The sequence below is a fragment of the Mustelus asterias genome, chromosome 4 (assembly GCF_964213995.1).
Source record: "Mustelus asterias chromosome 4, sMusAst1.hap1.1, whole genome shotgun sequence".
Lineage (NCBI taxonomy): Eukaryota > Metazoa > Chordata > Chondrichthyes > Carcharhiniformes > Triakidae > Mustelus > Mustelus asterias.
Window position 1 is genome coordinate 105492217 of NC_135804.1, and position 144179 is coordinate 105636395.

The window sequence follows — 144179 nt, forward strand, 5'->3', positions numbered from 1 at the left end:
TGTGTAAATATGACTAATATACAATGACACAGAGACCTGGCACAGAGATCTGGGCAGCACGGTGGCACAATTGTTAGCCCTGCTGCCTCACAGCGCCAGTCGATTCCCATCTTCACTCCGATTAAGTCTGGGACCAGAAGACCCATGGACAGCCTACTATTCTCGGCACCAATTGAGGCCCTTAAGTGGGCAATCAAAGCCCATTTAAGGGCCTCATCCCACTGCCACTGGTATTAACTCAGCTTCTGGTGGGGGGCGCTCAACAAACAAATCCACGCAGTCCTCGTTTAAAGGCACTCAGTGTCTGATTGAGGGACCTGGCATCGAGAAGTGTGGGCTTGCTTAGAGCAAGCACTTTTCCCTGCAGCCTATTCCCCTTCCCCAACACCCACTCTATGACTCCACCCCATAGCCCCCCAACACTGCAAGCTGTCTCCAGCCATTACCCATCCTTAGCCTGGGATCCAGGATCTTGGGATCTTAGATCTTGGGTGAATGTTGTAACAACAGCAACCACCATCAGTAACTCTTGGTAGGCAGGACTTGCGCTGCTGGGGTCCTTAATTCCAAGGATAGATGCACTGCTGGTCTGTCAAGTGCCCAAGCAGAACACGCTGTGGCAGTCTTCCTGAAAAGAGGTAAGACAGGGTTCTCGATGGCTCTTCAGTCCAAGATCCCCATCACATCCACAAATTTCCACCCTCTATCTATTTGTTTTGAATTTTGTTCTTTCCTTATCAACTGTGTCAGTCCCCTTCTTTATTTAATGGGATAATCTCTTAACTTTTCATTTTTGGGGAATATAAGCCAAATTTATCCATAACTAAATGTCTTTATCCCAGAGATTATATTGGTTGTTAGTTAGTTCAAAATAGGGAGCTACCTTCTTCACAAAACTATGGCTGGAATTTTACCACTTTTCACGCCAGTGGGATTTTCCCATCCTGCCACGGTGAATGTGGATATGGCCAGGTGCCAAGTTCTCTGACCTCGCTGCAATGGGAGTGTGACATGACTGGACGGTAAGATCGTACCCATTAGCATCATTCACAACCTCAGAATGTCCCGAGTGCTATATGGCCAATGAAGTCCTTTTGATGTGTAGTCACAGTTGCCATGTAGGAATTAGAGTTGATGGTACATACTCTTGCAACTCGGCCAACATCATCTCACATGAGAACACCATTCACCAGGTACACGGTACATACTCTTGCAACTCGGCCTACGTTGTCTACCCGATACGCTGCAGGAAAGGATGTCCCGAGGCATGGTACATTGGTGAGACTATGCAGACGCTACGACAATGGGTGAATGATCACCGCTCGACAATTACCAGGCAGGAGTGTTCTCTTCCTGTTGGGGAAATCTTCAGCGGTCACGGGCATTCAGCCTCTGATCTTCGGGTAAGTGTTCGCCAAGGCGGCCTTCACGACACACGACAACGCAGAATTGCTGAGCAGAAACTGACAGCCAAGTTCCGCACACATGAGGACGGCCTCAACCGGGATCTTGGGTTCATGTTACACTATCTGTAACCCCCTGACTTGCCTGGGCTTGCAAAATCTCACTAACTGTCCTGGCTGGAGACAATATACATCTCTTTAACATGTGCTTAACCCTCTCTCCACTCAGTACCTTTAAGACTTGATTACTTATAAAGACTCACATTCCAACCATCATCTTGTAAATTGAGTTTGTGTCTATATATGCCCTGTTTGTGAACACAACTCCCACCCACCTGATGAAGGGGCAGCGCTCCGAAAGCTTGTGGCTTGTGCTACCAAATAAACCTGTCGGACTTTAACTTGATGTTGTGAGACTTCTTACTGGAATTAGAGTTGCCAGCTTGTGCACAGCAAGATCCCACAAACAACAGTAAGATAAATGATCAGATAATCAGCTTTAATCATGTTGGTTGAGGGATAAATATTAACCAGGACACAAGGCAGGCACTCCCTAGCTCTTCTTTAAAATAGTGTCAGAGAATCTTTTCCGAGAATAAGCCAGACTTTGGTTTAATGTCTCATCCAAAGGATGGCACCTCTGACAATGCAGCACTTCCTCAGTACTGCACTAATGTGTCAGCCCAAATTTTGTGCTCATGCCTCTGGAATCGGATTTGACCCCGTGATCTTCTGACTCAAAGGTGAGGGTGCTACCAGCAAGAACAAAGCACTGTCCATTCAATGAGGGCTAAAGACTTCAGAACAATACTAACGATGGTAGAACCAAATGTCTAAATCCCTGATAGCTGAAGATGAGAAAGCAGAATGAAAATGCTTATCATAGAATCATAGAAACCTTACAGTGCAGAAGGAGGCCATTCGGCCCATCAAGTCTGCACCGACCACAATCCCACCCAGGCCCTACCCCCACATATTTACCCGCTAATCCCTCTAACCTACGCATCCCAGGACTCTAAGGGGCAATTTTTTTTTAACCTGGCCAATCAACCTAACCCGCACATCTTTGGACTGTGGGAGGAAACCGGAGCACCCGGAGTAAACCCACGCAGACACGAGGAGAATGTGCAAACTCCACACAGACAGTGACCCGAGCCGGGATGTAGTCAGTTTTGTCTAAGCTGCCAATAAGCAGGTGTGTCAATTCCTGTAATAGGTTTAAAATTTCCTTGCCACCTCCTGATTTTGATTCATTTATTTAGCCGAGGGTTCAATACTTGCGGTGAAATTACATGGGAAAATATTAAAGTTGATTTATTAGTCACAAGTAAGGCTTACGCTAACACTGCAGTGAAGTTACTGCAAAATTCCCCTAGTTGTCATACTCCGGTGCCTATTTGGGTCAATGCACCTAACCAGCACGTCTTTCAGACTATGGGAGGAAACCGGAGCACCCGGAGGAAACCCATGCATACATGGGGAAAATGTGCAAACTCCACAAAGACTGTGATCCAAGCTGGGAATTGAACCCGGGTCCCTGGCACTGTGAGGCAGCAGTGCTAACCACTGTGCCACTGTGCCACCCACTGCCTCCTTGTATAGAAATTTCATCAATGGAACGTAATTAGCATTCATTCATTTAGAGCAATGAGATAAATCGGGCAGCACTTCTCTTTTAACACGATCTTCTCCTTCAAATTGGAATGTTTTCTTCCACATATTCCCCCAGCCCCATCAGGTTGTAGAATGTATGTGACCTGCTGCATATTGCCTCAACTCCTTTAGGTTACGCTGTTTAGTTGTAGCTCACTGTTCCAATTTACAAGGCAACTCTTCATTTTCACACACTGTCCCCAATGATTCAAAGGAGCTCAGTAATCAAGAGAGTCTTTCTCTTCCTATCTCTCTTATCAGCCCAGCCTGCCAAATTGGACATTCTGCCATGGAATTGACATGTAGGGCCCGATTTCAACATCAAGTTGCGCCCGTTTTCAGGCACGAAAACTTGGTAAAGTCAGGCGTGAGGCGAGTAGTGTGATCCGCACTCGCCTCCGCGCTGGTTCCCCCTTTACCAAAGCCCGAAAATGGCCGCATTTAAATTAACTTAAATGGGCTGCACGTCCAACCTTACCAGCACTTCCCCCTTTACCACTGTGTTTGCCCATCCAGATTTGGTGCTCTACAAAAGTCCGATTTGGGCGCTCCAGTTAGTGAGGAGGTAAGTGCCAAGCGTCCGACGGCTCTCTGCTTGAGATTGGTGGTGGAGGGGTGAAGGTGGGTCCGATGGCTCTCTGCTTGAGATCGGTGAGGGCAAGGAAGGGGGGGTCCACTGCCACTCTGCCTGTGATCAGTGAGGAGTGCTTGAGATCAGTGGGGGGAGGGCCCAATGATCGGTTTGGGTGGCAGAGGGGGTGGGGGGATAAGTGGGTCAGTAATGTTGTGGGGGTGGGGAAATACCTGTGGGGGCCAGGGGGTGGCATTATCCAGCCCATAAGCGATGTGGCGGGGAGCCACATTCTATCTTTTCTTTTCTGCGCATGTCGCAGGATTTCGGGTGCGGTAAGCCCCGCCCACAGGCTTCTGTAGCGCTATTCGGAATCGCTGATATTTTTTCAGACAGAGTGCTCGTCGGGGCACCTAAGAACAGGTCTAAAAGTTGGATCTGAAACACTCTCAGTTTCGAGTCCGCCCAGCACTTAGAATCAAAATGGCAAAATAGGGCTCGTAATGCTATTTACGTCTTTTTCTAGGGGAAGACTGAGTGAATTTGCACCATTATTGCAAATCTCAAGTTGATGGCACAGCTTTGCAATAGCTCCAGCAAATGTTCTTTTGTGCTGCCATGAGTGTGCTAAAAGGAAAGAATGCAATATTTAACAGCAAGTTCTTGCTGGCTTTCCATCTAACTTATTTGCTAAAAGCCAACAAAGTCTCTCAGTATTTGTGGATATAACTGCATTGACTGAAATGGTCCATCCACTTTTGCTGCCTCATACTGCCACCTTCTGCCCACAAGCTGAAAATAACACGCAGGCCGGAATCTTACCACTTTTCACGCTGACATGATTTTCCCATCCCACCACAGTGAACGGAGATTTGGCTGCTTGCCAAATGCTCCAACTCAGCTGCAGCGGGAACGTGACTTGAACCGGTGGTAAGATCATGCCCACAGTGTTCAGCCAACTTCTTCGTGCCTTGGTAGCTTTACTGAAACATCACCAGAAGGATCAATGCTTTCAGCTAATTCTCAACACTTGTGCACCAAACAGTTTTTTTTATATTTAGGTATGGGATTTGCTTTATTAATAGTGAAATAAATGGAAATTATGGAGAGAAATTTTGGAGGCAAAATAAAGCCACTTCAATGATCCTAACATTAATTGCTTTATTTAAACTAAAAATGTGGAAGCAAGATGCAATTTCATTCTTCCCACACCTTGGGCCTTCCCCTTCTATTTCTCATTTATACGCTGTCCCTCGGAAACATCATCCAAAAATGAAAACTCCATATGTACACTGACAACACCCAGTCCTACCTCATTGCCATGTCTCTTGATCCCCTCCGCTGCCTCCCATATTGTCAGACTGTTTGTTCATTTCCACCACCTGTCGAGAAATTTCCTCCACTAAATATTGGGAAGTCCTTGTCATTGTCCATTGACGTTGGTCCATGCCACAAACTCTGCTTCCTAACCAGCAACTCCCTGGCAACTGTCTGAGGTAGAATCAGATTTTTCACAACCTTGGTTCATATTCAACCCCAAGGTGAGTTTTAATCACATACCTGCCCCTTTATGAAGATCATCTATTTCCATTTCCGCAATATTGCTTGACTCTGCCCTGCTGTAACTCATCTGCTGCTCAAATCCTCATTCATGCCTTTGTTACTTTTAGACTCAACTATTTCAAAGTACTCCCAGCGGACTTCACATTTCTACTCTTCATAAATTTTATGTCATTCAAATTCTATCATCCTTTGCCGAATGCGCACCTTTGGGGATCAGGAGACAGTCAGGTGTTAGCTGGGAAATAAAACATGATGGAATGGCTTCTTAACTAAGGTTAGCATATAGAGGATGAGGATTTATTTATTGGAGCAATTATCTTAATGTGATTGGGATTCCAATCCTTTGCAAATTCATGAAAAATGAGAATGTGATTGGGCACCTAGAAAGTGTAAGATGCCCGTTTGTCATCATGATAAATGACTGACCAGTGCATTGAAAAAGTGATACTTTTATCAGTGCTTTATAACAGGATGTGGCTTTGATTATCTCATTATTCACTTATCCCACAGATACTCATAGCACGTTGGCTAGTGGGATGCACACAAAGATTGTATGAACAGAAATGTATTTAATCAGATATTACCATCATATTCTGATCTAGTTACTGGGTGGGAACCAGATTATGTCCGGGACCGGTGAGTGAAAAGATACAGATGAGGTTTCACATCGGCACAGAATGTATTAAACCACTCACCTGTGATTCTCTAACCCCGCTCCACTCTAACGCAACGCAACCAAAAAATACCGGCCATAATCTTCTAAAATTCATTAGATTCCAGAAGAATCCCAGTGGAGTGGAAAATAGCAAATGTAACACCATTATTATCTTTATTCAGGAAAGTAGGGAGACAGAAAGCAGGAAGTTATAGGCCAATTAGCTTAAAATCTTTCATAGTGAAATGGATATGACCCATTATTAAAGAGGTTACAGCAGGAAATTTAGAAAATTATAATTTAAATAATTCAATGAGGCAGAATCAATATAGGTTTTGTTTAACTAATTTATTAGGGTTTCTAGTCAAAGTAACAAGAAAAGTGGATAAAGGGGAATCTGTAGATGTGGTGTACTTGGATTGGCATTTGATAAAGTGCCATATCAAAGATTACTACACAAGGTAAGATTACATGGTGTAGGGAATAACATATTAGCATAGATAAAGGATTTGTTAGCTATCAGAAAACAGAGTATTTTTCAGGTTGATGAGCTGTAACTAGTGGAGTGCAACAGGGATCAATGCTGGAGCATCTACATCTATGATTTGGATGAAGGGACTGAATTTATGGTAGCTAAACTTATCAATGACATCATGATAGGTAGAAAAGTAAGTTGTCAAGAGAAGGTAAGAGAGTGCAAGAAGATATAGGCTGGTATTTTACACCCTTACTCAGACAAAGTTCGTAAAATCCCGCCCGAGGCCAACGGGGAATTCTGTTCTGCGAGCCGTGCCTGCCCCAATTCCAGGGCAGGTGTGATGGTAAAATTCTGGCTATAGACTGGCTAAGTGAATGGGCAAAAATTTGAAAGCCAAGATCGTGATGAATGGCAGAGCAGGCTCGAAGGGCCAAATGGCCTCCTCCTAATCCTATCTTCTATGTCTATGTCTATATCTATGACAGATGGAGAATAATGTGAGAAAATGTGAACTTGGCCACTTTGGCAGGAAGAATTGAAGAGCTGCATTCTATTTAAATGGAGAGAGATTGTAAAACTTGGTGATACAGAGGGATCTGGGTGTCCTGGTACATGATTCACAGAAAGTTAATATGCAGGTACAGCAAGGGATTGGGAAGGCAAATGGAATTTTGGCATTTATTGTAATAGTAATTGAATATAAAAGTTGTGAAGTTTTACTACAGATGATTGAGGGGAGATTTGATAGAGGTGTATAAGATTTTGATGGGTATAGATAGAGTGAATGCAAGCAGGCTTTTTCCGCTGAGGCTAGGGGAGAAAAAAACCAGAGGGCATGGGTTAAGGGTGAAAGGAGAAAAGTTTAAAGGGAATATTAGGGGGGGCTTCTTCACGCAGAGAGTGGTGGGAGTGTGGAATGAGCTGCTCGATAAAGTGGTAAATGCGGGGTCACTTTTAACATTTAAGAAAAACTTGGACGGGTTCATGGATGAGAGGGGTGTGGAGGGATATGGTCCAAGTGCAGGTCAGTGGGACTAGGCTAAAAATGGTTCGGCACAGACAAGAAGGGCCAAAAGGCCTGTTTCAGAGCTGTAATTTTCTATGGTTCTATGGTTCTATGTACAGGCCTTGGTGAGACTACATCTGGAATATTGTGCATCATCTTGATCTTAATTGAAAAATGATATAATTGCATTAGAAGCAGTTCAGAGAAGGTTTAACTCAACTCATGCCTGAAATGAAGGGCTTATTTCATGAAGGTTGGACAGGTTGGGCCTTTACTTATTGGAATTTAGAAGAATGAGAAGTGATCTTACTGAAACATTTAACATCCTCAGGGGGCTGGATAGGATAGATTCTGGGAGAATGTTTTCACTTGTCGGAGAGATAAGAACTAGGGGACAAAGTTTAAGGATAAGAGGTATACCATTTAAGACAGGGATGAGGAGAATTTGTTTTCTCTCAGAGGATTGTTAGTTTGTGTAATTCTTCTGTCCAGAAAGCAGTGAGGGCAAGGATATTTAATTTATCGAAGGCAGAGTTTGACAGATTTTGTGAAACAAAGGAGTCCCAGGTTACCGGGGTCAGTAATAGTAAAATCTTTCTGAGGTCTGGAATCATCCACACTGTGTTCTTGATTCTATAGATCTACAGATGCCTTTGAACTTGAATATGTGCTGATTGTCTTCCTGAGCACTAGGAAGTGGAATTGAGACCACAACAAGATCAGCCATAATCTCACTGAATAGTGGAGAAGGATCAAAGGGCCGAATGGTCTACTCCTGTTTCTAAGTCCTATGTTCCTACAAAGTCTACACAAGATAGGCATGGAAATGCTTCCTTTGCACAGAGTGCAGAAGGTTCAAGTCGTCCTCCCAACAGAAAAAAGCTGGTTTCCTGCAGAAGTATCAAAAGCCTCCAATGAACCAAGGTCATAAGAAGTAACCACCCCAAATTGAGCTATGTTGAAGAGGATTTTATAAAACTTGATTTATTGTTGTCACATGTATTGGTATACAGTGAGAAGTATTTTTTCTTGCATGCTCTACAGACAAAGCATACCATTCATAGCGTACATAGTGGAGAAGGAAAGGAGAGGGTGTATAGTGTAGTGTTAAAGTCATAGCAAGGGTAGAGAAAGATCAGCTTAATATAAGTTAGGTCCATTCAAAAATCTGATGGCAGCAGGGAAGAAGCTATTCTTGAGTTGGTTGGTACGTGACCTCAGACTTTTGTATCTTTTCCCCGATGGAAGAAGGTTGGAGACAGTGGACCCCATTTTACCATTTTGATTCTAAGTGCTGGGCAGACTTGAAACTGGGAGTGTTTCAGATCTGGCTTTTAGACCCATTCTGAGGTGCCCCCATATACACTCTGCCTAAAAAAATCCGAATTGTGCTGCACAAGTCTGTGGGCGAGGCTTAACGCACCCAAAACTCTGCAGCTCCGATCGGCACCTCCAACTGCGCATGTGCAGAAAAAAATGATAGAATGCGGTTCCCCTGCCACATTGTTCCCGGGCCGGATAATGCCTCCCCCTGGCCCCCACAGACATTGCCCCATCCCCACAACATTACTGACCCCCTTATCCCTCTCCGCCATCCAGACCGATCGCAGGCCCCTCCCCCCTTCCCCCACTGATCTCAGGCAGAGTGAACCCCCCCTGCCCACTCCCCCCCACCCCTCACACACAAGGCCCCCATCTCCTCCTGACTCCGATGGCTGCGTGACATCTCCCTCTCTCTCACCTGTCCCCAATCATTGAGGCACTGATCCACCACCCCGCCATCAGCACACCTGCAAGTGCTCACTTGCCTTCCCCTCAATGCTAACAAGCAAACTGCATGTAACTTGCTGGAATGCTCTGCCAAACAGCCTGCAGCTGATCTGCCCTAACGTGGGGCATGTCCATAAAAACCCCAAGGATGGACAGGCAGGCAGGCAGTACAGGAAAAACTGACCACACGACCAGTCACCCAATTTACTGAGGGTGACCTGGGGAGGCTGCTGGATGCGACAGAGGCAAAGCAGGGCACCCTCTTTCCCCCCAGGAGGACACGGATCCAAAGGGGCTGATGGCATGCAGCTGGGGGGCAGCTGCCGCCTCGGTCAGTGCCATGGCACTGGCCTCCCAAATCGGGAAGCAGTGCCGCAAGGAGGTCAATGACATCATTCGAGCAGGAAGGGTGAGTGCTTAACCCCATCTAACATCTTCCCCCAAATCTCCCCCAGGTCTTCCCATCCCCAGCACTCTGCATGCTTCCAGCTCCTGACCCTCAAGCACCTACTTCCTATCCCCCCTCAAGAGCCCCACTGCGCTTGCCTTCTAAGGGCCACCACCTGATACTCTGCAGGAGTCAGGCCATCATTTCTTTCATGACTCTTTCTGTCTCCACAGGAGAAAACTGACCATAACACCAGAGGGCGAAGACAGGGGGTGGTGAGCCAGACCTCCGGGCCTTCATCCCTTTTGAAGAGCGGACGCTGGAGATGTCCAGGGAAGGGGAGATGCGGGCTGTCAGTGACGGGCTGGAGTCAAGAAGTGAGCACCTGACAATCCTCCACTCAATTTGAGGCAATTTCTCGGGAGGTTTGGGTGCAAATGGCAAGGTTTAAAGGAGATGTACAAGGCATGTTTATTTGCACAGAGAGGGTAGTGGGTGCCTGGAACTCGCTCCTGGGGAGATTCCAAAGGCAGATACGAGAGTGACCTTTAAGGGGTGTCTTTGCACCTATGTGAATGGATTGGGAATAGAGGCATATGGTCCCTGGAAGGATAGGGGGTAACAAATCAGATGGGCAGCCTGGTCACTGCAGGCTTGGAGGGCTGAAGGGCCTGTTCTTGTGATATAATCTTCTTTCTGCTTTGTTCCATGTTCAATGGTGAAATGTGAATCATGTTTTTGCATCCCGGATTCCTCTCCCTCCCTTGCACTTAACCTTGTGTCCTGTGTTGCAGGGACAGACCCAGACACCCCAGGGCCTTCTGGACGCCAGGCCTGTACTGCAGCTCCTGCCCATTCTGGTCCAGACAGCTCAGACCAATCCTCGGAGGATATGGGTGAAGGGACATTCGAGGGTGCCACCGTTTTGGCGTCAGTTTCCACCAACTCACCATCCCAGATATTGATATGTCGGTGGGGCCAGTTAGTGGTGAGGCTTCTGCGTCACTCTCTGGTGGGGGCTACTGGAGGCGAGGACTCAGCTGGCCCCAGGCTACATGCTGGGCCTCTGAGATCACTCCTCCCTCAGCTGCAGGAGATGCAGCAACAGAGCCAGGGAATGCAGGAGGGGCTGACGGCCATTGCAAGGTTGTTGGGAGGAGTCCCAAAGCTTTCAGACGAACCAGCTCTTGCCTGTCTTGCGTGGTTCCCAGGCCAACACTGTAAGGGTGGCGTCTGCAATGGAAAGCCTGGGGCAGGGGATCCTCACCATGAATGGCAGGCTCCAAGCGATGGCCAAGTCACAGCGGGCCACAGCGGAGTCCCATAGGGCCGTGGCCAAGCCACAGCAGGCCATAGCTGAGGGACTGAACAGGCTTCTCAAGATTCTGCGGCCCATGGTTAAGAGGCTTGAGAGCTTAGAGAGGAGACCCAGTGGGACAGCGCTGAGACGCAGCAGACTACAGCAGCAGTCCATGAGAACATGGCCCAGTTGCAGAGGGCCATGGCTGAGGGGCTGCAGAGTGTGGCCCAGTCTCAGAGGGCACTTGCTGCGGCCATTGACAGGGTGGCCCCAACTCAGGTGGCTATCGCAGAGGGCTCGACCACCATCGGTAGGGCACAGGTGGTCCTCCAGGGCAGGCAGGGCCAGGTGATGCCGGAGCTTCTGAAGCTGACTGCAGAAGCACTGCCGCCCATGGAGTGACCCAGGGGCCCACAGAAACCCAGCGGAGGAGGAAGGGCTTGAACCCATGCCAGGGCCTTCCAGCCAGGAGACTGTGGCTGTGGCTACACCTTCTGACTCCCCCCTTCCTGAGACCAGGGCATCTCAGGGGCAGCGGGATGAAGAGGATGTCATGGAAACATCCCAGATACCTGGAGCCAGCCAGGGCCCTCAAGGTCCATGGCCTCCAGAGGACACCCGCCATGCACACCACAGGCAATGGGGCGAGGTCGGCAGCTGGCCCCCTCCACCTCTGATGTACATTCTGGGGAGTCACTGAGGCGTAGTGATAGGCCACATAAGGTTAGGAAGCTGTAGTTGCACTGAGATGGCACGGGTGAAGGGCTACACTAGTTTGATAGATCTTTAAACACCTTACTGTTTTCCGTTCACAAGTTTTTATGTTAGGACTTATTACTTGAACACATTTATTGTAATTATTAAATGTTTTCTCACCACCCACCTGTGTCTCAGATTTGTCTCGAATAGGAATCCTCTTCCATTGATGATCGCCGGAGGGATGCTTCATGTTGATGTCAGTTGGGGAGGCCCCTCAATGCTGTGTCACCGAGAAAGGGAAGCCAGTGGCTCCTCAGAACCCACGAGTGATTCCCTCCCCTCCCCTACCCTACCCGCTCCAGGGCCCCATATGGGGGTTTCAGATCCCTTACCCACTACACAGATGTGGGCCCAGGTGCCAGCGTGCATGCGGAGCTCAGGTAAAAGTCAGACTAGTTTGCACCAGGGCACCATCATAACAGTGCTTAGCGAATTGCCATCACCCTCCTGCCTGCCAAAGAAACTCGCTAACACAGCGTACCCAGGCCCATCACTCTGGTGTGATGATGTTGCAGGATATAGAAGGACTTTGGGGAAGGGGGGGATGGAACCCACAGACACAAGCCCCTCGCGAGTGAACCGCCTGGTGATCAGGGCCTCCCTAGCTGCCCTTGCATGCCTCATTCAAGCTGCGAGCCCTGCAGCGTCCGGGTGCTGTTGCTCAGCGTGCTCTTCCTCCTCCTCCTCCTCTTCCTCCTCCTCCCGCTGGGCAGTCTCCCCAGCGACACCCAGATGGTCAGCCTCCACATCCTCCTCCTCCTCCAACAGGTCACCTCTCTGCTGTGCCAGGTTGTGCAAGGCACAGCACACGACCACAATGCGGGAAGAGATCACTGGGCTGTATTGGAGGGTCCCGCTAGATTGGTCCAGGCACCAGAATCGCATTTTGAGGAGCCCAATGCCCCTCTCCACTATCACGCAGGTGGCTACATGGGCCTCATTATAGCGGGTCTCCGCCTCAGACACAGGCCTCCGCACAGGCATCATCAGCTATGTCCGAAGCGGGTAACTCATATCACCCAGGAGCCACCCCCGCAGCCTGGACTCCTCCTCAAATGTCTCCGGGATGTCCGAACTCCTGACAATGAAACTGTTGTGCACGCTGTCTGGGTGTCTTGCGCAGACATGCATAATGTTCATATTAGGGTCACACACCAATTGAACATTCAGGGAGTGGAACCCCTTTCTGTTGATGAATCTTCGTGGATTCTGCAACAGGGCCTTGAGGGTGATGTGTGTGCAGTCGATGGCCCCCCTGTACATTAGGCATCCCCGCAATGGCTGCAAACCTGCAGCCCGGGCTTCCTGATGGGCCTGGTCCAGGTTAAATTTGATGTACTGCCCAGCCCGGGCATACAGGGCTTCTGTGACCTGCTTGACACAGGTGTGCACAGCTGATTGGGAGATGCCACAGACATCTCCGTTAAGGGTCTGGAAGGAGCCAGTCGCACAAAAGTTCAGAGTGACCATCAATTTGACAGCCACTGAGAGTGGGTGCCCCCCCCCCTCAAGGTGACAGATCCTACAACGGGTCGTACAGGTTTTTCACTGTCTCCTTTCGGAGGTGAAGAAGTGGCACACTGTGTCCGACATTTGTTCAAACTGCCGGGGTGGGTCTCCGCTCCCTCCTTCTCCTGCGCCACCCCCCCCCCCCACCCCCCCCCCCCCACCCCCCCACCCCCCCACCCCCCCCCCCCACCCCCCCCCCCCCCCCCCCCCACCCACCCAGGGTGCATGGGGTCCTTGATTGTGCTGGCTGCTTTTCCGAGGCAGCGGGAAGTGTAAACAGAATAGAGGTCAACTGAGAGAATTATCCAACAACATAAAGCTGAGCACTCATGTAGCATTGCGAATATCTTCATATTCAAAATCTGAAAGTGGTGCGCAGGAAGACAACCAGTATAACACTCAAATGCTAGACATCTGTACATCCACAGGATGAACCAAGAACACAGTGTTGATTATTCCAGATCTCAAAGATATCCTACTATTACTAAATCAGGACAAGTTAGTAAACTGCCTATATGCTTTCCAATTCCAATTCTCTTCTCCCACCCAGTGGTGCACTAGGCAAAGGCAAACTTTCATCTGTTTCCACAGCTAGCAATTCCCAGATTAGGTCACTAGTCTATCACCAGAGGCTCAGATCTTGGGGGCATCCCATATCAAGCATGGCTGACCAGTCTATCCTGCTCTTCCCCCCAGCCTTTGCTTGGAAGGATTTACAGGTTGACACTCAACCTGTTTGACCGCGTTATGAACACAACTTCCTTGGCAATAATGTCCTGAAGTGGGACTCGAACCCGGAGCTTCTGGCTCAGAGGCAGGGATGCTACCCACTGCGCCACAAGACCTCTCACATCTATATGCTTTAGAGACACTTAAATGATGGATGTGATATTTAACATCTGTGTAAATATAGTTCACAACAATCACATTCTGTCGTGTATATATTCTGCTTGTGTAATGCTCCTATTTAAGGAAAGGCATGACGTTGTGATATTGCTTTAACATATGTAGTGCAATGTTTTAACTAATATTTTAATTAATATTTTAACTGAATATATAAATTGTTGGAAACATCATCACCACAGGAAGTGATGCAAGCTAACATGTGACACATGTTACAGCAGTGTTTATCCTCTGAAAGCACATGTATGTAAATCCCTCCCAGCGTTCTGTATGTAGTCTGTTACAAATCAATACAGAAGCCAATAGTTGGTTATCATTCATCAATGCATGATTGATAAAAGTTTGTGCTGGAGGTCAGTATCATAAGTGTGAGAAGTTCAGATTCTTCACTTCTTTCACTCATCCCACCTATGAAATTTAATCAATATTGTGTGCTTTTGATTTGTGATGTATGTTTTTTAATTAATTACATTGGATGCTTCCACTGAGAAAACTGCAGTTTATTAAATATGTGACTTGCTAAAAATTGAAAAGAGTTTAGAATGTTGAGCTAGGCTAAGTACTTTGTAAATTATTAATTTTCACGTCTCAAGATGAATTCCGTTATTCTAAAAAGAAAACTCCCAGAAGAGGTAGCAAGAGATAGCTGAGGACATGTCTTCAAAAGCAGTACCAGACAAAGAGAGATGCTAAAGTACCAAGTGCTGTGCTCCAAAGGTCAGGGAGTATCTTAAGATCCTTACCTTCTCTTGTATTATGCATTTGTATATGCAAACGTCTATCTTGTGTGAGTTTCATTGGTGTAACAGTCAATTCTAAATGAACCTGTTATATTGAAATACTGCCTACATTGTTGTAGGTAAACATTTGTGTTCAAACTGTAACGGAGATAAGATCGGGCATGTCCAGACTGGACATACTTCCCTGCATGGTGTAGCAATGCTCCCCACCCAATCAATGGTATACAGAGGGGGGGGGGGGGGGGGGGGGGGAGAGTTACCCTGGGAGTCCTGAACATCGACTCTGGACCCCATGTAGTTTCACAGCACAAGGTCAAACATGGGCAAAGAAACATCCTGCTGATTACCATGTGCTGTCCCCTCTTGGTTGGTGAATGTAGATGTGTCTCCTCCATGTTGAACACCACTTGGAGGAAGCCCTGAGGGTGGCAAAGGCACCAAAGGCTGGAGGGGGGGTGGGAAGCGGGATATCAATGCCCATCACCAAGAGAAGCTCGGTAGTATCACAGATTGAGCTGACCAGGTGACCAGGTCTTAAAGAACATAGCTGCTAGATTGGGCCTGCGGCAGGTGGTGAGGGAACTAACAAGAGGGAAAAACATCTTCATCCTCACCAGCCTGCCTACCACAGATGCACATGTGACATGATAGTTTTGGTAGAAGTGACCACTGCACAGTCCTAATGGAGACAAAGTCCTGTCTTCACACTGGGGATACCTTCCATCATATTATGTGCTAAATGGGATAGACTTCGAACAGTTCTAGTAATTCATAACTGAGCATCCATGAGGCGCTGTGGGCCATCAGTAACAGCAGAATTGTACTCAACCACAGTCTGGAATGTCATGGCCCGGCATATCCCCCCCTCTACCATTACCACAAGGCTAGGAGATCAACCCTGGTTCAATGAAGTGTGCAGGAGGGCATGCCAGGATCAACATTAGGCATTTCTAAAAAATAGGTGTCAACCTGATGAAGCTTCCAAGCTGGAACACTTGTGTGTCAAATAGCATAGGCAGCAAGTAATAGACAAAACAAAGTGTTCCCACAACCAACTGAGCAGATCTAAGCTCTGCATTCCTGTCGCATCCAGTCATTAATGATAGTGGACAATTAAACAACTCACTGGGAAGGAGGTTGCACAAATATCCTCATCCTCAACGATGGAGGAACCCAGCACATCTCAGCTCCAGGATATCACTGCAGGAGATCCTCAGGGTAGTGTCCTAGGCCCAACCATCTTCAGCTGCTTCATCAATGACCTTCCTTCCATCATAAAGTCAGAGTGGGGATTAATGCTGATGACTTGACAATGTTCACTATCATTCACGAATCCTCAGATACTGAAGCAGTCCAAGTCCAAATGCAGAAAGATTTGAACAATATCTAGGCTTGGGCTGACAAATGGCAAGCAACATTTGATTTGATTTGATTTGCGCCACACTAGTGTCAAGCAATGACCATCCCCAACAAGAGAGGATCTAACCATCGCCCCGTGACATTCAATGGCAACTAAAAAAAAAAACCTTCTACCCTTACTCAGACCATATTCCTCTATTCCCTCCTATTCACGTACCCATCTAGATGCTTCTTAAATGTTGCTAACATGCCTGCTTCCACCACCTCCTTTGGCAGTGCGTTCCAGGCACCCACCACTCACTGTGTAGAAAACTTCCCCCACACATCTGCCTTAAACTTCCCCCCTCTCACCTTGAACCTGTGCCCCCTTGTAATTCACACTTCCACCCTGAGAAGAAGCCTCTGACTATCCACCCTGTCTATGCCTCACATAATTTTGTAGACCTCGATCAGGTCTCCCCTCAGCCTCCGAATCTCCCACTATCAACATGTTAGGGGTTTACCATTGAGCAGAAACTGATTGGACTAGCCATATATATATATACTGTGGCTACTGGAGCAGGTCAAAGGCTAGGAAACCTGTGGAGAGTTACTCAACTCCTGACTCCCCAAAGCCTGTCTACCATCAACAAGGCACAAGTCAGGAGTGTAATGGAATACTCTCCACTTGCCTGGATGAGTGCAGCTCTAACTACACTCAAGAAGCTTGACACAATCCAGTATAAAGCTTAATTGGTACCCCTTCCACAAACATTCGAACCCTCCATCACCAATGAACAGTGGCCGTCATGTGTACCATCCACAAGATGCACTGCAGGACGTCACCAAGATTCCTTAGGCAGCACCTTCCAAACCCATGACCACTATCATCTTGAAGAACAAGGGCAGAAGATACCTGGGAACAGCACCCATCTGGAAATTCCCCTCCAAACCACTCACCATCCTGACTTGGAAATATATCACCATTCCTTCACTGTCACTGGGCCAAGATCCTGGAAGTCCCTCCCTAACAGCACTGTGGGTGCACCTACACCTCAGAGAATGCAGGCGATTCAAGAAGGCAGCTCACCACCACCTTCTCAAGGGCAATTAGGAATGGGAAATAAATATTGGCCAGCCAGTGATGTCCACAATTCATAAATTAATATAAAAGAATTGAGGCCAATACTGGGAATAATTCAATCCTTAGTGTCTCTCAGTTATAAATAATCATTATGAAATTAAAGTTTATTTATTAGTCACAAGTAGGCTTACATTAACACTGCAAAGAAGTTGCTGTGAAAATTCCCCAGTTGCCACATTCCGACACCTGTTCCGGTTAATCAGGTTAACCAGCATGTCTTTCAGACTGTGGGAGGAAACCAGAGTACCCAGAGGAAACCCACGCAGACAGGGGGAGAACGTGCAGACTGCACACAGACAGTGACCCAAGCCAGGAATCAAACCCAGGTCCCTGGCACTATGAGGCAGCAGTGCTAACCACTGTGCCACCATGCCACCCAGATTCAGCAGTAAAAGCATAATGGTGCCATGATAGCATCAATTTTCAACAATTAGGTGCAGCAATAAGGGATTTTAGGCTCTTTTTGGGTGGATGAACTATGATGGGCTGAATAATTTTTCTCATAGTGAATCTCATTGTGAATCTTGCAAAATACATTCATTAGCTCCGCACAATAACCTTTGTGCCTGTTTTCTCACTGTGCCTGCTTTATGAGAGTCATATTGCCAACAACTGTGCAGATAATGTTTGGCACGATTTTAAAGGTGTTGTAATGTCAATATTTCCACTATATTAAACATTTTTTATTAACTTTCAGGAAATAATTGGAACTAAATTGAGTTGAATTCTTCAGAGTAAGCTTATATTTAAGGCCACTGCTAATTATGTTGTTACATTTATTGAGTGTAATAAAAGAAAAAAAAGTTAAAAGGAGCATGAGTAAAACACACAGCTTGTCAAGCCTGTTCTAACTCCAATACAATTATGCCTGATCTTCCACTTCAACCCCAGTTCCCTGCCTGCTCATTTTATCTCTTGATTCCAGATATGATTTCACCAAAGTCCAAAGTTGGAGCAAGACTTCCTTATTCTTCTATCCCAATTTCCTTGCAGTAAAGGCCAACATACCATTTTCCTTCCTAATTGCTAACTTTCTGTGTGCCTTGTATCAGTAAACCCAAGTCCCTCTGAGCATTTGCAAGTTTCACACCTTTAAAAATATATAGTCTGCCTGCAAAAGTGAAAGAAGTGTAGATAATATTCAGGAATGAAGGTATAATCTCTTGTGAAGAGGAAGAAGGAGACTGATGTAAAAATGAGACGTGAAGGCTCAGGGCGCTTGAGAGTTACAAGTTAGCCAGGAAGGACCTAAAGAGAGAGTTAAGAAGAGCCAGGAGGGGACAAAAGAAGTCTTTGGCAGGTAGGATCAAGGAAAACCCTAAAGCCTTCTATAGGTATGTCAGGAATAAACGAATGACTAGGGTAAGATAGGGCCAGTTAAGGACAGTAGTGGGAAGTTGTGCATGGAGCCTGAAGAGATAGGAGAGGCGCTAAATGAATATTTTTCGTCAGTATTCACGCAGGAAAAAGACAATGTTGTTGAGGAGAATACTGAGATACAGGCTATTGGACTAGACGGGATTGAGGTTAATAGGGAGGAGGTGTTAGCAATTCTGGAAAGTGTGAAAATAGATAAGTCCCCTGGGCCGGATGGGATTTAACCCAGGATTCTCTGGGAAGCTAGGGAGGAGATTGCAGAGCCTTTGGCTTTGATCTTTAGGTCGTCATTGTCTACAGGAACAGTGCCAGAAGACTGGAGGATAGCAAATGTTGTCCCCTTGTTCAAGAAGGGAAGTAGAGACAACCCTGGTAATTATAGACCAATGACCCTTACTTCTGTTGTGGGCAAAGTTTTGGAAAGGATTATAAGAGATAGGATTTATAATCATCTAAAAAGGAATAATTTGATTAGGGATAGTCAACACAGTTTTGTGAAGGGTAGGTCGTGTCTCACAAACCTTATTTGAGTTCTTTGAGAAGGTGACCAAAGAGGTGGATGAGGGTAAGGCAGTTGATGTGGTGTATATGGATTTCAGTAAAGCATTTGATAAGGTTCCCCACGGTAAACTATTGCAGAAGATACGGAGGCATGGGATTGAGGGTGATTTAACAGTTTGGATCAGGAATTGGCTAGCTGTAAGAAGACAGAGGGTGGTGGTTGATGGGAAATGTTCATCCTGGAGTTCGGTTACTAGTGGTGTGCCGCAAGGATCTGTTTTGGGGCCACTGCTGTTTGTCATTTCTATAAATGACCTGGATGAGGGCGTAGAAGGATGGGTTAGTAAATTTGTGGATGACAATAAAGTCGGTGGAGTTGTCAACAGTGCGGAAGGTTGTTGCAGGTTACAGAGGGACATAAATAAGCTACAGTGCTGGGCTGAGAGGTGGCAAATGGAGTTCAATGCGGAAAAGTGTGAGGTGATTCACTTTGGAAGGAGTAACAGGATTACAGAGTGCTGGGCTAATGGTAAGATACTTGGTAGTGTGGATGAACAGAGAGATCTCGGTGTCCATGTGCATAGATCCCTGAAAGTTGGCACCCAGGTTGATAGGGTTGTTAAGAAGGCGTACGGAGTGTTAGATTTTATTGGTAGAGGGATTGAGTTTCAGAGCCAGGAGGTCATGTTGCAGCTGTACAAAACTCTGGTGCGGCCGCACTTGGAGTATTGTGTACAGTTCTGGTCGCCGCATTATAGGAAGGATGTGGATGCATTCGAAAGGGTGCAGAGGAGATTTACTAGGATGTTGCCTGGTATGGTGGGAAGGTCTTATGAGGAAAGGCTGAGGGACTTGAGGTTGTTTTCATTAGAGAGAAGAAGGTTAAGAGGTCACTTAATCGAGGCATACAAGATGATCAGAGGATTAGATAGGGTGGATAGTGAGAGCCTTTTTCCTCGGATGGTGATAGCTAGCACCAGGGGACATAGCTTTAAATTGAGGGGTGATAGATATAGGACAGATGTCAGAGGTAGGTTCTTCACTCAGAGAGTAGTAAGGGCGTGGAATGCCCTGCCTACAGCAGTAGTGGACTCGCCAACATTAAGGGCATTTAATTGGTCATTGGATAAACATATGGATGATATTGGAATAGTGTAGGTTAGATGGGCTTTAGATTGGTTTCACTGGTCGGCACAACATCGAGGGCCGAAGGGCCTGTACTGCGCTGTAATGTTCTATGTTCTATAATTCAGAATTTCCGAGTTTCTTTCGAGAGGAGTTTGTCCAGAATCTGCTGCTTAAAGCATGCTTTGGAAAAAAGAGCACAAACTTGCAACTTTCCATAAATACCTGGGCAGATCTTGAAATGGCCCAGCTTCCAACTTGCAGTCAGAAGTCGGCACTTGAAACTGTGTGCATGGTCCTTTTTCATTCTTCTTTGCATTTATGCTGTATGTTTTCAATGCATTACAGAAGCAGTTGATCTTTCTCTACACCCTAGCTATGACTGTAACATTACATTCTGCACCCTCTCCTTTCCTTCTCTCCTATGTACTCTGAATGGTTTGCTTTGTATCGCGCGCAAGCAATATTTTTCAATGCTCACCAATACATTTGATAATAATAAATCAAGTCAAATCAAAAAGGTGTTTTTCGACAGTTGTAATCACTGGCTTCAGTGAATCCCTTGGCAGCCATAACAACCACAAACTCAGGTATCGTGAATAAATCTGATTGCCATAATTAGGGACCTGTCCTAAACACTGGATAAGACATTAAGGTAGAAATTCTAGTCAGGCTACAATGTTACTTAACAAAAACTCCCTAAGGTTCAGGAGAAAATTGGAATACTTGATAGGAGGCCACGGCTAGCTTGGCTCAGGTAATCCATGCAGACATCCACAGTTTCCAGACCCAACATTATTTAATTATTCAAATAGGGATTCTCTCATGCAAATAGGGCTGAGCCACAGTTGATATCTTAGACAAGGGGGCGGCAAATTGGCACAGTGGTTAGCACTGCTGCCTCACAGTGCCCGGGACCCGGAGTTGATTCCCGAGCCAAGGAATGCACCATAAATCTATAAACATAACAGGTAAACAATATTTTATATTTATACCGAGCAGATATAAATTTGGTACATTGCATCACAAATGATCTGCTGACTATAGCCCAACACAATTAGTCATTCTCACTGTTCAGAGGACATGAGTGTTGCAGACGGGCACAATCCAAGGTCCAGGACTGCCTGCTGAAGGACGTATTTAAACTTAGGGCAGACACTAAAAACACTAAATAAGGAAAGGAGAAATGAGAAATGAGTTCAAGGCCCACCCACCCTAGCAACACCAAGGGGCTGAGACCAATGGAAAATCTCTTGGGCCATAATTGTCTATGGCGGCACTGTGGCACAGTGGTTAGCACTGCTGCCTCACAGCGCCAGGGACCCGGGTTCGATTCCGGCCTTGGGTCACTGTCTGTGCGGAGTCTGCACGTTTTCCCCCCCGTGTCTGCGTGGGTTTCTTCCGGTTGCTCTTGTTTCCTCCCACAGCCTGAAAGATGTACTGGTTAGGTGAACTGGCCTTGCCAAATTCTCCCTCAGTCTACCCGAACAGGCTCCGGAGTGTGGCAATTAGGGAATTTTCACAGTAACTTCATTGCAGTGTTAATGTAAGCCTACTTGTGATGAATAAACTTTACTTTATCAGAAAATTTTAATCCAAAATGAATGTAGAAGCAATGTGTGTTATAATTGGAGTGAGACGCCCTAGAGTTCCATGATCCGTTGACCTAAAAGGAAACGAGATCCCATTAGTGTGTCACAGGGGCAGACTAATGGGAGAAAGTTAACTCATGTGATGCTTGCATCATGGCTGTAGGTGTTGAGGGTTCTCACTTTTATCTCTTGCTCGGACTCCACCCTCTGCACAGGTGTGGTGCCACTCATCGCAGGAATCCGGCCGGCTGTGCCAGGCACCACAGTTGTGCTTGAGTCTGTCCCCCAGTGAGACAAATGGGGCGAGTGTAGGTGGGAGTCCTGCCAGATTCGATGGCGATGAAATCTGGCATGCGGGGTATGAGTGGAAGTGGGGATATGAGGAACAGATTAACTACTGGGGGGACCATGGAGAGTGGTGGGGGGATCGTGGGGAGGACACCATGAGAGGTTTCTGGAATCTGAGGGGTGGCTGGGTGAAAAATCACCGTGGAGGTGTGAAGGGTGTGTGAGATATTAGGGAGCGGGAGATATTAGGAGACCGACTTACCCTGGCAGTGCGAAGAATGTCATTTATCTTCTCATGGCACTGTTACGCCGTCACTTTCTGAAGTGAGCTGGCACTCGCAACTGCACCCACTGCCTCCCAGGCAGGGGTGGCCTTGCTTGATGGCTATCTGCGGAACCATCGGGATAGGACATCCCACCTCTGCTCCCCATCCAGGAGTTTGGTGAGGGCTCCCTCCGAAAATCTTGACGCTGTCTTCTTGGCAGCCATCCCCCTGATTGGACTTGGAACAAGTGTTGGGGAGGCATTTCAAAGGAGCGCCCCACTGATTACAGAGAGTAATTTTTCCCAGAGTGAGCAAATCAGAGGCAAGCTGCCACGAGTGCAGCATGAATCACCTGGGAAAAACTGTTCTTAACGAGGTCCAATATTCATTGCGGTTTCCTGCTGGCGGCACTGGCGGGATTCTCACCGGAAGTCACTGTGAAAAAATGCAGGAAAATTCCGCCCACTGTTCCCCACTGAGATTTGGTCAGATGATTTGCTCTATGAACAGCCTGGGTGGATTTGGCCTTCTGCTGAGAACCTTTCTCCTGCTCCTCTTTCTGCTTCTTGTGGCAGTTTGTCCAGCTCTGTATCACCTCTGCTCATTCACCCTGTCATCCTGCCGTAGAAGGGAAAATGCATAGTACTGCATTCATGCCGGGGCGTGAATGGTCTGTGCAGCATCCTTGAAACCAGGCCAAATTTCTCCAGCATGTGATGTACCACCTCCCTGCAAGCTTGACAACTTTAAACAGCTCTTCAGCCACCAAGCACTTTTACAATCGCGGTACAAACCAGTGGAGTTCATTCCATTATAATTGCAAGTAATCACCTTTTTAAAAAAAGATACAAAAGTCTGAGGTCACGTACCAACCAACTCAAGAACATCTTCTTCCCTGCTGCCATTAGACTTTTGAATGGACCTACCTTATATTAAGTTGATTTTTCTCTACACCCTAGCTATGATTATAACACCACATTCTGTACTCTCTCATTTCCTTCTCCATGAACAGTATGCTCTGCCTGTATAGCACACAAGAAACAATACTTTTCACTGTATGCTAATACATGTGACAATAACAAATCAAATCAAATCAAAATCAGCCATTGTGAGGGAACGGGTCAGTACTTCTTCCTCGTAAATATGTGTTCAGCTTTGTGTGTTTAAATTGTGCCATTAGCTAGATAGAGCATTGAAATCAAAAATGGCAGTGTAGAATCAAATCAGTTACACGCTGTTTAATATCATGATCTGCCTACTCTGCGTACCTCCAGCGGGCACAGCCTACACATTCCCTAATGTCCAAACCAAAATACTGTTTGGTGCAGATTGCAGTGGCAATGTGCAATTAAGTGCCAGCACACTTTGTCACCAACAAGGGGAGTAGCAGCCCAGGCAACAAGGAGCTGAGTTTCGTGGCCCTGTTGTTTCCAGGTCCCAGATAAATTTGTGGCTGTTCCAATGGATGTCGAAATGGCAGTCTTTGCCTGTCAGAATAGCCAACCATCTTAAAATTCAACACCGCTGCACCCCATCTACATGTGTTCAGAACTCTTTCAAATTCACCATGCATGTTATTTTAGTGACTGCCAGAAATGAATGCAGATCTTGCTCCAATAATAGAAATAAATTTAAGGCATAGAAGGAGCCCATTTGATCTATTGAAGTCAGAGTTTGCTAAATGTGTTAAGGCCAGAGAGAATCAATTTCCTCGGGTGAAAGAGCCCAGAGCAAAAAGGTAGAAACTTGAAACAAGCGCTAGGCTGATCACTGGTGATGCCTGAAAGCTATTCACTATAACTGATAGTCTGGCCATCTTCACTAAAAGTTATTGACACCATTCAGGTGAAAATTTCAAACAGTGTTTGATAGATTTTTAATATTGGGTTATGGAACCAATGTGGGGAAATTGAGTTCAAATACAGATCAACCATGATCTAATTGATTGACGGAATATCCTCAAAGAACTAATTTAACTTCTCAGTTTCCTTTCTTCGAGCTATTCAGAGTTTGAACAACCTTACATGTTAACTGGATGTACAGCAGAACTGACCATCTGGTAAAATTATTTTAACTTGGCATTCAGTATGGCGATCGATTTGATTTGATTTGTCACATGTATTGGGATACAGTGAATAGTATTGTTTCTTGTGCAGTATACAGACAAAACATACCATTCATAGAGTACATAGGGGAGAAGGAAAGGCTAGGGTGCAGGATATAATGTTGCAGTCACAGCTAGGGTGTAGAGAAAGATCAACTTAATATATGGTAGGTCCATTCAAAAGTCTTATGGCAGCAGGAGAGAAGCTGTTCTTGAGTCAGTTGGTATGTGATCTCAGACTTCTGTATCTTTTTCCCAACGGAAAAAGGTGGAAGTGAGAATGTTTGGGGTAAGAGATAAGAGTGCAGTTCCAGCCGGGATCACGACCCTCCCCAGTGGGGGTAATATCTAGTATCTAAGCTGGTTAAAATTCAGCAGGCCTCAGCAAGTCAGCTGCATCAGGATGTCCAATCGCAGCTTGTTAGGCCCTCGGCTTTCTCTCCTCTAGCGCGCAATTCCAATTGTTGTTAACCAATGTAGCCATACACTGGGCTGGATGTGATGGGCCTGTCATTGAGGGGGTGGGGCTGGAAAATACAGTGAGCCATTCAAAAGTCTATTGACTTTGGCAGAAGTGAAAAATCCCACCGGTGGAAAATGTTACCTACTGCCTTTAATATTATTTTCCCTGTTACCAAACACTTTAAAGGTGATTTTCACAAATGATTTTGCAGTTTTTCTTTTAGCCATCCACACAGCTTAATAGGTTAATTTAGCTTGGTTTGAATGAGGGAGTTAAATATTAACTGCAAAGGTTGTCATGACCAAATATTCCTTCTAAACTGTGGCAACATATATAAACTTGAATCTTTGTTCTTTTGCACTCCAAGTAATGACTGATTTAACTGGTTGCATTCCATGTCAATGATTTGACCCACTGTGTAATACCCATCCTGCCTTCTGTTCATTTTTAGATCTGGCAAAAAGCAGTATTCCCAGCTATTCATAGACCAGTAGCTTACACATTGTAAAGTAGGGAATTGGCTGAACAGGTGGAAAGCATACATCAGTGTTTGATCCTTACAGTGCCTCCCAGTATTCTTCCCCATACTCCAAAATTACTTCATTACTCATTACTCAACTCTTCTTTCACCCTCCTGCAGTCTAATAATAGGAGCAAGAGTAGGCAACATGTGCCATTTAATATGGTCCTGGCTGATTTTCTGTTTCAGTTCCCGCTTTCCATATTATCACCATATTCCCTGATTCCACTAATGGCCAAAAACCTATTGATTTCTATACTGAATATACACAACGACTGAACATCTACAGCCTTCTGGAGTAGCGAATACCAAAGAACCAAACTGCTTTGCTTCAACTGATTAACAGACTTAATATTTTAATTGTTACAAGGTGAGTAACAGGCTTAAATCACAATAGTCTAGTTCAGGCTATCCTTCGAAACTTTTACATTGTATTCCTGATTCTTGATCTTCCTTTCATTTGAAACAAAATTCGCAAACTTTTTGAAACCTTCACTTTTAATTAGGCTTAAGCTATGTTGATGGCGAAGCCGTGGAATATTGTTACCATAATCTCAGGTAATTATGATGACCTGAGAAGAAGAAGAAGGGCTTGGGCCAGAGATGATCAAGCTAGGAAATAATTTATTGCTACTCGATTGTTTATAATCTGAATTAATTTCAATGCGAGGAAGAACCATAACACATCCAATATTTCTGATTCTGTTTTTTTTTAAATCACTTACTATGTAGAAGTATTAATTACTAGCTTTCCTACACTGAATAATTTTTCAATTGGTCAAATGTTCCTGGACTTGGAACTCTCTAGTTTTGATTATTTTGCTTGTATTCAGAGCAATGATGAATGATATCTCTTCTTTATACTTTAATTGCCTTAAATTCAGACTACTTCTAAAATTATTCTGCATTGTGTAAACATTTACATTTCTTTTTGAGAAAATAATTGTAGTCTTTGTTTTAATTAAACTATCTTATACAAAAATTACTTTTATCCCTGCTTTTCGGTTTTTGGTATTTTGTATCTACCATTTCAGGTAACTCTACACTGTTCTACTTTGTGTGGTTCTCTATTCTATAACTAACTTTGTCTTTTTCCTGCCAATTCCCCCTTGCCCCCTCTTGCACTGAAACATATGCCGCAATTTTGTGCCCGCGTTTGCCCTGAGCGTGAACAGCAATGTGGGTGCAAAATATCACGAGACTCAGAAAATGAGAACCTCACCGGCGGGATCGCAGTTTCTGATTCTCCTTGCCACCCACTGGTGACATAATGAGGTCCCCACCCAAGAAGATCAGGAAACCTCATTTAAATACATTTCAATATAATTAGCAGGCTTCCCCACCGTATTAGCCCCCCACATGTGGAATTCCCCCTCACCAACGTGACATCACATCAGTAAGGTTTACAGCTAGAAACAGGAACCAGGAGCCCTTTGGGGGCGCACTGGTAAGTATAGCCCTGAGGGAGAGACATGTCTGGGCAGTACTCTGGCATTGTCTCCTGGCACCCTTGCACTGCCCCCTGGCTCCCTAACAGTACCACTTTACAGTGCCCACTGTCATTTTCCATAGGAGGGCAGTGCCAGCAGGCCATGCCAGGGCCTAGTGCTGGGGGAGGTGGCAGAGGGGGAGGCAGTTCTGGAAAGCTCCATGGGGGAAGGTCTCTTTGTACGTGTGGGGGGAGTTCCCTGTGTCCATGGTAAGGGCCCCATGTCTGTAGTGGGGGGGGTCCCCTTTTGCATATGTGGAGTTTCCTGTGTGCCTATCGGAAATCAGTGTGCCATATCTCAGGTTTCTGACTGCTGGCTTTCTCCTGACCCACTCTGATGGCGTGACAGTATGCGTCACGTCTCTAGTTTATGTCTGCACAGAGTGCTCGATTATCCAGAGAGAAAAGCTGGTAGTGCAGCCTGTGAGCTGCACACTGGTATTTTCACCTTAACCACCACTCTGTTCACATTGCCCTGAGAGGAGAAAATGGATTAATACTTAACCTAGGAATTCTGTCTCAAAGATCTCGGTGTAATTCTTTTGTCAGCTGATCTTATCCTCTGTGCTATTTTTATTGCATCAGTTAACATCTTCTCACTCAATTCCTCTCTGTCCTGTTCGAATATATTTAGATTAAATAAGCACCTTAGAATGATGCAGATAGAAATATGTTGTAAGACAACTTGTTTAGCCTTATGACCCCCCATGGCCAACCTCCTGCACACAACTACTGTTTTGTAGCAGTCTTTCCACCAATATACTCAATCTTTTTCTCAACTTAATACACAGAGAACCTATCTACAATTCCTGTTCTGCCATAAAGATCCAATGACACATAGTTTAAGAACATGTATTTGTTCATCATGTGACAAGAATATAACCCTGTGACCTTGATAAAGCTTGTTAAGATTTGGCTGATTCAAGTTTTTTTTTCAGTTGGCTATGTTGAATCCACTGTTCCACATAGCAGACTCACGTTTGGAATATGAGATTTTTCTGCGTTGCTGTCTGGACATGGCTTCTGGGTCTAGAAGGTGAATAAATTGATTCATTTTGTCTTAAAGCTGAATGGCAATGTTTTTTTTCAATTTTGACAATATTTTTCAACTTTGATTTCTTCATTTTTTTATTCGTCACTGAATCAAAGTGACTAAGAATTGGGATCCAGAAAATATTCAAGTAGCCCATTCCATTTTAGTCCTTCATCACTAATTTACCAAATATTTGAAATGAAGCTTGCCATAATTAGCCAAAGATATTGCAGTTCTTTAAAATTAAAAAGCTGCAAAATGTCCTTGTGACACATTTGCTGATTGTTCCTCATTGAAGAGAGAGAACAGTAAAGCAATAACACTACTGCCTCACAGCGCCAGGGACCCAGGTTCGACCGACTGTGTGGAGTTTGCATGTTCTCCCTGTGTCTGCGTGGGTTTCCTCTGGGTGCTCCAGTTTCCTCCCACAGTCCGAAAGATGTGCAGGTTAGGTGGATTGGCTATGTTAAATTGTCCCTTAGTATCCTGCCTTGTGTAGGTTAGGGGGATTAGTGGGGTAAATACGTGGCATTACAGGGTTAGAGCCTGGGTAAGATAAAAAGATGTGTTGATGCAGACTTGATGGGCTGAATGGCCTCCTTCTGCACTGTAGGAATTCTATGATTCTATGAACAACATTTTGGTAAGCTTTGAAGTGTTATGATGCTTTTAAACTATCTGTCAGAGTAATTAGGATTGTCTTTGTGTGTTTCAATATTGTATGGCTAGTTGTTATTTCACTTGGATAGATTGGGTTGAACTCTCTCCTAGCATTGTGCTACAGTGTCTTTTGTGATTTGTCGTCAGAACGTGGCAGAATCCGACAGGCTGTAGTTATTTTGCCCATCCTAAGAACATGTCAGTCAGCCTTTCCCTGAACTACCCACTAACCTGTTGATGGTGTAAAGTTTCTTGAGTTTTGTTGGAGCTGCACCAATCCAGGCAAGGGGAGAGTATTCCATCACACCCCTGACTTGTGGCTTGTAGTTGGTGCACAGGTTATGTGGAGTTAGAAGTTGAGTTACTTCCCACAGGATTCCCAGCGTTTGACCTGTTCTCATAGCCATAGTATTTATCTGGCTAGTCCAGTTTAGTTTCTGGTCAATGATAATGACCAGGATGTTGATAATGAGGGATTCAGCGATGGTAATGCCTTTGAATATCAAGGGGCAATGGTTAGATTCTCTCTTGTTGGAGATGGTCATTGCCTGGCACGTGTGGCACGAATATTACTTGCTACAAGCAGCAATGCCTATGTTAGTTCAATGTGAGTGTCACAACTATGAGAGCTAATTTTAATACATTAGCATGTCATTAGCAAGCAATCTCTCCGGGACCTCCCCCCTCACCGGATATTCAGCGGGCGCCGGCGTGACATCATGCTGGCACCATTTACAACAGGTTTACCCAAGCGTGAACCTGGTGCCTTCACCTCCAAGGGGGATTTTGGAGGTGAGTGCTCAGCCAGCACCCACCATTGTGTGCACTGCGCAGGGGGCTCTGGAGAGGATTTGTGAGACAGATAGGTTCAACTCGGGGCCGGGGGTGGGGGTCCAGAATCCCATTTCAGGGAGAAGGATTGGGAGTGGTCACTTGCAGGCCTTCTCCACCCTTCATGTTGGGACGCCCCTTATTCTAAAGGGGCTGTGAAGGTTGATATGAAGACAGCGCTTCCTGTGTCCTCCTTCCTGGTTTCCTGTACATATCACAGCTGAGGGAGTGCCCTTCCACATTGGGGGCTGGCAAGAGAAAGGCAGGAACATAGCACTGCCATTCTCACATTCCACAGGGCTGAGGTACCAGCTGAGAATGGTGGTATCCCCAAGCTTGGTAGCTTGAACAGATAGGTTGGAGGCTCTGTGGGTGAACAGACTGAAATTTATTGATAAACATTCAGAGCAAAGTAGTGACCTTATTGCAATAGTGCCCATATTCAGCTGTGCCCTCCAAATCTTCCTGACCCTCTGACTACATCTGGGCGTCTCCCCTGGATCCACAGCTGAGGTTGAGGTGATTTGCTAACTTACGCACCCTTTTGCTGAGATGACCTAGTGGGTGTCCCCTGGGGGGCTGGGACCTTGAGGTCCAGGCCTGCTATTGGGCAGCACGGATGTTGGACTACTACCCTCCTTGGTGTCAGGCGCTGGAGCCATGTCATTCACAGGTATCAGATAGGCTGGAGATGCCTAGGGTGCTTTGGCTGGAGGGCCCCGGGCTGCACTCCTGCTGATCCTTTTCCTTTTGGGTTTCCCGGGGGCCCCTATGCTCCTCCATGGATGGAGGGGCAGCTAGAGTGAGATCCAGAAACCTCGCTGTCCTCTGGTGCTGATACACGTGGATTCCCACCAGTGCCTGCACCATGCAGTCAAAGCCTTGCACCATGACGTGGACATCTCCTGCCATGGAGTGCATGTCCTGCACCAAGGTGATTCACTGCATACACCACTCTCGCAATTTTGGCCTTGGTGCTCCACAGTGACAGCATCATCTCCTTGGATAGAAGGCGATTGGACTCCTCCAATTGGACGTGCACTCCGAGGAGGGCTGTTGTCATCCCTTCCTGATATTTGAGACTCTGTCAGCAGTTGTGGGAATACTGGGTCCAGGGACACATCATCAGCAAGGGACTCAGGAGAGTCCTGGGCTTTGGCATCCCTCCGAGTGCCGGTTCCCTGGGACATCCCTACCTCCGCCTGCTGTGGGAGAGAGAAGGGAACCTGGTGCCTGCTGTTGGCAAAGGCCAAGGTGGCTGAGTACGAGAAAGGGTTGGGGGTGTGAAGGGTGTGTGAGGAGGTCCATAGAGAGTCCATAAAGGGGGTGGTTTGTTTTCCCTGGCTGAGCAAAGGAGGTTATTGATCTTCCTCCGTCATTGCTGCTCCGTCCTCTTCTGGAGTGCATTCACACTGACCAGGGCTGCCACTGCATTCCAGGTGGGGGTGGTCACACTGCTGGATGGCCGTCTCCTGGAGCGTGGGTATAGGGTTTCCTGCCTCTGTGTCACTCCATTGAGTAGTCTGGTGCGGACTTCTTGGCTGCCATCTCCTGCAATCATTGTGGAGCAAGTGCTGCAGAGTGCTTGGGAGCTATTTATATGGAGTTCCCCAAATCTTGCAGCAGTTAAAATGTTACATGGTGGATGAATCAGAGGCTATGCATTGCTGGAGCAGTGCGCAACACAAGGGAAGAAAAATTAGTACTAATGATCCTGAAAATACACTGGCTCCGTTGGATGGAAGCACTCCATTTTTCACACCAGAACCAATGCTCTGCCATTTTTTGATAAGATTTCACCCACAATGTTTGCAAAGTGATGTCAAGGGTTAGCTTTGTAGCTTTGACAAAGGGTCATCTGGACTCGAAACGTCAGTTCTTTTCTCTCCTTACAGATGCTGCCAGACCTGATGAGATTTTCCAGCATTTGTTCATTTGGTTTCAGATTCCAGCGTCTGCAGTAATTTGCTTTTATCTGATGTCAAGGATTTGTGGTTTTGATACTTTAAAGGGCCAGGATGATTGACACTTTGCAATGAAGGCATTTTTACAACATAAGAGGAAGCTGAGAGTGGATGACCTTTTTTAGTTTTTTTTAATAGATATTATTATATACCATCGGGTCCATTGATTCTTGAATGTGTACAGTGGGTCAATGGGCATGGTAGTGCCATCGCTTGGTTTAGAGGGGAATGAGGAACCATCAGGCATGAATATCCTGGGAGGGAAATTTGCTACGACTCTTCAGGGGGGTTTAAACTAATTTGTCAGGGGAGTGGGAAAAGGAGTTGTAGTCCAGAAGTCAGTGTTGAGGGTGGTGAGGTACTGGGGAAGGTATCAAGGTCAAGGGTGGGTACCGGTAGACAGGAAGGTGGGTTGAAGTGTGTCTACTTCAATGCAAGGAGCATCCAGAACAAAGTAGATGAACTTGGGGCGTGGATTGGTACTTGGGACTACGATGTTGTGGCCATTACGGAAACGTGGGTAGAACAAGGACAGGAATGGTTGTTGGACGTTCCGGGGTATAGATGTTTCAGTAAGTGTAGGGAAGCTGGTAAAAGAGGTGGAGGAGTGGCATTGTTAATCAAGGATAGTCTAACGGCTGCGGAAAGGCACTTCGAGGGGGATCTGCACACTGAGGTAATATGGGCTGAAGTTAGAAATAGGAAAGAGGCGGTCACGTTGTTAGGAGTTTACTATAGGCCCCCAAATAGTAATAGAGATGTGGAGGAAGAAATTGCTAAGCAGAAGCAGATTATGGATATGTGTGGGGCTCACAGGGTAGTTGTCATGGGGGACTTTAACTTTCCAAATATTGATTGGAACCTTTGTAGGTCAAATAGTTCGGATGGGGCAGTTTTCGTGCAGTGTGCAGGAAGGTTTCCTGACACAATATGTGGATAGGCCGACAAGAGGCGAGGCCACATTGGATTTGGTACTGGGAAATGAACCGGGCCAAGTGTTAGATTTGGTTGTGGGAGAGCACTTTGGAGATAGTGACCACAATTCGGTGTCTTTTGTTATTGCAATGGAGAGGGATAGGGCCGTATGGCAGGGCAAGGTTTACAATTGGGGGAGAGGTAATTATGATGCGATTAGGCAAGAATTAGGGGGCATAAGATGGGAACAGAAACTGTCAGGGAAAGGCACTAATGAAAAGTGGAACTTTTTCAAGGAACAAATACTGGGTGTCCTTGATAGGTAGGTCCCTGTCAGGCAGGGAGGAAATGGCCGAGTGAGGGAACCATGGTTCACGAAAGAGGTGGAATGTCTTGTGAAAAGGAAGAGGGAAGCTTATGTAGGGATGAGGAAACAAGGTTCAGATGGCTCGATTGAGGGTTACAAGTTAGCAAGGAACGAGCTGAAAAAGGGGCTTAGGAGAGCTAGGAGGGGACATGAGAAGTCCTTGGCGGGTTGGATCAAGGAAAACCCCAAGGATTTTTACTCTTACGTGAGGAATAAAAGAATGACCAGGGTGAGGTTAGGCCAGTCAAGGACAGTAGTGGGAACTTGTGTATGGAGTCAGTAGAGATAGGCGAGGTGATGAATGAATACTTTTCTTCAGTGTTCACCAAGGAGAGGGGCCATGTTTTTGAGGAAGAGAAAGTGTTACAGGCTAATAGGCTGGAGGAAATAGTTGTTCAGAGGGAGGATGTACTGGCAGTTTTGAATAAACTGAAGGTCGATAAGTTCCCTGGGCCTGATGAAATATATCCTAGGATTCTTTGGGAGGCATGGGATGAGATTGCAGAGCCTTTGGCTTTGATCTTTGGGTCCTCACTGTCCACGGGGATGGTGCCAGAGGACTGGAGAGTGGCGAATGTTGTTCCTCTGTTTAAGAAAGGGAATAGAAATGACCCTGGTAATTATAGACCGGTTAGTCTTACTTCGGTGGTTGGTAAATTGATGGAAAAGGTCCTTAGGGATGGGATTTACCACCATTTAGAAGGATGCGGATTAATCCGGGATAGTCAGCATGGATTCGTGAAGGGCAAGTCGTGCCTCACAAATTTGATTGAATTTTTTGAGGAGGTAACTAAGTGTGTTGATGAAGGTAGGGCAGTTGATGTCATATACATGGATTTTAGTAAGGCGTTTGATAAGGTCCCCCATGGTTGGCTTATGACGAAAGTAAGGAGGTGTGGGATAGAGGGAAAGTTGGCAGATTGGATAGATAACTGGCTATCTGATCGAAGACAGAGGGTGGTGGTGGATGGAAAATTTTCGGACTGGAGGCAGGTTGCTAGCAGAGTGCCACAGGGATCAGTGCTTGGTCCTCTGCTCTTTGTGATTTTTATTAATGACTTAGAGGAGGGGGCTGAAGGGTGGATCAGTAAATTTGCTGATGACACCAAGATTGGTGGAGTAGTGGATGAGGTGGAGGGCTGTTGTAGGCTGCAAAGAGACATAGATAGGATGCAAAGCTGGGCTGAAAAATGGCAAATGGAGTTTAACCCTGATAAATGTGAGGTGATTCATTTTGGTAGGACTAATTTAAATGTGGATTACAGGGTCAAAGGTAGGGTTCTGAAGACTGTGGCGGAACAGAGAGGTCTTGGGGTCCATATCCACAGATCTCTAAAGGTTGCCACTCAAGTGGATAGAGCTGTGAAGAAGGCCTATAGTGTGTTAGCTTTTACTAACAGGGGGTTGGAGTTTAAGAGCCGTGGGATTATGCTGCAACTGTACAGGACCTTGGTGAGACCTCATTTGGAATATTGTGTGCAGTTCTGGTCACCTCACTATAAGAAGGATGTGGAAGCGCTGGAAAGAGTGCAGAGGAGATTTACCAGGATGCTGCCTGGTTTGGAGGGTAGGTCTTATGAGGAAAGGTTGAGGGAGCTAGGGCTGTTCTCTCTGGAGCGGAGGAGGCTGAGGGGAGACTTAATAGAGGTTTATAAAATGATGAAGGGGATAGATAGAGTGAACGTTCAAAGACTATTTCCTCGGGTGGATGGAGCTATTACAAGAGGGCATAACTAAAGGGTTCATGGTGGGAGATATAGGAAGGATATCAGAGGTAGGTTGGGGTGTGGAATGGACTGCCTGCAGTGATAGTGGAGTCAGACACTTTAGGAACATTTAAGCGGTTATTGGATAGGCACATGGAGCACACCAGGATGATAGTGAGTGGGATAGCTTGATCTTGGTTTCAGATAAAGCTCGGCACAACATCGTGGGCCAAAGGGCCTGTTCTGTGCTGTACTGTTCTATGTTCTATGAATAAGGCATGGGGGGGTGGGGGGGTGTTTGGAGGATGAGGGAGTGTGAGGTTGGAGGACTGGAGGGCCTTTGTGTTTTTATTATATTTGGGGCAAAATTCCACTGCACTGAGGTGGGCCTTTCAAACAGTATCCAGCAGCCCCTGTGCTGGCTGTCCTCACTCGAGCCCGCCCCTCAGCAATGAAGATCTCACCTTTGCAAGCACTTTCTCCTGAAGGGAACGGACTGAGCCAGGAATTCTCCTGACTCCAACTACCCCAACTTGGGGATGGAGATCCAGGCCAGCGACTTTACCAATTCTGTGCCTCGCAATCCCGGCACACTATCTACATTGAACCAGATTTGGCAAACTGGTTTGATGCTGGTGAAGGAGTGAGGAAAGTATAGAACCATGGGTTTAGTGATTGTGTTAGTATAAATTCTGCTGTTGCTAATAGCCTGAAGTATCTCATGCATGTACTGTTTTTGGGCTGCTAGGTCTGTTTAGCACAGCAGTTTTCCAAAATGCATGATGGAGGGTGCGGTGATCAGTCTTACCAATGCTATCATGGAAAATTAGTTCTCTTATTACCTGCCTGCTATATGCTCTGTTTGGCAACTATGCCCTTTAAGAAATGCCATCTCTGTTAATCATGGTAATATCCAACATGTTTGGAGATGAACATTGAAGATCCACCCAGGATGTATTCTATACCCTTGCTTCCTTCAGAACCTCCTCAAGCAGTGTTCAATGTGGAGGGGTACAGATCTGTCAGTTTAGGAAGGCCAGTAAGTGGCCACCTTTGACCTGAAGCCATAAGAGTTCCTAAGATTCACAGCCTATATTGAAGACGTACGAACAAGCAATCTGATTGTATTCCACCATACTCTTGGAACAGGACATATCAAAGAATTGCAATGGATGAATCCACGATTTTAGTTAACAGACATGATTCTAAATGTACAATTGTGTCAGACTGTTGTTTGGTTAGGCTGTAGGTCATCTCTCGCAGCTGATGATCCAATGCCCATAAGTTAGAATTGGTCATACAACATTTCCTAGCAGATACTGTGGTTTAGAGAACACAATATGTACATTATTGTTGATACCAGCTCAAGCCCTGCCAGCACAATGCCCAACATTAGATGTGATTCTGCGATTAGACACCATTTACTTAATAATCCTCCGTGTACTAAGATTGACACTGACAACCAATTTAGGATTGTCAGGTTCACAGTGTGGTGTTGCTGAAAAAGAAGGCATGTTGAAGCATTTAGTCATGCATTCATCAGGACATCTTGCAATCATTTGTACGTATTGGAAGCTATGGCTTTAATACCCAGGGCCCTGTTCTTTGCAGGCAGACTCACATTGCATCTGTTAGAGCTAAACAAAATAACTAACAGCCATTTGCTAATTTGTTCCTTAGAACAATGCTTCGATCAATCAGGTTTAACTTTTAAACAATGCTTGACACTTATCTGTCAGTCAACATCAGTTGGTGCTTTTTCAATGGCAATGTCTCTACCAATCAGCATTATCTTCTCACAGTATAGATTGTGTTCCACTTACATTGGTATTCTTGCAAAGTGGCCTGATGAGTGCATGACAAAAAGCTTTAACATGCCTCCCTTTTTCAGCAACACTCAAGTTCTATGCTGCCAAACATCTACAAATATATTACAACTGGGAGCTTTCTGCAGAATGGCATGAGGATTGGCATGCCACAAACACACCACTGACTTAATCTCTGCATCTTACACTGCTTTTGGAAAAATAAAAATTACAGCGCCCCCTGAATTAAATCACCCAGACAGCAGGTTTCCCATTCTTGCGTGTTCCATAAATCCTACAGTGTTGGACAAGCTATCAAGCAATAATGATCAATGAATCAATTTAAGACAACCATAAACTACTTTTACCACTGTTATAAATCTTTTGCTTGTTCTGTTTTATGGTGAAGCAGAGTTTCTGCAAGATAGTAACTTTGTAAAGATTGAGAAGATAAGAAAGGGCCAAGGGTCTAAAATCTGGTTATTCAGCTTTTTCATTTGACACAGCTCTTGTGTTTGACTTTGGTCTGTAGCTGTCACTTCCCCCAAAAATGGACAGCTTTTCACAACAATGCTGCAATGGAATCTTTCCCCATTCACTAGCTTGCTTCCTTTTCCCACACCTCAGTTCTTACAGTGAACTTTATTTTCGATAAATGCAGTTGACTCTGTTAATGGACCTTCTAATAACAATATGTAGGAACAATAACTCTCAATCTTCCCCTTGAGTAGGCGATGGCCTAGTGGTATTATTGCTCAGCTATTAATCCAGAAATTCAGCTAATGTTCTGGGGACCTGGATTCCAATTCAGCCATGGCAGATGGTGGAAATTGAATTCAATAAAAAAAAATTATCTGGAATTAAGAATCTACTTATGACCATGAATCTATTGTCAATTGTTGGAAAAACCCATCTGGTTCACTAATGTCCCTTAGGGAAGGAAATCTGCTGTCCTTAACTGACTAACTAGTCTTGCCATACTGATTTCACTGGTTCCATTAGTGCCTTAAGGCCTTCACTCGCTTTAATGATCTCCCTGAACCTTTTGAATCTTCCCTGTATCATTACACATTTAAGTGCTCTCTGGCTTATCTTTATTTTCTTACTTGTCTGCATGTGGCTTCTTCATGTGGCTTGTAACCATAATTTACTTTCTCCTTCACATATATTCTGGCCTCCAGTGTTGCAGTTCCCCCTTTGCCCTCATTTAATTTTTCTCTATTCTCTAATCTTGCTTCAAATTCCTTCAATTCTGTATTTATTCTTGACTAGATGTGCATTTCTATGGAAGGTTGACTATGTATGGCTTATGAGATTTCCCATTTTGAATGAATTCACACTCAACTGTCACATTGGTATGTAATATTTTCCAATGAAACTTAGTCAGTAAATCAAAAACAGTCAGTGCTACAGTAACTTAAATATAGAAACAAGAAGCAGGAGTAAGCCATTTGGCCCTTTAAGCCTGCTCTGCCATTCATTATGATCATGGAATTCAATATCCTGATCCCCCCTTCTCCCCATATACCTTGATCCCTTTAGCCCCAGGAGCTATATCTAGTGTCTTCTTGAAATCACACAACGTTTTGGCCTCAACTACTTTCTATGGTAGTGAATTCCACACATTCACCACCCTCTGAGTGAAAAAATTTCTCCTCACCTCAGTTCTAAAAGGTTTATCCCTTATCGTCAAACTATGACACCTAGTTTTGGACTCCCCCACCACCGGGTACATTCTTTCTGTCTAACCTATTGGAATTTTATAAGTTTCTATGAGATCCCCTCTCACTCTTTTAAACTCCAATGAAGACAATCTTAACCGACATAGTCTCTCCTCATATTACAGACCTGCCATGCTAGGAACCAGCCCGGTAAACCTTCGCTGCACTCCCTCTATAGCAAGGACATCCTTCCTCAGATAAGGGCACCAATATAGCTCTAAGCTTTAGCCCTTGAGAGGTATCAGAGAGCAGTTTTTGTCCTTTTTTTCTCTCTGTCTCCGCCATACTGTTCAAAGGAAGAAGCTGTGAAAGTCCTTTACTTTTTATTATAAATGTGCATTTGTGTAAATTTCCTGTGTCGGGTAATAAATTCTTCTTAAAAGGCATCTTCACACAATGTCCCAGTTCTTACCTACACTCCTGGCTCACCACAGGAGAGGAACATTTTCCAATCCAGTGCTGTTACTTTATCCTGTCTTGTGGTCTTTATTGCTCCTGTTGCACTACAAGAAATATTCTCAGGCTCTTTTTTTCTTTACAAATGACTGCCACCTGAAAGTTTTGCTGGAATTTAAAATATAAATCTATTATTTTAAGTAGTTCTTTAGTGGCCCATTCTTCATTGCCAACACTTCTTCCTACCTCTGCTAGTTGAAACTCTTGGCCACTACAGATGCTGACCTTTTAAACACTTGCATTACCAGAAGCTTAGAGGGACAACAGAACTATTGTCCTTAGGAGGCATTCTGTGACTCAAGAAAATTTATTAAATTATTTTAGATTCAACTCTGCCCTGACAGCTTGTATATTGTCATAAATCAGTCAATGAATGCATCCACTAAATATATAAATAAATGTTTTACAATTTACTTTGTTATAGCTTTATTATTGTCTTATCATTTACACATTCAGTCACCTACTGACTTAAGGATTGATGTCCCAACATTCAGCTCTAATATTTTAAACCAGCTTGTCTCTTGATTCTAGGGGAGAGTAACTTGTAATTCATCGTTTAACAGAGATTCTTGTTATTCCAGGTCTACTGCAGCTGGCAAGCTGTCAACCTTTCCAATCGGATAAAAGTAATGTGGGTCTCGTAAGAGATTGTAAAACAAACCCTCCCGTAAGTAGCTAAAATAATTGATACTTGGGGAAATAGAACTATCTTAGAGCTGGTTAGGAATAAGATTTGAGATGTTAGCGATTGTTGGAAACTGATATTTAGTAGAGGGAGTACTGCTGCCTCACAGCATCAGGGAGCCAGGTTCAATTCCGGCCTTGGGTGATTGTCTGTGTGGAGTTTGTACATTCTCCCCGTGTCTGCGTGGGTTTCCTCTGGGTGCTCTGGTTTCCTCCCACACTCCAAAGATCTGTGAGTTAGGTTGATTGACCATGCTAAATTGCCCCTCAGTGTCAAGGGGACTTGCAGGATAAAAATGTGGGGTTTGGAGATAGAACCTGGGTGGGATTGTGGTCGGTGCAGGCTTGATGTGCCGAATGCCCTCTTTTGGCATTGTATGAATATTATGATTCTATGATTCTAGACACTGAGATGATCTAAAACTTCAAGAGATATAATGGTCCTTGTGCTTAGGCCAGTAAGAAATATTGGCTGGGGGGAGCAGTCTAGGCTTTCTTAGTGGTGATGTGAGGATGGAAGAATATTGTAGAGTTTTGTTTACATTTCCTTTGGGATGAAACCTAGGGAATAAACCAATATGATGACCTGAGCTGCCTTTCTTAGTTTCATACTTATCTCCTTAATGAATATCAATGATATTGACTGAGACTATTTAATAGTAGCTAGCATGAATGTAAAATTCCTAAAATAAATATTCCACAATAGTATAAAGGGTTTCTTTAAGGAAAATTCCTCAGGCGTTTTCAATAACATTTCTATTGTCAACTAATCCTTTATAAATTTGAGTTTTACTGATCTTAATGGGGATATTTATTTGAGAGAAGTGTCCCATTCTATATCACTTCACTATAATTCTTACCAATTTGGCCATCAAGCAACATTAGTGGCATCTAAGTTAACGTCCTGTATTATTATCCCGACTAAACGCTTGTAAGAGGGGAATGGCAGGGGTGGGTGGCGGGGGAAGGGTGGTTGAGAGCATGGGAGAATAATTAAATGTAGTAAGCCAAACATGTCCCGTAACTTTAAACATTGACAGTCTGAAAATTCCTAAAATAAACTGAAGCTGTTTTAATGTAATATTTGCACATTAATGTCCACATGAAGCAAAGGTTGAAGCCTCAGGTCCTGGTGATATCAGTTATTCATGAATCTTAGCTTGAACATTAATAGAAACAGAGGAAGCACGAGGCAAAGAGCAAATAGTGCTGTACCTGTAACAATTCTGTAGAAATCAGAAGCTGCTGAGAAAGTATAAGTGAAAAATAAAACAAATATGATGAGAAGAATGATTTCATTATCGAGGTGCAACATTCCTTTAACTCATGACAGTAACTACTGTGGGAATATACCACAGCAACACTACATTCTGCACTCCTTTCCTTCTCTATGTATGGTATGCTTTGTCTGTATAGCACTCAAGAAACAATACTTTTCACTGTATACTAATACAAATGACAATAATAAATCAAATCAAAAATCAAATCAACTATTTCCCCTCTTGCTGTTTCTATGTAACGTGGTGCAGCAGCTATTGATGATTTATACTTTGTACGTACACAATGCAAACACAGGGTGCAATTTCCCATTTTTTTTTCAGCCTGTCAGGCTTTGACTGAAAACCAGTATGTAACCTTCCAGCTGGTCAGCCGAGTTTTTAGACCAGATTTTCCGGCGCTCTGAAAAGAAAATGAGTGGACGCGGTTTTTCCCATCAGTCTGGCGAGACCAGATGGAGCTGGCAAGGTTGGCTCCACAGAGATTGGGGTGCCATCTTTAAAGGGTATCCCAATCAACACAGAAAGCTAACCCCCAAAATGAACACAGAGGATCCCTCACAAACACTAACCTCTAACCCCCCCACCCTGTTGGCCAATGGCGGGCTGCTTCCCACCATTGTAAAACATGTGATGGGTTATGTGGCAAATTTGTCCAAAGGGTGAATGGATTAGTGGAAGAAATAAGCTTACATGCCAAAATTAAAAGTACTACATAAAATAATAGCTATCTTGGCTATCTGTACAGAGCACAGGACTGTGATATGTTTTATTTCATTTTATCTCCCCTTCCTCTCTCATCTGTAATGGCTCTCCTTGGATACAGTTCCAAAGACACTAATGTCTCTTTTTACCCACGAAGGCAGCTCACCACCATCTTCTCGAGATCAATTGGAAATGGGCAACAAATATTGACCTTGCCAGTGACGGCCACTACCCATGAAAGAATTTTGAAACAAGTGTCTACTCTCCATGTCCAAGCTATTCCATCATAATACACTTTTCAGTAGGAACCAGTGGAGAATGATCAAGGCAGGAATCTTGGCATTTGTGACTCAGGCGGCTGGACTAATGATCGTTACTGAAATTAGCTAACTCACTCACAGACAGAGGATTTGACTTGTTATACCCAGTTGTCGGATTTTGACAATTCTAGGAATTTTTAGAATCTGCAATATAAGTGCTATAGATTTAGGTACAGTGTCTTTTTAAAAATCAGTTTGAAAGAATGACTAAAAGCAGTCTGACCTTAGAATGACATTGGTTGGAACTTTCCAGCCATTCACGCATCCCGTTGCCCCAAGACACATGGCGGGTTGCACAGTAAGACCTGCCCATTATGTTTAAACAACCCATGTTTTACGTTTAAGTTTTAAGTGTATTTATTAGTGTCACAAGTTATGTAGCTATTGTGAAAATCCCCTAGTTGCCACACTCCGTCACCTTTTTGGGCACACTGAGGCCATTTAGCATGGCCAATGCACCTAACCAACACATGTTTTCGGACTGTGTACTACATTAATTGATCTGTACTAGTGAAAACCTTCATTTTGCAATGTCTGTGGGACCTGGGTTAAAATATACTGACAAGATAATGTGACTTTATTTATGGTGTCTTTGTATCTGAAAGGAAATGTGCATTTGTTTGTAGTGGAATGTAAACTCTGAGGGGCCCTGGGGAAAGGGATGAACACTTGTCTTTAGTCTATTGGTTCTAGTTACAGAGGCATGACAACAAAAGACAATTTAGATTCTAGATCCAATTGGAGGGGTGAATTCAGACAATCTCTAAATAAAAGGAAGGAGGAATGAGAGACTGAGGGATAAAAGTTGGTCTCTGGGTGGAATTTTCCAGCTGGGTGGGATTTTCCAGCCACGCCTGCCCCAAAACCGGAAAATCCCACCCAAGTTCAATGGACCTTTGTATGGTCCGTTCCCGCCCACTACAACTCCCACGGCAGGCTGGATGGGAAAATTCCCCCCTCTGAGTCTTTGTTGCCACAGTGATACCATGGATTCTGGGGTATGATTCTTCTGGACACAATTCAACATCACTTCAAAGACAAAGAGAGAAGGACACTGCCTGTATTGATAACACCAAGAATTCCTAGGATCTTGAGAGATCAGAAACTTCTATGTTGTCTTCACTGCTTCTTGCTAAGCATATGTAAAATCCTGTTTAATAAATTCTACTTGATTACCAAATACTAGTTATCTGTGCCTTGTGGGTCAAGTGCAGCTGAGGACCTTAGTGTTAGAAATAAAAAATTGGACCTTATTTTAAATCATTAAAGTTTATTGCTCATGTTCAAATTGACTGCACACTTAGGAGGGCTAACAGACAGACGTCTCCCTTTTCAGAAAGCACACTAAGTGTAGGGAAGGGAGAGGGCACAAGGGTTTCAGGTCTCTCCCGCCCCTGTCTGTAACACTTCTACAGCTTTGTTCTGCATCTAATGCTTCACATACCCACTAGAGCAATGTTGTCGCCCAGGCTTGCCACGCACCACATATGGCGAATTGATCCTCTTCATTAGGAGAGATTTTAATCAGATAGATACTCGGATTCTGTAGCAGTCTATTCAACTGAAGATGGGTTCCAAATCTGTATGACACAATCCGTGGCCTCATCAAAAACAAGTAGAAAATCTGGCAGGGAAAACAATCCTTAACCATTAAAAAAAACTGTCGCCCTGCTCCAGTTACAAAGCATGTAGTGGCGAGGATCCCATTGACGGAAGTGAAAACATGCTGAAATATTTAAATTTTTACACCACATCTGGATGCTGTGTAGTGATTAGTTGCCATGACTAAAACTTCTCTTCAGCAGAGCTGCTGTGACAATACAACCTTCTATTACTCACCTTTATTTCTGTCCCTTGATCCCACTTTATCTCTGGTTGCAAAATTCACCTAATCCTTTGCATACACTTTGTAATATGTGGTGGATAGGGTGATGGGATCACCACAGGATTGGTGAGCATTGAAAACCTATTGGGAAACACCAAACAAGAGCACTGTGTGGGACAGTTGAGAAACAATTAGGATGGAAAGACAGTCATATTAACAAAAGAGCTTTTGATCCAAGGAAAGGTAAAAACAGAAAGATTAAAACGTGTAATAGCCTTAAAATTTCAAAATTTATATTTAGCATTAAATTTATTCCTTTGGTCACATTCCATAATTTCAATTTGGAGAGTCAATATGGTGCGGCACGGTGGCTAGCACAGCTGCCTCACAAAATCAGGGCCCGGGTTCGATTCACGGCTTGGGTTACTGTCTGTACAGAGTCTGCATGTTCTTCCCATGTCTGCAGGAGTTTCCACCCACAGTCCGAAAGGTGCGCAGATTAGGTACATTGGCTATGCTAAATTCGCCCTCAGTGTACCCAAACAGGCGTCGGAGTGTGGCGACTAGGAGATTTTCACAGTAACTTCATTGCAGTGTAATGTAAGCCTACTTGTGACTAATAAACATTATTTTACAAATTCTGTTCATGACTGTTTTAATAAAGAAAGCTATTAGACTTATCATATGTGTTCTTTTATATTCAGTATCTGCCTCCCACCGTAACTCACACTTTGGTACGTCTGAATGATCTCCGAGTATTGATGGCTTTACAAAACATCAGTGCCTATGTGATCCCAGCCACTGACCCCCATTTGGTGAGTGTACAAACTCTTTAAATTATTTATTTCCATATGATTGACTCTGGCTTTACAATTCCTTCAACAACTTCAGCCTGTCTCCTATGTCATACATTGGTATCTGAGCAGAGACCATATCTACCAATCAAAATAAAAAAGACTTGTAAAATATTTTTTAAAATTCAAATCCTTTTCACCAGTATTTTACTCTTTGCAAACTTTAGATGTTACTTAAAAAAAAGGATCCCTTATTTCTATCATAATAAAAATGTAAAACAAAAGGCCATACAATATTTATGATAATTATATAATTCTGAACATCCTACTGCAAGGGAATGTCAGCCACGGCTCAGTTGGAAGCACTCTCTCCTCAGAGTCACATGGTTGTATGTTCATAGTCTCTTGATAATCCAGTGCAAGGCAGAAGTGGTTCTGCATGGTGGAGGTTATAATAACTCCAAGAGTTGTCTGGAAAGGAACAGTGCTTTGTTGCACAAAATAAAGTAAAGCAAAAACCACAGGCTTGTAGTGAACACAACAGGTCCTAAATGGGACAAAGGAATAATGGACCCACTCAGGGGTCTGCTTTATATAGGGCTCGGTATACAAGCTCTACCTAGTTAGTTAATTACCAATCCCCAGGGAGCTCATACTCAATGAGCTCTTCAGAGTGGTCAATAAGTGATTCCCCATGTAAGCCATGGGGATACTGAAGTGTAGATAAGAAATTAAATGGAGGCCTCTTCTGCTCTCTCAGTTGTGTGTAAAGATCCCAGGAAGCTATTTTGAAGAAGAGCAGAGAAGTTATCCCTGGTGTCCTGGGCAACATTTATCCAACAATGAACATCACAAAAACAGATCACTACTGCTCAACAAACCCATCAATGGAAATTAAATTCTCCTTCTCAAATATGCCTGTTCAAATCAAATTGTGGAGCATTTCAGAATAACACATCAGTACTCCTGGTTTATTTGTTAATATAGCTCAGTGAAACTAACTACTGAACCACATCTTAATAAAGCACCACTGGTCTATTTTTTGTTTCTAACAATGGTTCTTGTCTGATACTGGAGTGCTGCTGATGATAATTTATATAGATGTATCATTGAAGATTGATGTCAGTGACACTGTGCTGCTGCCAAGCTGATACAGGTTGGGTACTAGTGACTCGAGTTATTATTGACCTGCTGCAATGTGTCTTAAATTGATACACATCTGGTGCTAAGAGAGAATGTGGCATCATGTCTGATACGCTATTGCATTCTTTATAACACTGACATACTTCTAAACAACGCACGACTGAAGAAAAAGAACCGCTGATTTACGTTCTACTCCAAGGAGCTGTGTTAGATTTTCAGCAATGTTAGATCAACAAACTTTGGAGATTTAATACTGCATATTCCACTATAATTCATATTCTGGTCTTGCTTATTGACATTTTATGATTTAATTAATATAATTCTAAATAAAAATGGTTTCTATAAGAAAACAAGATAATGTGTCTCCAACTTACAATAATACGGGACAAAAACAGAAGGTGCTGGAGAAACTCAGCTGGTCAGACGGCATCTGTGGAGAGAGAATAGAGCCAACGTTTTGAGTTGGTGTAACCCTTCGTCAGAGCTAAAGGCAAAAAAAATCAGACAAGGTTTATACTATGAGTGTGAGGGAGGGCTGTAATTGGACAAGGGGAATGTAAATGGTGATGATAGAGGCTGAGAAAGGTACTAAAAGCATCCATTAAGTGACTGGAATGTGTGAATGGCAGAACAAAGGTACAGATTGTTAGGGAACTACCTGAGAAATGTATGCTGTCTGATCTGCTGAGTTTCTCCAGCATTTTCTGTTTTTGTTTCAAATTCCAGCATCTGTCATATTTTGCCTTTGCAAGATTCTCTTCAGTAGAATGCTGCTTTCCGAAAGCTATTCAATGGAAGTTTCTTGGTTGTTCTCCTGATTGGCAGCTGGAACTTTGGTGGAAAGTCAGATATATGTCAATCTTCACAGTAGTGGCAACCAATTGGAAAGAATCCTTGAGCAGATTCCTGGTGACTGATGTTTGAGATTCTATTCATGATGTTTTTCCAGACTGAGTACATCGCCCCACGGGATGCAAGAAGAGCATGGATGACAGGGTTCACTGGAAGCGCAGGTAATACTGACAAGGAATAAAGAAGGAAAATATTCTGCATGCTCAAACATTCAGGGAAGGGTTGCTTTAATCTTTTTCCTAGTGGACATGCTGATCAAAATGCAAGCGCATGCCAGCTTCTAACCACGTACAACGTCAAATGCAAGCTAGGACATGAATGCATGGAGGCTTGACCTCATGGTCATGGTTTAGGATACTTCTTTTTTAATTCAGTAATCGCAAATGATAATAATTATTGTTTGGTTTGAACATTTAAATGGTATGGGTGGTACTACAATTTGGGCTTCTTCTTTAATCATGCCCAATAAAAAATCAACTTTTGTAGACAAGTATGCATTGCATAAGATCTTTTTGTAATTCATTCATGGGATGTGGACGTCACTAACTGGGCCAACATTTATTGCCCATCACTAATTGCCTTGAACTGAGTGGTTTGCATTTCAGCAGACACTTAAGAGTCAACCACATTGCTGTGGGTCTGGAGTCACATGTAGGTCCGACCCCAGGTAAGGACAGCAAATTTCCTTCTCCAAAAGACATTAGTGAACCAGGTGGGTTTTTATGACATTTGATAATGGTTTGATGGTCATCATTAGGCTTTTAATTCCAGATTTTTATTGAAGTCAAATTTCACTATCTGCCATGGTGGGATTTGAACCTGGGTCCCCACAGCATTACCCTGGGTCTATGGATTACTAGTCCAGTGACAATATCACTGCGCCATCACCTCCCGATGTCACAGCCTGGTGCTTAAAACATCAAGGATTGTGTGCTATAGGGAAAACATAGAAACATTCATGGCAGTTCATCAAAATTTCAGCATCAAATTGTAGATAATAGGAATATTTTGTTCAAAATCATTCAATTGTAATCAGTCACGACCTTTCAAAAAGACAAATAGGTTACTGCTGTCCCTAACTTAACATGTAAACTTTCATTCAAAACTCTCCACTCATTTGTGTATTATCAAATTGAAAAAAAGATATACAGAGCTCCAAAGATTAGCTTTAAGCAAGAAGATTGGGAATGATTTAGAAAGCAGCAAAGGCTGACGGACACAAAAAGGAAATGGTAGTACAAGAGAAAATGCAAAAAACATAAAAACAGACAGTAAAAGTATATGAAAAGGGAAAGAAAATCTAAAGTGAGTATTGAGTCCTTAGGTGATGACACTGAGGAACAAATAATTGGAAAGAATGAAATGACAGAGACTTTGAACAAGTATTTTGTACCAGCATTTACAGTAGAAGACACAAAAAGCATTCCAAGATTAATAGAAAACCAAGAGGCAAAAGAGAAGGAGGAACTTGAAACAATCATAGATAAAAGGTAATGGGAACATTAATGAGATTGGAGGTTACTAAGTCTCATGGACCTGATGGCCCACATTTTATGGTCTTAAAATAAGTTCCTTCAGATATAGTGGATGCAGAGATTGTAATCATCCAAAATTTGCTAGATTCCAGAAAAGTCCCAACAGATTGGGAAACTGCAAATATAACCACCCCTGTTCAAGAAAGGTGGGAGACAGAAAAAAATACTATTTAAATGGAGAGAAACTGCTGATTGCTATGAGACAGATGGACCTGAGCCGCTATGCAGGTATAGGGAGTAATTAGGAACGCATAGAGAAAGGGAATGGTGTATAAATGTAGGGCGCCTCACTACTATTGTGCAGGGCATCGTTGAGACCACAGGGTACTGTGTACAGCTTTGGTTAACTGAGGTAAGGAGGGACATACTTGCATTGGAAGCATTTCAGAAAACGTTTCTTAGACTAATTCCTGGGATTAGTGGTTTGTGTTATGGAGAAAGGTTGAGCAGATTGGGCCTGTACTCATCAGAATGACAAGAATGAGAGTTGATTATTTGAAATATAAGGTTCTGGGTGGGATTCTACAGCCCCACATGCCCGGTAGAATCTTCCATCCTGCTGAAGTTGATTCCTCGTAGCGGGGCATGTGAGCCATGCAAAAGGTCATAGCTTTTGGTAAGACTGAAAGATTTTGCCAGTGGCCACTGAATCCACAATAGTAGTGGGGACGGGGTGGGGTGGCGGGTGGCTGGAACCTCCTGGTCTCTAAGTGGGCTTGACAGGGTAGATGCTGACAGGATGATTATCCTTCTGAGGGAGTCGATACCTAGGGGACACATTTCAAAATAAGGGGTAATTTCTTGCCCCAGAGGGTTGAGAGTGTTTGGGATTCTCTTTTCCAGTGAACAGAGACTGTATTGTTCAAATATTCAAGATTTTATGCTTGACAATGGAGTCAATGATTATGAGTGATGCAGGGAGGAAAACGGAGTTAAGGCCATGATCTGATCAGCTATGTTCTTATTGAATGTTGGAACAGTCTCAAGAGACCAAGTGGCCTACTCCTGCAACGGTTACTTATGTCCCTATGTTCTTACTATTTGTGGGACCCTGTGTGTACAGATTGGCATCTGTGTTTCCTATATTGCAGCAATGTATCATAGACTGTAAAACACTTGGCTATACCCTACATAAGAACGCAAGAACATGGGAAACAGAAGCAAGAGTAGACAATTTTCCCATCAAATCTACTCCACCATTCAATATGACCATAGCAGATCATTGGCTTCCACTCCTGAAGTCATGAGGGAGCTATATAGGTGCAAGTTTCCTGCCTTTGAAAGTACGGAAAATCTTGAATGACACAGTCTCTCTACAGTTTGAAGTGATATAAAATATACATTGATGTGGTCAAGTTTTCCAACATGCCTTCTGATTTAGATCAAATTCAACAATTCTGTGTGCTTTCCTTGGCTGTTAACAAAACGCAGTTACTTTATCAAGTGATTTAGAAGTTCTAATCCATCCCTTTTGTCTTCCTTAGAAGCTGATATTAAAAGTCCATATTGAAGAATTAAACATCCTTCACAATTCATTTAGGAAAATGCCACTGTTCACTCAGGCGCAATTCAAGCATAAACAAATAGTGTCCTTAGTGAAATCTGTCCATCTAATTGATCCATAGGTACTGCCGTAGTCAGTGGGATGAAGGCTGCACTCTGGACAGATGGACGTTACTGGGTTCAAGCTGAACGCCAAATGGACTGCAACTGGGAGCTCAACAAAGGGGAAAGTGAGTCTTAACGGCAGAGAGAGGTTTAGTAATCTAATGTTAATGGCCTGCCTTTATATTTCTAAAAATACATTGTTTTTCTTAGCAACCATTGTAGACTGGATTATGAAGGAAACAAAAGAAGGAGAAACAGTTGCTGCTGACCCTTTTGTCTTTTCCATTGGTAAGGAAACAGATTTTTCTCATCTATTTGCTTTGGGCTTCGTCATCATGTTTAAATCAAGACTTAGTGCAATCTCAAATTCTAACTCAGACTTTTTTTCCCCCCAAAGACCTCCAACCCGAGCAACTTCTTAATGCTCTCAGTGTCGCTTTCCTTCCGCAATCAAGCTTTTAGAGTCCAAGGTTTTGTAGGGGAAATATTTTATTTGATGGTGAATGCTGCCTTTGCTAATTTTATTCAGTGGCTTTGAACAATATTAAGTGTCACATTTTCACAGCTGTTGTATACCTCTTCTATTTGCAAAATTGTGATCATCCTTTAACATCTGTAACATATAACGTTTATGACTAATTCAATTTATGCTTTTAAAAAATGGTTGCGCTAACATTTAAATTCCTGCAAGTGGCACTATTGGTGCATGAGGAATCTTCCCAACAGTGCCAGCAGCTACATCATGAAGGCACTGCATCACTGATTTGAACCCACTTATTTCACTCATTGCAAACTATGCAATAATCTATTATCAGTGCTAAAATGTAAGAGTGTATAAATGCAGACTGCTGAAATTCTATTTGGATTTGGGCATTCCATCTTGCATCATTTCTGTTTTTTCTATATGATGGAAATAAATAGTCAGACTTCACCTACTGCCTTCAATGGGTCAGTTCCTGTCTGCAAGTTCTCATAGAGTCATAGAGATTTACAGCATGGAAGCAGGCCCTTCGGCCCAACTTGTCCATGCCGCCTTTTTTTTAACCCCTAAGCTAATCCCAATTGCCTGCATTTGGCCCATATCCCTCTATACCCATCTTACCCATGTAACTGTCTAAATGCTTTTTAAAAGACAAAATTGTACCCGTCTCTACTATTATCTCTGGCAGCTTGTTCCAGACACTCACAACCCTCTGTGTGAAAAAATTGCCCCTCTGGACACTTTTGTATCTCTCCCCTCTCACCTTAAACCTATGCCCTCTAGTTTTAGACTCCTCTACCTTTGGGAAAAGATATTGACTATCAAGCTGATCTGTGCCCCTCATTATTTTATAGATCTCTATAAGATCACCCCTCAGCCTTCTACGCTCCAGAGAAAAAAGTCCCAGTCTATCCAGCCTCTCCTTATAACTCAAACCATCAAGTCCCGGTAGCATCCTAGTATCATCTCTGTAATTCAATAAGCTCCACTGCCATAGGATAGTGAGAGAGGAGTAAGGAGGATACATGAGGACAGGAAAGGTAACAATATAAAAGCAAAATATTATGAACGCTGAAAAACTTAAATAAAAGCAGTAAGTGCTGGAAATACCCTGCAGGTTTGGCAGTGTCTGTGGAGTGAGAAACAGAATTAACGCTGTGAGTCTGATATGACTCTTCCTCAAAATTGAAGGATCATATCAGACTGCAATGTTAACTCTCGTCGGAATTCTACCACCCCATCCGTCAAGGGAATCAGAGCAAGCGAGGGGCGGACAATAGGAAGGTCCATTGACCTTGAGCGGGATTTTCCAATTTCAGGTCGTGTGAGGCCATAAAATCCCGCCTTCTGTTGCTCTCCCCACAGATGCTGTTGAGGAACGGTAACAATTTGACAAAAGTGGAACAGGAGAACAGGCAGAGCAATTGGAGTAAAAGTTTGATGCTGCAGATGAATGAGGATTTAGATGAGTAAAGGAGTGTAGCGTTGGGAATGGGGCAGGTAGGGAAGATGGGGGAACTTCATTGCAGTGTTAATGTAAGCCTACTTGTGACACTAATAAATAAACTTAAAAAATTATAGGAAGGGTAAAATGTTGGGGTGACAAGGGAACAAGTGAATAGAGGCTTATTGTCACTAAACATGTTGGAGGAAAATTATGAGGGAAGATTCCCAGTCTGGCCTCTAAATTAGGGTAAAAAATTCTAGAGTAAAGCGCAGGACATTCTGATTATACTGGAATCATATACCAGAAAGACAAATTTACAACTAGCATAGCAAGGATTTGAGCATGAAGGAGCAAGAGATAATTAACCATAACTCAAAGTTAAAAGAGTGACTGAGAGAACACCCTACTCATCTAATTACAATCCATGACGGAAAAATAATCCCAAATTCCCACTCTATTAGCGATCCAGTAATCCCGCTGAAAAGAGCCATGAAAATATATATATTGAGCAAGGAAAGGATGAGACTTAGCTGTGATATGTTCCGCAGTTGACTCAATTGTTGACATTTATGTTCTGGTCTCACATGAAGATTGCTCACATAAAGTACCAAAGGATAACTGTTATCTTCAGGACTATATTTCAGCAAACACCAATATCTTCAAGGGAGGAGGGAGAAAATAAGGGAAAATTATGTTTATTTCATGTAAAATACTCATGAGGTGAACATAAAACAGTTGAAGTATGACAGTTTTTTAATTTATTTATTAGTGTCACAATTAGGCTTACATTAACACTACAATGAAGTTACTGTGAAAAACCCCATAGTCACCATACCCCGGCACCTGTTTGGGCACATTGAGGGAGAAGTTAGCATGGCCAATGCATGTAACAGCACGTCTTTCGAAAACTGAGGCACCCGGAGGAAACCCATGTCCTATGATGTTATCAATAGAGAAAAGTTTAATGATGGAATGGTCATTAATATATTCATAAGTGTCAATAAGGCAATTTAATGCATAACACCAATTTTGAATATTTGAACATTATGATGCAAACCTTTAATTGTCGTGTCTTAAAATTTCAGTAAGGGTGAGAATTTTCTTGTGAATTATGTTCCGCTTAAAATTAGATGTTAGAATGAGATGCAATTTTTGACTATTAAATGTGTTGTGGGGCTCCTCAAAGAGCAAAGAACATTCCTGATGTCCTGACCAACATTCTAACCTTCCCAAAGACCACAAAAAAACTGATTAATTGCCCATTCTCCTTTGCTGCAGAATGGTACTGACACAGAATAACTGCTGTTTACCTATGCATCAAGCACTGTACTGTAAAAGTAACTTCATGTATGAAGAGCTTTGACATGACAAGATGCTATCAAACACTAAAGCATATGAGTACTCTAGATAAACACCACGTCAATAGATAAATGTCTGTTGTGTTTCTGTTTTTTTTAAACAGCGGGGTGGAAAAGTTATGAAAATCCTTTGCTTCAAGGCAAACGACTATTTGTTCCCAAGGAAGACAACTTTGTGGATATTATCTGGGCTGCAGAGCGCCCACCAGAACCAACAGACAATATTTTCAAAGTTCCAGATGAAATCTTTGGTAAATTATTTCTCTTAAGATCAAAGCAAAAATGATGTCGTACAATAGAATACTTCTGTTGAAAGTTCTTGCGATTTTTGGAGCAAAAGATGATACTCTTACTTTGATTTTCTTTTAAAATGGGTCAATTTAAGCACCAACCTGAGAGGATGTTAGTTATGGAAAAATGTCACTGCATCCTGAAAATTCCAGTGTCATTTGTGGAGGGTGACACTTCAAAGTGACAAGAACCTCTTTCGCTGAACTTTTAATTTTCCTATAATTAGTTGATTTACATAGGTCAGCATTAGCATCTGATAACTCATAGAAGGGCTGACTCAGGATTGAGGGCTATTTACAATAAGGGAAATAATGGATCAGAATTGGCAATAAAGGGATCCAGTCATAATGTATATATATAGAAACCCTACAGTGCAGAAGGAGGCCATTCGGCCCATCGAGTCTGCACCGACCACAATCCCACCCAGGCCCTACCCCCACATATTTACCCGCTAATCCCTCTAACCTACGCATCCCAGGACTCTAAGGGGCAATTTTTTTTTAACCTGGCCAATCAACCTAACCCGCACATCTTTGGACTGTGGGAGGAAACCGGAGCACCCGGAGGAAACCCACGCAGACACGAGGAGAATGTGCAAACTCCACACAGACAGTGACCCGAGCCGAGAATCGAACCCGGGACCCTGGAGCTGTGAAGCAGCAGTGCTAACCACTGTGCTACCGTGCCGCCCCGGTTGCAGGAAGTTGCAGGAATTATGTAACAATTGCCATTTATGTAGCACCTTTCATGTAACTCACAGAAGAGTTATGTTAAAATTAATGCATATAGATCCAAGTTGCTATTTTCAAACGTTGTGGAGTTGTCACTTTTTGTATTTGGACAGATTCCTCATAGTGATTGCATGTGACAAAATACTAAATCAGACCCTATTACTAGCATTTAGACCTGTTTTCTTATTAGGAGACCAGAGAAAGATTCAGGCCCTAGAGGTAGTCTGAATTCTGAAGAAATAGGTTTGGAAGAAGGCAACTGAGAAAAAACCTTTTAGAAGTACATATAAGATAGCAAGTGAAAGGAACTATCTTTATCATTATGTGGAGAAGGATCATGAACACAATTTTTTTTCACTCCATTCACAATATCGCTGCAAATCGCAACCAGAGTATTTTGTCCCCATTAAATCTTACAGGAAAGGAGCAAAGCATAGAGATCTTTACTCTGTTTCTAGTTTGGGACTTCTTGATAACAACATTGCATGACAAAAATAGCTGCAATTTTGGGTAAAGCTGGATTAGTGCTCACAGTAAACCAGGAGAATAGGACAATGGAGAAGAAAACAAAACTCAAATTAGAACTGAAGTCAGTAAAACATCTTCACAGATCAACATATGGAATGTTGGAATTATCTCAGAGAGTCACCTAGCTATCTTTTCCATCTAGCTGCTATGCTTGGGTGCCCCAAATGGCCTCCCATGCGTTTACCTTGTGATCTCATGAAAGAAACCTATAATTGCGGTACAGTCCTGTTTAAGAACACATTTTCCTTATCCATTTAAGAGTTCACCTTAAAGAAATCCCAATGCATTCACTCTGTCAGGTGCAGCAGTTTTTAATCATCCTCTATATTGTATTGCAGGTAGAGCATGGCAAATGAAAGTCGCAGAAATCCGTAACCAGATGAAAAATAACATTTACAAACCCACGGCAGTGTTGATCTCAGCGCTGGATGAAACTGCATGTGAGATATTCCTTTTTAATGAGTATTTTTGTCTCTCTTTCTAGTTTACCTTACAGTACTTACTGATTTATTAACTAAGAAGAATAAACTTAGATAAAGGTTAGATATAGAGCTGTAACTTCCTCAGAGTGGCAATCAGCATCAGCTTGCCACTCCATACCCACTTACCTGCGCCAAATCCCTTCCGTGCCTGTCTCTTCTGACCTTCCTGAGTCAGGCTGGGTGAGATCTAGGCAGAGCGGCTGTCCATCATACCCTGTGTTAAGTCAAAGATAGTCGGAGTGAAGGAGCACATGCCCTTTTTCCCTGCACTAGCTGCCATACAGCAGGAAGGAGGTCAGGGGGTCGGGCATTGGGAGGGAAGGTGAGGGTGTGGTGGAGGTCCGCAGTTAGTGAGCATTCCTGGTTGTTGAAGTAAAACCTACCATTAAACTTTCAGTATTTGAATTTCTTATATGACCACACCACGTGACAAGTTAAAGGGAAAATGTACAAAAGCAGCCACTAGTTTGTAAGTGTCTGCAACAGCTATAAAAAGTTTTGACCCCTCCTTAGGTTCATTTAAGTCCCCTGAAGCTGGGAGTGTTACTGGAAGAAATCGAACTGTGCCAGATGAAATAAAAGTTTGAGTAATTGTGCAAATATTACTTCTTATCAAAATAATTTTCCTGAATATTTTTATCTAGGGCTGTTCAACCTTCGAGCGAACGACATTCCATACAATCCTTTTTTCCAATCTTACGCACTGTTTACTGCAGATTTCATCAGGTTTGTTTAGCACTGCACAATTCAATTCAATTTGTACTAAAAAATAAATAGTAACTATCTTAGGATAGCCCATGTAGAAATGTGTTTTCCTGGATTACCAATCAATTAAAAATTAGGAAAACTGCTAGAGTCCAATGTCAATTAATTCTCTTCTGGTGAACTGTGAGTTAATGTAGGACAGCCAATGTATATTTATTAGGGTAAATCATATCTGACTGACCTGATTAAGCTCTTTGATAAAATAATGATGGTTAATGGAAGAAATGCTGTAGATGTTGCATATCGAGATTTTCAAAAGACATTTGATAAAGATCACCACAACACAGTTATCTATAAAATAGAAGCACATGGTAATTTGGGTACAAGTGGGGTGGCACGGTGACACAGTGGTTAACATTGTTGCCTCACAGTGCCAGGGATCCGGGTTCAATTCCAGCCTTGGGTGACCTGTGGAGTTTGCACATTCTCCCTGTGTCTGCGTGGGTACTCCGATTTCCTCCCACAATCCAAAAACATGCAGGTTAGGTGGATTGGCCATGCCAAATTGCCCCTTAGTGTCCCAAGATGTGCAGGTTAGGGTGATTATCGGGTAAGTTAATGGGGTTATGGTGATAGGGCGGGGAAGGTGGGGGGGGGGACAGGTGAGGGGTGGTGGGTGGGGGAAAGAGGGGGGGCGGTGGGCCTGAGTAAGATCTGCTTTTCTGTTTAAGAAGGGCAGAAGAGTCAATCCAGGAAATGACAGGTCTATGAGTCTTACATCAGTGGTGGGGAAATTATTGGAGAAGATTCTTAGGGACAGGATGTACTCACATCTGGAAGAGAATAGGCTTATTAGCAATAGGTAGCATAGTTTTGTGAAGGGGAAGTTGTGGCTCACAAACTTGATTGAGTTCTTTGAGGAAGTGACAAGAAAAATTAACCAGGGCAGGACAGTGGGTGTTGAACACATGGACTTTAGTAAAGCCTTTGATAAGGTTTCTCATGGCAGGCTGATACAGAAGGTGAAGTCATATCGGAATCGAGATTAGTAAATTTGCAGATGATACAAAAATTTGGGGAGTAGCGGATAGTGAGGAGGATTGTCAGAGGATACAGCAGGATATAAATTGGCTGGAGGCCTGGGCTGAAAGATGGCAGATGGAATTTAACCCGGACAAATGTGAGATGATGTGATTTGGAAGGTCTACTACTGAAGGAAAGTATGCTGTAAATGATAGAGCCTTTAGAAATATTAGGGGTGTAGATCTACAGTTCCCTGAAGGTGGCAACTCAGGTGGACAAGGTGGTCAAGAAGGCGTGTGGCATGCTGGCCTTTATCAGTCAGGGCATTAAGTATAGGAAGTGAAAAATTATTTTGCAGCTGTGTAAGACTTTGGTTAAGTCACATTTGAAATATTGTGTACAATTCTGGTCGCCACACTACCAGGAGGATGTTGAAGCATTAGAAAGGGTGTAGAAGAGATTTACCAGGATGCTGAATGGTTTGGAGGATATTGATTATGGAGAAAGATTGAACAAACTTGGATTCTTTTCATTGCAGCATCGGAGGATGAGGGGGGCCTGATAGAGGTTTACAAGATTATGACAGGCTTGGATTGAGTGGATAGTCAAAGTCTTTTTCCCAGGGTAGAAGGGTCAATTACTCGGGCACGTATGTTGAGAGTGAGAGGGGGCAAGTTTAAATGAGATGTAATGGGCAAGTTTTTCATACAGAGGGTGGTGAATGCCTGGAATGTGCTGCCGGAGGAGGTGGTGGAAGCAGATTCTATAACAACGTTCAAGGGGCATCTGGATATATACATGAATAGGCAGGGAATAGAGGGATATGGACCATGTAGAGGCAGGAAAATATTAGACTAGAGAGGCATCTGTGTCAGCACAGACTTGGTGGGCTGAAGGGCCTGTTCCTGTGCTGTATGTTTTTTGTTCTTTGATGCTCTGTCGGAGAATCGGTGCAGACTCCATGGGCTGAATGGCCTCCTTCTGCACTGTAGGGATTCAATGATCCTATAATTCTATGAAAACTAGCTAAGGGGTAGGAGGCAGAAAGTAGTGGCGAGGTGTTACCATTAATTTCTTCATTGTGCATGTGACCCGGACTTGGATATAGGGAGGACAATTTTGAAGTTTGCAGATGAGACAAAACTTGACAATTTAGTAAATAGTGAACATGATAGTAGCAGACTTCAAGGCAATATATACAGAGTGATTAAATGGGCAAACAAACAGTAACAAGACTAATTGCAGGTAAACACAGAAACATAGAAACTAGAAGCAGGAGAAGGCAATTTTGCCCTTTGAGCCTGATCCGCCATTCATTATGATCATGACGGATCATCAAATTCAAGACCCTGATTCCACCTTCCCCCCCATATCCCTTGATCCCGTTAGCCCCAAAAGCTATATCTAATTCCTTCTTGAAATCACACAATGTTTTGGCCTCAGCTACTTTCTGTGGTAGTGAATTCCACACATTCACCACCCGCTGGGAGAAGACATTTTTTCTCACCTCAGTCCTAAAAAGTTTACACTTTATCCACAAATTATGACTCCAATTCTGGACTCCCCCACCATGGGGAACATTCCTTCTGAATCTACCCTGTCCAAGGTTAGAATTTTACATGTTTCGATGAGATCCCCTTTCATTCTTTGAAACTCCAATGAATATAATCCTAACCAACTTAATCTCTCCTCATATGACAGACCTGCCATCCCAGGAATCAGCCTGGTAAACCTTTGCTGCAATCCCTCTAGAGCAAGAACAAACTTCCTCTGATAAGGACATCAAAACGGCACACAATACTCCAGGTGTGGCCTCACCAATGCATTATACAATTGCAGCAAAACATCCTTATCCCTATACTCTAATCCTCTTGCTATGAAAGCCAACATATTTGCCTTCTTTACTACCTACTGTACCTGCGTGTTTACTTTCAGCAACTGATGCATGAGGACTCCAAGGTCTTGCTTAGTAACCACCTCTCTCAATTTACACTCATTCAAGTAAGAATCCTATCCTAGCTACCAAAGTGGATAACCTCACATTTATCCAGATTATACTGTATGCATATGTCCACTCACTCATCCTGTCCAAATCACGTTGAAGCATCTCTGCATCCTCCTCATAGCTCAACCTCCCACCCAACTTTGTATGATCTGCAAAGTTAGAGACAATACATTTAGTTCCCTCACCAAAACATTAATACATAATGTGAACAGTTGGGGTTCTAACACAGATTCCTGTGGTCCCCCACTAGTTACTGTCTGCCAATTGGAAAAAGAACCATTAATGGCAACTCTTTGCTTTCTGTCTGCTAACTAGCTTTCTATCCATCTCAAGACACTACCCGCAATTCCATGCACTTTAACTTTACATAGTAGTCTTGCCGAAAGCCTTCTGAAAGTCTAAATAAGGCACATCCACCGGTTCTCCCAGGTCAACTCTACTAGTTACATCCTCAGCATGGAGAGGCAGTGTAACCTAAACATTATTACTGACGGCGGTGCAAGAGCAGAGAAACCTCAGTGTGCATATTCACAACTTGTAGAAGGTGGCATGACATTCTGATAAAGCAGTTAGGGAAGCATAAAGGATACTTGCCTTTAAATAGGAGAACTGAATACAAAACAAGTCAGACTAATTTTTTAAAAATCTGAGGCAAGACCAGTTTGTTCACAACCTTGGAGTTATACATGACCTCAAGAAGAGCTTCTGAGCACATGTCTGCACCATCAGTAAAAACACCTCTTTCCACTCACTAATATAGCACAACTCTACCCTGCCTCTGCTCACTGCAGCTCAAACACTCATCCATGTTCTTGTTACTCCTAACATTGACTATTGCAAAGCACCTTCCCATTGTATGCTCTGTTAACTTGAGGTGCAACATGTCTCATTCCCTCATCACTCCTGTGCTCACTGACCTATGTTAGCTCCTGGTTAAGCAATGCCATGGTTTTAAAATTCTCAATCCGAGTTTCCAATCTCATCCCTCCAGGGTCTCATCCCCTCCTTATCCCTTCTCCAACACCACAATGCTTGGAGATATTTACGCTCATTTATTTCTGGTCTCTGGAGCATTGGATTTTAATTACTTCATAGGTGGCTGTGTCTTCAACAGCCTAAGACCCAAGCTCTTCAAAGCCTTTCTTAAACCTCCCAATATCTTTTTTTTCCTTTAAGGCTCTCTAATTTTTCCTATGTGACTTATTTCCAAACATCACTTTATAAATCTCGTCTGATGTGCCTTAGGATACTTATTATGATACAGGTAGAGGTGCTATAAAAATACAAGTTGTTGTAATTTGGGAAGTTCTTTCCAAAAGCCAGCATATATATACATATATGGGCTGAATGGTCTTTAAGATTCCACGAGTTAAATGGGATACAACAAGGACATAACAAGGCATAGTTTGGCAAAAGCCCTCAGACTGATAAACAGGTGATAGGTACAGAGCTGATTTCATTCTCAGCTAGAGGACAATAAGGGGAAATCAGTGAGTGTGTGAGTGTGTGTGTTTGGTCACTGAGTGAGGTTAGGATCAGACTCAGCTGTAGAGCCACCTTTGGATAAATAATCTACCAACAATCACTAAACTGACACAAGAATAATCACTTGGGCAAGAAGTTGCTCGGTATCTCTCGAACTGTACCTCAGCAAGTCTCAGTATTTTCAGGAGAAATGGGGGGGGGGGAAATGGGGGGGGGGGGAAATGGGGGGGGGGGGGGAAATGGGGGGGGGGGGGAAATGGGGGGGGGGGGGAAATGGGGGGGGGGGGAAATGGGGGGGGGGGAAATGGGGGGGGGGGGAATGGGGGGGGGGGAATGGGGGGGGGTGGAATGGGGGGGGGAAATGGGGGGGGTGGTTACGCTATAAAATTTGCAGATCAAAAATAATCAGGTTAGGCGTTGCTTTAATATTTAATATAAACTGATATTTTACTAATGTTGGATTTTGATTATTTTCACATTCCTCAGTGTAGCATGTTCTAGTAGTGTCTTTGTCGCAGTCAACAAATTCTATCGATTTACTCCAATCACGTAACTACTGCCAGCTGAATGGGCACATGGAAGCATTTCAAATAGTCTCATTGGTACCTTAATCTAACTTTATGAAGCTCTGCCATCTGTTGCTAGCTGATTAACAGACAGAAAGTCTCAATGATTGACACAGCTCTTTCCATAGCTGTGAAGGCTGCAACAGTGTTCACATGTTATACAGCAGGATCCTTCCATCCAACTAACAGCGGCATCTGGCAGATAAACCAGCCTGCAGTTGCTATTCGCATAAAGCAAATGACTGATGCTGTGATCGCCAAAGGAGACACCTTTAGCACTTTCCAAGTGGAAAGGATACACCAACTGGGGAGAATACAGAACTCTGACCATGTGGAAGTCTCCCCGAGAGTTCAGGGTGTTATAAATAGAACCCATATGGCCATCTGTTAGCTCGAATAAATGCATTCATGGAAAGGGGAACCACAGCTTGAGTATTCAAGCAGTTTGTGACCACAGGAATGTGATCCTGCAAGGTAGTATCCATTATCCAGCCAGTCCCATAACACTATAAATACGTATAAAACTATGATGCCATGCAGTCTTCGATGATTACAGGAGATTTAACGAATTGAGCCATGGAGATTCATGGCTAATAATTCCAGATTGAAACCATTACGTAGCAGCAGTTTGCAAGCGCAGTGAGGCCCATGCACCACCCAATTTACTGCTGAGTTCAAATTAGGATGCTGAACCTATGTTCATCCCTCTCTCAAAAATAATTTACTTACCCCAAAGTCAATCATTACAACCTTATTCTTTGATAAAACTTTGACAAAGGGTCATCTGGACTCGAAATGTCAACTCTTTTCTCTCCTTACAGATGCTGCCAGACCTGCTGAGATTTTCCAACATTTTCTCTTTTGGTTTCAGATTCCAGTAATTTGCTTTTATCTAACAATGTAATGGCTGCCAATGCCTATTCATACTCTACCCCTTCACCAATAATTTAAGGGCAAGGTTGGAGTTGGTGAAGGCACAAATAGTGATTGGAAATGCCTCACTTAACCCTTCTCCTGACAGAATCCTGATCCTGTTGGATCATCTGTGTGATCCACCTGATAGCAGTTCATATGGCCTTTCCAAATCGGCTAAGCCTAAAGTAACTGCTGCATTCAAAAACGTAACATAAGTCTGGCAGCAACACTTTTCTGTAAATTAATGCCTACAGACTGACTGGCACAAATCACAGTGATTGTTCTACACTGGCTCACTCTCCAAATAGCACTATGTTACAGATTAATTAAATTGTTGATAGTCTGAAAATGAAGAAAATTGGCTTGCTTGCTTAGCATAAAGTTGTAATGATTGACAACTGAATCATTCCCATTTTTGTCTCATTCTGGAAGTTTATCAAAACCTGCCCCCACCACTCTGATATTTCAAACTCAGGTTTTGAGCACAGGACTGTAAAAGCGTCTGGCTCACCCATTCCTACTTACCGAAGGGCATGTTACATTTTATTGCTCATCCTTCACACAGTTAATGCAGAAAGTATTGGCCAGAACTTTACCACCTTGCCCACCACATTATCAGAGCGGGCAAGGATCCGACATTGGAAATCTCCGTTGACCTTGGATGGGAATTTCCAGTCTTGCTCGAACGAGGCCATAAAATCCCGCCCAATAGATCAGCTTCAGTCAGCCTCTCCTTGATAATCCTATATCATGTCTGTTGACCCTCCTCTGGGTACAGATGAAGCAGCAAAATAAGCTAATTACTGATCTGAATCTTCAGAAGAGTAAATGTCTCTTGTCTCTGAACTGCAAAATTATCTTTGTGAATATTTATTGAAGAATATCATATATTAATATTGCATGATATTTAAACATTAAAGCCCAAGGATCATAAGTACAGTTATCTATAAAATAAATAAATTCAAGATATTGCAAGCTACATATATGCTGTAATTTTGAATGATGAATACTAATGAATGGTGTATCCTGTCCGCATGTATGCATTAATTACTAGGTTGTTTGTGAATGAGTCACGACTGCCTGCAGACATTAAGGCAAATTTGAATACAAATTGTACCACAGCTGAGTGTGTTCAACTGAAGGCCTACAACGATATCCGGAAAGATCTGCAGGAATATGCTAAAGGGAATGTCAAAATATGGATCGGTCAGGAATACACAACCTATGGCATCTATGAAGTCATTCCTGAGGTAAATTCAGTTTTGTAACACAATCTAAAAACACCGTCATATACATCCTTCCTACATTCCTACTACCTCAGTAAAAAATAAATCAAGACCCTCAGACCAGTTTCCTATTCGTAACCCAATCTTATCCAGAATTGAATTTCTTACTGCCAAAATTCTCGCTTAAATCCCAAAGTTGTTCTTGCATTTTGGACGGGTCAGGACTCAGATAGTGCTAATCACTTTGACCTTGGCTTACCTTTCCCATTGTTTGATTATTTTAGAAATAATAGATGTAAGTATAAAGAGCAGGCCACTGTATAACACTCATCTGTTTCGTTGATATAAAAAATGGAGTAAAATATGGTCTTTAATCGCTACTCTGAGATCTGCCTCTTCCACCTTTTTCATCTTTGGCAGTGTCCTACAGAATGGATCCCATAAGAACATAAGAAATAGGAGAAGTTAGCCATTTTGGACTATTGAGCCTGCTCCACCATTCAGTAAAACCACGACTGATCTAATTTAGGCTTTAACTCCACTTTCCTATCTGCCCCCCATTCAATCAAAGGACAGTTAACTTAGCCTTGAATGTATTCAATGACCCAGTCTCCAATGCTTTCTGAACCAGAAGAAATTGCTCCTGTGTCTTAAATGGGAAACCCCTTATTTTGAAATTGTTCCTCCTATTTGAAGACTGGGAGGTCTTGTGGTGCAGTGAGCTAGAAGCTCTGGGTTCAAGTCCCATTCTCAAACTTGATGGCCAAGGAAGGTGCATTCATAACATGTCCAAATAGGTTGACCATCAACCCATAAGTGCTTGCAGCCAATAGCAGGTGGTAGAATCATAGAAGAATCATAGAATCCCTAAGGTGCAGAAGGAAGCCATTTGGCCCATCAAGCCTACACCAACAACAATCCCACCCACCCCACCATCCCTGTAACCCCGTGTGTTTACCATGGCTAATCCCCGTCATCTACATCCTGGAACACTAAAGGACAATATAGCATAGTCAATCCACCTAACCTGCACATCTTTGGACTGTGGGTGGAAACCAGAGCACATGCAGGAAACCCATGCAGACACGGGGAGAACATGCAAGCTCCACACAGACAGTCACCCAAGGCCGGAATTGAACCTGGGTCCTTGGCGCTGTAAGGCAGAAATGCTAACCACTGTGCCCTTGTGACGCCCCAGTAAGAGCTGAAGAGATTCCTGGTCAACTTTGGGGAAGAGGGAAGAGGGGAGGGAAAAGGGTGAAGATGGATTTGGGATTGGGGGATGTCTCTGATGGGCTCAGGGAACTACAAAAAGGATCAACACCACAAAATGCCAGTGGGGGCAGAAGGAGGCCTTTAAGTGGCTATTAATTGACCATTTATGAGCCTTAATAGGTCCAAGGGTGAGCAAGCTACCCAAAGCCATATCTTCTCCCCCCATGCCCCCACCACAACACTGTCCTCATAAAATCTCAGACAAGTTGAAGGTAGGCAGGTGGATGACAGGAAAGCCACCTGTTGAATTTGACATGCCTTCAGCAGACAAGAGTAAGATCCAGTCCTGGATCTCTTATGCCTCACTACCTTCATCTGTTAGGTGAGTTGGGCAGTGAAGGAGTTTTCCCAAATTCCTGTATATTTGATGTTTTCCATATTAACGCCAACAGCTGCACTGAAACATGCAATGACACCTGTTTTTTCATTAGCTGATCAAAAGAGGGAAAACAGTCATGTGCTAATAAAACTCAAAAATATGTTATGAATAATAGAGACACAGTTCACCATTTGAAGAGTCTACAGTTACAGCTGTTTGGCTCTCAAACCTTTTGTAATAGAGAAATATTTAATGATATTAATTGAATGAAACCTTTTACAAATTGGGTTGCTCACTCCCACTAACTGTCCACACCAACCATTTTATGACATAGGCAGTGTGTTATCAGGGCTAATGGGCTTTGGAATTAGCCTAATTAACCCTTTATTATCTATTTAAATATGGCAGGTGGGCTACCAGTTTTGGCACCTGTGCATCCCTGTATTATGGGGATGACCTCAGGAGTAAGAGGGAAGTCGGTGGTGGGGTGTGCATTATTTTACAGTCTCCCCCCACACTCCCCATCCCACCTACCGAAAACATACCCCACAGGGGCCCCCTGTGCAACCCCCAGTGTTTTGGAAAAACATATGTTAACTACAGAGAGGCAGTGGCATTGTCACTGGACTAATAATACAGAGACCCAGGATAATGCTCTGGGGACCTGAGTTCGAATACCACCATGAGAGATGGTGAAATTTGATTTCAATAAAAGTCTAACAATGACAGTGAAACCATTGTTGATTGTTGTAAAAACCCATCTGGTTCACTAGTGCCCTTTAAGGAAGGAAATCTGCTGTCCTTATGTCACTCCAGACCCACAGCAATGCGGTTGACTCTTAAATGCCCTCTGAAATGCCCTGGCAAGCCACTCAGTTCAAGGGCAATTAGGGATGGGAAAGAAATGCCATTGACATCCACATCACTTGATTGAATTTAAAACCCACTATGGATATGAAATTGCCTGGAATGGAATACTAAGTAGAAAATCCCAGTAAGGTATATCAAACAATGATGAATCACCAAAACAGGTCACAACATCTTGATCCACAGTGAAGCTGTGATATGCCTACTTGTCAACACAAGTTACAGTATTTGATCAATAGTGTTCTGGTAGGAAAGTATAATATGTACACCCACCTCATTATGCTCAGTGCAAGCACTGTATACTCAGACTTCCTTAGAACTTGGGTAACTGTTGCACAAGTGTAGAAAACATCCACACATACAGTTCACACATACTAGAGTGTCAGAGGAGACTGGAGCAAATCACTATGCAGTTAGTACAACCTGACAGGCGCAAATGAATTATCATTATTTATTGTGCAATGTTGCCAGCTACAGGTTAATATCAAGAAAGAATGATGTTCGCTGTTGTTCTATTTCTTTGCCTGAACAGAGTTTAACTGTTGTACACTACAAGGAAGAAACATATTGGATTTCAAATTGTAATGTAATAATTGTTCCAATCGGTGGAGTTTAGAAATAACAGCTGCGATTCTCCTGAGTTGGAATTAAGTGCCCACACCCACACGAGAACAGGAGGGTTCCTCCCCTAACCCAGCATCAGCAGTATCTGTCAGACGAGATTCACCCACCTGAAAGATGTTAATGAGGTTATTTCAGGGAGCCCGCCAGCCAGCCCCACTGTTCCAAGACCAGGGCGACATTTTTAATGGGTGCCCTGATCTCTGCGCTCAGAAAGGCCACGCCTCCCCCCAAAAAGAATTCAATGGTGCTCCCCCCACAGACCAGGGGAGCATCGCCAATCCCTCAATAAAGAGTGGCATCCTCCCCACCGCCCCACAAATAATGGGTAACCCCCTCCCCCACGCCATGCAGGCATGAGAGTAACCTGACCCAAACCCCCCAAGACATCTCACCTAGTCCCCTCCCCCTCAGATCTCACACTCAAATCCTGTACCCTCCACTCAGCCCCCTTCCTCTCGGACGCCCCCCCCCCCCCCCCCCCACCCCCCCAGTCAGGCCCAATTTCCACTCAGACCCCTTCCCCACCACTCAACTTGCTAGGAAGCCTCAGCAACTTCAAATCAAACCTGTGTGCATACACTGGGACTGAGTTTACAACTGGACAGACTGAAACCCCCCCCAGGTAAAATTGACATCTCCTCTGTCAGAGGACTTCAAAGGGGTCTGTTCACATCTGCAGCTTCTGACAAAGACGGAAAACTCTCTGCTACAGAACGGAGTGCTGCAATGATTCACAATCCTGCCAAGTTACCAAGGGGCATGGAGGTTAAAGTGACCTGGCCACTTCAGAATTTTCACAGCTAACAGGCATTAATGCAGTAATTGATCACAGAGCTGCCTGAAATCACCATGATGTGGAGATGCCGACGTTGGACTGGGGTAAACACAGTAAGAAGTCTCACAACACCAGGTTAAAGTTCAACAGGTTTATTTGGTAGCAAAAGCCACTAGCTTTCGGAGCGCTCGCTGCTCCTTCGTCAGGTACCTCAGGGAGTTCTGTTCACAAACAGGGCACATAAAGACACAAACTCAATTTACAAAATAATGGTTGGAATGCGAGTCTTTACAGGTAATCAAGTCTTAAAGGTACAGACAATGTGAGTGGAGAGAGCATTAAGCACAAGTTAAAGAGATGTGTATCGTCTCCAGACAGGACAGTTAGTGAGATTTTGCAAGCCCAGGCAAGTCGTGGGGGCTACAGATAGTGTGACATGAATGCAAGATCCCGGTTGAGGCCGTCCTCATGTGTGCGGAACTTGGTTATCAGCTTCTACTCAGCAAATCTGCGTTGTCGTGTGTCGTGAAGGCTGCCTTGGAGAACGCTTACTCGAAAGTCAGAGGCCAAATGCCCGTGACCGCTGAAGTGTTCCCCAACAGGAAGAGAACGCTCTTGCCTGGTGATTGTTGAGCGGTGTTCATTCATCCGTTGTCGTAGCGTCTTCATGGTCTCCCCAATGTACCATGCCTTGGGACATCCTTTCCTGCAGCGTATCAGGTAGACAACGTTGGCCGAGTTGCAAGAGTATGTACCGTGTACCTGGTGGATGGTGTTCTCACGTGAGATGATGACATCCGTGTCGATGATCCAGCACGTCTTGCAGAGGTTGCTGTGGCAGGGTTGTGTGGTGTCCTGGTCACTGTTCTCCTGAAGGCTGGGTAGTTTGCTGCGGACAATGGTCTGTTTGAGGTTGTGCGGTTGTTTGAAGGCAAGAAGTGGGGGTGTGGGGATGGCCTTGGCGAGATGTTCATCTTCATCAATGACATGTTGAAGGCTCCGGAGAAGATGTCGTAGCTTGTCCGCTCCGGGGAAGTACTGGACGACGAAGGGTACTCTGTCCACTGTGTCCCGTGTTTGTCTTCTGAGGAGGTCGGTGCGGTTATTCGCTGTGGTGTGTCGGAACTGTCAATCGATGAGTCGAGCACCATATTCTGTTCTTATGAGGGCATCTTTCAGCGTCTGGAGGTGTCTGTTGCGATCCTCCTCATCTGAGCAGATCCTGTGTATACGGAGGGCTTGTCCGTAGGGGATGGCTTCTTTAACGGGTTTAGGGTGGAAGCTGGAGAAGTGGAGCATCGTGAGGTTATCCATGGGCTTGCGGTACAGTGAAGTGCTGAGGTGACCGTCCTTGATGGAGATGCATGTGTCCAAGAATGCAACTGATTCCAGAGAGTAGTCCATGGTGAGTCTGATGATGGGATGGAACTTGTTGATGTCATCATATAGTTGTTTCAGTGATTGTTCACCGTGAGTCCAAAGGAAGAAAATGTCATCGATGTATCTAGTGTATAGCATCGGTTGAAGGTCCTGTGTAGAGAAGAGGTCTCATTCAAACCTGTGCATGAAGATGTTGGCATATTGAGGTGCGAATTTGTTCCCCATGGCTGTTCCGTATGTCTGGATGAAGAACTGGTTGTTGAAGGTGAAGACATTGTGGTCCAAGATGAAGCGGATGAGTTGTAAAATTGCATCTGGAGACTGGCAGTTGTTGGCGTTGAGTACTGAGGCAGTTGCAGCAATGCCATCGTCATGGGGGATGCTGGTGTAGAGTGCCGAGACATCCATTGTGACGAGGTGTGCTCCTGGTTCAACTGCTCCATGTGTGCTGAGTTTCTCTAGGAAGTCCGTAGTGTCGCGACAAAAGCTGGGGGTTTGTACAATGGGTTTCAGGATGCCCTCGACGTAGCCGGAGAGGTTCTCGCACAGGGTCCCATTGCCCGATACGATGGGACAGCCGGATGTGTTTGCCTTGTGTATCTTCGGGAGGCAGTAGAAATCTCCAACGTGGGGTATACGTGGGATGAGAGCACGGAGGGTGCTCTGAAGGTCCAGATCAAAAGTCTTGATCAGTCTGTTGAGTTGACGGGTGTGTTCTTTGGTCGGATCTGCAGGTAACTGTCTGTAGTGTTCCTCGTTGTTCAGTTGTCGGTACACTTCTTTGCAGTAATCCATTCTGTTCAGTATGACGATGGCCCCTCCTTTGTCTGCTGGTTTGATGACAATGTTGCGGTTGGTCTTGAGAGCGCGGATGGCGTTGCGTTGTGCTTGGGTGATGTTCGGGGCTGTCTTGTGAGTGCGGCTGATGAATCTGGTGTTGACGCACCTCCTGACAGCTTGGGCATACATGTCAAGTCGAGGGCAGCAGCCTTCCGGAGGAGTCCAATTCGACTCTTTCCTCTTCGGTTGCTGCACCACGGATCTCTCTGTCGGCTGTTCTGGTTCATTGGCTGTCTCATTGTGTTCACTGTTGGCCTCTTGGGGTTTGTGGAAGAACTCCCGCAGCCTCATTCGCCTGATGAATTCCTCTGTGTCCACTGCGAGACTGATGGGGTCCATTTTGGTGGTGGGGCAGAAATTGAGCCCTCGGCTGAGAACTTCGATTTCGTCTGGTTGAAGTGTGTAGTCCGACAAGTTGACAATGGACTTCCCTGCAGTGGTACTGTTTTCTACTGTGGTACCGGGGGAGGCTTGGTTGCTGCTGGTGGTGATGCCGAGTTTCTCAAGTTTCCTGTTCTTGGTGTGCATGTAGATGGCGTAGTTCCTTTGTCTCGTCTGCTTGGCAGAGTTTCGCAGCTGGCCTGCGTCCTGAGCGCAAGTTGAGAATATGGACTCTATCTTGGTTTCCAGGATGCGGCGTTTGCTGTAGAGCTGGTGTATGAGGTGGTTGAGGAGTGTGAGAGAGGTGCGATGGCAAATTCTCTCAGCGTAGTCTGTGTTATAGGTTGACCTGAGTGGGTTCGTGATCTGCAGTCCTTTCGGTATCTTGTCTGCTTTCTTGCATCTTTGTAGAAACTTGATGTCTGTGTCGATATGCGCGATCTTCTTGGAGATGCTCTCCACATACTCTTGCAACTCAGCGAACGTTGTCCCCCTGATACGCTGCAGGAAAGTATGTCCCGAGGCATGGTACATTGGGGAGATCATGCAGATGCTATGACAACGGATGAATGAACACCGCTCGACAATCACCAGGCAAGAGTGTTCTCTTCCTGTTGGGGAACACATCAGCGGTCATGGGCATTCGGCCTCTGATCTTCGGGTAAGCGTTCTCCAAGGCAGCCTTCACGACACACGACAACGCAGAGTCGCTGAGCAGAGACTGATAGCCAAGTTCCGCACACATCAGGATGGCCTCAACTGGGATCTTGGGTTCATGTCACACTATCTGTAACCCCCACGACTTGCCTGGGCTTGCAAAATCTCACTAACTGTCCTGGCTGGAGACGATACACATCTCTTTAACCTGTGCTTAACCCTCTCTCCACTCACATTGTCTGTACCTTTAAGACTTGATTACCTGTAAAGACTCGCATTCCAATCATTATTTTGTAAATTGAGTTTGTGTCTTTATATGCCCTGTTTGTGAACAGAACTCCCTGAGGTACCTGACGAAGGAGCAGCGAGCGCTCCGAAAGCTAGTGGCTTTTGCTACCAAATAAACCTGTTGGACTTTAACCTGGTGTTGTGAGACTTCTTACTGTGAAATCACCATGCCAGGGGTGATCTTCCGGTCTGCCAGGGCCAGAAGGGGCAGTCCAGCCAAGACACCCCTATTCTGGGGGAGAGTGGTAAGGCCAACCCCTTGCCCCCAGCCCTTTAGGGATCTTTTCTCTGCAACCTGACAGCAGCAGGGAAGTAAATAGTGACTGTGCCTACCTCCTTGACCACCCAAGGCTCCAGGCAAGGGTGTCAGTGCGAGGGTTCCAGGGGCAATGTATCATTGGCTCTGTCAAGGAGCATGGCCTGAAGGAGGCCTGAGTGGGAAGTCAAGGAGAAAAGGGGGTCTGAGTGGGGGATCAGGTCTGGTCAACCTCATGCCCGCTTGATGTGGTGGGGAGGATACCTCTCATTTCTGAGGGGTTGGTGGTGCTTCCTTGACTTTGGGATTGAATACGCCAGGTCCTCACTTGGATGGGAACCCAATTGGGAATGGCGGATCAGGTTTGGAGCATTAGGAGGGCGGCAAACCTGTTTTTTGTACCTCATGCCCGGCTCTCTGGGCCATCGCAATTCTCGTCAGGAGCTAGTTGGCCTGGAGGATCCCCCCAACATGACATAAATACCACATATAAATGTTTGAGTTCAAACAGAGCCTAACAGCCATTAGGATGAGGTTTTGAGGAAATTAGTTTATTGTATAAAAACTATGAACACATGTCTGTAAAGTGTAGGCCTCAAGCTCAATTATTGATTTATTTTTCTATCTTTTCAGTCAAAATTGCTTATTGATAGATACTCCCCAGTACAAGTCACCAAATCTGTTAAGAACAACAGAGAACAGAAAGGACTGAAAGCAGCACATGTGAGTATACAAGAAGCACCTATGAGAGGAATAGGCAAAAATCCAAAATGAGGTCCTGCCTTAGTGCTTCAAATGGTAAAAAATGATGTTTAAGAGATGTAATTGTTATATTGAGTGATAACCAACGCAAATTGGTTTCTCATTATTGGAAGAGCCATAAAGGCCTGTTGTATAGTAAAGGACTGGGATATAATAGATATTAAAATATAGCTGCTTGTTAAAGAAAAATAGGTTGAATTAGTGAAGCGCCTTGCATGAGCTAAGAATGTCCCAAACTACTTTACATATTTTCTATACAAAAGGGATATGGGATTGTTTCTTTGCAATTAAACAGGCAGGCTGCACAATGTAGCACTCTGCCAGTAACTCACTGAAGTATCAGCGTAGAGTATGGGTGGAATTTTACTGGCACATCCACCCGAGGTTCGTACGATTCTGCCCGAGGCCAACAGGGAGATTGCTGTTCACCGAGCCGCACCTGCCCCCGGAACCAGGGCAGGCGTGCCGGTAAAATTTCGGCCTGTGTGTTCGAATGGACTGCACAAAATGCCTACACAGAAAATAGCTGGAGCAAGTTATTAGTCCCCTTATGGCTTGATGACAGACCAACAGACCAGCTACTTTATTGATGCTAAATGAACAATTGATATATATAAAACCGATATCTGAAATAACTTCTGAGAGGCCAGTGTCCCTTTACCAAAACTAATTTATTTACAATGGTCTGCAATATTCAAGCAGATACTTCTCAGTACAGAGCATTTACTCCGATTGCTGGTGACTACACATTCCACATTATGGGCTGGATTTTCCAGCCATGCTCACCCCAAAACTGGAAAACCCTATGTAAGGACAACAGGCCTTGCACAGTCTGTGTCCCACCTGTTACAATCCCTGTGGCAGGAAACTTCTGCCTTATATGTCTCTGTAAAGCTCCCTGATTGGGCAGCCTTAACAGGCCTCAATTAGGGATCTCTTTCAAAACCAACCAAATAAACAAACTCAAATTAACTTAAAGATAAATTAAAAGGGGCAGCTCCCCAAAAGGAGGGGGAACAGCCCAAACAAAAAACAAAGTCGAAAGGAAACTTAAAACATTAAATCATAATGTGATGAGGCCTCAATTAGGGAGCTCATATTCCAGCAGGTCCAACTCATGGACCTGATTGAAGTCATTACACTATCCTGCCAGGAGAAAGGGTGGAAAGGATTCCACAAATAGTACAATTGACTACAGCCAGCTTGCTGCTACTAAATGACATGTGCACCTGTACAAGTAATACACCCGGCCATAGCATAGGAAGTCTTAACAACAGGAAAATCCCAGCAAACCTATTTTCCACTTTGTCATTGAAATGAAATGCACCTTCCTGCTTACTTTGTACTATTTTTAATTATTTAATTAATGCACTCATGTGAAATCCCCCATATGTACCTTTTAATGCTTACTAACTTATTTAAATTACTGTTAAAATAACAGGCAGTCATTTACATGGCAGAAAAGAGCATTTAAAGAGTTAAAAAATAACATGAAATGCCAAATATTCACACCGTAGAATCAGGTTGGTGACGGTGATTGCTGGTAAGGGGAGGGGGTTTGTGATGATGATAATGTTCATGTGGAGGGCATTGGTGGGGTTAGTGAGATGTGGGTATAATACATTATTTGCACTTACAACTGCTATTTTGTTAGGTGCGTGATGCAGTCGCTGTCATACGCTACCTTGTATGGCTGGAAAAGAACGTTCCAACCCAAACAGTGACGGAACTCTCAGGGGCACTCTATTTAAACAAGTTGCGCAGGTACAAAACTTACAGAAAGTTTGCGTAAAGGCAGATGGTATGCCTACTGGCTGATGCTCATCCTGATGAGAGTGGCTTCAGCTAAAACACAACTTACCAGAATTCTATATCACACAGGCAGCATTTTCAAAACAAAACCTATTGTATTAATTACTAATCTTCACACTCGAGATATATTAAATGTCTCAGCAATATGTTATGAAATATAGGATTAAAAGCCCAGGAGAAATTTGAACATAGGACTTGTAAATGCTTCATGCATTCATATGAGATTATTTTGTTAATTTATTTGAAAATAAAAAGTAATACCTTAGCTAAAATTGTGAGAAATTTTATATGGACAAATTATATTAATGTTCATATAATTGGATTTCAAAGCCAGAGTTCACTGATATTGTACGTTAGTTTCAATGTTCATTATTTTTGTCAAGTTGTCGCTGAATTTTGATTATTTTCAAATGTTTCAGATTACTCAGTTCAAGCTACACCATTGGTGGCAAAATTCCAAAATTCCAATGTTAATTTGGACACATATCCCTTCTTGTGTTTTTCAAGGGGTCTTGTACCATCTTAAAACTTATCCAAACTGCCATCTTAAACCTTGTAAAGGAGCATCCTTCTAAAATTACCAGTGTTTCACTTTGTCCCTTATATGCTTTGAAATGTTTTAACACTTGCAGCTGCACAATGCCTATCAGCTTTCGGTCCAGAAGTATCGACATAGAGCACCATGAATTGTGTCAACTGCCTTGATGAAGTCCAGTGCTCTCACATATCAGGCTTATTCATCAGCAGTTGCTCAATCCAGGTCCATACATGAGGGATTTTGACAACGAGGTGTACATATATCATTCTTTAACTGTCCCCACTTTAAAGGTACTCAATTTTGGATCAATGTAGGCCACAGCCCGTTGCCCTGGCCACTGTGTCCATTTTGCCACAGATTACATTGCAGTGTGTTCCTGCGTGTGTTCAACAAAGCAACTCCAATACAGAATTTTGAATTAGGAATTTTTGGCACATGTCTCCAGTAAAGAGGTTACGCATTCCAAATCTAATTTAAAATAGAAGGTGCTTTTAACATGCATTGAGGTTGTGGGAAGCAATTCCAAAGAAATGAAAGCACACCAATTGTTTTGGGTGATTGTAATAACTGAGATAGATCATTCCTTATTGCTTGCAATGTGAACATTTGATTCTCTGAAAATAGAGCTAAAGTGAATGTAAAATGCTTTGCTACATAATCCTCAGACTACCATTTTACTGTGCAATGTTCCCATTCATTCATTTCTAAAAAAGAAATTGTGGTGATAGTGTCTCTTACACACAATGAGAGATGTTTTCAATATTTATAATGTGTATGAAATATTAGAACCACTGTACATTTCATTACCAATATTAGCCCAGATTGTTTAGTTTTATAGCTTATTTATTTATTGGTCACAAGTAAGGCTCATATTAACACTGCAATGAAGTTACTGTGAAATGTCCCGAGTCGCCACAGTCTGGCACCTGTTCGGGTCAATGCACCTAGCCAGCATGTCTTTCAGACTTTGGGAGGAAACCGGAGCACCCGGAGGAAACCCATGCAGACACGGGGAGAATGTGCAAACTCCACACAGACAATGACCCAAGCCGGGAATCGAACCCGGGTCCCTGGTGCTGTGAGGCAGCAATGCTAACCACTATGCCACTGTGCCGCTCAAAATTGCAAAATTTGGCAAAATTAGTGTCAAACATTCTTCTCTGCTATTTTCAACTTCATTGTAGTGTTAATGTAAGCCTACTTGTGACACAAATAAATACATTTAAACTTAACTTCATACAAACACTGATCAGTTTAATTTAGATGAAGGAATCTCCCGTTAAAGTAGCAGACAGAGGAATGCCACTTGAACAGATGCAACATCCAAACTACCACTGCTGTTACCAACAACAATTTCCAAGTCATTGATGCAAGAATATTTTTTATTGTTTGAGCCTCACAAAAAACAATCACCAATATAATGGACCCATTGAGGAATCATTTTTCATCTCTTTTTACAGTGAGCAAAAGTTTTTCAGAGGCCCCAGCTTCGAGACCATTTCCGGCAGTGGTTTGAATGCAGCTCTTGCTCACTACAGGTCAGTGTACAGAAATGTGGACCACCACCCCCCCCCCACCCCGCAAGAAGTAAACATCAGTCAAGATAAACAAATAGCTGATTCTACTGACATCTCTCAATGTAAATAACATCAATCTGCTTTTTGGGCAGGTGTGATTATACAGTAGTGTTACATTTTTGCACTGTGCTTTATACTGAAATCAGAGTTTATGGGCTGGATTTTGTTGTGAAAGTAATGGTGACACGAACAGTGGTCACTATTATTTATTCGTAAATTGGACAGCAACTTCCAGCAAGCATAGATGTACAGTTGAGCACAAAAATCTGGAAGTTGTTCTCAAGATGCATTATTCCTCCACAAGATGCATCTTGCCATCTGGCTCTCCATTTAAATGCATTGAAGGGTGTGAAGTTCTCATGTTGACGTTGTGGATATATTAGCTGGAACATTGTGTACAGTTCAGGGCACCACACTATAGGAGGGATGTGAATGCATTGGAGAGAGGGCAGAAGAGGTTTACAAGAATTGCTCCAGGGATAAGAGACTTCAGTGATGAAGGTAGATTGGAGAGGTTGGGACTGTTTTCCCTGGACAGAAGGTGGCTAAGAGGACATTTGATAGAGATGTTCAAAACCATGAGGGGACTGGCCAGAGTAGATAGAGAGAATCTGTTCCCACTTGTAAAAGGATCAAGAATGAGAGGGCACAGATTTAAAGTGATTTTCAAAAGAAGCGAATGTGAGGTGAGATAAAACATTTTTACATGAATGATTCAGGTCTGAAATGCACTGCCTGGAAGCGAGGTGGAGACAGGTTCAGTTGAGGTATTCAAGAGGGCATTAGATGATTACTTGAATAGAAACAACGCGCAGGGGTACGCGGAAAAGGCAGGAGAATGGCACTGTCATGATGCTTGTTGGAGAGCCAGCACAGATGTGATGAGCCAAATGGCCTCCTTCTGCGCTGTAACAATTTTGTGATTCTGTGATATGGACTAAATTCACCAGAAAAGGTCTGAAATGGATAAGCCTTAACAAAGTACCTTTTAAACAGCATGCTAATTTTTAATTACTGCTGAACATTCTCTCTGGCTTTGAAAATTAACTTCCACAGGCATGGAGTTTCATTCATTTGGCTTTGTTAAAATAAATATATAGGTTTCTTTTTACTCTTTTTTGACTTTCCCTGCTTTCCCTCTCTCTTAATCTCATCTTTTTCTCCTCTCTTTATTTTGTGTTCTGCACCTGATTTGGCATTGGAATCATTATGAACTTCTGCTTCTAGATCAATCGGTCTTAACAAAATTACACCTAGCGAGGGTGATTTTGAGTCCACACTCTCCATCTGTGAGAATGGCAGTGCGTGCTCAAAATCCAGAAAGCGCGATTCACGCCAGCGAGTTTCGAGTTCTGATCTTCTCGGTCCCTCAGCGGGGGACCGCAGACATCTCATTTTAATACATTAGCATGTCATTAGCCAGCACTCTCTCTGGGGCTTACTCCCTTACCGGATATTCAGCAGGTGCCACTGTGACATCACACCAGTGCCATTTACAACAGCTCTACATAAGTGTGAACCTGGTGCCTTCACCTCCAAGGGGAATTTCGGAGGTGAGCGCTCAGCCAGCCAGCATCCTCCGCAGTGTTCACTGCTCATGGGGCACCAGAGAGGACTTGGGGGGGGACACAGATAGACACAATGTGCAGCCAGGGGTCGGAGTCCCAGGATCGCCCTTTTGTGGAGAGGGGTCAGGAGGGGCCACTGGCAGGCCTTACCTTCCCTTCATGTTGGGCGTCCCTTGATTTAAAGTTGTGAAGGCTGGTATGTAGGCAGCACTTTCTGTGTCCTCCTCTCTGAGTTCCTGCCCATATCACAGCTGAGGGAGTGCCCTTCCACAGTGGGGGCTGACCAAAGAGTAGCAAGAACATCGCACTGCCATTCTCACACTCCACAGGGGTAAGGCACTGGATAAATGTGGTGGTTCCCCCAAGCTCGGTGGCATGAACATACAGGGTGGAGGCCCTTTGGGTGAACAAAGTGAAACTTAATTCCAAACATTTAAAACAAAATGGTGACCTATCTACACTAGTGCTTATATTACCCGTGCCCGCTAAGTGCCTACAGTGTCTTAATCTTCCTCACCCTCTCGCTATGTCGAGGTGTATCCCGAGGAACCACAGCCGAAGCTCAGTTAGACTGCTCACTTACATGCCCTTTTGCCTGAGATTACCTTGGCAGGGCTGGGGCCTTGAGTGTCCATGCCTGCTTTCGGGCAGCACGGATCCTACACTGCTTCCCTTCTCGGTGTCAGCGGTTGGAGGTGTGTCGTTCATAGGGAATCAGTGTGTTTTTCATGCCAGAACCAACATTGCCATTTTTTGGTAAGATTTTGCCCATTATAATAGATCTCACATGGTTTTCATCACACATTGACCAGGATCTGAAGCAGAAATTTCATTGCACCCTCAACATGACAACAATTCAGCATTGGAGTGGCACGCAAATTTACTGAAGCGACATTTCATGTGACTGACAGGATGGGAAAATATTAAAACCTTACCGATACTGAACGCTGCAGGACCATAAATATAATGTCACACTATTTACCAACGATTTTAGAGACCTTGCTTAAAATGAAAATAACATTCCTATTTCCTTGCATAAATCTCTTGATCTAGATCATTTTCATGATCATTCTTTTGCCTCCTTCCCTCGGTGAATTCACAGTTTTGGCATCTAGTGCATATATTTTAATCGTAGCTTATTCTTTCTTCTTGTATTCTTCTTAGCCCTTATTTCCCAGGATGAACATATCGGGTGGGATTTTACGGCCGCACACGTCCCAAAACTGTAAAATCCCACCCGAGGTCAACGGACCTTCCCATGGTCCGCCCTTCGCCCGCTCTGATTCTTGTGGTGGGCAGGGCAGTGAAATTCTGGTCCATCACCTTTGCTCAAGATATTTTGCCTTCGTACTACCCAAGGAAGCATTTTTGACACAAACACATTTTGTGCATTTCTGTTCTAAACTTTATTTCTCATTGTGCCATTGGCCCAACTGAAGAATGAAAATGACAGTTGAAAACAGTGGGAATAAAATTAAGTTTTTTAATTGGTCAGTTTTGCTCGTATTTGCTTACTTGTGAATGGTAACTGTAAAAAGTAATTGAGGAATTTGATTATTCGGCTTTCTACTGACTACTCCTATTTTGAAAGAAATCAAATAACCAATTAAACTAAATCAGATAAACAAATTAAAGGGACAACATCTTAAAGGGATACAGCCTGAAACAAAAAGCAAATCACAAATTAAACTTAAAACATTAAACCCCTGACTACTAGTGTTTTTTTGCAGTTGGCAATTGGATATTTGAAACAAGTGGTTTTTTTTCCCCTCACTGCTTGAGATGTAAAATCTCTGAGACCACGTGCAATGCCTTTGAAGTGTGAAGAAGTGAAATTCCAGAAGAAACTAGGGTCGGGATTCTCCGATCTCGTCCGTGTCTGCCGCCACTGCCCGTTGAGAATGGAGAATTTGGCACTCAGCCAAAACTCCATTCCCTTAAGCAGCCTCGGAGAATCCCAGCTGCGGATGAGGTCGGAGTTTTTTGGCATAAGTGTCAGTCTTGATTACATGAGCCTACTAATCACTGTCAACCTTACAAACAATGCCAGTGTTACTTTAAAGATTAGAGAGAAGGTAATGTTGGGAGTATTTGATTTTTCCATGTTGCTAAATTGCTCATTGGAGAAGTCAGTTAAGGACAAGACAGCACAAACATTCGGCTTGTGAAGCTAACCACTGCTGATATAATAGATAATTAATACAAAGCATTCTGTTTACCAAGGCATGCACACCAGCATGTGCAGTTTGCTGTAAACCACAACTTAAATCTAGAGTTGCACAAGTGGTTTTAGACTGTTGTTAATGTCTACAGATAAGCTGCTAATAGAAGTGCGGCAATGTGTTTGATAGGCCAGCTGAGAAAAACATCAAAGGTTTAAAGAAACGTCTGTCAGGAAACACAAGATCAATAGTCAGGTCCTGTCGAAATGAAATATGTTGGTTTACTCTCTCAGCCATAGCTCTTTGGGAATGATATAGAGAGCTTCCTAAAGCAAAGCAGAGAGTTTGTGTCAGTGTTGTGAGCAGTACCATCTCCCACCGCAGGCTTCCAGACAAACACGCCAATGTTACATGCTGACAGTCAATGTTGTGTGACTCAGTCCATGTGTCAGCATTAGCTAATAAAATATTCTCCTCCCTGAGGCACGTCTGATAAATAGACTAGGCTGATGTTGCCAGGAACAGAAGACTTTTATTCGCTAAAAAGGAACGATGTGGAACAGACAATAAACAGAATAATACTGGGCATGAGGATCTCCCGACTGAGGCCGGAGGGGGAGGGCTGCAGCCTTTATACCCTGAGGGCGGAGCCTCCAGTTAAAGGTGCAGCCGAATTAAAGGTGTCAGGGAGTGTCTCATATATGAACAGTAGTGGCAACAATATATACAGCTCAACCGTGCCGAAGGCACGACAGTGGTTTACCACATTCACCCCCTGTTTAAAAAAGTTCGTCAGGGCGAGGTGGTACATAGTGGTTCATACTTTCATAAGTTCAGACGGTCCGGTGGGCGGGTAGTCCACTGCGACCGCCATAGTGTGGGTTGGGGTGCTGTTTCGGGGGGGCTGTGGTGACGATCCCGAGTCTGGTCTGATGACGTCCGCAGTCTCCGCAGTTCCTTCTCGTCGTTGGGTACGAGGAGGGTGCTCCTGGGTCTCAGGCGTACCGTACACAGGGGCTGGACTAGCACAGTGCCGCACAGGAGTGTCAGGATGGAATGGTGTGTCATGGTGGGCATCGGGGGTGAGGGGCGAGGGGCCGTAGGGTGCGGTACCAGCGGGGGCCAAATCCCGAATGGAAACCATATCCTCCCGCCCATCGGGGAACGCCACATAGGCGTACTGGGGATTTGCGTGGAGGAGACGGACCGGCTTGACCAGTGGATCCGCCTTATGGGTCCGCACGTGCTTCCGGAGCAGGACAGGCCCGGGGGTCGTCAGCCATGACGGTAGCGAGGTTCCCGAGGAGGACTTCCTGGGGAAGACAAACATGCATTCGTGAGGGGTAGCGTTCGTGGCAGTACACAGCAAGGAACGAATGGAGTGCAGGGCGTCGGGGAGGACCTCTTGCCAACGGGAGACTGGAAGGCCCTTAGACCGTAAAGCTAGCAAAACGGCCTTCCAGACGGTGGCGTTCTCTCGTTCCACTTGCCCGTTTCCCCTGGGGTTATAGCTGGTAGTCCTACTCGAGGCTATGCCCTTGGAAAGTAGGTACTGCCGCAGCTCGTCGCTCATGAAAGAGGACCCCTGGTCGCTATGAATATAGCTGGGGAACCCGAACAAGGTGAAGAGGCTATGCAGGGCGTCAGTGACAGTGGCGGAGGTCATGTCTGGGCAGGGAATAGCAAAAGGGAACCGCGAATACTCATCTATGATGTTGAGAAAATAAATATTGCGGTTGTTGGAGGGAAGTGGCCCCTTGAAATCGACACTGAGGCGTTCAAAGGGGCGGGTAGCTTTGATGAGCTGTGCTCTGTCCGGCCGATAGAAGTGCGGTTTGCACTCCGCGCACACCTGGCAATGCCTGGTGACAGACCTGACTTCGTCAATGGAGAACGGCAGATTCCGCGCCTTGACGAAGTGAAAGAACCTAGTGACACCGGGATGGCAGAGATCGTTATGGAGCGTCTGCAGCCAGTCCAGGTTCGCGCTGGCACAGGTCCCTCGAGACAGAGCATCTGGGGGTTCATTGAGTTTCCCCGGGCGGTATAAGATATCGTAGTTGTAGGTGGAGAGTTCGATCCTCCACCTCAATATCTTATCATTCTTAATCTTGCCTCGTTGCTCATTGCTGAACATGAAGGCAACGGACCGCTGGTCCGTAAGAAGGGTGAACCGTTTGCCCGCTAGATAGTGGCGCCAGTGTCGCACTGCCTCTACGATGGCCTGCGCCTCCTTTTTGACTGAGGAGTGTCGAAGTTCAGGGCCCTGGAGGGTACACGAGAAGACGGCCACGGGTCTGCCCGCCTGATTAAGAGTGGCGGCTAGGGCAAAATCAGACGCATCGCTCTCCACTTGGAAGGGGATGGATTCATCCACTGCGTGCATGGTGGCCTTCATAATGTCAGCTTTGATGCGGTCAAAAGCCAGTCGGGCTTCCGCCGCGAGAGGGAAGGATGTCGATTTCATAAGCGGACGGGCCTTGTCCGCGTACTGAGGGACCCACTGGGCGTAGTAGGAAAAGAAGCCCAGGCATCTCCTCAGCGCTTTAAGGGTGGTGGGGAGGGGAAGTTCTAAAGGGGGGCGCATGCGGTCAGGGTCGGGGCCAATGACCCCATTCTCCATGACACAACCAAGGATGGTGAGCCTGCGTGTGCTGAATACGCACTTCTCCTTGTTGTAGGTCAGATTGAGAAGTGCCGCTGTGCGGAGGAATTTTTGGAGATTCGCGTCGTGGTCCTGCTGATCGTGGCCGCAGATGGTGACGTTATCCAGGTACGGGAAGGTAGCCCGTAGCCCGTTCTGGTCCACCATTCGGTCCATCTCACGCTGGAAGACCGAGACCCCGTTAGTGACGCCGAAAGGGACCCGTAGGAAGTGATAGAGCCGGCCAGCGGCCTCGAAGACGGTATATTGGCGGTCTGATGGGCGGATAGGGACCTGGTGGTATGCCGACTTCAGATCGATGGTGGAGAACACCCGATATTGCGCAATCTGATTGACCATATCAGATATACGCGGGAGAGGGTACGTGTCCAGCTGTGTGTACCTATTGACGGTCTGACTGTAGTCAATAACCATGCGCATCTTCTCCCCAGTCTTCACAACCACCACTTGGGCCCTCCAGGGACTGGTACTGGCCTCAATGATCCCTTCCCCCAGAAGACGCCGCACTTCTGATCGGATAAATGCCCGGTCCCCAGTGCTGTACCTCCGGCTCTTGGTGGCAATAGGCTTACAATCAGGGGTGAGGTGCTCGAAGAGCGAGGGAAGGGTAACCTTGAGGGTCGAGAGACTGCAGGTATTACGCGGCCGCTGAGCATTTAGTTGTGGGTTTCGGACCGAGATGGAGGGGAATGGCCCATCATAGACCATCGTGACGCTTCCTAAGTGGCACATGAAGTCCAGCCCTAGTAATACGGCAGTGCAGAGCTGAGGCAGCACGAGGAGCTTGCACCTCTCGTACACTGTGCTACGTACATTAAGGCTTGCTACACAGTAGCCGAGGATACTCACAGACCGGGACGTTGATGCCATGGAAATGGACTGCTGCATCGGCAGCACTGACAGCCCGAAGCGCTTCACCGCAGCCGGGTGGATGAAGCTCTCGGTACTGCCTGTGTCAAACAGGCAGTCAGTTACGTGGCCATTTGCCTCAATGCCCATAGTTGACCAGGTGAGTGGGTGAGGTCTGGAGTGGTCCAGCACGACTGAAGCCACTGTCGGAGCAGGCGAGGCGTCCGGAGTAGGAGGCACCGTGGATGCGGTGGACGGAAGACAAAATGGCGGCCCCCGTGAGTCGATTGATGGCACCCAAGATGGCGGCCCCCGCAGGTCGCACGCGGCTGATGACGCCCAAGATTGCGGCCCCCACGAATTGCACGCGGTCGACGGCGCCCAAGATGGCGGCCCCCGCGATCCGCACGTGGTCGATGGCGGTGGGGAGGGTGACTCCCGAGGGTCGCACGCGGCACTGCTGGGCTTTGAGGCCGACTTTCCCCGGCATACCTTGGCGTAATGCCCCTTCTTCCCACAGGCAGAACAGGTAGCGTCCTTCGCAGGGCAGCGGCGTCGTGGGTGTTTATCCAGACCGCAGAAATAGCACTTTGGGCCTCCGGGGATGGCAGCTGTGGTCCCCTCCACTTCGGGACGTGACACGGCGTTCACTTGGGACCCACCCGGGTACAGCGGCGCTGGCGATCGCGGCGCCCACGGTGTGCTCACATGGTCGGGGGTATATGCGTCGAGCTTTCTAAAAGCCACCTCCAATGAGCCTGCAAGTTCCACCGACTTCGTAAGGTCGAGCCCACCTTGCTCCAGAAGTCGCTGCCGGACGTACGATGACCGGATACCCGCGACGAAGGCATCCCTAATGAGATCGTCCGTATTCTGAGCGGCCGAGACGGCTTTGCAGCCACAAGCCCTGCCGAGTGCCCGCAGCTCCCTCAGGAATTGCTCTGTAGGTTCCCCGGGCTGTTGCCTGCGTGTGGCTAGCAGGTGTCTTGCGTATACCTCGTTCAGCCGCTGGTTGTACCGGCCCTTCAGTATCTCGATTGCCTCGTCATACGTAGTGGCGTCGCAAATCATTGCGAAGATGTGTGCGCTTACACGGGCGTGGAGCACATGGAGTTTGTCGCTGTCCGTCACGATGACCGAGGTGGATGAGGCGATAAATGCTTCAAAACAATGAAGCCAGTGGTTAAAGATTTTGGAGGCACCGGCAGCCTGAGGATCGAGATCTAACTTGTCTGGTTTTAGCAACTGCTCCATCGCCTTAAAAACTTTTAGCGAATAAAATTGAGGCGCGTCTGATAAATAGACTAGGCTGATGTTGCCAGGAACAGAAGGCTTTTATTCACTAAAAAGGAACGATGTGGAACAGACAATAAACAGAACAATACTGGGCATGAGGATCTCCCGACTGAGGCCGGAGGGGGAGGGCTGCAGCCTTTATACCCTGAGGGCGGAGCCTCCAGTTAAAGGTGCAGCCGAATTAAAGGTGTCAGGGAGTGTCTCATATACGAACAGTAGTGGCAACAATATATACAGCTCAACCGTGCCGAAGGCACGACAGTGGTTTACCACACTCCCTCAATCTCTTACCAAATCCTGCTCTTAATCCAACTGATTCTTCTGCTGCATAGTCCAAGCAGGAATTTACACAAGAACAGGAATTCTGACCTACAGGATGCCATGCCTGAAATCACTAACATCAGCAGCAGGACTCGGGTATGGGCAGTTCTGATGGAAGGAAGGAAGGTGTAGTATAACGATGTTCAGCATAGTAAGGATTAACGTCAGACTGAAGAACAGTACTGCCCACATTGTGATGTCGAGTTATATGATGGTAGATTATGTGATAGTCCGAGAGAAGTCATGAATATAACATCTAGATAGAGCTATACCTTGGAGAGATGTTTATAGATATGTGTTAATAAATGGTTCATGTTCAGCTACACAAGTCTGCAGATCCCTTGGTGAAACACCAAACAACCTAACAATAGAAGAGGGAAATGGTTGGCAATAACACAGAAGTGAAAGAGGGACATGAAAGAGGGAGTGAAGACTACAGCATTTGAAAATGTTGCGCTTTTGTGGGAAGAACAAGAGTAAATGGAAGCAGTGCTTTGGGGGTGAGGTGAGCACCTGCATGAAGTAAATGGCCTGGAGTTTCATCAAGATTGAGAGTCTCTGTCATGGACCAATGCTGCACGGAACCTAAAATCATGAGTCCTGCCCCAAACACAACATTTCCCAGGTTTTGCAGGGACAGGAATGGCAGACATGTTTTGCACATGTGCAGTTCAAAGTGACAGCTGGCCATTTCAGTCATCAGCTGCCTCCACTCAGGTCTGTATCCCAGGAGTGTGAAACCCAGTGTGCAAAGTGGACCTGCTGAGAACAGGGGCTGAACTTTGTGCCTTTGATTGGATAGCCAGGAGAGGTTCGTTCCCCCTGTGGTATTGACTTTGAACTGGTGTTTACTGCCCCAGGATTGGCACAAGATCAATTCCAATTGTCTTCCCTTAACCCAAGGGAGTAGGAGAGTGGGGCTAATGGTCTTGTAGGGCAATTATTGTTTCCCCTCCTGACTCGTGCACAAATGTGCCAGGAAGGAATTTGTGCGAGAAGAAGACTCATGAGGTTTTGTGTGAAGGAACATATAAGATGGGCATGGCACCCTCACACATAGAGGCTGTGGAAGCCTGTCACCATGAGCAACCGAAGGCCAGAGACAGAGCAGAAGATCAGGAGGAAGAGGTTGCTGCCTGCACACAGGGAAATAGGAGGAGGAGAGGCAGGACTACCTTTGAGAAGCGGGTACAGACCTGGGACATCATACCTCAAACTAGACAGACTTACAATGAAGCTATTTTAATTGGGCTGATGTGACGAATGCAGGATGAAGAAGCATTGCGTCTGGATTCCTGATAGTGCAGCAATCCATCCTCTGAGGTATTTTAATATCAAAGAAATACAACTTAATAAAAGTGCAATCTGCCAATAAAATGACACAGCAGCGATGACCTCAGTGTAATTCACAGGAAGCTAATTTTATAGTTCAGCAGTTATATGGATACTATTTTTTAAACCAAGTACTAAATCCCATTCCATCTGGGCTGCAGCAAAATAAAAATATTCAGACTTTTTTTGTGAGCAGCAAATTTTGCTGCTCACAAAACCTCCTCCTCCATCTGCCATGATGGAACTTTTCTGGAGGTCAATGCCTGAGTTCGAATTGTGACCTTGACAGCAGCTGATTACATCTGTTTGGAGATGATAAAATCTAATCTCCATCCCCATTCACATTTTCATAGGGTCGATTTATCTATAATGTTCAAAAGGTTTAAAATCCAGAAGGCATACATTCATGAGAGGCTGACATTTCTCTCTTAATTAAAAATGAGAGTGTGCTTGTTTTCTCGATAATAAATGACTCTCTAATGAAATCTCATTCTCAAACGTTGAATGTTTCATAGCCACATGTTCCTGCAATTTCAGTCCTGGGTCATTAATTCTGGTGAATAAAAGTGACACCTCTTGATTTTTTTTAACTCCATGCTCACTGGACTATTCCTAGAAAACTTGTTATTGCTGCACAGAAACTAACCATTTTACTGCTGCTAGGACCCTTAGTACTAAATTGTAATGCTCAGGCAGTACATTGTCCCTCACGCAGTAAGGCCTGAACTTTTGCACACACAGGGCTCATGTGGGATGAGTACAGTGCCGTCCACACAGTTATGTAAGAGAGAAATGAGTCAGACCGAGGATCAGTCAAGTGTGTACCAGAAAGCACGCAGACCGTTGTTAGCTTGTACTCATTACTGTACATTTGTAAATAATTCTAAGAGTCAATAAAGACTTACAGTTAACCTCTGTATGACCACGAATGCTTCTTCAGACCTACCGAACAATAACCAGCACGTTGCAAAAGGTGGGGGCATGAGCTGGCACTGTGAGAATTGCACCATGGGGGTAGGTGGAGGGGCATAGGTTGGCATGGATATGGAGGGTATGAGGGGCCATAGGAAGTTGGCAGGGAAGGTATAAGAGGCCATGAGATGGGGGAGGCGGGTGAATGAGCTTGAGGTGGCCTGGGTTTGCATGGATAATTCATGGAGAATGTCTGGGAGCAGGTGGTTTAAGGGGGAGGTCTGATATTTGTTTCATTGCTTTTTTCATGTGCAGGATCTTGAGCCCCCACTCTCCGGGTGCGAGATCGCCGGAGGGGGCTCAAAATCCAGCGAAAACCACAAATCGCAAATCTGACCGGTGAGATTGCCATCTCCAATTTGCCCTGCCCCTCGTCAGCAACATAGTCAGATTCACATCCATACTGGGTATGAACCTGATTTAATAGATTTCAATAAAATTAAATATAATTATACATCCCCCTAAGCAAATTATCCCCTCACTAAATGTTCATCCCTTGCTGACATGATGTGACATCAGCGGGTTTTACAGCTGGTTTAGCCAAATATAGACCTTTCAAGGGGATCCTTTTCTTGCATTCAAAGTTTCAGATCTGGAGAAACAGATCAGTGGAGCTGAAAAGTTTCACACCCATTTTTCACCAGAAATCACACTTTGGGCGAAAACTTACCAAAAAATGGCAGTGTTATTTTCTCTCCAGGGAAACACGCCACTTTACCCTCCGGATCTTACAATACTCTACCTAAAAAAAACACAAAGGGTTGTGTTTCACACCATCATGTGGGGGGGGCGGCGGGGTGGTGCAGGGAGAGCCGCCTCAACTAGCCAGCAAAACCCGGCTGCACAGAGATCGGGACGCCATCTTTAATGGGTGCCCCGATCATAACATGAGTGAACATTCTGCCCAACCCACCATGGAAGTCTCAGGCGCTTCCCTCCCTACCCCCAGTTGGAGTCAGCACTTCTCTTATCCCGCCTCCCTCCTCGCCCCCCCCCCCCCCTCCCCGATCATTGACCCCTTCTCCCACCCCACATTCAGATGTGCATCGTTGGCATCCCTTGCTCCTTCATCTGCTCCTGGCGCACAACCAAATCTAAATGAATTGCACCCCCTCCCCCCCCCCCCATTTAGGCTCCCACTGGGGCCCACCCTTTGTCTCAGCTTGGCACTGCCAGGATGGTATGGTGCTGACCTGGCAGTGCCAACCTCTGCCAAGGGGCAGGGCAGTGCCTGGCCATGCCCTCCCCCCCCCACCCAGAGGTTGTACTCAGCTTTACGCCCCCAGGGAGACTCCCATGACAGGTTCACATCTCAGTGAACCTGTTCTAAACCGTGCCGGCGGGACATCACATTGGCGTGGTGTCAATATAGGGTGAAGGTGGTGAGTTAAAGAGATTCAAGTGTATTGAAATTCATGTAAAGCAGGTCCATGCCCATTATGACATCATGAACCTGATGATGTCACCGATGAGGGATCGAGAAGATCTGAGATCACTTTTTCTCCCGTGAGATCAGCAACTTCCCGACCTTGAGCCCCCGACGGCATTCGCAAGGACAGCAAGCGTGGGCTCAGGATTGCCCCGTTTCTCGTAAGAATCCACTCCCACCCTTGCCTTTCACCCAGCCAGTTTCCAAACCCAGCAGCCCCTTACTTCTTTCCGGTGTCACCCAACCCTCCAAATTGAAAATTCAACCTCTGGGGCACTTTTTCCCAAGCCGAATTCACAAAGCCACAATTGTCCTGACTCTGCACCCCCGACCTGGGAGCAGAAATTCAGAGTTAACCCACAGGACTGTATATTCACAAGTTCCAAGTAGGATGCTGCATCACTACTGACTCTAATCAGATTGAATTTCAAACACACTTCGTACGTCCATGTTCTACTTCTGATATTTTGTGAATGATTTCATATTAAATGAGAAAAGCAGCATGATTAAAAAGTAAAGTTGACCTTATAGACTCAGAATTTATAACATTTGAACCCTGGATTTTACTGAGTAAATTAAAATACGAGACAAGATAATGTCACCCAGTCACTGACAGTCCCTGCCACTGATTATCTTAAAAATCAAATTATCATATCTTATTGCGACATTGCTCCTGGTGAGTCAGGCTGAACATTCCTAGAAACACATTTTTTCTGGGTGCAATGGGTTCTATTCTACAATCTTCGAACCAATCCAAAGCCCAATATTGGGTCTCAACATTCAGAGCAGCAGCACCCTGGAGATCCAAACCCCATTCCGGGAGGACTGGCAGACATTCCGGGCGGACTGGCAATCTTATCAGGGGCCAGTCCCATTGCAGTTCTGTCAATATATCTTATCTGTGCACCAAGCAAAATTTCACTTTCAAGTGTTAATTCAATCTTGATTTAACACCACAGAGGCAAGGTTAGGAAGTATCATAGAAAATAGGAGCAAGGGTGAGCCATTTGGCCCTTTGAACCTGCTCTGCCATTCATTATAATCATGGCTGATCATTCAACTCAATAGCCTGATCCCACTTTCCCCACATACCCTTTGATCCCCTTCACCCCAAGAGCTATATCCAACTCCTTCTTGAAAACATTCAATATTTTGGCCTCAACTGCTTTGTGAGGTAGTGAATTCCACAGGCTCACGACTCTCTGGGTGAAGAATTTTCTCTTCATCTCAATCCTATAAGGTTTACCCCATATCCTTAGACTATGACCCCTGGTTCTGAACTCCTCCACCATCAGGAACATCCTTCCTACATCTATCCTGTCTTAGTCATGTTCGAGTTTTGTGGGTTTTTATGGGATCCCCCTCATTCTTCTAACTCCAGTGAATATAATCCTAACTGACTTATTCTCTCCTCATAAATCAGGCCCTCCATCCCAGGAATCAGTCTGGTAAACCCTTGCTGCACTCCCTCTATGGCAAGAACATCCTTCCTCAGATAAGGAGACCAAATGTGCCCACAATATTCTAGGTATGGCCTCACCAATGCCCTGTATAATTGCAGCAAGACATCCCTGCTCCTGTACTGTAATCCTCTCACTACGAAGACCAACATACCATTTGTCTTCTTCACCGCCTGCTGCACCTGCATGCTTATCTTCAGCAATTGGTGCACAAGGACACCCAGGTCTCGTTGCACATTCCCCTCTCTCAATTTATAACCATTCAGATAATAATCTGCCTTCCTGTTTTTGCTACCAGAGTGGATAACCTCACATTTATCCACATTATACTGTATCTGTCATGCATTTGCACATTGTTGCTGATGCATTTTTTGCTGAAAAGAAACCAGGGAGGGCATTTCAATGAAGTGATAACCACAAGTACAACAGAAAGATAAAGAGACAAAAAATAGTTGGATGCTGCAATGTGCTGTGTGCAGTGCTTCCCCCCGTGTTTCACTTAAGCTATTACCCATATCAGGAATTAGGTGTTAGATGATATGAAACTTGAGGTGGTTATTGGGAATGTGAGAAGAATTATGGAATTTGAGATCAAGGAAAAGAAGAATTTGGAATGAGAGGTTGGAAGTCTTGATTTCAGCATTTCGATGTTGCGGAGAAGAGGAAAGGCTATTTATATGATTTTTAAAAATCAAAATGTGATAAAGTAACCGTGCCGTCAAAACTTAAAAATTACCAACAATCAAAACTTCAGCCTAAGCTATTGATTCAAATCTGAGGCTGTTTAACTGGATCTGAATTGCCAAGTTCACTGACTTTTTTTTTCACTTTTTGACTTAGTCCCAACAATGAAACAGACAGGAAGCTGAGTCCAGATGAGATGTACCTGGTAGACTCTGGAGGACAGTACCTGTAAGTATGTACATACACACACACACATACACACACGTACACACACACGTACACGCACACGTACATGCACACACATGCACGTACGCACATGCACGTACACACACATACACACACATGTACACACACACGTATACACAGACACACACTCCATTTATCCTACAGGGTAGATTTAGCAGCAATTGGTCAAATGCACAAGATTGAGGCAAGCTCAGAAACCACTAGTGTAATTTAAAGCAACTGCATGAATGATCAGGGGCTGCAGGCAGACAATTCCCTGACTGATATTCCCAGCAAATATTGCCTCTTGACAGGGGTGTCCAATGGGAAATCATCTCTCAAGACTCCTTGCAATTACTCATTCTTTCCCCAAATCTCAAAGCTGTGAGGATCCTCAATCATAAATTCCAGATTGACTTTTTATCTTTTACTCTTTTTAACCGTGGTGGTGTCCCACCTTGACCCAGTACCTCAATGAAACAAAATAGACAATTATTCCATCTGAACAGTGCTGTGACAAATAGCTCACTTAAACTTTAAATTCAGACTGATTTTGGAACAAACCCACAAATAGAAAGAAAGGCCTCAGACTCGCAAGAGGTTTGGCAGTGTGGGAAGGGGGAGGTGGGGGTGGGCAGGGGGAAGGGGGAGATAGGAGTGGGGAGGGGGAAGCTGCAGGGGAATTTGAGATGCTGAGTCGACTCTGAATTAGTCAAGATCATTCTCCCAAATTGTTGGAAGTTTCTTTAGATTCGATCATATGATGGTGTTTAATTAAAAGGATTTCACTTTAAAACATTTGGGTTTTTTTAATGAAACCAATGTAAATGGTGATAAGATACCGGTAATGTTGCAAAAAGAAACAAAAAGAAATTAAGTAAGTTTGGAGGTTATCATTGAATTATGCTATGATTTGATTTTAAAAGCCCACAAATGGTGGGAGAAATTAAGGACTGAAAGAGATTTTTAAAAATTCCGCAGTTTTGAGTTCCTTTTATTTCAGCAACTGACAATCCAAATAGCTGGAGTGAGATATTTTATATTGGGTAGTGGGAAGCTTTCCTCTGATGGTACTTGTTAGAACAGTAAGAAGTCTCACAACACCAGGTTAAAGTCCCAACAGGTTTATTTGGCAGCACAGGTTGTGAGACTTCTTACTGTGCTTACCCCAGTCCAACGTCGGCATCTCCACATCATCGTAGTTGTTAATAACAGCTCCAATCTTGGTGCAAGACTTTCTGTGTTCTGTATTTCTGAATGAAGATATGATCAAAGTGAAGCATTAAGTTCTCTGGCTTGCTCCCTCAATCTACACAAAGAATCCATTTCGTTGTTACTTGTGTGAAAACTTTCCTACAAAATAGTTGCTCACATAATATCAAAAAGTAACTACACTTCAATTTGTTATGTGTGAAATGTTTTGGGATGTTTCTGAAAGATGTGAATAGATGTAAAAAGGTGTTAAGAGATGACATTCCTTGCTGCAAATAATGGCTGGAGAAAATGTTCCATTGTGCTTACCATGTTAGACTGGAGGAAGCAAAAAAGATAGTCAGCCACATTTTTGTCCTTAATGTGTCATTCTTCTTAAAACATTGTGACGTTATATTAAAACCTAGGGATGGAACAACTGATATAACTCGCACATTACACTGGGGAATCCCCACCAATTTTCAGAAGGTACGTGAGTCTACAAATTTGTCTGTATAAGCATTTCCTTTTGCAGATTTATGTTAACATGATCATTAAGACTGTGATCACAGAACTGGAGCCTGAAATTAAGCTATTTTCTCTTCAGCTTCCCAGTACCTCAGTTCTTAAATACACAGCATGATATGAAGCTAATCATACAGAACAGGAAAGTTCCCACTTCATTCCTTAACCTGTAATTGAGTTAAACTGATCCAGGCTCAGGTGACAATAGATGTGATAGAGCAGGTCTCAATCCCCACTGTCCATAGAGTGAAAAATTCAATATCTAACAACATTCCCTCCACTGAAAATGTGCTAGCGGTCCAGTCCAGGATTAAACTCAACTCCCAAAGAAAAGGCTGCATTTTTTTAAATGGTGTTTTTTTTACAAATGGGACTGCATGGGGCATTGCTTTCTGGGAGAGAGATTATTATTTCTCTGATTTAGTCCCAGGCACTAATGTTGTCTTCCCAGTCTCAGTAAGAAGTCTCACAACACCAGGTTAAAGTCCAACAGGTTTATTTGGTAGCACAAGCCACTAGCTTGCGGAGCGCTGCCCCTTCATCAGGTAAGTGGGAGTTCTGTTCACAAAACAGGGCATATAAAGACACAAACTCAATTTACAAAATAATGGTTGGAATGCGAGTCTTTACAGCTAATCAAGTCTTAAAGGTACAGACAATGTGAGTGGAGAGAGGGTTAAGCACAGGTTAAAGGGATGTGTATTGTCTCCAGCCAGGACAGTTAGTGAGATTTTGCAAGCCCAGGCAAGTTGTGGGGGTTACAGATAGTGTGACATGGACAAAAGAATCCGGTTGAGGCCGTCCTCATATGTGCGGAACTTGGCTATCAGTCTCTGCTCAGTGACTCTGCGTTGTCGTGTGTCGTGAAGGTCTGCATGATGCTACGAGAATGGATGAATGAACACCGCTCGCCAATCACCAGGCAAGACTGTTCTCTTCCTGTTGGGGAGCACTTCAGCGGTCACGGGCATTCGGCCTCTGATCTTTGGGTAAGCATTCTCCAAGGCGGCCTTCACGACACACGATAACGCAGAGTCGCTGAGCAGAGACTGATAGCCAAGTTCCGCACACATGAGGACGGCCTCAACCGGGATCTTTTGTTCATGTCACAATATCTGTAACCCCTATGACTTGCCTGGACTTGCAAAATCTCACTAACTGTCCTGGCTGGAGACAATACACATCTTTTTAACCTGTGCTTAACTCTCTCTCCACTCACTTTGTCTGTACCTTTAAGACTTGATTACCTGTAAAGACTCGCATTCCAACCATTATTTTGTAAATTGAGTTTGTGTCTTTATATGCCCTGTTTGTGAACAGAACTCCCACTGACCTGATGAAGGGGCAGCGCTCCGAAAGCTAGTGGCTTGTGCTACCAAATAAACCTGTTGGGCTTTAACCTGGTGTTGTGAGACTTCTTACTGTGTTTACCCCAGTTCAACGCCGGCATCTCCACATCATGGTTCCCAGTCTCGTGCAGAGTGGCAAAATGGTTCAGCTGCACCCCTACCTTATCATTACCATCAAAATCCTAACATCTCTGCCTGAACTTTGACAGAATCAGTGCTAGAAGTCAGGGGAGGGTGGTCTTGACATTTATATCCAGGTGAGCCACCTTCTGGGCTCATGCTTTACCCTAGTAATCCCTTCTATAAATTTGATTACATCTATTAGATATTTCTTTGTGCTACTCTTCTGTGGTATATACTTGCCTAGCTTCTAAGTTAACAATTAGAATCCTTAGAATCCCATGGTCGCACAGAATCCTTACAGTGCAGAAGGAGGCCATTCAGCCAATCGGGTCTGCACCAACTATCCGAAAGAGCCTGTTACACTCCATAACCCTGCACATTTAACATGGCCAATCCACTGAACCTGCACATCTTTAGACAGTGGGAGGAAACCCGAGCACCGGGACGAAACCCACGCAGACACGAGGATATGCAAACTCCACACAGACACCCAAGGCCAGAATCAGCCTTCAAATGATAGGATAGACTTTGCAAATTTCTGCTCCACAATAACTATTTTGCACATCTGGACAAAAAAGCCAGCAAGCTGTCGCATCGACCCTAATGTGCCCTCATTCCTGGTGTCCTCATAACTCCAACATCTCTCCTATAATAAGATGTTCAAAATGCCTCCAGCACTCCAACTACGGCCCAGCCCAAGTCTTGCATGAATTCATCATCGCCTTTTTGATTTTGTATTCCATGTTTTGCATATAAATTCAGGAATCCCATTTGCTTCTTAATGCCTTTCTCCACCTGGAATCCTTCCTTTAAAAATTAATGTAACTGCAGGCCTCTGTTCCTCCACTCATTAAAAAAACATTTTGTTTGCATCGTCTCTTAAATTTTTACATTAAATTTTCATATTTTTTATAAATTGTAACAATGTTTAATGATTTAGAAAAAGTTTGACGGTTTTATTCAGATATTCTCACGGGAGGAAGTGTTCAACAATGACTTCTTGGGCTGTGCTTTGAAATGATGCCAAAACATCTAGATCAATTGCATTTCATTAAAATGGCCGATTTCCTCAAGTAACACAGTTAAATCTCACTCTAATTTATAGATGTAGAATGATCTTACCCTTTAACAAATGGTTTCCTTTTGTGTATTTATTAGGAAGCGTACACTCGAGTGTTGATGGGGCATATTGACCTAGCTCGATCCATCTTCCCCGCTGGAACAGTTGGTAAGGCAGTAATGGAATGAAGCAGGTCTAAGTTCTGAATGTGTGCTATAATCTAGGAGCTTTGCCTGCTGACTGTTTACATAAGAGAAGTTTGGGCATGCTGTTTATAATGCTTCAACCACTCATCTGCTGGTGGCATGCATTTTTAAAGTCAGTCCAATAATTTGGCTACAGATAGTGATACCACTATTCCTGACCAGAGTCATAGAAGTTTACAGCATGGGAGGAAGCCATTCAGTCCATCATGTTCAGGCTAGTTGATGAGTAGCCATCCAGTCAAATCCCACTTTCCAGATCTTCGTCCATAGCCTTGTAGGTTAACAAGTGCATCCAAATACTTTTTTTGATGTTACTAGGGTTTCTGTCTCTTATACCCATTCTCCCAAAATGGAGGCAATAGGAAAATTAGCCAATCAATCGTGTCTGGAATGCCTAGGATTGATTTCATGCACAGAATTGGTCTGTAATTATTCTCCACTCATTACATTTTTGTGGAGGAATAGTTAGTTTGTATTACATAGCTGTCTTCCACTTTTTGCTGGAGAAATTACCTTGCATTTATCGTGAGATGTTGTGGACGGTTTGGTGCAACTCTTTTTAAACAGACGCGGTAGATGGTTTGCCATAGTGTGCTGTTTAAACAGCTTCTGATTGCTGAGTAGATAGATTTAGTTTATAATAAGATTGAGGGTGTGATCTTACCTGCTATTCACGCCACTTTCCCACTGCAGTGAGGTTGGAGAATTTGACGGCCAGCCAAATCTCCGTTCACTGCAGGAGGATGGGAAAATCCTACCGATGTGAATGGTGATAAAATTACGGCCAGACTGTTTACTTTAAGTCCTGCCTATCCCATCTCCAATCCATTGGTTGACACAATAGTGAATAGCTCTGGCCTATCCCAGCCTATTTTATTCGAATAATGTCTTGGGAGTAATCCATCATGCTATCCGGAAGAGTTAGTGATCAAAGATATTGCTATGAACCGGTCAGGGGCACAACTGACATTTTGTTGAGGGACACACTTGTAAGCAAGGACTTCTTGAAAGTGTTGAAAGTGTTTTCACAAACTCACCATAAAGCAATATCATTCACTTTCTTTTTAAACATTTCATAGTAGCTTTTTTTAGGAAAGTTTTTATCTGAATGCCTGTACTTGCCCATTCTACCATTTCCACTTCACCACATAGGCCTTTATTCTACTGCTTTTTTACATTGCTGCATGCAATAGAAAATCCCTGTTAACCAGCCCCTGGATCAGGGGGTTCTTGCTATATGTTCTCATTTTTCTGAATTGATCAGTAAATCTCTTTCAGCAAACTGAAGTAATTTATAACACTCACTTGGAGACGAGATTGCAACTCTCAAACCACACTCCAGTTTAATTTGCTGTATCAGTGCTGTGCTCAATTCTCCTGAAGGAGTTGGCTTTCTGTTGAAGGAAATTTAGTACCTAAGTGCTCATTACCTTTTGTATGACTTTTACTAGTGACAGCGAACTATTCACTTGCAGCGCCTATAGGTACACCTACAGCAGGAATTGATTGGTAATAATGAAGAAAGTCCACAGCTGGCTTTCATCTCCTTAACCTAAGGGAGCTAAGGTTAATCATAACGTCCTGACTGTCACCCATTTGAAAACAGCTGACTAGAGATTAACTCTGGGGGTTTCTTTGTGTCTCTGGTCCATTAAGATGCTTCTTATCAAACAAGCTCTTGATCAAAATTTTGTTCATCTGTCCCGTAGTGTCCATACGTCGTTCCAAACCCAATGCCCAATTTTATTTGATAATGCTTCTGTGGAAGCACATTGGGGTGTTTTAATACATTAAAAATACTGTATAAATGCGAATTGTTGCTGTTGTATAACTCAGCTACTGATTTTCTGAATTACCGAGGAAATCAATATTCTCCAGTACCTATTATTGCACATAATAATGGACAATGAATGCTAACCATTACACCTGGGAGCCCATCAATAAATATAAACCAAAATGTAGTGCACTTTATACATGATCTTTGCTTAATTTGTGAGACAAACAAATGCATTCCTGGCAGATATGTTTGTTGGACGTTTTTAAAATCTCAAAAGGTACTTCTGAACTCAAATATAAAAATTGCGTTTGTCCTCTATTAATAATGTGTTTGCCATTAGGAGATGACCTTGATGTATGGGCCCGACATGCTTTGTGGGAGGCGGGACTAAACTACAAGCACGGAACTGGACACGGAATCGGCAACTTCCTCGGCGTTCATGAATGTATGTTCAAACTATCAATCATTACACTTCCACTTTGTTGACCAAATAAGCACATAACAAATATCGTCTCCATTGCAACAGTGACAACATTTCAAAAATGTTTCAGTGACTGTAAAACACTTTGGAACATTCTGTGGTCATAAAAGGTGCTACATAAATGCAGGCCTTTCTTTTCGTGCATTCCAAAATACTGGAAAGTTAACACCTCATTATAAAAGCATTTGGCAGTTAGAAATTTTCAGCATTATGAAGGGGAACAATGAAACTGATCCAGGAAATCCTTCATGTGGTGAAGGTTTATAAAGCCAAGTCAAGTTAAAATTACTATACAAGCAAGCACGAGCCAAATATGGCGAATGCTGGAATCTGAAACAAAAACACAAACAAAACAGAAAAATGCTGGAAAATCTCAGTAGCTCTGACAGCATCTGTGGAGAGAGAATAGAGCCAATGTTTTGAGTCTAGAGACCTTTCGCCAGACCCTTCATCGGAGTTCTGACGAAGGGTCATCCAGACTCAAAAGGTTGGCTCTATTCTCCCTCCACAGATGCTATTAGACCTGCTCTGATTTTCCAGCATTTTTCTGTTTTTCTTTAATATAAATATGTTGGAGTAAGAAGGGAATTCAAATTTTCATTCAAAGGCAAATAAACTTGTGAAGTTATCAGGAACGATCGCAGAATCAAAGGGATACGTGTTTGATTTATCCTCTCGGTGGAGAATCACATTTAAAGACATCACACAATGCGCACAAATTTCTGATTGGAGGAGTACCTTTTATAAAAGATTGAATCAAAGATTTGCATGGAGGGTGTTGCACTCAGCAGTCCCCTACAACTGTAGTTTAAGATGGTTCACAGACTGCCAGTCCACCTATATTTTTTGTGGCCTTGAGGAGTCAGTGCTCCAGGCTAATGCAGACTGCACGAGGTTGCAGCTCCTTTTCTATTATTTGAAGGGGCTGCTCCCCAACTTCAAACCCATGCTCCTGATCTTTGACTACCTGGTGTGGAGGGGGACGGACAGGGAGCAGGAACTCCTTGTAAGCCCGTTTCTGGGCCTGGCCAAGTTGGCCATTAATATGTCCAGGCAATGGGCAACTGAGGCGGTCGCCCAGCCTGGCTGTCTGTTCCTCTTCTGGAGAGGCACCACGCAGTGCCCACTGGTAGGCTTGAGGCCTTCTGCAATCAGTGGATACTGGGGAGGACTGGAGTGCTCCATCAGTCCCCACAATGTTATTTTGATTTAGTTTGATAGGTTTCCTTTCATGTTTTGCCCTTTTGTTGCGGTGCCCCTTTAAAGGGTTATCAATATGTTTCATTGGTTTATTTGATTAATCAGATTATTTTATTTTATGGGTACTCAGAAGAGTATGAACAGATTGGAGAGTCAATTACATAGAGACAGGACGCTGATGAAATCTCAAGAATGGGATTGATCTACTAAAGAGGAACAAACGCCTGTTCGGGTACACTGAGGGAGAATTTAGCATGGTCAATGCACCCAACCAGCACATCTCTCAGACTGTGGGAGGAAACCGGAGCACCTGGAGGAAACCCAAGCAGACTGGGAGAGAACGTGCAAACTCCACACAGACAGTGACCCAAGCCGGGAATCAAACCCGGGTCCCTGGCGCTGTGAGGCAGCAGTGCTAACCACTGTGCCACCATGCCGCCCTACAGTATTGAAGTCAATTAATCAGTGCAATGGCTGGAAGCTCTAAGAAAATACTCCTAAGTTGTATCTGATAACAATGTCACTGGTCCTCCATTCCTGAGCTTAAATGTAAGCATTTTCTCTTACACGTATTCCTGCACAAGGAGCTGACTGAATAATATTCATGTAATAAACCAATGAGACAGTTCACACTCCCAAATATTCATTTCTAATTTTGTTTTCGGTAAGTCATTACATGTACTGGTCACTCATGACCTTCAGAGTAAGCAAGTTATCAGCAATTACACAAATGGCTTGTTTGGAAACATAAATTGAATTTTTCTTCTATTCCGGTTTCTATGCAGGGCCAGTTGGCATCGGCAGTGGTCACACCAGCAAACTTTATGAGGGGATGTTTACATCTATTGGTAAGCATTTCTGAAAAGGAATTTGCTTAAACAACAAATGGTGATTAAAGAAAAACCTAGAACTCAGATATTTAGTATTGCTTTGTTGAATTCTTCAATTTCAAAACCTCAGAAGTACTTGAGTGGCTTGGTGGTGACGGCACGGAGGGGGCGCAGTGGCAGTAACACCAGGGTGATGGAGATCGGGGAGCGGGGGGAAGGGGTGGAATTAACACATCCTCAAAAATTTTACAGCTATTTTTTTTTTTAAAGTACAATCATTGGGCAGACTTTCCCAGCTACGCTCACCCCAAAGTCGGAAAATCCTGCCTGAGGTCAACAGACGTTTGCATGGTCCTGCCCACTACAATTCCCATGGCGGGTGGGACAGGAAAATTCCACCTATTGTTCTTACCCAGGGAAAAGTTACAGCGACTTTACGGACAGTAACGCCCAGAAACAGCAAATTAAATGATTTATTTTGGTTAATGTTGTTTGAGTGAAGAATGCTGGGCTGAATGTCAATAAACTCCCTGATTTTCTCTGAGTGATACCATCAGACCTCTCGCACCCAGCTAAATATGACCTCAGTTTTATTTGATTTGATTGTGGGAACTTTGCTAGCAAGGACATGTTACCATTGCTTGCTTTTTCGCGGTGCTGCAGATGTTGATTTTTTAAAATAACAGTTTTCTTGATGGAATGGGTGGATGGAATTTTCTCAGCCCTGTAGAGATGGGCTAGAAGTGGGGACCAGGAGGAAACTTGGAAATCAATATGTTGTGTATCAACCTGATAGGGGAGGAGAGACAGTGGTGTAGTGGTAATCCAGAGACCCAAGGTAATGCTCTGGGGACCTGGGTTCGAATCCCACCAGAGCAAATGGTGAAATTTGAATTCAATAAAAATCTGGAATTAAAAGTCTCATGACAATCGTGAAACATTGTCGATTGTTGTCAAAGTCCATCTGGTTCACTAATGTCCTTTAGGGAAAGAAATCTGCCACCCTTACCTGGTCTGGCCTACATGTGACTCCAGGGCCAACCCAATGTGGCTCTGGAATCACATTGACTCTTAAATGCTCTCAGTGATGGGTAATAAATGCTGGCCTAGCCACTGGCACCTCTTTTATTCACGCTATCATGGAGCCACTGGGATGAGAGGATCACAGCTACAGCCACTTGCCATTCAATGGAGGGGTTTCCCCTCCACACTATTGGCCTGACAGCTGAGGATATGAATGATTTGCCAAATGCTACAGAACAGTTGCTATTTTGTGGTGCCCCAATAAAGCCCCCCATCCTCCCACCCCTCACCTCAGGCAGCACCTACCCCTCCTGGTGGGGCTGATGGCCATTCATCCCAGTGACTCCATGATGGGGTGATTAAAAGAGATGCCACTGACTGGGTCAGCATTTATTACCCATCACTGAGGGCATTTAAGAGTCAACCACATTGCTGTGCCTCTGGAATCACATGTAGGCCAGGCCGGGTAAGGACGGCAGATTTCCTTCCCTAAAGGATATCAGTGAACCAGATGGGTTTTGACGACAATCGACAATGGTTTCATGGTCACCGTTAAAACTGCCACCCATCCTTAACTGGGTGACAAACACAGATGCACTCGCTTAATTACCAACAACATAAGATTGCGACATTGTGCGACCAGCCAACACCATTGGGGTCAGGATCCACAATTGATTCCAACAGCAGAAAAACTGCAAAGATGGTAAGATTCCACCCAATGTGTGCTGGTTTCTAAGTGGCAATGAATTGCTCAGCAACCAGTTGTCATTCAGAAGACTGCATTGTGGCCATAGGTTTCATCACGGATAATATCATCCTGCCAGTCCTGCCTCTTTATCTGAAATGAGCACAGCGGAGAGGTCAAAGAAGTGTCAGCCCTTCCCACCACAACTTTAGGACCCACACAAAAAGGTGTGGAGACGCAGCAGAACCCCAATCATGTCCAAAAATCTCTCCCTCGCCTACCCAAATAATGATGGATCATCAAAGTGCAAGAATTTCTAGCTCAATTCTCTTTGACCAAAGATCATTTTTTATTTATGGTCCTTTAACCTTCATATTAACAGTGATGTCTTTTACCACTCCACTTCTATATCTATTTGACACCAAGTTCATGTCTTGAGTGCCGCATATCTCAGCCACTGATACAAAGTATAAAATCTGCACACCGTTAAACAGTGTGAGTTTTTTAGTACTGGTAGAGGAATCAAGGTTCACATGATCAAGAGAAGATTACAGATAAGGAAGTTTCAAATTAACCTATCCATTTGGAATGAAAAAGGACGACTCATTATCACAGTCTCCAGCTGTTTCTTAAAAGTCTCCATGGTTTTCATGTACATCATCCAATTGATCAGCTTGTGTGAAAAATAACTTGACAACAGGTCTACTCTTGCACCTGCTTCCTCTAGTCCAGGGGTAGCTTGTTACGCTGTATGTCATACTTATTAACTTTTCGCCTTCCAGAGCCTGGCTATTATGAAGACAATGAATTTGGAGTTCGAATTGAAGATATTGCAATGGTAGTAAAGGCAAAAACTGAGGTAACGTTTATGAATTTGTTAGTGTTAAATCTCTCAGGGATTTTTTTCCATTGAGTTAGCAGGAAGCATTTTATAAATATATTGCACTCGGACCACACAGCACCTTTCAGCACTGGCTGGTGCCAGCCATCATCCACTTCCACATTAATGTCTGTTTCTTCTTTAATTCTGTATTTGTATCTTGAATCCAAACTCTACTTCCCAACAGCAGAGTGCAGAATCCCTTCCTGTCTGCACATCACCGCATGATCGCCATTGAGGGTTCCCTTATGAGAATTATCATCCTTGAACTACTATCATCACATCAGCTGGTGTCTGGAGGAGAAATTAAACAGGCAAAAACTGACTCGTAGGTGAGATTTTCCGGCCTTGCTCACCCCGACACTGGAAAATCTCACCTGAGGTCAACAGACCTTTGCATGGTCCGCCCCCTGCCCGTTACGATTCCTGTGGCGGGTGGGATGGGAAAATTCCCCCCATGGGATCTCTACTGTGCAGAAGGAGGCTGTTCAGGCTATCGAGCCTACCCCGACAACAATCCCATCCAGGCTCTATCCCTGTAGCCCTATGTATTTACCCTGCTAATCAGCCTGACTCTAAGGGACATGGCCAATCAACCTAACCCACACATCTTTGGAGTGTGGGAGAAAACCGGAGTACCCAGGGGAAACCCACACATACACAGGAAGAACATGCAAACTCCACACAGACAGTCACCCAAGGTCGGAATTGAACTCGGATCCCTGGCACTGTAAGGCAGCAGTGCTAACCACTGTGCCACCGTGCTGTCCCTCCCAGTAACCTGAATTTAGGTTTGACAGAAGGCAACTGCCGGAATCTTACCACCACTCAAGCCAGCGGGATTTTCCCATCCCGCCGCAGTGAATGGAGATTTGTCTGGCCGCCAAATTCTCCGACTTCGCGGTAGCCAGCAGGAGTGTGGCGCGAATGGCTGGTAAGATCACGCCCATATGAGAGCTATGACAAGGCCTCGGATAAAGTTTAAAAACGCAGCAGATTTCATTCACCTCACATGAATCCTTTAATGAGATTAAACACATTGTCAGAAAAACACAGCAGCTTTGATGGAACCTGTAAAAAGAGACAGTGGCTGGAATTTTACCGTCACACCTGCCCCGATTCTGGGGGCGGGCGAGGCTCGGAGAACAGTATTCTCCGTTGGCCTTGGGCAGGATCATACGAACCACAGGCGGATATACTGATAAAATTTCACCCATTGTAATTGCAGAACTTACACTGAGTTCCAGTGAATTCTGCTTTGCCTCGTAACCAGGTATTACTTACTGTTCCTTATAAAAACATTGTACATGAGAAGGCAATTCTGTGTACTGTGTAATAAGCATCTCTTATTTGGCTGCCTCGCAATGAATTGAGTGCTTCTGCCATTTCAGGAGATTTTAGTGATTTCAAGTGCAGCAGGTAGAGCTGCAGCAGGAAACCAGTTCCTTTTGTTGTCTGTAAAAACAAAATTTTTTTTAATGCCTCGGCACACGTTGACAGTTGCTTTCCTGTTCTTTCGATTGATGTTGATATTTTTCACTTTACAACAAACTGCGTCCGCCACCGATGAATTCCATGTCAGCTGTGGTTCAGGCGAGAGCACTCTTTCTGGGTTCAGGACCTGCTTTAGGTCTTGAGCACAAAAATATAGGCTGATAACCAAGTGCAGTACTGAGAGAGTGCAACACTGTCAGAGCCACCCTCTTCCAGATGAGATACCAAGGGGCCCTGTCTACACTCTCAGGTGGATCCAAAACATCCCATAGTGTTACTAAAAAGAGCCGGGGAGTTAACATGTCCTGACCAATATTTATCCCTCAAATCCATATCACAAAAACAAATTGTGTGGTAATTATCATATTGCTGTTTGTGGGAGCTTGCTGTATGCAAATTGACTGCTGAATTTTCTACATTACAACAGTGACTGCACTTCAAAAATACTTCATTGGCTGTAAAGCGCTTTGTAAATTTGGTGGTCATGAAAAGTTCGATGTTAACACAAATCTTTCATTTTATTTATTTTTACTAATTCTCATTAAACAGCTAAGTGTCCGACGAATCACAATCAACTCCATTTGGATTTTATAATAACTCCAGGAGTCAGCTGTGAAGGAACCATGCTTTTATTGCACAAAATGAAAATAAACAATAACCACAAGCCTGTGGTGAACACAACAGGTCCTAACCGGGTCTAAAAGGTTAATGGACCCTCTCGGGGTCTTGCTTTATACAAGGCTCAGTATAGGAGCTCTAACTGGGTGGCTCATTACCAATCTCCAATTGAATGAGCCCAATTGGGAGGACAACTAGTGATTCCCCATGCAGATCACAGGGGTTATTACAGATATTAAATGCCCAAACATTTGGATTTTCTGAATTCTGGTATCAGTATTTCATTGAAAATCTAGGTTAAAACTAGTCCATTAGATGCTTCGATGCTGAAACTACATCTTGCCAGATTAAAGAGTTACATGAAATAGTCATAACACAAGCGATTCTGTCATTTAAAATTTGTATGAAATAAGAATTGTTTTCAATATTCATTTATACAGCACATGTTTGGAGGCATTTCCTACCTGACTTTTGAGCATGTGTCTCTTGTTCCGTATGATCGAAAACTGATCGATCTGTCCATCATGAACAAGCAGCAGGTGAGTTGTTATTTGTGCCTTATTTGCAAGATGTTTAGGTGCCGTAGCTGCCTCCTCCTTTCATAATCCTGTTTAATCTCACTAATATCTTCTGAGCTCTGGATTTGATTCAGATGCTGTTGCTTTCAGACCCCTTGGACTGTTATTGTGGAAATATTCGTCAAGGTGGGAGGTCTTAATGCGGGTGAATGAAATTCATTCCCATTTCAGGCCCTTTACAGTAACCACTGATCACTTTCAAGTTGATTTCATTGCAGGTCCTCTCCAACAAAATTTGCTCTAGACAAGCCAGGTCTTAGAAAAATAACCTCCACTCCTTCCATATGACGGGGTGGAATTTTCCTGAAAAGTTTCAAAGTGTCCTAACACCGTGAAAACAGGAGTCCTCCATGCCGGTCTTTTGGGTGAGCTCAGTGCAGCAATCTACCGGCACTCTTGTCAGCTTTTCTGACAGCTGGAAGCTTCGCACCGGCAGGGTGGGTGAGGGGAAAGCCAGATTCAGAGAGCTTGGGTGCCATTGCACATGGCGCTCCAATCTGCCAGTGAACCGGGAAACTTTCACACACCTCCCACCCACACCCACAGAGGCATCAGAGCTCCCCCCCATCATCGGTGGCATTCTCACTTGTCACCCCCCACCCCCCCCAACAATGGCATCAGGTCATCAAAACCCTCCGGATGAATCCCCTGGCAGACCCCCGACACGCCCCTCACCCCTGCACGGCTCTACCCCTGTACAACCTCTCCTTGTATAGTCCCCCCCCATGCACGAGCCTCTCTTACATAGCTCCCCCTGCACGACCACTCCTTGCATAGCTCCCCCTTGCATGGCCCCCTGTTGCAGAGATATACCCCCCTACCAATTGTGTAGGCCCCCTATGCATGAGCCCCCCCATCATTGTGCAAAACCCTCACCCACTCAGGCCCCAGCCTCCTGGCAATGTCCCCGGCACACTTATGGTGACCAATCAGGCACTTGCCAGGATGCCAATTTGGCACTGCCAGGATGCCAGGTGGGTATTACCAGGGTGCTAAATGGGCACTGTCCGGTCATACTCCCAATCACCTGGAAGCTTCAATGTCTTCCAATTCCCCCCCCAGTGTGGCCATGACGCATGGTCCCTGCTACTGCAGAACAGTAGTGATTCTCGCTGGTGTGACATCTCACCAGCGAGGGAGGAAGCATCAGGGACGGCAGAAGCAGCCATGCCGAACCTGGTAACTACATTTAAATGTAGTCGATTCCATGTAAATGGACTTTGTGCCCTTTCTGGGCACAAAGCTGTTCTCGTCGGCAAACAGGACCAAGTCCTGCCTCGCCAAGTTAATGGACCAGCAAATCGAGCCAGTAAGATGCGCCCATTTAATTTTCCATAGCACGCCACCCTATAGGGCTGTCTGAATGCGATAGCAAATTAATTGCAGTTCTATGCGATGATCCATGCCAGTTAGGAACAGAGGTTTGCAACAATAATGAAGTAAATTAAACTTTATCATAAAATAGGCTACATTGAGACATGCAGATAGTTTAGCATCACCTTAATTTGTTCAGTGACATTTATACTTGCATTGCCCCAAAAATCTAATCATGAGCATGAACCTTTGAGGCTTTCCTGGCGAGAAAGAATTGCTCCAGTCATTATGTGAAATGAAAGTGTAAACGTAATCAAAATAAACATGTTTACCAATAATACCAGAGCAAATTCTTAAAGTACTTTCTTACACCAAATTAAAAGTCATTGCAAATTACAAAAGCAAAGGGATTTGACTGCAATGAGTATTGTTGTTTAGGGCTTGGTTTTTAGTTATAGAAGCCCTAGATGCAGAAGGAGGCCATTTGGCCCATTGAGTCTGCACCGACAACAATCCCAACTAGGCCCTCTCCCCTTAACCCCACACATTTACCCCGCTAATCCCTCTAACCTCCGTATCCTGGAACACTAAGGGGCAATTTAGCATAGCCAATACACCTAACCTGCGCATTTTTGGACTATGGGAGGAAACCTGTGACCAGCTTGAGGCATACAGAAAATACATCATTCTCTGTTATGATGAACAATCAGATTTTTTTTTCTATTCTTATGACAAATTGCTTCACGTTTACTCTATACTTCATCTTAACTGAAACCAAAAATTAGTAGATCATTGTTTTGGGATTTATGGGCAGAGATCTTCAGTCAAAGTCTATAAGGCAAAGCACATTGATACTTTAGCACAAGTTAACGCGTGGTGGCATTGTCACTGGACTAGTAATCCAGAGTCCCAGGGTAATGTTCTGGTATCCTGGGTTCAAATCCCACTATGGCAGGTGGTGAATTTTGAATTCAATAAAAATCAGGAATTAAAAACCTATTGATGACCATGAAACCATTGTTGATTGTTGTAAAAACCCATCTGCTTCACTAATGTCCTTTACGGAAGGAAATCTGTCCTCCTTACCTGGTTTGGCCTACATGTGTCTCCAGAGGCCCAGCAATGTGGCTAACTCTTAAATGCCCTCAGGGATGGGCAATAAATGCTGGCCCAGTGATGCCCATATCCCATGAACGAATAAAAAAATTACATTCAGAAACAATTTTAATAAACATAATCTTGTACCATCTCCATGATGTCTCAATGCTTAGAACTTATAAGTTTATTTTTTTTCTCAATGTTCTATTTTCCAGATTGACTGGCTTAACAATTACTATGTAAAGGTCCGGAAGATAATGTCTGCTGAACTGCAAACACAAAATTTACCCGAGGAATATGATTGGCTTCAGAAGCACACACAGCCATTTTCACACAGCGTGCTCGTGACGTACTCATTGATCAACTTGTTTGGGGTCCTTTTGGGAAACTTCCTGTTACAAGGAAGGCTTCTTTAAAAAATGCCCCAAATTTTCCTTTTCACAATCTGCTCTCAGGATCCTTCCTTAAAATAGAAGAAAATCCTTTGAATTACATTTGATATGAACTACACACCTATCTGGCCATTAAAAACATAATCCCTATCCCATACTCCAAAAGAGATGTCATCACTTGCCTGCGAGGGAACCTGGTTAGTTCTCTGATGCCCAGAGCTGCTGCAGTTATGTAAAGTACTGGTTTCCTAAAATAACTCAGTTCACTGAAAATGGTTGTTTCTGAATGGCCTGGATGCCATTCTCCAGACGGCCAGCAGCAAAGATGTTGGTTCCATCTAAGGATGCAGCAGTACTCAGTGAACATCGTGGGAATGTTTCCTATGGGTAATCTTTTTTTCTCAATGTTTATAGTTAAATTGGATTAATGCTTGACTTTAAGTATGATTTTAAGTAATCAAACTAAATTAGTGCCCATGGGATGATTTATTTTCTTAGCTTTCTTGGCTCAGACATCTCCAGTACTGTACCAAAGAACTTTAACATTGAGGTTGTGACAAAATTGCCAAGATCAAGGTTTGTTAATTACCACAATGGTTTAGTGAACCACATCCATGATCCATGTCACTGGAAAAGCTCACTCAATATTGCAGTTCTCTTTGAAAAGATATAACTAGAAATGAAATAGGCAATGGCTTTGGTAAGCCAAGACCCATGCAGAGGTATTTTGTAGGAAAGACCTGCTTTCTCCTTGGGATTCAATTTTTTATATTTTTCAAAGGATATTCACTCACAGAAGACTGCAAGAAAATATAGAACAAGTACATTTGTTCTCAGTCTACTCTTGTTTCCTCAGATCAAATTGCCTGGCCATTTAGTGCCGCGTCAATCAATATGCTAAACTTAAATTGACTTGCAGTTACTTTTTCCTCTGGCTGTCAACTATACTATACTATGCTAAACTGCAGCTAATTTCTATGCCCTCTATCCAAAAGGTGACTTTTGAAGGGACTAAAAAGGCTTGAAGATAGCTGCCATGAATACTTTAAATCAGCCTCAGTCACAGTCAGTCAGGCAGACGGAATTCAGTCCCAACCAACTTCTGATGAAACCCCGTCACAGTGGAAACTCTAAGCCTTTGTGTCCTTACTATGTGGCTAACCTGTTTTTCTGAGCAATGAATTCGCTCCAAGATAAAGGTGGTATACATCCTTATCCCAAGTATCTCTTCCAGCTTCTTGAGCATTTCTTCTTTATAGACTGATTTGTTCCTGAAGTGAGGGTCAAAGTCTGAAGTCTGATCAATAATTTATTTTCCCTATCACGGGATAAGAAATGGCAGCATAGATAGAAGTTATTCAGCCATTCCACCTATGTTGGTGCTAGCCTTTCAACTGAAGCTATCTGCTAAATTCCTTTTCCCCTGTGTCCTTTATAATCTTTCTTGTTCAAATCATATCCAATTCTCTTTTAAATTATGTCAAGTCTCTGCCTCAATTAGCTATTAGTAATGAGAAGCATGAGTAATTTATCTAATGCTTTTACTTCTCTTGTTACTTTCTCTTAGTTAATTTACTTTAACATTTTTTCAAATTTAGCTGTATTGCATCTGTTTACATCAACTGCCTACCTGGCACCAATGGTTCCCTCATTCAATCACCACTGATCCATCCACTTCATTGACTGGTGACAATAACTATCTGGTCTAGGAGTAAATATTCATTCTCAATAACTGCATCACATTGATTAGTTTACAAGTTCCTATTGTTGCGATCCCAGATGGTTTTACCATTGGACGGAAAGGCTGCAGAATGGGCCGCTGGCTCAGAAGAGCACAACTTTTAACTGATTTTTAGAAAACGTGAAGGAACAAGAGTTACAGGGCCACCAGTTGGTTTTTAACAACAAAAAAATTATTAAACACAAAAAGTTTGACAATAATACAATACTCTTTTCCTCCCAAATATTTTCACAAATGTTCGCAGATTTCAAGGATAACACAAGTTACTCAACATATCTTATGTTATAATGTTCTCAATAAGCACACGGTTCCTGTAATCTAACTGTGGTCAGACAACACCCACTCTGAAACCCAGTGGCAGATGCCACTCAATCGATCTTCTGTGGAGTTCTCCTCAAATTCACCCCAGATGATTGCCACACCAGTGTTTCCAAATTTCACTCTCAAAAAGACATGCTTCAAAATCTTCTTTTAACCAATGCTTTCCATCAGCTGTTTTCGTCAAGGATCCACATCCAGGTTTTCCAACTCTCCTTTAAGCATTCCTTTGCCTTGAATTACAACATGTGTCCAAACTTCTACACAAAAATGCAGGCACTCAGTCCCCAAAAAAACACTATTGTTTCAAAAACTTGAAAGAAGGACACCAAACCTCACAATTGCTTTAGATATGTGGCTTTTCTATAGCCAAGCTCATCAGCTCTTCTCTTCCCATACCTGACTTTAACTTCAATGGACAGTATCCTGTTCCAAAGGCAGATCCTCTTTGTTCCTTTTTTTCTTCAGCATTCTTGAAGCTTCTTTTTCATTTGCCGATTTCTAGAACTGACTGTCCTTTGGCTTGTCTGTAGCCTATTTTTATGCTCATTAATCCATTGTATGACTTCCCTGCTTTGAGCAGAGCTGAGAGCTGTTGCCTCTCTAGCTTTCTTTTATTTTCCACTAAAAGTGACCCCCGACTGCTAAGTAAACATTTCATTCTTTCTCCCAGCTCATGTTTACTTTTCCTGTTGTAAACCCTCTCTCAGCACAATACAAAACACAGTTTGAACTGAAACCAAGAACCACCCCCCCATACATGCAAACACCTTTGTTTAACACGAATGTAACTAGACTTGCACCCTTTCTTTAACAAAACACTAAATTAAACCCGCTTAAATCTATGCCTTATTATTAACATGCTGCAATACAAATACAGATCACTCATAACTACCTCTGCTTCCTGACACTGTGTATGCTAGCAATAGGCCTTAACTCCCTCCTTGAACATTGCTGATGATAGAGTCAGTTGTTGCAACCATTCCCGAGCTATTATAACTAGCTCTATCAAGCGTAAACATCCAATGCATCATCACTCTTATTTTTCAATACTGACCATGTCCTAGCTATAACCCAAAATATCCTAAAGCCTATAGATTATTTCTAAGACCTAAAAATCTTACAACTTTTGTTATCTTCTCTGTTTGTCTCTGCTTCCACTCCCTGAAAAATATTCAGGCTTGAGCTGATAAGTGGCAAAGAATATTTGTGTTACACAAGCATTAAGCAATGTTATCTCCGATGAGAGAAAATCTAACCATCTCCCCCTAACATTTAATAGTATTACCATTGTTGAATCTCCCACTATCGACATCCGGGGGTTACCACTGACCATAAACTAAACTCATCTAGCCATATAAATACTGGGGTTACAAGAGCACGTCAGAGGTTGGGCATTCAGAGGCAAGTAACTCTCTTCCTGACTCCCCAAAAGCCTGTCCTCCATCTATAAGGCTCAATGAATTGAGCCTTGTAGAGGGTCATGGAATACTTTCCACTTGCCTGGATACGTACAGCTCCAATAACACTCGAGAAGCTCAATGCCATCCAGGACAAAGCAGTCATAGAATAAAATCAGAGTCCTACAGTGCAGAAGGAGGCCATTTGGCCCATCGAGCCTGCACCGACAACAGGCTTGGTTGCAGCCCTATCCCCATAACCCCACGTATTTACCCTGCTAATCTCCCTGACACTAAGGGGCAATTTTAGCTTGGCCAATCAACCTAACCCGTACATCTTTGGACTGACTTGTCCACTTGATCAGCACTCCCATCCGCCAATTTAAAGATTCACTCCCTCCACCACCAAGCACGGACACAGCAGTGTGTATTGCTTTGACAGCTCCTACCAAACCCATGTCACTTCGAAGCACATAGCAGCAGATGCACGGGATCAGACCAACTTCCTATTCAAAGTACTATTTTCTTTGCAGGATGTGAGAAGAAATCTCTCTTTAATGTGATTATGTCCACCTTCTTAATCCACTGATTTTTAAATATTAAAGAACACACTAAAACTGCAATCATTGGTTTGCTGAAAACACTCCCAGTAGCTGTGCCCTGATGTCTGCCATGTACTATACTAAAATCCCTGTGCTCCTGAACTACTTTGGATCACGGTTAAGCGATGCCTTGATTTTAAATATCTTGTTCTTGTTTTCAAATCCCCTATTTGTCTCATTCCTCCCTTTCTCTATGTTAAGAACCACACTGATGTTAAACATGAGGATATCTCAAAACCCAGAAGGCTAACTTTCACTTCTTAGTGGTATATATTTTCAATTTGGTTTACTGTGAAAAGAGAGATGCAAGCGAGAGAAGAAGTCCAGTCTTGTTGAGATTAATTAATAAAGAGTGTTTATTAACTTAAATAAAACACATTACAAAAAAGACTATAATACACTACGACAGTACACTTAACTGCAATAATGGCTTTACACATCATGAAGTTACCCATTTCTCCCAACTACATATGTTTCCTGAACTCTGAACAATGCCTCTTTTCCCAGACAACATCCAATATTATATAACGTTATGAGCTAATAACGTTATGAGCTAAATCCAGCAGATTGTTACCACCCTATAGGTTATTTCCCAGGTTTGGGAAATCCATCTTCAGTTTCAGCATAGATTCTTCTCAGTTAGAGTTTTGATTTTAAATAGCAACCTTTTAACTACAGCTTGTTTTCAGGAGAGTCTGCTCTCTGCAGCTGGGTGTGGCTATAATAGTAGCATCCACCATTAGTTGCTTTGCCTATAGCTGCGTAGGCCCCAAATTCTGAAATTCCCTCCCTAAGCCTCTGCATCTCTTCAGCTCTCTCTTCTCCTTTAAGATGTGCCTTAAAACATACCTCATTTGACTGAGCATTTGCTCGCTTATTCTGATATCTCCCTATCACAGAACTGATACAGGGCAGTAGGAGGCCATTTGGCCCATTGTGTTTGCACAGGCTAATACCGCTCAGTCAAATTGTTTCATGATTCTCCTGTGAAGTGCCTTGGGATGTTTTGTTATGGATGCAAGTTGTTGTTGCTATTATAAGATTGTAGAAATATCAATCTCCACTGATTAACTTTGATCTGCCTTGGGTTTTGGTTTAATTTTAGTCTCTGTGGGAACAGAAAGACTCTGACTCCTACCACCGTGAGAAAGAGGGCGATATCAATTTTTAGAAATGTGAGATGGTTTTGAGGTTTTGGATTTCCCTGTTGTATGTTAAGCTGCTAGGTCACTTCTCTGTATCATTGTGCATGCACGAAGAACAGCTAAAGTACACAAATCTTAAACTGTCTGAATTGTTGCATCAATAAATTCTCCTCAGCATGAGTTCAACGCGAATATTTTACTTCTGAGCTAGAAGTCATTAGTCGAGCCTCACTCCAGAGGTTTGAGTGCGCAACTTAGGCGAAGGTTCAATGCAGCACCGAGGGTGCATTGCACAGTTCCAGATGAAGTGCTAAAGTGAAACCCTGCTTTCCTTCTGGGACAGGTGCAAAACATTCCATTCTGCTACTTGAAGTCGTCCTGGTCTCAAGAAATACCAGAAAGCCAATGATATGGCCTCTACCTTAGTGCTGGCTGTGGCACTATCGAAGCAGTTGTGAGTCAAAAAAGACAGCTGTTCAACATCAAGCCGGAAGAACAACTTAAAAATAACTCAAAATAAGGTTAAAATAAACAAGCAATATTGTTGAGAAATAACCACTTAAGCAATCTTTTTAGTGGAACTTTTAAACTCATCATTATGCAATTCAGTGCTTAACAAGCTTAATATTTACGGATGCAATAAATGTCAGTGTCATGCATCCTTGAATGGTAGGAAATAGCATCCAATATATAATGGCATCACACCTCACCCCAATTTCATTATTTTAGCTTCCTAGCCACGTTTTGTTGGCCGAAATGTAAGTAAGGTGTGAAATGGGAATAAAATCAACCCAATTTCTCAGTCGAAGTTCCAGTAAGTTACATCTCTTTGTCAGATGAATTCCATTCAAAAACCTACTTAGTGATAATGTCTGATGAAAGGTCACAGACTTGACATGGTGACTCAGGGTGGAATATAATGGTATGCAGTAGGACAAAGGCACAACTGAAGTCCACCACAGGGACACCAGATAATGGGGCAGGATAGAGCAATGTTGAGACCCTTACCTTATGGACTCCCTGCACCAATTAAGTCTGTGACCAGAAAGACCTTTCCACCTGGAGGCTTATTGTGATCCTTAAGTGACCATTTATGGGCCTCATCCCACCGCTGCTGTGACAGGTGGGGCTGTGCCATTTGGGCAAACCATCTGGTAAACCCTGGCAGGAACGCCTGAGGCTTAGTGGGGGAGGGGGTGGGGGGCGGGGGGGAGTTCCTCCTCTTCAGACTCAGACATCCTGTGCCTAATGGAGGGATCCATCAGCAACAAGTGAGGAACCCAGAGGAAGAAACACCCCCCCCCCTGTTATTTAGTGACCTCCCCACTTCTTTGCCCTCACCAGGGCCTCCCTGACTGGCTCCAGTGAACTCATCCTACTCACCCTCATTCTGTGGCTCCATGCTGATTTTTAGCCTCCGGCCTCCTGCAACTCCAGCAGTGGCCACTGCACCCAATGACACTGAGTACTGGAGAGTTACTGGTGTCTGTTTGGCTGACAGCTCTTGGAGGTGGGACATCTACCCCCAGTAGGAAGGACGGCAATAGGAAATTACCCCTGGTGGTACTAGGAACCCTGATAGCAGTCCACAGGCTGCTTAAATGGGATTTAATCCCAATGGAGCTCCCTGAAACCGTACAGTGGTGTTGCCACCAGTTCTCAAGCCTACAACCATGGCTATTAAATTCCACCATCTGTTCCTCAGATGCAGCCAGACCAGCTTTTGGATCAGGTACAGCATCCACATGATGTTTGTTATCATACACTTCTTCGCTTCTCAGACGAGATACAGCTGTCATGCTCATTCCTCACCTGGCTTCCCCTTAACACAGGTCTCCAGCTGGAAATAGTGATACAGTCCCTATAACACCACTTCGGTTTTGTGTCACTCTGTCTCACAGGACTGAGCACAAGCCAGCAGCAACAATAAACTGGGAGGAATCAGATCTGCTCAAACCTGCAAACAATGCCACAAGAGATGCACAAGTACAGCTATATTATAAGAATCCTTGGTTAATGTAAATTATTTGCCTCAAGTCTAAAGGCCAAATTGGGGCAGGATTTGTTACTATTTGTTGGGTTTTGTGGATATATTGCAATCGGGGTTGTGGCACAGAAAACAATGCAACTGTGACCCATCTCAGCGCGCAAGGTGAACAACATTGGCACATACACAGCTTTTACTGGTTAAAGATCTTCACAGACAGCAGGCGAACATTGCGGCTTGGTGTGGTGTTTCTTTGTAGCACTAAATCCTGTGCTAAGAGCTGTACCACGTCAACCCTAGGCAGTTGTTTTTGATTTTTATCTGTCATGAAAGGAGAGTTTCCTGGCTTAAAGACAAGAGGGTAGAAGTTATTGTTGACAGTGCTACCTTGCAAACTCAATTTGAAAAATGCATATCCTCTAAAAACAATTGAATACTTTGTTGTCATCAACCGAGGAGTTCACCCCAGCTCACCTGGTCAAAACTATTTCTGCTCTTAATCCTGACAATAAGTCTTGAGTATGGCAATGATTTCCTGGATCTGCTCACAAGCTGTTTGTTTCACTGCCTTCAAGTGTTTGAATACAAAACTGCAACAAATTGCATGACACAGATGACACGCAGGGATTCCTAGGTTTTGTTGCATATTAGGTATAGGGTACTGTATCATTGGCCATATTCATGAGTAGCTTCAGTACTGTGAGATATCTGCTTATCCTAGAAATAATAGCTACATCTCACATTGAGGTCTACCTCTTCAGTAAAGGGACACCAGGCGAGGTTTTACCACCTTTGGGACCAAAAGCAAGTTCCAAGGCCTCCTGCGCGGTTGGTGGGATCTTGGCAGTGATCATAGAAACCCTACAGTGCAGAAGGAGGCCATTCGGCCCATCGGGTCTGCACCAACCACAATCCCACCCAGCCCTACCCCCACATATTTACCCGCTAATCCCTCTAACCTACGCATTTTAGGATTCTAAGGGGCAATTTTTAACCTGGCCAATCAACCTAACCCGCACATCTTTGGACTGTGGGAGGAAACCGGAGCACCCGGAGGAAACCCACGCAGACACGAGGAGAATGTGCAAACTCCACACAGACAGTGACCCGAGCCGGGAATCGAACCCGGGACCCTGGAGCTGTGAAGCAGCAGTGCTAACCACCGTGCCGCCCCAAGCAGCAGCCAAATAAGAGGCCGTCAGCGGGACCATCATTCAAATTTAGGGTGGCAGCCTGACCCTCAGAGCTGCTGGCTCTAAGAACTCCCTGAGCTCTCAACACAAGTGCCTAATGAGAGCCACTGCGGCAGTTCAGTATATAATGAGTGCTAAACCTTTATAAATCATCAGTTCGTCCTCAGCTGCGGTATTGCTTCCAATTCAAGACACCACACATTCGGAAGGATTGTCAAGCTTTCTTTGGAGAGGCTGCAGAGGAGATTTGCTGTCATGGTTCCAGGAACAAAATCTTTCAGTTATGTGGAGGTGAGAGAAACTGGGTTTCTTCTCTTCAGAAAAGAGAAGGTTAGGGCAAGAGTTAAGCGAGATGTTCATAATCTTCTGGTACTTCAATAGTTAGAGGGCAGAGATTTAAGAGAATTGGCACCAGAGATGGCTGCTGCTGCGATGGTAGGGAGGAGGAGGCGGCACCTCCATGTTGAGGTCCCACAAAGAGTGGGCAAGAATTTTCTTCAATTTGCCAAGGTCAAGCAGGCAGGCCCCAGGGATTGGAAGGGTCAACCCTCCAGCAGTGGCCTTAGTCTCTCGAGGGATGGGGGTATCTGTGGGCCATAGAGCAGTCAGAGAGGAAGGGGCCCAACTCCACCCCCCCCCCCCCCACCACACCTCTATCCCCACCTCCCCCCCAACCCTGCCCCAATTGAATTAACTGACTGCCTGTCTCCAGTTGGTGGATGGCTGTGCCACTGCCATTCCCACCTTTGGGAATATCCTGTGGGAGTGGCGAGGCTTCGGACATCCATCCCAACACATTCTGCTACCACTTTACAACCTCTCAGCTTGCCTGTAAAGGGCTGGTAAAATTTCAGCTCTGAGGTCTGAGATCCTGTAGCATTTAGAATCTTGGATCTTCAGGTAAGCGTTCTCCAAGGCGGCCTTCACAACACAGGACAGCGCAGAGTCGCTGAGCAGAAACTGATAGCCAAGTTCCGCACACATGAGGACGGCCTAAACCGGGATGTTGGATTTATGTCACATTATCAGTAACCCCCACAACTTTCCCCCTGGTCTTGCAGAATCTCACTAGCTGTTCTGTCTGGAGACAATACACATCTCTTTAACCTGTGTTGAATGCTCCTTCCACCCACATTGTCTGTACCTTTAAGACCTGGCTGGCTGTAGAGATTCGCATTCTAATTAGTATTCTGTAACTTGATTTCTGTGTCTGTGCACTGTTTGAGAGCACATTTCCACTCCATCTGACGAAGGAGCAGTGCTCCGAAAGCTTATGGTATTTGCTACCAAATAAACCTGTTGGACTTTTGATGCGCTATCAATAAGGCGAAAGACTACCGATATGCCAATATAAGTGTAGGCTTTTATTCACAACAGAATCAGGAGCAGATCCCAACAATTAACCGACCTGGACTGAACAAGGGGGAGGAGACAGCCACCTTTATACTAGGTGCTGAGGGGAGGAACCAAACTGGAAGGGGATGTGTCCAGGTATGACAAACACACACAACGGTGGTCCATATAGGACAAAGGCACAACTGAGGTCCACCACAACTTTAACCTGGTGTTGTGAGACTTCTTACTGCATTTAGAATATACATTGCAATGATTTCAATACCACAAGGAGGAGTGCAATAATTGTTTACCTCTCTTTCAGTTTTCCCTTCCTCCCACAATCTACAAGCAATTAAAACCACATCTCAGTTTATCGCTCCATCTCTTTTCCCCGAAAGGTTACCTGCATTGTGAGCATTTATATCAGCATTTCACATTAAAATAAAATCCCCTGATGCCCACAAATGGAAAGAAATGCTTTTAAGAGCAATTGAATTATTTAGATATTAATAAAAAAATGTCTGAGGAGACATTACTGTTTTAAACTGAAGGTACAATCCCACTGAATTTTAATAGGATGTACACAACAGCTGTTCCTCATGTCAAAAATAATATCTACGTCATTTCTCACACCCTTTGGTGACTTTGTAACACTACAAAAGGAAATTTAAAAATCTCCTGTCTAAGTATTTTTTTATAGAGAGGATTGTCACCTCATGAAGTCTGTATTTTCACAGTTCAATGTGTCAGAACACTGCCTCCACTAGTGAACCTGAAGATAACACTCACACGTCTGTATTCCTGCTGAGGGCTAATGAGGCTGGATGATCAACCAACAGGGCGGCGTGTGACATATTTAATTGGAACTAGGTGGGGTTGTGTAGCTGTGATCAACATTGGCGAGGTGGAGCAGTGTACTTAATATAGTGACTGGGTGGAGTATTGTAATACATGATTGACGTTGGTGTGTGATTCTCAATATTTGTTGTGCGCCAACTCAAAATGTGGAGCAGCTTATATTCTTTATCAGGGCTGAAGAAACTCCCGGCGTTCTCAACGCAAGTGCCTAATGAGAGCTGCTGCAGCAGTTCAGTATATAAAATGAGTGCTAAACCTTTATAAATCATCAGTTCGTCCTCAGCTGCGGTATTGCTTCCAATTCAAGACACCACACATTCGGAAGGGTTGTCAAGCCCTCTTTGGAGAGGCTGCAGAGGAGATTTGCTGTCATGGTTCCAGGGATGAAATATTTCAGTTATGTGGAGGTGAGAGAAACTGGGTTTCTTCTCTTTAGAAAAGAGAAGGTTAGGGCAAGAGTTAAGCGAGATGTTCATAATATTCTGGTACTTCAATAGTTAGAGGGCAGAGATTTAAGAGAATTGGCAGAGGGGAGAGGAGGAGTTTTTTTATTGAAATGTGTTGTTATGATTTGGAATCAGAAACAGAAAGGATGGTGGAAGCAGATTCAGTAATAACTTACACAAAGGAATTGGATAAATAATTAAAAAGAGGAAATAAAATGCTTGGCCATGGAGAATGATGAGGTGAGTGGGTCTAATTTGATAGCTCTTTCAAGGAGCTGACAAAGACATTATGGACTGAATGATTCGAGGAATAGATCTAAGACCTTTTTCTGTGGTGTGAGAAAATAGCTACACATTTTTATGTAACAAATATCGGACATAAATTTAAAGTTCACAGGTCTACAACTGGGACATTGTCATAAAGGTTATCGTTACGCTGCTGAAATCAAAACCCGTGGCTCATAGCTTCTTATCTCTGGAAAATGCCAACATGGGAAAGAACCCCATTTGGAATGTACCCTTTGGCTCAGTTACACCACTTGTTTCTGAGTCAGAAGTTTGTAGATAAAAGTCCCTTGTTAGGATTTGAGCACAATTTAGAAAACATGCCAATGCAGTTCTGAGGAACGGCTGTATTTAAAATTGTAGTGTTCTTCATATTTAATTCTGAACTGAACCATTTTCTGCCTGTGGTCATTCCCCATGTGTAGATGTAGCAATGAGTGTCCAGGAGCTTTTTAATAATAGGAAATAGGAATCATAGTTAAGCCCAAGAGTGCATTCTATGCCCTCATGTAGGTACTTCCCATTAAATAACCATCAGGAGCAGGAAATCATACTTATTTTTCCCTTCCTTTGTCCAAGGGGAAAAACAACTCACAGCACAGTCACAGTCATCATCACCCAAGCTGAGGTCAACTAACTCAATATAGTCCAGCATTCAAATTTGCTTTGTATTTTTTTATTCTTTCATGGGTTGTAAGTGCCAGTGATAAGGCTAGCATTTGTTACCAAACCCTAATGGGGATTGGGGCCTAATGCACCCCACTATGCCACCCTGGTGCGACACGGTGGCACAGTGGTTAGCACTGTTGCCTCACAGCACCAGGGACCCGGGTTCAATTCCCAGTTTGGGTCACTGTCTGTGCGGAGTCGAGATGTTCTCCCCATGTCTGCGTGGGTTTTTCTCCGGGTGCTCTGGTTTCCTCCCACAGTCTGAAAGACATGTTGGTTAGGTGCATTGGCCATGCTAAAATCTCCCTCAGTGTACCTGAACAGGCACCAGAGTGTGGCGACTAGGGGATTTTCACAGTAACTTCATTCCAGTGTTAATGCAAACCTAAACTTTAAAATTTTAATTGCTCTTGAGAAGGTGGTGGTGAACCTGACGAAGGACCAGCGCTCCGAAAGCGAGTGACTTTTGCTACCAAATAAACCTGTTGGACTTTAACCTGGTGTTGTGAGACTTCTTACTGTGTTTACCCCAGTCCAACGCCGGCATCTCCACATCATGACTACCATCAACACCGCAAAATGAGATAATTGCATTGGTGTTAATTTTCCAAAGTTGTTGAGATTCTGGAGAGGTTCCATCGGACTGGAAAGTAGCAAGTATATCCCTTCTATTCAAGAAGCAAGGGAGGTAGGAAACAGGTAATTATAGGCCAGTTAGCTTGACATCTTTTGTGGAGAAGGAGTTAGAATCAATAATTAAAGAGGTGATAGCTGGGGGCTTAGAGAAGTAAGAAGTTTAACAACACCAGGTTAAAGTCCAACAGGTTTATTTGGTAGCAAAAGCCACACAAGCTTTTGGAGCTGCAAGCCCCTTCTTCAGGTGAGTGGGAATTCTGTTCAAAAACAGAGCATATAAAGACACAAACTCAATTTACATGAATAATGGTTGGAATGCGAATACTTACAACTAATCAAGTCTTTAAGAAACAAAACAACATGAGTGGAGAGAGCATCAAGACAGGCTAAAAAGATGTGTATTGTCTCCAGACAAGACAGCCAGTGAAACTCTGTGGGGGTTACAAATAGTGGGACATGAACCCAATATCCCGGTTGAGGCTGTCCTCGTGTGTGCGGAACTTGGCTATCAGTTTCTGCTCAGCGACTCTGCGCCGTCGTGTGTCGCGAAGGCCGCCTTGGAGAACGCTTACCCGAATATCAGAGGCCGAATGCCCGTGACCGCTGAAGTGCTCCCCAACAGGAAGAGAACAGTCTTGCCTGGTGATTGTCGAGCGGTGTTCATTCATCCGTTGTCGCAGCGTCTGCATAGTTTCCCCAATGTACCGTGCCTCGGGACATCCTTTCTTGCAGCGTATCAGGTAGACAACGTTGGCCGAGTTGCAAGAGTATGTACCGTGTACCTGGTGGATGGTGTTCTCACGTGAGATGATGGCATCTGTGTCGATGATCCGGCACGTCTTGCAGAGGTTGCTGTGGCAGGGTTGTGTGGTGTCATGGTCACTGTTCTCCTGAAGGCTGGGTAGTTTGCTGCGGACAATGGTCTGTTTGAGGTTGTGCGGTTGTTTGAAGGCAAGAAGTGGGGGTGTGGGGATGGCCTTGGCGAGAACAGGATATGGCGCTCGACTCATTGATCAACAGTTCCAACGCGCCACAGCGAAAAACCGCACCGACCTCCTCAGAAGACAAACACGGGACACAGTGGACAGAGTACTCTTCGTTGTCCAGTACTTCCCCGGAGCGGAGAAGCTACGGCATCTCCTCCGGAGCCTTCAACATGTCATTGATGAAGACGAACATCTCGCCAAGGCCATCCCCACACCCCCACTTCTTGCCTTCAAACAACCGCACAACCTCAAACAGACCATTGTCCGCAGCAAACTACCCAGCCTTCAGGAGAACAGTGACCATGACACCACACAACCCTGCCACAGCAACCTCTGCAAGATGTGCCGGATCATCGACACAGATGCCATCATCTCACGTGAGAACACCATCCACCAGGTACACGGTACATACTCTTGCCACTCGGCCAACGTTGTCTACCTGATACGCTGCAAGAAAGGATGTCCCGAGGCATGGTACATTGGGGAAACTATGCAGACGCTGCGACAACGGATGAATGAACACCACTCGACAATCACCAGGCAAGACTGTTCTCTTCCTGTTGGGGAACACTTCAGCGGTCACGGGCATTCGGCCTCTGATATTCAGGTAAGCGTTCTCCAAGGCGGCCTTCACGACACACGACGGCGCAGAGTCGCTGAGCAGAAACTGATAGCCAAGTTCCGCACACACGAGGACAGCCTCAACCGGGATATTGGGTTCCTGTCCCACTATTTGTAACCCCCACAGAGTTTCACTGGCTGTCTTGTCTGGAGACAATACACATCTTTTTAGCCTGTCTTGATGCTCTCTCCACTCATGTTGTTTTGTTTCTTAGAGACTTGATTAGTTGTAAGTATTCGCATTCCAACCATTATTCATGTAAATTGAGTTTGTGTCTTTATATGCTCTGTTTTTGAACAGAATTCCCACTCACCTGAAGAAGGGGCTTGCAGCTCCGAAAGCTTGTGTGGCTGTTGCTACCAAATAAACCTGTTGGACTTTAACCTGGTGTTGTTAAACTTCTTACTGTGTTTACCCCAGTCCAACGCCGGCATCTCCACATCATGGCTTAGAGAAGCTCAAGGTAATCGGAAAGAGTCAGCCAGGTTTTATGGAAGGGAAGTCATGTTTAACCAATTTACTAGAGTTCTTTGAAGGAATAACGTGCGCTGTGGATAGAGGGAAGCCTACTGAGCAGGATTTTACGACCTCACTTGAGCGAGACCGGAAATTCCCGCCCAAGGTCAATGGGCATTTCTGTTGTACACCCCTGTGGTGAACCATCGTTGGTTCCCACTGTGGGATTGTTCTAATGTTGTTGTTGGGTTGTTCTAATGTTGTTGTTGGGCTAGGGTGGGATTGATACACCTGTGGTTGTTACTGTTGTGGCACGTCCCAGTCGGGCTCCGCCTCCTGGGAGAGGTATAAGACCCCCTGCTCGGGCGGGACCCCTTCAGTCTGGGATAGTGTGTTAAAGTTCTGATAGTTCCATTGTTAGTTAATAAAAGCCTTCTTTTACCGAAGCTTTGTGCCTCGTGTCCAATTGATGCGCATCAATTTTATTAACTAACATTAAACTCTCGACGGAAGGAAAAAAAGAAAGGAGAGTATGGAGCAAATCCTAATGCCAGAACGTCTGACGCTAGATCCATGTGCGGTGGGCGCTTCTAACACCTTCGACCACTGGCTGAAGTGTTTTGAAGATTACCTAGCAGCCTCCGCAGCGGTCACCACAGATGATGACAGACTCCAGGTCCTCCATGCGAGGGTAAGCGACACAGTCTACCTCGCGATCCGTGCGGCCACCACTTACCCGAGGGCCCTCGAGCTTTTAAAAAAGCGCTATACGAAACCTCCTAACGAGATCCACGCTCGTTACCTCCTCGCTACACGACGTCGGCAGTCGGGCGAAACCATGGAGGATTACGCCAATGAGCCCTTGCAGCTAGCCAGGAGCTGTGACTGCAAAGCTGTGTCGGCTGAGCAGTACATGTACGACCTCGCCCGAGATGCGTTTGTGGCCAGGGTCGGGTCTTCATACATCCGTCTCAAGCTGCTAGAAAAGGGAAATCTCAACCTGACCCAAGCTATGGAATTAGCTGAAATGCTTGAGACGGCTTCGAAGAGCTTGGTCCTGTATCCAGAGGACCACGTGGAGACAACGTGGCAGGAGCCGTCGCAAATCCCTCCTCCCCCCACGGGCTCGAAGTGCAGTGTTATGGCGTGCTCCCATGTGGACCAGACGACGGCTGCAGCCCCATGCGGCCCGCGGTGCTACTTCTGCGGAGGAGCCAAACATCCACGACAAAAGTGTCCCGCTAAAGCGGTAGTCTGTACCTTATGCGGTAAAAAGGGGCATTATGCGAAGGTGTGCAGATCGAAGCCCAAGAACGGCAGTGCGGCCTGTGACCCTTCGGAACGGGGATCATCACCATCGTCGTCGAAGTACTCACGGGTTTCGTCCACGTGCGAGTCCAGGACGACGCCATTGCGGTCGACGGAGTCGGAGGAGGATGACCACCAGGAGTCGCTACGTTTGGCGCCCTCACCCATGTGCGATTCATGGGGGCGGCCATTTTGGTCGACGATGACCATGAGCGACCAGCAGGGGTCCTCAGCATCGACCTCAGCTGCCTGCAGTGACGTTCACGGACCAACGGTGGCGTCGATCACCCTGGACCAGGCTAAGCATCACAGGCTTGATTGTTCGATGATGGATATACAGGTAAATGGTCGTGCAATTTATTGTCTGTTTGACAGCGGGAGCACTGAGAGCTTTATTCACCCTGACACTGTGAAGGGGTGTGGACTCCAGATTCAACCTGCCAAACAGACAATCTCTATGGCATCAAGGCCCCGGTCTGTCCCTGTGCAAGGACGTTGTGTGGTAACTTTGAAAGTGCAAGGCACAATTTACGAGCGATTCAGGCTCCTTGTGTTGCCGCATCTTTGCGCACCAATTCTCCTCGGACTAAACTTTATGGTCCACATGAAGAGTGTGATCCTACAGTACGGTGGGCCACTCCCTTCGCTGACAGTGGGGGAACAGCTGCAGTCTCCAAATTGTCCAAAGCGCCCCGCCTGCAATCTTTCTACGTTAAAGATCACCACACCCTCTTTATTTCAGTATCTGGTACCAGGCTGCAAGCCCATCGCTACTTCATCAGATCTGAGGTTCAGCGACTCCTCAAAGAAGGGATCATACAGCCCAGTGTTAGTCCGTGGAGAGCACAGGTTGTGGTGGTCAAGAGCGGGAACAAACCCTGGATGGTCATTGATTACAGTCAGACCATTAATCGATATATGCAGCTGGATGCGTATCCCCTCCCGCGCATATCTGATATGGTCAATCAGATTGCGCAGTACCGGGTGTTCTCCACCATAGACCTTAAGTCCGCCTACCACCAACTCCCCATTCGCCCAGAGGACCGACACTACATGGCCTTTGAGGCGGATGGTCGTCTGTATCAGTTCCTTAGGCTTCCATTTGGTGTCACCAATGGGGTCTCGGTCTTCCAGCGTGCTATGGACCGAATGGTGGACCAGAACAGGTTGCGGGCTACCTTCCCGTACCTGGATAATGTCACCATCTGCGGCCGTGATCAGCAGGCCATGACACAAATCTCCAGAACTTTTTACGCACTGCATCTCGCCTGAATTTGACCTACAACAGGGAGAAGTGTGTATTCCGTACGCGCCGGTTAGCCATCCGGGATACATGGTGGAAAATGGGGTCATTGGCCCTGATCCAGACCGTATGCGCCCCCTTGCTGAACTTCCCTTGCCTGCTAGCGCAAAAGCACTGAGAGGATGCCTAGGCTTCTTCTCCTATTATGCGCAGTGGGTCCCCAAATACGCGGACAAAGCCCGTCCGCTTATTAAGTCCACGACTTTTCCACTCACGCCAGAGGCCCAATTGGCCTTCAGGGAATTGAAACACGACATCGCGAAAGCCACAATGCACGCGGTAGACGAATCCATCCCTTTTCAGGTGGAAAGCGATGCATCTGATTTCGCCCTGGCCGCCACACTAAACCAGGCGGGCAGGCCCGTTGCGTTTTTTTCCCGCACCCTCCAAGGCCCCGAAATTCGGCATTCAGCGGTGGAAAAGGAGGCCCAGGCCATTGTGGAGGCCGTCAGACACTGGCGCCATTACCTGACGGGAAAGCGGTTCACCCTGATCACGGACCAGCGGTCCGTGGCGTTCATGTTCAACAACACGCAGAGGGGCAAGATCAAGAATGATAAGATCTTGCGGTGGAGAATTGAACTCTCCACCTATAACTACGATATCATGTATCGTCCAGGGAAACTCAATGAGCCCTCGGATGCCCTCTCACGCGGAACATGCGCTACTACGCAGGAGGATCGCTTGAACGCCCTCCATAATGACCTGTGCCATCCTGGGGTCACTCGGCTCTACCACTTTGTCAAAGCCCGCAACCTGCCTTACTCGGTGGAGGACGTCAGGTCGGTGACAAGGAGCTGTCGGATTTGCGTGGAATGCAAACCGCACTTTTACCGACCTGACCGGGCACATTTGGTCAAGGCCACTCGCCCCTTCGAGAGGCTGAGTGTGGATTTTAAGGGCCCCCTTCCCTCAACAGATCGGAACGTGTACTTTCTGAACATAATAGATGAGTACTCCCGGTTCCCGCTTGTTGTCCCCTGCGCGGACACGTCGGCTGCCACGGTGATCAAGGCATTCCGTGATCTTTTTACCCTGTTCGGGTACCCCAGCTATATCCATAGCGACAGGGGCTCGTCGTTCATGAGTAATGACTTGAGGCAATTCCTGCTCTCATACGGGATTGCCTCTAGTAGGACCACGAGTTACAGCCCTAGGGGTAATGGACAGGTGGAACGAAAGAATGCTACAGTCTGGAAGGCTGTCCTATTGGCGCTGAAGTCCAAAGGCCTTCCAGTCTCCCGTTGGCAGGAGGTCCTCTCTGATGCGCTTCACTCCATTCGCTCCCTCCTGTGTACGGCAACCAATGCTACTCCCCACAAGAGGATGTTCTCATTCCCTCGGAAGTCGTCCTCGGGGATATCTTTACCAGCCTGGTTGACGTACCCAGGACCCGTCCTCCTGCGGCGACATGTAAGGGCCCGCAAGTCCGACCCCTTGGTCGAACATGTCCACCACCTCCACGCCAACCCTCAGTATGCCTATGTGGCATATCCTGACGGGCGAGAGGACACAGTCTTGATCCGAGACCTGGCGCCCGCAGGGGACGTAGCAACTCCTGTCGCTCCCATATCCCCAGTAACGAATCCCTTATCCCTTATTTCTCCCCCGGACGTGGCGCGGACAGCATCGGGACCGATGCTTAACAGTTTTACTCCAATGCACAACTTGCCTGAGCCCCGAAGATCGGCGCCATCGCAGAATGTATCGGGATCCCCTGCACTACCGCTTCATCAGGGTCAACCGGCCTGTGAGTCCGTGGGAGAACAGCTGGACACTGTTTTGGGGAGAACGCCACCGCAAGCACCTACTCCGGTGTCACCGCCGGTATTGAGGAGGTCACAACGACGGTGCGGTCCTCCAGACCGTCTGAACTTATAATCTGTTGACATTTTAGTCTGTTTTCGTACCCCGCCGGCCTTTGTTCTCAAAGGAGGGGTGAATGTGGTGAACCATCGTTGGTTCCCACTGTGGGATTGTTCTAATGTTGTTGTTGGGCTAGGGTGGGATTGATACACCTGTGGTTGTTACTGTTGTGGCACATCCCAGTCGGGCTCCGCCTCCTGGGAGAGGTATAAGACCCCCTGCTCGGGCGGGACCCCTTCAGTCTGGGATAGTGTGTTAAAATTCTGATAGTTCCATTGTTAGTTAATAAAAGCCTTCTTTTACTGAAGCTTTGTGCCTCGTGTCCAATTGATGCGCATCAACCCCCTCACCCGCTCCAATTCCATGACAGGTGAGGTGGTAGAATTCCGGCAACCATACTAGAATTTCCAGAAAGTGTTTGTGAAGGTGTCACATCAAAGCTCATTACAAAAAATACAAGCTCATGATGTAGGAAGTAACATATTAGCCTGGATTGATCATTGAAGAGAACAGAGTATGCATAAAATGGTCTTTAATTGGCAGTATGTGACGAATAAACTGTATCCTCCTACAGGAGTCTGTGCTGGGGCCTCAACGTTTTACAATTTAATCAATGACTTAGATGAGGAGAATGAAGGAATGGTAGCAAAATTTGCAGACAATACGAAGATAGGTAGGAAAGTTTGTTGTGAAGAAGACATGCAAAGTTTGCAGATGCATGCAGATAAGTTGAGTGAGTGGGCAAAGATCTGACAGATGGAAGATAGTGTGGGGAAGTGTGAAATTGTTCACTTTGACAGGAAGAATGAAAAACAGAGAATTACTTAAATGGAGAATGACTGCAGAATGCTGAGGGGCAAAGGGATTAGGTGTTCTCGTGCATGAGTCACAGAAACGTTAGTATGCAGGTGTAAGCGGACACAAATTTCTGTGATTCCTTAGATTAAATATTTCTTAGAATAAAATCAAATAAATGAAACAGGACAAAGCAGCACCCAGGCACAAAGTGTGAACAGACAAGCAGGTCTTTTAAAATGCAAACAAGGTCTAACACACAAAAGGGGGCCAGGCAGGGTGGCACCAAAGGAAATCAGCACCACTGACCTCATCAAGTAACCTGGTGTTGTTAAACTTCTTACTCATCAAGTGATATCAGGAAGCCTTCTTAGCCTCAAAAGACTTCCTGAGATCAGCCAAACACCCATTGATAAACCCATCGGACAGAAACGATTACCATACCTAAACATTGATACTGTACTTAAAACATCAAACAGAATGGTCAGAGTCAAATACTGTAAACAAAACATTAACATTTGAATCATACAACGTGTCAGAGTTCAAGTATAACTGTAGCCCATTGCGGTGGGCCTTCAGAGTGCTTTCGGGACAGTGCTGTTTGTATGTCCTGATTGCACCTCCGTCGACGTTAATAAAGCTGTACCGCTGTTGAACCTGACTCTGAGTCCGAAGTGGTCGTTTCGCCCACTCGCGCTAACAATTGGGGGCTCGTCCGGGATCGTGACCGTCGCTGGAACATCGTCTCTGGGCACTGGGTGAGTATCTTTACTCATTTAAATCCGCAGGCATTCCCAGTGTCAGAGCAGTGTTTCACAGCTGCTGCGATCTGAACCTGTGAACAGAGTCCGTTCGATAGCTGTACAGCGGTAAAGTAGGGTTTACGTTTCTTTTTGGGCGGGTGAGTGGGGTCGCGAACTGTGATTGATTGTGTTGCCATTACATTCCGTGTACCCCTGTCGATGAACCCGACCATAAACTAACTGACCTATAGGTACCTGACAGGACAGAGTTTGAGAATAGTAGAAGCCGGGGGGACGTCTAGGTTTGGGCCACTGTGATCGGGCTCTCGGAGTTCGGTACAAGTCCGGGCGCTGCAAGTCGGGTAGGACCTCTGCAGGCGCGAAAGGTTCGGGCCACTGGGGGCAGAATCCGCTAGGAGTCTGCTACATGTCCGGACGCTACTAAGTCTGGAGCCTCTGTGAGTGCCTCGACCACTACAAGCAGGAGACCTCTGGTAGCGCAAAGGAACGGCTATAAGCCGGGGGAACTCCTATCTGCGGTCAATTCCACGCCTGTCCGCACCCAGGTCAGGGTGATCCCGAGGAGATAGGGAAACGGCGAGGCTCTGAGGATTGACTTAGCGATAGGAGTTGGCAAGGAAAGGGTGGCCCCGGCCCCTGTAGTCGTGGTCAGAGCTCATCTGCCTCTGTGCGCGGTAATCTCCCCGCTACACGCAGGACGGGCTCTGCGTGTTGCTGCTGAAAGTTTAAACACACTGACAGTGGGAACACCAAACCAGTAACCTCAGAGATACCCACACAAGTATCCGTGAGAAGCACCAGAGCCAGGATTAGTATACCACTGGTCCTAGTTAAGAGACCCGACATGGATAGCAATGATACCACCTTCGAATGGGGACCAGAAGGGTCCCTCACCGGCTATCTAGCAGACAAAAATAAGACACTAATTAAAAGCATGATCAAAGCAGGGTGGAAACCCCAAGACCCACTTGAAAACCAACGGGAACAGTGGGCGAAAGAAAAGAGGAATAAAGCTGATAAGGCTTGGACCCTGATATTAAAAGCCCACACCACTCTAGCAGGGCGAGTTCATAAATATGTTCAGGACAAGCAAGACCAGTCCGCACAGCGAAAGCGCGCCGCTGTGATGGCTGCTAACCCCGTGCTGCCAGCACTGTCCCACTTCTCACATGAATTTCCAAGTGAGGAGTGTCCCGATTGGGAATGCTTAATGGATGAAACGGGCTCACTGTGCCCGACAGGGGGGAACCTCCCGTTGACCACCGACCCCCCACCGCCCCAGGACGCTATGGCAGCTCCCTTAAAGATCAAATGCGTTCCTGGGGGACAAGGGAGAGATGGGCGAGGGTGGCAGACCCAGATTAAAATGATCTATGTGTCACTCACACCGGGAGACACAATTAAATTATTAGAGAAACCCCCGACCCTCCAGCCCAGACACAGTAATGCGATCTTCTGGCAGAAGATTAAGGAAATGCAACTGTGTCATAACCTACATAACCGGGACATAGCAGGGCTGGTAAGAGCCAAGATGCCCGAGAATTATTGGACCCGGCTTCAGGCAGAGCACCAGAATGGGTCCTGGTGTGCAAACCTGGATGAGAGTCGCCGAGAGCAGGATCAGGCTCTGGCAGACTTTAAAAGTGATATCGTCCAGACCATGGGGCAGGTCCCCGTGAGCTGGGGCGCAATAGTAGGGGTAGCGCAGGGGAAGGAGGAAGGGGCCCAGGAATATGGGCGACGGAAATTTGATGCCTTTATGGCCCATGGGGGAATGCCCGATGCAGATAGGCAGAACCCCGCGTTCCTCCAGTCATTTCGATGGCATGGAAAAGGCGCGGATTCATCACCTCAGGGGGGGGCACGTAAAACACGAAAACATAATCCGAGACTTGGCAACGGCATCCAGGTTACCCTCAGAAGCAGCCGTAATTAAAATAAAAGCCCACTAGAAGGCGAGGACTGCGGAGTAAAAGGGAAACCAACTAGCAGATGCGGCTGCCAAAGCTGCAGCTGGGGAAGCCCTCCTGCAGGTAGCCGCCATCACCACTCCACCCATGGAAGAGGTGGACATTTGTAAACTCCAGGGCAGCGCTGACCCAGACGAGGTGGCATGGTGGGAGCAGGCAGGGGCGTCCCTAGATAAGAATGGGGTATGGCGCAGAGGGCACCAGGTAGTTGCCCCTTCATTCATACAGGCTGAACTACTCCGACTCCACTACGAACCGAACCACTCCGGCCGGGATGGGAACCTGGCCCGCATATCAGCTGATTGGTGGTGGCCAGGGATGGGGCAAGATGTAGCCAAGCACTGCCAAAGATGTATTATATGCGCTCAGCATAACCCCGGTCGGCCCCTGAAAGTTAAATTAGCACCAACCCAGACCAAAGGGACCTTGGGGAAACCTCCAAATTGATTTCATCGGCTCCCTATCCACCAGCCGCGGGAAGAAGTACTGCCTAGTCCTCATAGACCAGTTCACCCAATGGGTAGAAGCCTTTCCAACTCGGGATTGCGGGACAACCACTGTAGCCCGCATCCTGGCATATGAAATAATACCAAGGTGGGGAGTCCCGCTGCCACTGGACTCCGACCAGGGGACACACTTTACAGGCAAGGTGATGAAGCACGCTTGCAAAGCCCTAGGAATCTGACAGCGATTCCACATCCCATACCACCCTCAAAGTGCTGGAATGATAGAGCGGATGAACCGCACTCTCAAAAATGCGATAGCCAAATCCATCGCAGAGACAGGTCAGGGGTGGGTAGATGTCCTTCCTTGTATTTTGATGCGCCTGTGGTGAACCATCGTTGGTTCCCACTGTGGGATTGTTCTAATGTTGTTGTTGGGTTGTTCTAATGTTGTTGTTGGGCTAGGGTGGGATTGATACACCTGTGGTTGTTACTGTTGTGGCACATCCCAGTCGGGCTCCGCCTCCTGGGAGAGGTATAAGACCCCCTGCTCGGGCGGGACCTCTTCAGTCTGGGATAGTGTGTAAAAGTTCTGATAGTTCCATTGTTAGTTAATAAAAGCCTTCTTTTACCGAAGCTTTGTGCCTCGTGTCCAATTGATGCGCATCAATTTTATTAACTAACATTAAGCTCTCGACGGAAGGAAAAAAAGAAAGGAGAGTATGGAGCAAATCCTAAAGCCAGAACGTCTGACGCTAGATCCATGTGCGGTGGGCGCTTCTAACACCTTCGACCACTGGCTGAAGTGTTTTGAAGATTACCTAGCAGCCTCCGCAGAGGTCACCACAGATGATGACAGACTCCGGGTCCTCCATGCGAGGGTAAGCGACACAGTCTACCTCGCGATCCGTGCAGCCACCACTTACCCGAGGGCCCTCGAGCTTTTAAAAAAGCGCTATACGAACCCTCCCAACGAGATCCACGCTCGTTACCTCCTCGCTACATGACGTCGGTAGTCGGGCGAAACCATGGAGGATTACGCCAATGAGCTCTTGCAGCTAGCCAGGGGCTGTGACTGCAAAGCTGTGTCGGCTGAGCAGTACATGTACGACCTCGCCCGAGATGCGTTTGTGGCCGGGGTCGGGTCTTCATACATCCGTCTCAAGCTGCTAGAAAAGGGAAATCTCAACCTGACCCAAGCTATGGAATTAGCTGAAATGCTTGAGACGGCTTCGAAGAGCTTGGTCCTGTATCCGGAGGACCACGTGGAGACAACGTGGCAGGAGCCGTCGCAAATCCCTCCTCGCCCCTCGGGCTCGAAGTGCAGTGTTATGGCGTGCTCCCATGTGGACCAAGATGACGGCTGCAGCCCCATGCGGCCCGCAGTGCTACTTCTGCGGAGGAGCCAAGCATCCACGACAAAAGTGTCCCGCTAAAGCGGTAGTCTGTAACCTATGCGGTAAAAAGGGGCATTATGCGAAGGTGTGCAGATCGAAGCCCAAGAACGGCAGTGCGGCCTGTGACCCTTCAGAACGGGGATCATCACCATCGTCGTCGAAGTACTCACGGGGTTCGTCCACGTGCGAGTCCAGGTCGACGCCATTGCGGTCGACGGAGTCGGAGGAGGATGACCACCAGGAGTCGCTACGTTTGGCGCCCTCACCCATGTGCGATTCATGGGGGCGGCCATTTTGGTCGACGATGACCATGAGCGACCAGCAGGGGTCCTCAGCATCGACCTCAGCTGCCTGCAGTGACGTTCACGGACCAACGGTGGCGTCGATCACCCTGAACCAGGCTAAGCACCACAGGCTTGACTGTTCGATGATGGATATACAGGTAAATGGTCGTGCAATTTATTGTCTGTTTGACAGCGGGAGCACTGAGAGCTTTATTCACCCTGACACTGTAAAGAAGTGTGGACTCCAGATTCAACCTGCCAAACAGACAATCTCTATGGCATCAAGGTCCCGGTCTGTCCCTGTGCTAGGACGTTGTGTGGTAACCTTGAAAGTGCAAGGCACAATTTACGAGCGATTCAGGCTCCTTGTGTTGCCGCATCTTTGCGCACCAATTCTCCTCGGACTAAAGTTTATGGTCCACATGAAGAGTGTGATCCTACAGTACGGTGGGCCACTCCCTTCGCTGACAGTAGGGGAACAGCTGCAGTCTCCAAATTGTCCAAAGTGCCCCGCATGCAATCTTTCTACATTAAAGATCACCACACCCTCTTTATTCAAGAATCTGGTACCAGGCTGCAAGCCCATCGCTACTAAAAGTAGGCGTTACAGCACTGAAGATCGGATCTTCATCAGATCTGAGGTTCAGCGACTCCTCAAAGAAGGGATCATACAGCCCAGTGTTAGTCCGTGGAGAGCACAGGTTGCGGTGGTCAAGAGCGGGAACAAACCCCGGATGGTCATTGATTACAGTCAGACCATTAATCGATATATGCAGCTGGATGCGTATCCCCTCCCGCGCATATCTGATATGGTCAATCAGATTGCGCAGTACCGGGTGTTCTCCACCATAGACCTTAAGTCCGCCTACCACCAACTCCCCATTCGCCCAGAGGACCGACACTACACGGCCTTTGAGGCGGATGGTCGTCTGTATCAGTTTCTTAGGGTTCCATTTGGTGTCACCAATGGGGTCTCGGTCTTCCTGCGTGCTATGGACCGAATGGTGGACCAGAACAGGCTGCGGGCTACCTTCCCGTACCTGGATAATGTCACCATCTGCGGCCGTGATCAGCAGGACCATGACACAAATCTCCAGAACTTTTTACGCACTGCATCTCGCCTGAATTTGACCTACAACAGGGAGAAGTGTGTATTCCGTACGCGCCGGTTAGCCATCCTGGGATACGTGGTGGAAAACGGGGTCATTGGCCCTGATCCAGACCGTATGCGCCCCCTTGCTGAACTTCCCTTGCCCGCTAGCGCAAAAGCACTGAGAAGGTGCCTAGGCTTCTTCTCCTATTATGCGCAGTGGGTCCCCAACTACGCGGACAAAGCCCGTCCGCTTATTAAGTCCACGATTTTTCCACTCACGCCAGAGGCCCAATTGGCCTTCAAGGAATTGAAACACGACATCGCGAAAGCCACGATGCACGCGGTAGACGAATCCATCCCTTTTCAGGTGGAAAGCGATGCATCTGATTTCGCCCTGGCCGCCAAACTAAACCAGGCGGGCAGGCCCGTCGCGTTCTTTTCCCGCACCCTCCAAGGCCCCGAAATTCGGCATTCAGCGGTGGAAAAGGAGGCCCAGGCCATTGTGGAGGCCGTCAGACACTGGCGCCATTACCTGGCGGGAAAGCGGTTCACCCTGATCACGGACCAGCGGTCCGTGGCGTTCATGTTCAACAACACGCAGAGGGGCAAGATCAAGAATGATAAGATCTTGCGGTGGAGAATTGAACTCTCCACCTATAACTACGATATCATGTATCGTCCAGGGAAACTCAATGAGCCCTTGGATGCCCTCTCGCGCGGAACATGCGCTACTACGCAGGAGGATCGCTTGAACGCCCTCCATAATGACCTGTGCCATCCTGGGGTCACTCGGCTCTACCACTTTGTCAAAGCCCGCAACCTGCCTTACTCGGTGGAGGACGTCAGGTCGGTGACAAGGAGCTGTCGGATTTGCGCGGAATGCAAACCGCACTTTTACCGACCTGACCGGGCACATTTGGTCAAGGCCACTCGCCCCTTCGAGAGGCTGAGTGTGGATTTTAAGGGCCCCCTTCCCTCAACAGATCGGAACGTGTACTTTCTGAACATAATAGATGAGTACTCCCGGTTCCCGTTTGTTGTCCCCTGCGCGGACACGTCGGCTGCCACGGTGATCAAGGCATTCCGTGATCTTTTTACCCTGTTCGGGTACCCCAGCTATATCCATAGCGACAGGAGCTCGTCGTTCATGAGTAATGACTTGAGGCAATTCCTGCTCTCATACGGGATTGCCTCTAGTAGGACCACGAGTTACAACCCTAGCGGTAATGGACAGGTGGAAAGAGAGAATGCTACAGTCTGGAAGGCTGTCCTATTGGCGCTGAAGTCCAAAGGCCTTCCAGTCTCCCGTTGGCAGGAGGTCCTCCCTGATGTGCTTCACTCCATTCGCTCCCTCCTGTGTACGGCAACCAATGCTACTCCCCACGAGAGGATGTTCTCATTCCCTCGGAAGTCGTCCTCGGGGATATCTTTACCAGCCTTGTTGACGTACCCAGGACCCGTCCTCCTGCGGCGACATGTACGGGCCCGCAAGTCCGACCCGTTGGTCGAACAGGTCCACCTCCTCCACGCCAACCCTCAGTATGCCTATGTGGCATATCCTGACGGGCGAGAGGACACTGTCTCGATCCGAGACCTGGCGCCCGCAGGGGACGTAGCAACTCCTGTCGCTCCCATATCCCCAGTGACGAATCCCTTATCCCTTATTTCTCCCCCGGACGTGGCACGGACAGCATCGGGACCAATGCTTAACAGTTTTACTCCAATGCACAGCTTGCCTGAGCCCCGAAGATCGGCGCCATCGCAGAATGTATCGGGGTCCCCTGCACTACCGTTTCATCAGGGTCGACGGCCTGTGAGTCCGTGGGAGAACAGCCGGACACTGTTTTGGGGAGAACGCCACCGCAAGCACCTACTCCGGTGTTACCGCCGGTATTGAGGAGGTCACAACGACGGTGCGGTCCTCCAGACCATCTGAACTTATAATCTGTTGACATTTTAGTCTGTTTTCGTACCCCGCCGGCCTTTGTTCTCAAAGGAGGGGTGAATGTGGTGAACCATCGTTGGTTCCCACTGTGGGATTGTTCTAATGTTGTTGTTGGGTTGTTCTAATGTTGTTGTTGGGCTAGGGTGGGATTGATACACCTGTGGTTGTTACTGTTGTGGCACATCCCAGTCGGGCTCCGCCTCCTGGGAGAGGTATAAGACCCCCTGCTCGGGCGGGACCTCTTCAGTCTGGGATAGTGTGTTAAAGTTCTGTTAGTTCCATTGTTAGTTAATAAAAGCCTTCTTTTACCGAAGCTTTGTGCCTCGTGTCCAATTGATGCGCATCAGCGCCTACGGGCCACCCCAGGTCGTACCGTAGGGCTCACCCCGTTTGAGCTAATGACCGGGAGGGCAATGTGACTCCCAGAAAACATTGCCGTGGGGGGGGGAAGAAATGGCACCCCTTCGGGACAAAATCAAGAGATATGTACAGCAACTAGACTTATAGCTCCGAGGTTTGCACCACGCAGCCAGAGACCAGCAAGCCATTAGAGACCAGGCTAGAGATCAAAATGTCAGTCACACCACCACCCTCCCACAAGTAGGGGATAAAGTTTTAATTCGGGTTGCCCCAGACCGACCCGGGTTTGCACCAAAATGGATAGGACCCCACGAGATTATCCTTACCAGCGACACATGTGCCTGTGTCGATGTTAAGGGAAAGGGCCTCTGGAAACATTGGTCACAATTAAAATCCTACCACCACGGGAAAGAGACAGGACAGACTGACTGTAAAGACAGGGATGCTCCGACCACTCCACGTATTGGCCCCTAACCATCTTTGTCCAGACAGCGGAGGTCGGAATAACAACTTTTATTTTTGGCACAAAGGAGTTGTGCGCCAACCGTGGCACGGATGTATATATGTATATAGGAATATAAAAATGAATAGATAAATAGGTTAAGTTAGTCATTTGATATCAATCTAACGTCTGGTGGCCACCAGGTTTTATATACCCTCCCCCAACCCCCTCTCCAGGACCATGTGGACCACTTGGAGGATGATCCTCACGGCGACCTTCCTGACGGGTATTGCACCCAAAGAACACCCCATCTACCCGCGATTCCACGGGGTAACCTTCAACACATCCGAGGCACTGTGTGTGCCAGCCAAACCAAGCCCTATGGACAGTAGAGCTTATTTTAATGCATGGCTACAAGTTTACCCGGGCATCAACGAGATCTGCTTCACTTGCACCTTAGAAGGACTCCGAACACGCATTCAACGACGGGACCTTCGGAACAGAAACGACTGCACTTTCGGGACCATTTGCGCCCTCCCCGACAACCCACTGGTTACACTACCACAGGACATTTTAAAACCGGACATGGACATTTGCGGCTATTACGGACTTGTTGAGGCTCCCGCAGTCTCACTGTATGTATGCTTCGCGCCGCTTCCAACGCGGGCCCCCACGACTACAACACCCGAAATCTTACCCTGTCCCTTGCAAAGCAAGGGACCGGAGGGAGGACTGGTGTTGTGGAACGAGGGGGAGATTGTATATGATAATGTGAAACATGAGGTCGTACCTGTCCTGATTGATATTTCAGGAATTCAGGTGCCAGAGTATTGCTCGGAGCAGACACAAAACTTGTACCGAATGTTGGGAAGGGAGACCATAAAGCGGGCCATAGATGCAATGGGAGCAACACACTATAGAGACAACACACACACACAGAAACAAAAGGGACATAGTCAACGACATCTTCACAGGAATAAACACAGGATCCACAGTGGTCAACTCTATTGACATACAGGGCCTCAATGATAAGATTGAACAATTAAAGGGGGTGATGAAAGATATCCTGCAGCGGTCACTAGACCAACAGGCCGAGCAGGCTCTTTTAGGGGAGAGGGCGCCCATATCCAACTAGATGGGATCACAATATCGGAAGCGCAGGCCCGTACCATTAACCGCCTCATAGATAGAGAGAGAGAGAACACGGCCCGGGTACAACAGGGACAGCTGTGCCATGTGTATGGTCTGTGGATGATAGCCCAATTACAACATAATTTGGACCAGGTACACAGGGGGGAGGTGCCCGACTGGATTGACAGCGCCCAGCTAGCACAACTCGCAGGTCAGAAGGGGGTGCTGGATAACTGGACCCTAAAAGGAATGACGCGGGTGTATCCAGTAATCCCCGACTGCGAGGCTAGCGAGGGCACAGGAGTAGGGATGGTCCTATTGATTCCGATAGGTACACCAGACTCAGGACCATTCCCCATCTTCCAGATCGAGAACATTGGCGTTGTCAGGGGCAATACCTCCCTCCGCTACCACCTAACCGAAGTCACGGCCATCTCAAGGCATGGCGTGATGTCAAGCGCCTCCCTCTCGGGATGCAAACAAAGGGGAGAGATAACCATTTGCCCTCACCCACTGGGACAAGGAGAGGCAGCTGAATGTGGGTTTAATCAAACACAGGGCTGTACTCTAGAAATCATACCGACAGATCCACACTTTGCCCGGGCAGGATATGGAGGACGAGGCAGGTACTGCGTAGCCACAACAAAGACATCCTTTATATATAACGGGCTGACATGACCGATCCCCAGCCCAAACCTTTGCTTCACCCCTCGCAGACCAGTCACCATTGGCCAGGCCCGCATCACCAACATTCGAAGTAGGCAGACTCTGACACTTAATGCCACGGACCCACTGAGAGATGACCTCAAATACTACCGAGAGCCAGAACAGGCTCCCATCCCACACCTAGCCGAAATGCTGAGGGAGCTCTGCCTCAAAGTGGGACACTCTGTTCGGCTGTACCACCAATTACAGTCACACATCAAAACCCTAGAGCACAACACAGAGTCAGCCCTACAGAGCCAAACATGGGCACAAAGGGTATGGGACTGGGGCCTAAACGTGGACATTCGCTCCTGGATCCGGATAATCTCACATGTACTAGTCACTATCCAAATTATACTCGCAATGTCTTGGGGAATAGTGACGTGTTATACATACCGCCAACACAAGAAAACCAAAGCACGAAGAAAACTAATCAGAACGATTGGCGAGGTGGGGCGACTGACAAATCGGGAGGATTTCTCCCGCGTACACCTAATCTGACAAACCTCGGGGCTCCCCTAAACTGCATGACTGCAGCGTGCAAATGCAGGGAGCACCGGACACAAAATATGTTAAAGGGGAAAATCAGTCTGAGGGAGGCAAGACAAGTCTGCTCCCGACCGACAGAGGGGAACTGTAAGCGGACACAAATTTCTGTGATTCCTTAGATTAAATATTTCTTAGAATAAAATCAAATAAATGAAACAGGACAAAGCAGCACCCAGGCACAAAGTGTGAACAGACAAGCAGGTCTTTTAAAATGCAAACTAGGTCTAACACACAAAAGGGGGCCAGACAGGGTGGCACCAAAGGGAACTCATCTCATCAAATCAGCACCACTGACCTCATCAAGTGATATCAGGAAGCCTTCTTAGCCTCAAAAGACTTCCTGAGACCAGCCAAACACCCATTGATAAACCCATCGGACAGAAACGATTACCATACCTAAACATTGATACTGTACTTAAAACATCAAACAGAATGGTCAGAGTCAAATACTGTAAACAAAACATTAACATTTGAATCATACAACGTGTCAGAGTTCGAGTATAACTGTAGCCCAGTGCGGCAGGCTTTCAGAGTGCTTTCGGGACAGTGCTGTTTGTATGTCCTGATTGCACCTCCGCCGACGTTAATAAAGCTGGACCGCTGTTGAACCTGACTCTGAGTCCGAAGTGGTCGTGTTCGCCCACTCGCGCTAACACAGGTACAGCATGTAATTAAGAAGGCTAATGGAATGCTATATTTTATTACGAGAGGAATTGAACATAAAAGTAAGAATGTTGTGTTTCAATTATACCGGGCATTGGTGAGACCACTGCTGGAATTCTACCGCCCTGCCCACCGCAGAATCGGAGCGAGCGAGGGGCAGACAATGGACATGTCCATTGATCTGGGGCGGGATTTTCCAGTCTCAGGCCGAGCAAAGCCATAAAATCACACCTCACATCTCGCATACTGTGTGCAGTTTTGGTCTCCATATTTAAGGAAGTATGTAAATGCATTGGAGGCAGTTCAGAGACGTTTACAAGACTTGATACCTGGAATGAGCAGATTGAAAAGGCTGGGCTTGTTTCCACTGGAGTTTAGAAGAGTGCAGGGCGACTAGATTGATGTATATAAAGTTCTAAATGGTATTGAAAAGGTGGAAGTTGAAATGATGTTTCCCCTTATGGGTAAGACCAGAATTAGAGGCTACGGTTTTGAAATTAGAGTCTGCCCTAATAGGACAGAAATGAGGAGAATTATTTTCTCTCAGGAGGTTGTACACTTTGAAACTCTGCCTCAAAAGGTGGTGGAAGTAGGGTCACTGAATATTTTTAAGGCAGAGGTATATAGATTCCTGTTGGCAAGGCAATCACAGGTTATCAGAGGTAGATGGAGAATGTGGAACTCAACTTATGGTCCTATTTTGTATTTTTGTTTGTAACTGTCTACCATCTTCACAATGATGCTTTTCAATTTTTACCCTGCTTTGAGGGTACAGTGTGAGTGCTGCATTCTCAAAGGTGGTGCCTTATGGATAAATTATTAAACTGAGGCCTCATCTGCTCTCTTGAGAGGATGTTAAACATCCCATGGCACTATTCAAAGAAGAGCAGGGGTATTCTCCCCAGTGTCCTGGCCATCATTTATCTCTCAATTAATACCTCTATCAGATGATCTGATCATTTATTTCATTACTGTTTGTGGTACTTTCCTGCATGCAAATTGGCTGTCATATTTCTGTCAACAGCATTGGTCAATTTTACATACTGAGGTTAGGTCATAGTATAAAGCAACCTCAATTGTCCAACCCATGAAGCAACAAAGGGGCACAGGGACTCCAGGCCAAGGAAGACAATTCCCAAACAGTCCACAAGATGGTGGGACACCATGTCAGCGCTGTGGAGCCATAAGTCCTCCCAGGTAAGAACAATGTCCAGCAATCTCTATGCGGTGTTTCAACCAGCTGGGACACTTTGGAATACCATGTAAGTCTAGGACCTCAAGACATGCAGAAGATCCTAAAATATGCAGGAGATTGAGGTACCTCACCAGGAAGAAACTCAACCATACTTCTTGGGTGAGGTCAAGGATCCTGGATTCCCCTTTTTAAAGGCTGACATCTGTAAACAGTCACTTCACCAGTTTCAAATTAGATCCAGAAGCCAGTGTTATGGCTCTTGGATAGGAAACCCTGGCTGAAACACATCTGGTTATGGACAGATGCACCACTCTATGGTCCTAGAGGAATCCGACTTTCGGTCACAGACGTGATCCTAGAACAACTCCAGTATGGTGACAATTTGAGGTTTTGTACATCATCCAAAACCAATCTTCTGCTCCCTTGCCCTTAACCTCCTCAAAATGACAGAAGACTTCAAAACAATCTCTGTCGCCAACAGTAGGTTCCCACAAGGCCTATCAGTGCATATGTAGTATAAAGACGTTTGGCATAGTAAAGGCTGGCGAACAGTACCACCAACAGTGTGATGTAAAGAGTCAAATAATGGTAGACTGTGTAGAGGAGTCTGAGAGAAATTATCATTAAGATAATACCTAGATAGGGGTATACCTTGGAGAGCTGTATATATTTGTATTTTTTTTATTCATTCCTGGGTCATGTGCTTCGCTGGCTGGGGAGCATTTATTGCCCATCCTGGTTGCCTGAGGGCAGTTGAGAATCAACCACATTACTGTGGCTCTGGTGTCACATATAGGCCAGACCAGGTGAGGATAGCAGATTTCCTTCCCTAAAGAACGTTAGATTTTTTTTTCCAAAAATCAACAATGATTTCACGGTCATCAGTAGATTCTTAACTCCAGATATTTGTTTTTATTGAATTCAAATTCCACCATCTGCCGTGGCAGGATTCGAACATGGGTCCCCAGAACATTAGCTGAGTTTCTTGATTAATAGTCCAGCAATCATACTGGAGATAAGTGCTGGGACCTCTGGTGTTTGTAATAAATACAAATGATTTGGAGGAAAATGTAACCGGCTTGATTAGTAAGTTTGTGGACGACACAAAGGTTGGTGGAATTGTGGATAGCGATGAGGACCGTCGAAGGTTACAGATCGGTTGGAGATTGGGCAAAGAGATGTCAGATGGAGTTTAATCCGGACAAATGTGACGTAATGCATTTTGGAAGGCCTAAACAGATGGGAAATATACAGTAAATGGCAGAACCTTTAAGATTATTGATAGGCAGAGGGATCTGGGTGTACCAGTACACAGGTCACTGAAAGTGCCAATGCAGGTGGAGAAGGTAGTCAAGAAGGCATATGGCATGCTTGTCTTCATCGGCCAGGGCATTGAGTTTAAAAATTGGCAAGCCATGTTGCAGCTTTATAGAACCTTAGTTAGGCCGCACTTGGAATATAGTGTTCAATTCTGGCTGCCACACTACCAGAAGGATATGGAGGCTTTGGAGAGGGTACAGAAGAGGTTTACCAGGATGTTGCCTGGTATGGAGTACATTAGCTATGAGGAGAGGTTGGAGAACCTTGGTTTGTTCTCACTGGGACAATGGAGGTTGAGGGGCGACCTAATAGAAGTCTACAAGATTATGAAGGGCACGGACAGAGTGGATAGTCAGAAGCTTTTTCCCAGGGTGGAAGAGTCAATTGCTAGGGGGCATAGATTTAAGGTGTGAGGGACAAGGTTTAAAGGAGATGTACGAGGCAAGTTTTCTTTTACACAGAGGGTAGTGGGTGCCTGGAACTCATTGCCGGGGGAGTTAGTGAAAGCAGATACAATAGTGATTTTAAGGGCATCTGGACAAATACATGAATGGAATGGCAATAGGGGGATATAGTCCGCAGAAGGGTAGAGGGTTTTAGTTCAGTCGGGCAGCATGGTCGGTGCAGGCTTGGAGGGCCGAAGAACCTGTTCCTGGGCTGTAATTTTCTTTGGTCTTTATTCTTTGTAATACCACCAGGCCATCGCCTCCCCCTGTTTATGTTTGACCACAGAAGCCTCCAGACCTCTTAGTGAGATACCATACAACCAGTTAATAGACAAGAGGGAGTTAATTTAAACAGCCCTGATCTCTCCTCTCACTCCCTGTCCACAAAACAGAAAGATGTTTCCTTTATATTTTGATTTTCTCCTTTAGAAGACCGTAAAACATAAGAGCAGAATTAGGCAACTCGGCCCATCGAGTTTGCTATGCCATTCAATCATGGCTGATATTTTTCTCATCCCCATTCTCCTGCCTTTTCCCCATAACCCCTGACTCCCTTATTAACAAGAACCTATCTATCTCTGTCTTAAAGACACTCAATGACCTGCCCTCCACCGCTTTCTGCAGCAAAGAGTTCCACAGATTCACCATTCTCTGACTGAAGAAATTCCTCCTCATCTCTGTTTTAAAGGATCGTCCCTTTAGCCTGAGGTTGTGCCCTCTGGTTCTAGTTTTTCCTACTAGTGGAAACATCCTCTCCAAGTCCACTCTATCCAGGCCTCACTGTATTCTGTAAGTTTCAATAAGATCCCCCCTCATCCTTTTAAACTCCAACAAGTACAGACCCAGAGTCCTCAACCATTCCTTATATAACAAGCTCTTCATTCCAGGGATCATTCTTGTGAACCTTCCAAGGCCAGCACATCCTTCCTTAGATATGGGACCCAAAACTGCTCACAATACTCCAAATTTGGTCTGACCAGAGCCTTATACAGCCTCAGAAGTACATCCCTGTTCTTGCATTCTAGCCCTCTCAACATGAATACTAACATTACATTTGCCTTCCTAACTGCCAACTGAACCTGCACGTTAACATTAAGAGAATCTTGAACAATGACTCCCAAGTCCCTTTGTGTTTCTGATTTCCTAAGCATTTTCCCATTTAGAAAATAGTCTGTGCCTCCATTCCTCCTTCCAAGGTGCATAACCTCACACTTTTCCACATTGTATTCCAACTGCCACTTCTTTGCCCACTCTCCTACCTGTCCAAGTCCTTCTGCAGCGCCCCTCCCCACTTCCTCAATACTACCTGTCCCTCGACATATCTTTGTATCATCTGCAAATTTAGCAACAGCGCCTTCAGTTCCTTCCTCCAAATCGTTAATGTATATTGTGAAAAGTTGTGGTCCCACCACTGACCCCTGAGGCACACCGCTAGTCACCGGCTGCCATCCTGAGAAAGACCCCTTTATCCCCACTCACTGCCTTCTGCCAGTCAGCCAGTCCGATATCCATGCCAGGATCTTACCCTTAACACCATGGGCTCTTAACTTATTTAACAGTCTCCTCTGCGGCACCTTGTCAAAGGCCTTCTGGAAATCTAAATAAATCACATCCACTGGTTTCCATTATCTAACTTCCTTGTTATCTCCTCAAAGAACTCTAACAGATTTGTCAGACATGACCTCCCCTTGATGAAGCCATGCTGACTCAGTCCTACTTTATCATGCAAGTACTCTGTTATCTCATCTTTAATAATGGACTCTAAAATTTTGCCAATGACCAAAGTCAGGCTAATCGGCCTATAATTTCCCGTCTGCTGCCTTCCTCCCTTCTTAAACAGCGGTGTTACATTCGCTACTTTCCCGTCCTCTGGTACCCTCCTGGCCTCCAGTGATTCCTGAAAGATCACCACCAATGCCTCCACAATTTCCTCAGCTATGTCGTTTAGAACCCTGGGGTGTAGTCCATCTGGTCCAGGTTATTTATCCACCTTCAGACCTTTGTTTCCCCAGAACCTTCTCCTCAGTAATGGCCACTACACTCACCTGTGCCCTGACTCTCCTGGAGCTCTGGCATCCCACTGGTGTCTTCCACCATGAAGACTGATGCAAAGTAACTATTCAGTTCCTCTGCCATTTCTTTGTTTCTTATTATTACTTCTCCAGCCTCATTTTCCTGTGGTCCAATGGCTATTTTTGTCTCTCTCTAACCTTTTATATATTGAAAAAACCCTTCCTATCTTCCTTTATATTACTAGTTAGCTTACACTCATATTTCACCTTCTCCCCCCTTATTGCTTTTTTAGTTGCCCTCTGCTCAATCTTAAAGGCTTCCCAATCCTCTGGCTTCTCACTAATCGTCGCCACTTTCTATGCTTTTTCTTTTGCTTTTATGCTGTCCCTGACTTCTCTCGTTAGCCATGGATGCCTCATCCTCCCTTCAGCATGTTTCCTCCTCCTTCGGATGAATTTCTAGTGTGCTTCCCGAATAACTCTCAAAAACTCCTGCCATTGCTGTTCCACTGTCTTCCCTGCTAGGCTTTCTTTCCAATCAACTCTGGCCAGCTCCTCCCTCATGTCTTTGTAGTTACCTTTATTTAATTGTAATACCGTTACATCTGATTCCAGCTTCTCCCTCTCAAACTGCAGGGTAAATTCTATCATATTGTGATCACTGCTCCCTAAGGGTTCCTTCACCTTAAGTTCCCTAATCAAGTCTGCCTCATTACACATCACCAAATCCAGAATTGCCTGTTCCCCAGTAGGCTCTGTCACAAGCTGCTCCAAAAATACCATCTCTTAGACATTCCACAAATTCCTTTTCTTGGGATCCACTACCTATCTGATCTTCCCAGTCCACCTGCATATTGAAGTCCCCCATGATTGTTGTAATATTGCCTTTTTTAATCTCCTGATTTATTTTCTGCCCCACATCCTGACTACTGCTAGGGGTATGTACATAACTCCCATTAGGGTCTCTTTACCTTTGCAATTCCTCAACTCTACCCACAGAGATTCTATGCCTTCTGATCCTA

The 144179-nt window shown here is 45.1% G+C and overlaps 1 protein-coding gene across 1 annotated transcript; it reads left to right on the forward strand.

Annotated features, from left to right (window-relative positions):
- Window positions 1-27841: 27841 nt before the first annotated feature.
- On the forward strand, window positions 27842-109358 carry xpnpep2 (X-prolyl aminopeptidase (aminopeptidase P) 2, membrane-bound). The gene is made up of 21 exons (XM_078210359.1): window positions 27842-27941; window positions 38945-39030; window positions 43879-43989; window positions 46061-46124; window positions 49124-49231; window positions 49317-49394; window positions 52497-52643; window positions 54281-54382; window positions 55069-55150; window positions 62178-62373; window positions 70645-70734; window positions 72428-72537; window positions 74584-74661; window positions 89595-89666; window positions 91283-91343; window positions 94010-94079; window positions 96235-96339; window positions 98361-98423; window positions 100896-100972; window positions 103546-103644; window positions 106311-109358. Exons 1-21 carry the CDS (start codon window positions 27893-27895, stop codon window positions 106509-106511), a joined length of 2049 nt encoding a protein of 682 aa, XP_078066485.1. The 5' UTR covers window positions 27842-27892; the 3' UTR covers window positions 106512-109358.
- Window positions 109359-144179: the final 34821 nt, after the last annotated feature.

Excerpts from the sequence above, each read along its gene's own strand:
- xpnpep2 (XM_078210359.1), top strand. The coding sequence starts at position 27,893 with ATGAGATTTTTCTGCGTTGCTGTCTGGACATGGCTTCTGGGTCTAGAA. Across the intron at positions 55,151-62,177 it reads TTTACTGCAGATTTCATCAG|GTTGTTTGTGAATGAGTCAC; the intron begins GTTTGTTTAGCA and ends ATTAATTACTAG. Across the intron at positions 62,374-70,644 it reads TCTATGAAGTCATTCCTGAG|TCAAAATTGCTTATTGATAG; the intron begins GTAAATTCAGTT and ends CTATCTTTTCAG.